Source organism: Suncus etruscus, chromosome 3 (assembly GCF_024139225.1).
Source record: "Suncus etruscus isolate mSunEtr1 chromosome 3, mSunEtr1.pri.cur, whole genome shotgun sequence".
NCBI lineage: Eukaryota > Metazoa > Chordata > Mammalia > Eulipotyphla > Soricidae > Suncus > Suncus etruscus.
The window spans coordinates 19,076,797-19,220,269 of record NC_064850.1 but is presented as its reverse complement, the minus strand read 5'-3'; the positions used below and the strand labels follow the sequence as shown (position 1 = coordinate 19,220,269).

At 44.1% G+C, this 143,473-nt stretch overlaps 3 protein-coding genes and 1 non-coding gene across 4 annotated transcripts in view; 3 read left to right on the top strand and 1 right to left on the bottom strand.

Moving 5' to 3' along the window:
* The first annotated feature begins 50,973 nt into the window (after window positions 1-50,973).
* Window positions 50,974-87,310, top strand: TMED10 (transmembrane p24 trafficking protein 10). The gene is made up of 5 exons (XM_049770492.1): window positions 50,974-51,229; window positions 69,677-69,788; window positions 73,625-73,698; window positions 85,858-85,984; window positions 86,554-87,310. The coding sequence occupies exons 1-5, from the start codon at window positions 51,005-51,007 to the stop codon at window positions 86,673-86,675; spliced, it is 660 nt and encodes a 219-aa protein (XP_049626449.1). The 5' UTR covers window positions 50,974-51,004; the 3' UTR covers window positions 86,676-87,310.
* Window positions 87,311-93,907: 6,597 nt separating this feature from the next.
* On the top strand, window positions 93,908-137,630 carry NEK9 (NIMA related kinase 9). Its single transcript, XM_049770325.1, has 22 exons — window positions 93,908-94,221; window positions 95,766-95,943; window positions 100,366-100,421; window positions 100,950-101,020; window positions 103,839-103,944; window positions 105,690-105,821; window positions 108,489-108,599; window positions 111,932-111,996; window positions 115,102-115,152; window positions 115,606-115,798; window positions 117,006-117,150; window positions 118,868-119,068; window positions 119,628-119,674; window positions 121,225-121,380; window positions 124,279-124,387; window positions 125,760-125,921; window positions 127,644-127,814; window positions 129,105-129,164; window positions 131,177-131,376; window positions 133,312-133,473; window positions 134,639-134,848; window positions 137,381-137,630. The coding sequence occupies exons 1-22, from the start codon at window positions 94,003-94,005 to the stop codon at window positions 137,501-137,503; spliced, it is 2,928 nt and encodes a 975-aa protein (XP_049626282.1). The 5' UTR covers window positions 93,908-94,002; the 3' UTR covers window positions 137,504-137,630.
* On the top strand, window positions 118,232-118,336 carry LOC126005786 (U6 spliceosomal RNA). Its single transcript, XR_007494820.1, has one exon. It is a non-coding gene; the product is annotated as a U6 spliceosomal RNA (small nuclear RNA).
* Window positions 137,631-142,779: 5,149 nt separating the features above from the next.
* Window positions 142,780-143,473, bottom strand: part of ZC2HC1C (zinc finger C2HC-type containing 1C) — a 10,383-nt gene continuing 9,689 nt past the window's right edge. Inside the window, exon 2 of the mRNA XM_049770394.1 lies at window positions 142,780-143,473. This exon is cut by the window's right edge and continues 88 nt beyond it. Coding sequence (XP_049626351.1) covers window positions 143,298-143,473 — 176 coding nt within the window. The 3' untranslated portion in view covers window positions 142,780-143,297.

Sequence of the window (143,473 nt, the reverse complement as noted above, 5' to 3'; positions counted from 1 at the left end):
AAAGAAAGAAAGAAAGAAAGAAAGAAAGAAAGAAAGAAAGAAAGAAAGAAAGAAAGAAAGAAAGAAAGAAAGAAAGAGAAAGAAAGAAAGAAAGAAAGAAAGAAAGAAAGAAAGAAAGAAAGAAAGAAAGAAAGAAAAAGAAAAGCTTAGAATTTCTGAAGATTTCTTGAGTCCTTGAGAGTGACTTTTAAGTAGGAAGTGATCTGGGGGAATTCCATAGATGAGGATCTGGATTTAGTGCCCAGCAGCTAAAAAGAAACAGAAAGAAAAGAAAGAAGGAAAAGAAAGAACAGAGGGGAAAAAAGGCCATTGGACTGTAGAGTGGATAATAAACCAATTAGATTAAGATGGCAGCATAGGAGAGGACAAGTTGGGTTTCACTCTAAGAAATGAGGGGCTAGATAAATAGTACAGTGGGTAGGGCACTTGCCTTGTATGAGGCTGACCTGTGTTTGGTCCCTGGTGCCCAGTATAATCCCCTAAGCACTGCCAGGAGCGATCCTTCAACAACACATGGCAGAGAGTAAGGTCTGAGTGCTGCTAGATGTGACCCCCCCCCCAAAAATAAAAATAAATCTGAGAAATGAAATACTTGGGAGATGTTTGCCCCCTTCTTCATATGGTCTGTACCAAGGGATACTCAGAGCATCAACTTCTGGCACTAGTTAGGCATGTACAATTGAGCTCTCTCTTCTCTCTCTCTGTCTCTTTCTCTCTCTCTTTCTTCCTTTCTTTCTTTCTCTTTCTTTTTCTTTCTTCTTCCTTCCTTTCTTCCTTCTTTCTTTTTTCCTTCCTTCCTTCTCTTTCTTCTTTATTCCTTTCTTTCTTCTTTCTTTCTTTCTTCCTTCCTTCTTTATTTCTTTTTTCTTCCTTCCTTCTCTTCTCTTTCTTTCTTTCTTCCTTTCTTTTTTCCTTCCTTCCTTCTTTCTTTCTCTTTCCTTTATTTCTCTCTTTTTCCTTCCTTCCTTCCTTTCTTCCTTCCTTCCTTCCTTCCTTCCTTCCTTCCTTTCTTTCTTTCTTTCTTTCTTTCTTTCTTTCTTTCTTTCTTTTTCTCTTTCTCTCTTTTTTCTCTTCTCTTTTCTTCTCCTCCTCTTCCTCCTCCCTCCACTTCCTCCTCTTCCTCCTCTTCTTCCTTCTTCTTCTTCTTTTTCTTCTCTCTCTCCCTCCCATACCACTCCCTTTTCAGGGCCATTCACAGCACCATACCCAGGAGCCATACTTGACTGTACTCAGGGGACCATATGGTATCAAGGATCAAAACTGGGGCTCTCCCATGCGAAGAATTTTTGCTTTCTACTTCTCTTCCCCAGATGGGATATCCCCAGAGGGGATCTTACCACGTTCTTGTTGTTCTTGTTATTGTTGTTGTTAGGATAAGTGAGGGTGGCATACTTGGTTGTAGTGCGTGAACACTTGAGGTCATACACTTTAATCTTGGGCCTGGAATCCCAAAGGGATTTTGTCTGGCATGTGGGAATCAAACGTGTGGCCTTCTATTTTCAAGGCCAATACTCTGCCTCGAAGCCCTCTTGGGCCTCTCAGGAGATGCCACAGAACTTGCATTGAGACTGGAGAGGAGGGGAAGAGGCAGGGTTATTTCCTGCCAAGAGCAAAGTCACTCCTGAGGCAGCTGATTGGGAGGAGAGGGTGAATAGCCAGCCATGTGGTCAAGCATGACAGCAATGACAGCCCTGGGAGCCTGTTGTGTTCAGTTTTCTTTTCTGTTTCCACCTTGTTGTATATGTAAATATTTTAGGGGATTATTATGTTACTGACCCTAACCTGATTGGTGATTGTGCCCTACCCTAGGGTGTGACCTGGCATTCTGCCCCCACCCTAGGGTAGTACCTGATTCTGCTTCCACCATTGGTTGGTATCTGATCCCACCATTGGGTGGTACCTGATTCTGGGGGATAAAAACAAGGGTCTGTGGAAGGCGAGGGGCTTTTTGCTGGAACTGAGGCTGAGGCTTTGGACTTCAGTCTTGTCCACCGAATAAAGCTAATATTTCCACAAACCTGACTGTCTGCGAGCTGTTTACCTGCTGTTTCACCTCAGAACCGTTGGCTAGACAGGGTGGCAGATGCGAGTTTCGAGCTGAAGGGGAAAGACCTCATCCTCCATCCCTTCATCAGTCCACCCCATCAAGGGCTGACTTGCTACACCACCTCAGACTCCCCTTCTATCAAATAGACGTGATGACATGGGCCAGAGAGACCATAGAGCAGGTAAGGCTCTTGCTCTCCACAGAGCCAACCCTGGTTCAAAATCTGACACATTTGGGGCCAGAGAGATAGCATGGAGGTAAGGCATTTGCCTTGCATGCAAAAGGACAGTAGTTCAAATCTCGGTATCCCATATGGTACCCTGAGCCTGCCAGGAGTGATTTCTGAGCATAGAGCCAGAAGTAACCCCTGAGCACTGACGCGTGTGACCCAAAAGCCAAAAAAGAAAAAAATATCTGACACATTTGGTTCCCTGAACACCACCAGGAGTGATTTCTGAGCACAGAGCTAGGAGTAGAACCTGAGCAACCAGGCCCGGAGAGATAGCACAGCGGTGTTTGCTTTGCAAGCAGCCGATCCAGGACCAAAGGTGGTTGGTTCGAATCCCGGTGTCCCACATGGTCCCCCGTGCCTGCCAGGAGCTATTTCTGAGCAGACAGCCAGGAGTAACCCCTGAGCACCGCCGGGTGTGGCCCCCCCCCCAAAAAAAAGATACTGAGCAACCCCAGTGTGGCCCAAAACCCAAACCTAAACCAATGAACATGGTAGTATCATCCCAGACATGCCTTTCTTCCTTTTACTGTTCTTGTGGGGCCAGGTGAAAAGATTAGGGGTTATAGCTTCCACACAGCGCTGCTGGCTGAGGGCAGAGGCTCACTCCTGGTGATACTCACCCAATGAACATGGGCACCCCGCAGTGCTTGGTGGATATCAAAGCTGTTCTGGTAGTGCCTGAGGAACCGTGGGGTTCCAGCCTTGAGCTCAATCCCTTGCATGCCAAGCACGTATCCCTGAGCACAAAACTTTCCTGGCCCCACTGAAGGCTTCTTTTGGGGGTAAATGAGAAGCAAATAGAGATATCCATGTCTGTTCCAGTCTCAGACTCAGTTTGCAATGAATGTGAGTCCTTCCCTCTGCCCCACCCTGAACTCACCCCACACCTGACCCGCCACAGCATGTCTGAGGCTGGTTGTGGGGGTGCATGTTTTCTCTCTGCTCGGCAGAACCAAGGCTTTCCTCATTGAGTGGGTTCCAGAGTTCCTAGAGCACCTTCATTTCTCCTAGTGGGTGGTGAGGGGGGCAAGTCAGAAGAGAGGGAAACAGTGGGCACGGCTCCTCGGTTCAAGGTAGTGCCAGGAGGGTTTCAAGTGGGTGCCAGGTGTGAACAGAGGTGCCCGACCTCTCCAGGACCTGTGCTCTTTGCTCTGGTTCTTCCAGCCCGGGTGACTCAATGAGCACTGAGGGCTGCAGGGACCTGCCCTGACTTGCCTTTACTGGAAACGCTCTGGTGAAAGGCTCCTGTAACCTGAAGCCCAGAGCAGGCAGCCAAGGGGTGCCCCTCCCATTCCCAATGCTGATCTTGTTCACTGTTCATTTGTTATTACTCTGTGATGGTGGGAAGGAATAATTCAGGCCTTGCACCTGTGAGGAAGCATTTTAAACTCTCCAACCTGGGGTAGCAGTGCTTGGGGTCCTTCCTGGTAGTGCTCAGTACACCCTATGGTGCCACAGATCAAATCAGGGCTGGATCAAATCATGTGTCTGGCAAGTGCCTTATCCCCTATACTATCTCTCTGACCCCTGGTCCACCTCCCTGGCCCCTGATCCTTCATTTTGTTTGGTTTTGGGGCCACACCTGCTTTACTCAGGGGTTACTCCTGGCTCTGTGCTCAGAGATCACTCATAGCAGGCTCAGAGGACCATATGTGATGCCACCCCTCACTGTCTTTTTATCCTGAGTTATGGTGTCAATGTGTGTTAATAAGCTGGTATATTTATACACAAATATGGCATGCCAGTTTTGCTTTATTTGGGAGCCACTCCCAGCAGTGTTTAGGAGACAATCCTGGTGATGCTTGAAGGTCATGCAGTGCCTGAGTTGGAACCTGGGCCTCCTGGATGCAACGTCTGAGCTTAGCCCATTGAGTTCTCTCCTTGATTCCTTAAATGGTCTTTTTTTTTAACTTACTGAATTTTGTGGGGGGTAGAGGTGAAAGGGTGGACCACACCTGGCAGTGCTCAAGACTTACTTCTGGCTCTGTGCCCAGGGATCACTCCTGGTAGTGCCTGGGGGACCATGTGGATGACAGGGATCAAACTCAGATCAGCCACATTCAAGATAGTGACCTACTCGCTGTACTATAGTCTGGCCCTCTTATTTCCTGGACTTCATCTCATGTACTGTCCTTCCTCTTATTTCCTAACTGAATCAGTGCCCTTCCCACCCTCACTCTCACCCCCATCCCTGCTTACTGGAGCTAGACTGCACCTTGGGGTCTGTCACCGGAAATGTTCACAAGGGAAGATTTGCCCTGGTACCCCTCTTGGGGATTATTCATGACAGATCTTCAACCCCAAAATAACAGCTAGGATGTTTCCTCTTCCTAAAGGGGAAGCAGAAGCTCCTGGTGAGCAGAGGGAAGGCTGAGCCCTGTCTAGACCATCATCCAGGGGGAATTCTAGGCACACAGTTCCCCCTGGAAATCCCCCAGTCCAGGGCAGCTCCGCTGACTCAGGTCACCCATTTGGAGGGTGCCTGAGATCCAGTCAACCTGCCCTTGCCAACATCCCCTCCATCCTGCTCCTTAGGGAAGCTTGATTGCTCCAGAGACAAAAAGGAAGGATGATGCTCCAAGCAAGATTTTCTCTAGCTGCAGCCCTGGATCTGGACATAGCACCCTTCTCTCTGCTCTGGGTACTTACCTGACTGGCTGGAACCTGAAGGAACTCACAGAACAAGGGGACTGTTCACTGTGGCAAGTAAATGGGCCCCATTTTAGAGTTTTAGAAAAAAGTTCAGTGTGATATTTCTCAACAAATGTTGGCAATGCCTGGGGACACTTTTGGTTGTACAACTGGGCAATGTGGGATAGCACAGCAGTAAGGCATTTGCCTTGCATGAGGCCAACCCAGGATGAACCCAGTTCGATTCTTGGCATCCCATATGGTCCCCCAAGCTTGCCAGGAGTGATTTCTGAGCACAGAGCCAGGAGTGACCCCCAAGCATTGCCAGTGTGGACCAAAAACCAATCAATTAATAAATACATACATAAACAAAAAACAAAAAACCACCAACTGGTGGGGCCTGAGCAGTGGCGCAGCAGTAAGGCGTTTGCCTTTGCAAGCATCTGAGCTAGGACGGACTGCAGTTTGATTCCCCCAGGCATCCTATATGGTCCCCCAAGCCAGGAGCAATCTCTGAGCTCATAGCCAGGAGTAACCCCTGAGCGTCACAGAGTGTGACCCAAAACCAAAACAAAAAACAACTGGACAATGTGTGTGTTGTGTGTGTATATTTGTTTACACTCATGCATTCACATATTCATATGAACTTGTGGAGGATGCGGAGGTCCCAGAAACTACTAAATTTCCCAATATGCATAGCAGAGCGCATTACCATCAAAGAATTATCTTGCCCCAACTTTCAATAGTGCCAGGATTGGCAAGTTCTGCTCTAGGTCAGTTCTACCATGTATAAATGCAAAGAAAAGGGACTTTGAAGGATCTCTGAAACTTGAGAATTTCTAATCAGAAAGACCCACTGGGTGGGGGATTTTCCAATTATTCTGAGTTGGGGAGAGAGAGCCACGATTCTGGACACCACATGATCCCAGCACTCTAGCTCTCTCCACATCATGCCAGGAATAGACCCCAAACCAAAGCAACAGCAACCAAAAGAGCCTGTTTCAGCTGCCGCTTTCAAGAAAATAATATGATCCTATTTCAAAAATATTTTCAAAATATTGATATCTTCCCTTTGTTGATGCAAGGATGAAGAGGAAGATGTCTCACACATACCCAACTATGGTGCTTGAGCATTTTAGCTGTGGAGTCCCTGGGGGTCAAACACAAGCTGACAGTTCTTGCTGAACTTATTTACCTCATTAGTTACACAAGAACTTGCCGGGTTCATACTCTGTATTGGAGATACTCAAGTGCTCTTTGGGATTGACAGCAGTGCTCACCATGTACTCACCAAGGGTTGAACTTCCTGACTGGTACTTGCACATTGTTTGAAGCCACACCTGATGGTGCTTAAGGCTTACTCTTGACTCTGTATTCAAGGATCACTCCTAGAAGGGCTCAAGAGACCATATGGGGTACTGGGGATCAAACCCTAGTAGGCTGCGCACAAGGTAAGCAGCTTACCCCTATTCTATCTCTCTGGGCCCACACCATTTTTTTTTTAAATTGGGCAACACTCCATGTATTGAGTAGGGAAGTTAATGCCTTCACCAGGACACATGTTTCTGAGCCATGAAGGCCAACTCATCAGTGCTCAAGGCTACTCTCAGTGGCATACATTTTTTTCTCTTTTTTCTCTTTCATGGTGTCATATGGTATCACACTTTCATGGTTTCCCCACACACACACACACACCTAGCTATAATGCAACTGGAAATGACTTTGCAGTGATTTCAGAATCAGATAGCAAAGCCAACAGACTCAAACAACAGAGCTTCTCGGAAGCCATTCAGCACATGTGCTGGCACCAAGGATTGAGCTCATGACCATACACTAGCAAGGCATGTAGTCTAAGCTGCTGAGCTGGGCAAGGGAAATAGCGCAAAAGGCTTTAGCACATGCTTTGAATGCCAGAGGCTCTGATTTGAACATATGATCCCCTGATTCCCTTATCTCCTTGGAACCCCAAGGTTCCAAGCCAGGAATAGCGCTGAGCAATATCAGGTGTAGCTCCAAATCTATCCATATACAAAAATAGGTAAGTAAAAGTAAGCTGCTGAGCTATTCCTTCAGGCACATAAATCGATTGTCTCATAAAAAATTTTGGGGGGTTTGGAGAGATAGCATGGAAGTAATGTGTTTGCTTTGCATGCAGAAGGTCAGTGGTTTAAATCCTGGCATCCCATATGGTCCCCGAGCCTGCCAAGAGCAATTTCTGAGCCTGGAGCCAGGAGTGACCCCTGAGCGCTGCTGGGTGTGACCCAAAAACAAAAAAAAAAGAAAAAGAAAAGAAAAGAAAAAGAATCTTTGGGGGTTGGGGGAGGAGCAGAGAGATAATAGAGTGAGTTGGACACTTGCCTTGCATGTGACTGACCTTAGCACCAGATATGGTCTCCTGAGCCAGCCAGGAGTAATTCCTGAGCGCAGAACCAAGAGTAGTTCCTGAGCACAGCTAGATGCGGGCCCCAAAATAAAAACAAAAACAAATTTTTATTTTGGATTTCTTTTGTTTTGTTTTGAGCCACATTAGGAAGTTCTCAAGAGTTACTCCTGGCTCTACTTGGGTGTTACTTCCAGCCAAACTTAGGGAGTCATTCAGGGCAGGGACTGACCCTGGGCTTCTCTCATGAAATATGCACTCAGCTTTTAGTGATATTTCTTTTAACCTTATAACTACTGTTGTTTTATTGTTGTTGTTGTTGTTGTTTTAAGAATGGGAAAAATTAAAGTAAAAAAAGAACTGAAGTATGGCAGGTAGGGCACTTGCCTTGCACACAGCCAACCAGGATTCAATCTCAGATGCATATGCATATGGCTCCTCAAGCCCCTAGACTGATTCCTGAATGCAGAGCAGAAGTAACTCCTGAGCATTATCAGGAATGGCCCTAAAACCCAACAAAACTGTATTTGTCATGCCAATTCTTATCAGTTAACCATGCCTGAAAACTTATCAACATATTACAAAGTGAATTTGAAATGTAATAACCCTAAGGTATTTGATGGTCAAATGTCTATGATTGAAGTTGCATAGATGAGAATTTGGATTAAATGTGTCTCTAGGAATACTCTCTGCCAGATCGTGGCTCTGCTTGTCTCTACAAATCCTGTGTATTTACTTGAATGCTGTTAGATATCCTATTCTTTTTACTCCTTTCTAAATCTAATTTGATTCAACAAGCATTTAGAATAGTTGAGCTTTTACAGAACCCTTCCAATACACCTAGCAGTAAAATGGCAACAGTAATATTTGCTAGTGTATAGATACTATTTGGGGATTAGGCTGGGATTTTGAGATGAAAGGCTGCAAGAGAAGTTGTTGCCTCTAATGATGAGGACTCTAGGTGAATGAGTGGGAGATGAGTTGTGCTGGAAGTGAATGAATGACTCAGGGCAGGAGACCATCAAGGACATCCCAGTGGAAAATATTCATGAAGTTACTGGAGCTGGAGGGCTGCATCTCAAATGAGAATACAAACTCAAGACCGAAATGTGGAAATCTTCCACATAAAGATGAGTCCACCGAGATAAGCAGAAATAGGATAGCAGCCCAAGGGTTGGAGTTTAAGAAGCAATTCATAATTGAGGGTGGGGGCAAAGGTAGAAGGAGGAAGAAAATATTACAAAGGAAATGAGTAAGAACAGTAGGAGAGGTCCCGGAGAGATAGCACAGCGGTGTTTGCCTTGCAAGCAGCCGATCCAGGACTAAAGGTGGTTGGTTCGAATCCCGGTGTCCCATATGGTCCCCCGTACCTGCCAGGAGCTATTTCTGAGCAGATAGCCAGGAGTAAATCCTGAGCAACGCCGGGTGTGGCCCAAAAACCCAAACCCCCCCCCCAAAAAAAAAAGAACAGTAGGAGAAAAAAATAAAGCCAGTAGAGCTGGGCATTTTGACAGCTGAGAGAGAGAGAGAGAGAGAGACAGAGACAGAGACAGAGACAGAGACAGAGACAGAGAGACAGAGACAGAGAGACCGAGAGAGAGACAGAGAGACAGAGAGAGAGACAGAGATTTGCTTTGATTTTTTTTAAATTGTTCTTTGGAGGGAGAATGGGTATTAGGCCACATCTAATAGTACTTGGGGTCTGTTTCTGCCTTTGTGCTCAAGAACAACCTCTAGCTGTGTTTAGGGAAACATAAGTGTAGTATTAGGGTTTGAATCTGGGTGAATAACTGGTTTTTTGGCTTTTTAGGTTTTTGGTTTTGAGGCCACACCCAATGGCGCTCAGGGGTTACTCCTGGCTCTGAGCTCAGATATCACTCCTGGCATATTAAGGGAACCATATGGGATGCTGGGAATCAAACCAGGATCTGTCCCTTGTCAACGGCATTCAAGGCAAACACCCTACCATTGTGCTATTACTCTGACCCCAAGAATCTGGGTGGGGAGCCAAAGCTCCCCATAGGGGTAAGGCATTTGCTTTGCACTCAGCTAACCCCAGATGGATCGGTTTGATTCCTGGCATCCCATATGGTTCCCCATGCCTGCCAGGAGTGATTTCTGAGCACAGATCCAGGAGTAAGCCCTGAGAGCCATCGGGTGTGACCCAAACCCCCGCTCCCCAAAAAAGAATCTGAGCGAGCTGTATGAAAAGCAAGTGTTATACCATCTGTATTATATCACTGGATTGGGTTGTTGTTGTTTTGTTTTTATACAGCTAAAAGTATTGAAACTCCTTTGCATGAACACTAGACAACCCTAGGGTGTAGAGTGATCAGCTGTCTACTTTGCCACAGACAGTTCCAATGTTGAAATTCCCACATTCCAGGAAATGTCTCAGTGATGTGCAAACAGGATAGCTGGTAGGCGCAAAGCCTGGAGCTAGATACTACGTTGGAGCACCAAAACCAAATAATTCAGTTGCCAGTTGTGTCAATTCCTACCTTCTAAGAGACCACATTATGGAAAAAATACGATTTTGCCTTTGCCCACATCCTCCAAGCCTGGCCCTGAATTGGACATAGGCCAAGGTTCATAAACTGAACTAGTTGGATCCCATCTCTGAAAACCGTTGATCACTTTTTGAGGTTTTTGACTTGGACACATTTTCTATTATAAAAATTCAGTGAGCCAAACTCCTATTTAACTCATTTCTGCTTCCCAAAATTGCCTTCACTCAAAGGGATACTTTTACTGGAAATTCAGTTGTCAAGAGCCAATGGATAGCCTTTCAGAAAAGAAAGTCAAACAGAGGCACCTGAGAGAAAGATTAAAGAAAATTAGTGGGGCTGGAAAGATAGTGCAGTGGGTTTGGATGCTTGCTTTGTAGGCAGCAGACCCAAGTTTGCTCCCTAGCATCCCATATGGTCTCCTGATCATGACCAAAAGTGATTCTGAGTGCAGTGTCAGGGATTAATTTCAAAAAAAATTTTAAGAGAAAAGAAAAGACAGAATATTAGCTCACTTGGTCAAAGATAAGAGTCTAATTCTGAGAAAACTGTAACATATTGGGGGAATATACAGTTCTCTCTAGAAACTTCCAAGCAGTTCTTCTGAGGACAACATGTATCCTGTTGTTGAAGACCGTTATCACAAAGTTCCTTTGCAGTCCAATCCCATCACTGTACTTGAACGTCAGGGGATGCCAAGTGTTACTGGTTTTGTTTTTTGTTTTTTACTTGCTACTAGTTCTGCCCATTTCCTCTCTTTTGGAGGCCAGAGGTTGGCAGCCTGTGGTCTACTTCATCCTGTGAATGTGTTTTCTTTGGCCTACAAGGTGTTTTCACATTTTTTCATATTTAGTTGCCAATGTTTCAACAAAATCAGGATATTTACCCACACACTCCCTCTTTTCCTCCCCCCCCCCAAAATCCATATTTCTTGACCTTTTTTGATAAATGAGATGATTTGAAGATATTGTGGAGGGGTGTGCACATGTCAAGAACTATTGGGAGTTGTGCCTGTCCCCTCAAAATGTGACATGCATCTTACTCCTGTTCTTGTCGCTCTTGTGCTGGCTTTACCTAACCTATCAGGCCCATCTCAATACTCCACAGAGAACCAGGCTTCCAGAATGCACAGTCATTAGTTCTAGACCACTTGCCTTGACCTGTTTCCTGCTCTACATCCCAACATATCCCCAAGCCTATGAGGTTCTGACGTCATAACTGATTTTCTGTTTGAGGATTGGACTCATCCCCCTGGTCCTACACCTGGCACTGTTCCCCCAGGTTATTTGTACTTCCTGCCCCACCTGCCTCTGCCCCTCAAAACCAGGAAGATCCACCCATGTGCTGGCAGCCTCCAAAAGCAACCCACAGGCACCCCTTCTTGGTTTCACCTGTCCCTGCTCTCTTATTCCTCACAGCCCTCTTCTTTCATGGCCCATGTGATATTTACCCTTCAACCTTTGATCCTGGTTTCATCCTTGAATTCATTCTTTGGACTTGACCATGCAGTTTAAAACTGCTTTTTTCCTTCTTTCTTCTTGTCCATTGAGGCATTTTATATGTATACAGAAAAAGAATTCCAGGATTTTCTCTCCTGTGTGGTTATATTTTTTTGATAAAAAAAATAAGAAATTTTATCTATAGTTTTTTCATATAAAGAAAATATATCACACTCCTGTGTGTTTTTGTCTTGTTTATTCGTGGTCCATGATGCCAGTCAAGGCCATTATGAATTGATAGGAAGAGAAGCAGGTTAATGCTGCCATGTTCTAGACATCAAACATAGGATTGAGGGCTCCACACTCTTTTGACTTGCCTGTGAGGTGCATGACCATTTTCTGGCTCTCTGGTCCTCAGTGATTTCAGATTAACAAACATAACCATCATCATAGTTAGAAACCAGTGACTGGAGCACAGCACAACGGACACCTAGCTTTGGGGTCTCTTTGTGGGACTATAAGCACCCTTGAGAGTCCTAGCCAGAACAGTCGTGAACATGGAAAGAGCTCAACTCCTGTTTCAAATCTTACTCTTTCTTCTTAAAACTTTGCCTTGGGGATCTACTCATAAAATCCTCAACTCAATTCAGCTCTGGAGAATAGATAGTAGAAAAACACTGATTGTTGTGACAAACAAATGCCCAATATTTTAGTGCCTTGAGAAATCGAGGGTTTCTTCCTTTGTAAGTTTAGTTCTTGTTCAGACAACAGCCCAATGTCAGGTTTTCTGGTCTGAAGGTAGGACTTAGACTTTTTCTAGTTGTGGTCCTGCCATCCTTGGAAAACCTCCAAGTCCTCTTTGGCCAGCTAGTGGGTAACAAAAAGAAGAGTGGTGAAGGAATTCCTGCTTCTTAGCTGGCTTGTAGCCTGAGAGTAGCATGCGTCATTTCTACAGATCTTCTATTGATGACAGCTAATCTTGTGTCATCTCCCTCCACTCCTCAAATCTAAGAGGAGTGATAAAGTCAGAGGATAAGGAAGCACCCCCAGGGCAGGCATGCAATGGGAGTTGAGTTTAGGGAAACAGGCACCTCTGATTACCTCTGGGTAGCTCTGCTATCTGTGTCATAACACTCAGTCCTACCAGAAGACGCCATAGTTGGTTCCCTGGCTGAGCAAGTACTAGGCTCCCTCAGATGTGGGAAGAAAATAGTACATTTCTTTCTAGGATTGTAGAACTCTCCATGACAACAGACAGAAACCCAACTCAGCATAAGGAAAAAAAGGTTGGTTTGTTGGTTTGGCTCTCATAACTGGAAAATTCAAGGAACTGAGGTGCCCGCAAGTATAATTGGATCCAGACATCAAAATTGAATGTTGGGTCTCCCTTTCTCCTCTCTCTATTTCCATATCTTGACTGAGTTCCTCTCTCATTGCAGATTTCCTCCAGATGGAAGGGAAGTTGATTGACAGCTGCCCTTGCCTCACATCCTCCCAATTTTAGGCTCTAAAAGGCAAAATCCCCTTCTCCTTTAGCACCAAGATTTTTAAAACACAAAGAAGTTTCTTCCTATCAGAAGACAAACTGGGAGTTCCCTTCTCACCACATAGAATAGAAGAGGAGCAAACTCTTTAGGGAAGTGGGTACTGCAGGACAGACAATGCAGTAAAGACAAGCCCTTTAATCATCTGCTGCTACAACCAGCCCAGAAGTCTGAGCCTCAGTGCAATTCCAAAGGAGCTGCCACCTAAAACCTTGGAAGTTTCATCAAAATGATCTGTGACTGGAGTGATAGCATTTGCCTTGTACATGGCCAACCCAAGGCAGTTCTAAGTTCGATCCCTGGCATGCCATATGATCCCCTGAGCCTGCCAGGAGCTCTGAGCGCAGAGCCAGGAGTAGCCCTAAGCATCACCGGGTATGAGATGCCTCAAAGGGTTCAAGTAAATGCTTTCTGTGCCTTTGAGATTATTGGCACCTTGAGCACCACTAGAAACAACCACAACTAAGCCAAGAGTAGCCCCTGATTACTACCAGGTGTGGCCCACAAACAAACAAACGTAAAGGATACAGGCTCAAGTAAATGGCTCAGTGACCTGGAACACATGCTTGGCATGCAGAAGACCCAGGTGAATCTGAAACCTGTCAGGAGTCAACCCCGAGGACCAATCCTCAGGTAGCCCCTGAGGGTGACCCAAAAACCTAAAGTCAAGGATTAAAGGACTATATATTTACATAATGAAATAGCATTGGAAATTTTTATGGTGTTTATTTTTAATTAATTCACTTAAAAGTCACCATCCAACAAAGAGTACCTGCAAAATACATAGTTGAAGTTGGAAGCCAGACATGCAAAATGAATAAGTTCACCATTGAGGCAAATTATGATTTTCTGTGCAAATCTTTATGATGCTCTTGTTAAATAACCAACCAAACAAGTAAACATAAGACTCTGAGTCCTGGGCATAAAAACAAATTCTCAAGAAGGGAAGACATTTCTAACATGCTGGCAAAATGAAGCGAAGAATTAGGAGCAAATAGAAGTCAGCATTCTAGGAGGTCATTATACATGTAGAACACTTCCGAAGCAGAGAGCCCTGGCATACTATTGCTATGCTCTGAGGTCAACCACCCCTCTGCCTCCTTCCTTGATTTTTTCGTAGTTTCAGTTGGAGATTGTTTTACCTCAAAAACACACATTTCCCATTTTATTTGGTTAACTCAATGGCAATTATTTATATTTTCAGGAAGTACTGCTGATGTTTTGGGGGGTTTTTTGTATTTTTTTTTCTTGGTTTTGAGTCATACCCAGTAACACTCAGGGGTTGTTACTCCTGGTAGGCTCAAGAGACCATATGGGATGCTGGGAATTGAACCTGGGTCTGTCCCAGGTTGCCATGTGCAAGGCAAACACCTTACCACTGTGCTATGCCTCCATCCCCTCAGGAAGTACCGTTCTTACTTTTAAAAAAAAAGTAAAGAAATCTATGCCTTGATTCCTTTTATTTTTTTTAAAGTAAAATCAGGTTTTGATTTTTATTTAGGAATTCTAAAAAAGAGAGAGAAAGAGGAGAGAGAGAGAGAGAGAGAGAGAGAGAGAGAGAGAGAGAGAGAGAGAAGATGGCTTATTTAGAGTATAAAGAGAACCCTAGTACAGGTATCAACATGAAAGTAGGGACATATAAAATTTTACATCTCTAAAGAGGGGAGATGCAGGGGACATGAGTGGGTGGGCACCACGTGAATGAACTGGCAACACACACATGCACCCAGAATATATCCCAGAATGAAAGTAGGAAAGTACACATCTCGAGGCTAGAGTGATATCACAGTGGATAGGGCATTTACCTTGCATACAGTAGACCCAGGTTCGATTCCCTGTATCCCATATGGTCCTCTGAGCCTGCCAGGAGTTAATTTCTACTTTTTAATTTATTTTTTGAATTTTTTGGGAGGGCTGCATCCAGTAGCACTCAGAGGTTACTCCTGGCTCTGCACTCAGAAATAGCTCCTGGCAGGCTCAGGGAGCCATATAGGATGCTGGGGCTCGAACCTGGGTCAGTCCCAGGTCAACCGCATGCAAGGCAAATGCCCTACCGCTGAGCTATCACTTGGGCACATGTGCCTGTTTTGATTTGTTTATTTGGTTGATTTCTTGGGCCACACCCGGTTGCACTCAGTTGCTCCTGGTTTTGCATTCAGGGATCACTACTGATAGGGGTCAGGAAAACAATATAGCATACTGGAGACTGATCCCAGGTCACCTGCAAACAAGTTATGCACCTTACTGCTATCTCTCCAACCCTGATGTCTTGATTCCCTTAATAACTTTTGTATTTTTGTATTACCAAACTTTAGATTATTAAAAAGTGGTAAAGATAACACAGGGTCCCCCTGGACCTCTCACCCAGAAACCAACATTGGTATATTAACTCTCTGCCTTATTTTGTTTCGCCAGTTTTGTTTTGTTCTGTGTCGTTTTCCAATTTTAAGATCCAATCCAGAATCTCACATAGCACTTTGTAACTCTTGATTTAAGGATCTTTATTCTTCAGGCTGGGTCAGTGCTGTCTCTTTTCCTCCTGGCTGCCAATGTTTTAGACATTTCATGGTTCATTAGCACCTGCTCTAGAGTGTGAGCAAGGGAAGGAAACAATTTTGGAATGCAAATTAGCCAAATGTTGTTATTTATTGGTTTGTGGCAGTTAGCTCAGTTGCTAATAAGGCCAAGGTTATTCACTTTATCTCCCTAAATGAGTCAGTCAGCTGGCTTAGGAATGAAAGGGAAATGTTTGTCTCACGGCTATTATTTGCACCCTAAGTCCCGTCTGGCCTCTTTCTTTTTTTTTTTTTTTTTTTTTTTTTTTGGTTTTTGGGCCACACCCGGTAACGCTCAGGGGTTACTCCTGGCTATGCGCTCAGAAGTCGCTCTTGGCTTGGGGGACCATATGGGATGCCGGGGGATCGAACCACTGTCCATCCTAGGCTAGCGTTGGCAAGGCAGACACCACCACCACTCCGGCCTCTCTATTTTCTTTTTAAAGGAGAAAAATTAAGGAGAAATTTATTCATGAAATACATACCTCCTGCACAAATGGGAAAAGACCAGGAAAACAGTTCATTTTCACATGACAATCCAACTTCTCTTCAAGGCACTCTTCTATCACTGGGGTAATGACAGAAGCTCCTGTACTATCACTAAGCTGCTTCAAGTGTGGCTCATGAGCCCAGAGTGTCCACAGCAAAAAAACTTCTTAGAAAGATCAAATCTCAGCCATATCTGATCAGGAATAATAATCTACACATTAGAGAAACCCAACATGGATGTAAAAAAAAAAAAAGAAATATAGATGTTCAGTAGATGTTGATGGATAAGCTACTCTGTGTAAGATTTTGAAATCTCAAAAGAAAACATAGCATTGAATCCTTAACTATATACCAAAGCATACTAGCTAGTAGGCCTTCCAGATATGCATAAGCATTGTCTTTGCAACACAAAGACAACTGCAACAAAAGAGAATAGCTAGAGAACAAATGAACCTAATCTGGATCAAGAGGACCCTAAGCTAAGAAAATCATAAGCTAAGGGCTGAGAGATAGCACAGCAGTAAGATATTTGCCTTGCAAGCGGCTGACTTGGGACTAACCCAGATTCAATTTCTGGCATCCCATATAATACCCTGAGCCTGCCAGGAGTGATTTCTGAGTGCAGAGCCAGGAGTAACCACTGAAGGCCACTGGTGTGGTCAAAAAAAAAAAAAAAGTAAAGAAAAGAAAAAGTAAATCATAAGCTAAGACCCAAAAAAGAAAACTTGGTCCATTAAAAAATGAAGAAATGTATAGGGAGTGTCTAAAAATCTCAGATAATAGAGACCACAGTGAATTACACATATGGCCATGATAGCTAGAATGTCATATGGCTAGAATGTCAATGCTGGAGTATTTGATAGAGATTATTTAGAGATTTCCTTCTCTCTGTGCTGAGTACAAGAAATGTAGGCAAAAAATGTCATCAGCCCCTTAAATATGAGACTTCAGGTGACTTCAATATATTGTCCCAAACAATCAAGGGAAGGGAAGAAGTCCCTCTATATCAGAGACCTTGAAGTTGCTGCTCAAGGATTCCCAGATGGAAGAGTCTAAGGAAGCCAAGTTTATGTTCAGACAGGGTCAGCATAAGATAAATATTGAGAGACTCAGGGAAGAGATCCAGCTAAAGCACTTTAAAATAATACATGTGATATGTAATACATGCTGAGTTGGAACACATGAAACACATGATGAGAGATGCCATGCTGAGTGAAGTCAGTCAGAAGGTCAGGGCTAGTACAGAATGATCTCTTCATAGCAAAGTAGCAACAGAAGTTCAAAGGAGAACAAATTCACATAACTGGGAACTGGAGTAAGTATAGCATAGCAGGTAGGGCATTTGCCTTGCATGTTGCCAACCTAGGTTTGATACTCGGCATCTCATATGGTCCCCTGAGCCTGCCAGGCATGATTTCTGAGCACATAGCCAGGAGTAACCCCTGATCATTGCCAGGTGTGACACCCTCCCAATCAAACAAACAAATAAATTCACACAACTGACTTGGAAAAGGCAGTCATTGAAAAAGGGGTTGCTGGGCCGGAGAGATAGCATGGAGGTAAGGCATTTGCTTCACATACAGAAGGATGGTGGTTCGAATCCCGGCATCCCATATGGTCCCCCGAGCCTGTCGGGGGCGATTTTTGAGTGTAGAGCCAGAAGTAGCCCCTGAGCGCTGCCGGGTGAGACCCAAAAGCCAAAACAAAAAAAAAAGGGGGGGTGCTGGGGTCCTTGGAAGAGGGAGGTGGATACACTGGTGATGGGTATAGTGTTGGAATTAAATACATACGAAACCAATAGAAATAATGCTGTAAACCACATGATATCAATCAAATAATTTTAAAAATAAAACAAGTAGGGCCAGAGTGATAGCACAGCAGTAGGGCATTTGCCTTGCAAGTGGCCTATACAGGACAGACCTCGGTTCGATCCCCAGTGTCCCGTATGGTCCCCTGAGCCAGGAGCGATTTCTGAGCACATAGCCAGGACTAACCCCTGACATCACAGGCATCACAGGGTGTGGCCCAAAAAGCAAAATAATAATAATAATAATAATAATAATAATAATAATAATAATAATAAAACAAGTATATTGGCCCCCACAGAGCCAGAGGATGATTTCAAGGTCTACAATGTGTGTGTGTGTGTGTGTGTGTGTGTGTGTGTGTCTTGGATTAGCTAGCAGTTATGCCAGTCTGTAATTCTCAGGCCCAGCTGGATTCTGCTCAGATTCTCACAGACTGAAACCAAGGTGACAACCACACAGGATTCTTAGCCTGAGGTTTCAGGGAGAAAAACCACTTCTAAATTCATCCTGTTGTTGGTCAAATCCAGTTCTCTGTGGTTGTGGGACTGAGGTTTCTGCTTCCTTGGGGATGGCCAATCCGGGTCCTATTGTTCTTCTTCCATAACACCCCTGATCCTTCCATTGTCAAAGCCAGCCATACTGCAGTCAATCTCCCTCATGTGTTGAGTCCACACCTTTTTCTATGAGAGAGTTTTCTCCCTGCTTGAAAGGGGGTCCCTGATCAGATCAAACCCACCTAGATGATCCAATTGAAGGTCAACTGTGCCATATGAGGTAATACATTACAGGGAAATTATGTCCTATTCAGAGGTGTTGAGGATTGAGTCACCTTTTAGGAGGATAATATTTTAGGGTTAGGGTTAATCTCAGAGGAACTAGAAATTGAATGGAGGTCTGGAAACCTCACTAGTAGACCTGGGCAAGGTGAGAAGAAGGAAGGAATACAGGCTGATGGCCTTCCCAGAGCTCAGTCTTATAAAACTCAATCCATTCTGCGTTATTTCATCTCCTGTGAACTCAAAGGCTGAATGATATTTCTGGAGCCATGCTGTTTCTTCCCCTGAATTTGAGTGGCTCCAGTTCTGCCTCACTTCATCCCTGTTCTGAAGCTCAGTTCCATTCAAGTTTTGAGCTAAAATGCCACACATGGTGACCTTCCCTGAGGAGCAGATCTTGCTGCGGCTCAAGATTTGCATCCTATTGTTTCCAGCTTCCTACTTAGCACCAAACATCTCTTTTATCAGAGGTACTTCATGATGCTCAAACTCTCCCTGTCTCCCTCTCCCACTTTCCTTTCTGTCACTCCCTTCTTGCACCCATTTCTCTCTTCATCATGTGCTGAGCCATTTACAATTTCCCCCATGTCAAAACTTCCACATCGATGACAGTGCGCACAAAGCTTTGCTGCCTCAATTTGTGAGGCCTGACTGGATTTAATCCTTCCATCATGCCCACTCTCCTTCTCAGCCTTTCTCTTTGCAGGGGGGCTTCCTTCTGTCCATGCAAATGACTAGAAATGCCAAGTGTACAGGGAGCACTGGGCAGAACACCTTTCCCAATGGAGACAGGGCCAGGACGACTAGTCATGAACATGTAGCATGTTCTATGTCAGCTTTCTTTTCCTGACAAAGGAATTACCATGGAGCCAGGGAAGGTTGTGCTCCCGTCCTTGCTGTCAGTAGGACCTCCTGGATGGCTGGTTCCTCTAAAAGGTCTAGTTCTATGCATCCTCTTTCAAGGCCCAGTTCAGCTTCTTATCAGTCCCTAAAACAGATGCTGCTCTCTGCCTTCACTCCCTCTAGGAGTGAAAAATCCCATTAACAGTTATTCACTCACCTGTAAATGTCTAAAAACACAAGGACACCACTTCCAAGCAGTGAGGTGCCATTGAGGTTCGGGGCAAGGCATGTCCCTGTATCACGGCAAGGTCAACTTTGATTCACTTACCCTCTGTGCTTGCACATATCTAGTTTCCTATTACACAGAGTCCATGTTTTCACACCCATAGCACAGCCTGTTCCCCAATTTATGCGAAAGCAGCTGCTCAGGGATATAAGAATTGGCCTTGTTTTAATCTTATGTTGTTGTTTTATGTTTTGTTCTGTTTTGGGGAAGGAAAATCAAGAGACATCGGATCCTACTGGTGATTGTCAGTCAACCGGGCTAGTGGTTCAATGCTGCTCTGGTTCTGTGATGCCAGGGATTTTTCAGGCCACCCCATTGATACTGGAGCCTCTATGTCTGTACTTGGGACCTATACTCAGTGATGCTCAGGGAACCATCCATGTGATGCTGGACTCGAAGCCTAGCCTAGCTTGAACCCTAGCCTTTGTATTCTTGTTAAGCACTACCTGTTCCTTATATATCTTCAGGAGAGTCTTTTTTTTTTTTTTGGTTTTTGGGCCACACCCGGCAGTGCTCAGGGGTTACTCCTGGCTGTCTGCTCAGAAATAGCTCCTGGCAGGCACAGGGGACCATATGGGACACCGGGATTTGAACCAACCACCTTTGGTCCTGGATCGGCTGCTCGCAAGGCAAACTCTGATGTGCTATCTCTCCGGGCCCTTCAGGAGAGTCTTAACAAGGAAAATGATCACCAGGGATCACTTTCCTGATGTTCTGTCTATATTATACTGACAAGAATGTCAAAGCCATGAAGTTATGTACAATAGAGTCCAGATTGCTACTTCCCCAATTCACAAATTTCAAGTGACTCTTTGGAAAAGGAAGTAGAGATTGGCATCTGCTTCCCAGGTCACTTCTGTGATTCTTTCAGAGACCTCTCCTCAGCAGTTATCTCATAAGGATGGGCTCCCTTGTCTCTGGAAGATCAGATAGATCTGTGCCCTGAGAGAGCTCAGTCTCAACTATTTTGATTGGAAACTATTTTATTTATTTCTAGCATACAATACTTTAAGTATTTAATACTTTAAGCTTCTGGCTCCTGCTCTGGTCTAGACTTTAACAAAAAAAAAAAAAAGGATATAAATGTATAGCTTTTCACTATGCTATGAAAATACTCTTATCATTAGCACCTAAACATTGATGAATTGAAGGCCCTGAAGCCAAATGCTTCTGAGTATATAGCTTTCCTATATAGTAATGTTTCTAAGTGTCATACATCTTCCTCGAAGGATGCGTTACCTCCCTCTATAGGAGAATTTAGATAGTACCCGGGAGAACATTTTCACAATAGTAACAAGATGAAGGTTCTTTTTGAGATTGGGGGCCACCACCAGTGGTACTCAGGGGCTCTTCCCAGAGAGGTACATGGAAGAACAAGTGTGGTGCGCATGTGGTAGAACTTGAGTCTCCTTCAACAAAATATGCACTCCAACATTTTGACATATTTCCCTGCCCCTTAGTTAACTCATTCTTATGAGTATTCATAGTGGAAATTCAGGGGTGTGAATGTAAGTGTAGGAAGGAGAATGCAATAGTAGTTTGAGACCATAAATCTGTTCTATCACCTATACCAAATTCCCCACTTCCAAATGTCTCTTTCTTTTTGGAGGAGCAGCATATCTCAGGGCTTACTACTGGTTCTGTGCTCAGGGGTCACTCCTGGAAATGCTCAGGGATACTAAGGATCTAACCCAAATGGACCACATGCAAGACAAGAACTCTACCAAGTGTACTATCACTCCAGCCCTAGATCTCTGTCCTTTTTAACTTAAAGTGTTATTGAGATGTCGCCATGACTGCCATAAGTGTGTGTGTGTGTGTGTGTGTGTGTGTGTGTGTGTGTGTGTGAGAGAGAGAGAGAGAGAGAGAGAGAGAGAGAGAGAGAGAGAGAGGTGGATGGAGGGAGAGATAATGAGGTAGATAGAGAAAGAGACACAGAGAAAGGGAGAGAGAGAGAACAACTAGAATCTGTGGATTATCGTGTGCCAAGGCTGGATCAGTTCATCAGCAGAACCAAAGGGTGGGGTGGGAGGAGAAACTGTAAAACTAGTCTGTCTCCAGGAACAGCATGTATTCAGCACAGAGCTCTAAGTTCAGAAATACCAGACTTGGGTGTGTTTATTATGGAGACTTTCTATATAGCAAAAGAAAGGGTAAGAACCTAGGATTATTCTCCCCAAAGGGGAAAAAAAATCTGGCAAAGACATCTCCCAAGAGACTCTGTCAAAAGTCACAAGCCATGGACACACTAATGAAATCAGGGGACAGCTAGGAGCCACCATTTCTCTTTGTCCTTGTTTTCATCCTTCAGACCACAGAAGAGATACGGCAGATACAGAACTCTACGTGTAATGAGTACAAATTGCAACTACTCAAAATCTATACCTTGATAATGCTTAACAGCAAAGGCCAAGAGATAAGACACGAAACTGGACTAGAGGACATTTTGAGAAAAAAATAGAATAGGTCAATGATTCCCAGATGCCTGCCCTGAGTGTCCAGCTGGCTACAGAATAATCGCCCAGATGGCAGATGGGTGTGTGTCTTAAGTTTTTTTCCAACTTTATTGAGATATAATTGACATAGCATTGTGTAAGTTTAAAGTATACAACATAATCCAGTATGTTGATTTGACATATTTATATATTGCAAAATGATTACCACTGCACATGGGTGTGTGCTTTAAAGTGATAGATTCCCAGTCACCACCCAGAAAAAAATTCGGGTCCAGGTCAGAAATGGACTCTTGGAATCAATACCTATAAAATTACCAACAGTGATAATGCACAAGTTTGGGGCTGGAGTGATAGCACAGCGGTAGGGCGTTTGCCTTGCACGCAACCGATCTAGGAAGAACCTGGGTTTGAACCCTGGCATCCTATGTGGTCCTCTGAGCCTGCCAGGAAACATTTCTGAGGGCAGAGTCAGGAGTAACCCCGGAGCACCACGGGGTGTAGCCAAAATATATATAGGATAATGTACAAATTTGCAAATGTTTTTTGAGTCCTTCTGCTTCAGATCTAGAAGCTCCTTTCCCACTGGCTTGGTTCGATCCATTCCACCCACTTTGGTTGACTTTAGCAGTTGTTAATTCATCTCCTGTCTATTTATTAAAAAATTGCAGTAGGGGCCAGAGAGATAGCAAGTTTGCCTTGTATACAGAAGGACGGTGGTTGAAGTCCCGGTATCCCATATGGTCCCCTGAGCCTGCCAGGAGCAATTTCTGAGTGTAAGAGTAACCCTGAGCACTGCTGGGTATGATCCAAAAGCCAGAAGAAAAAAAAAAAAACTTCAGTCATGGCTGGAGAAGGTTTATAGGGTATGTTTTGCATGACAGAGGCCCAAGATCAATGCCCATTCTCAATGCATTGCTGGGAGCAATCCCTAAGCACAGAACTAGGGCTTGTCCCCAAGGACTACTGAGTACAGCCAAAAAAGAAAAAAAGAAAAAACTAAAAGTGAAAAATTAATTTAAAAATGCATTTGCAAGAGAGCAGGCTGGAAGCGTTTCAAATTTCAGGAGTGGAACAAAGCCTTAAGTCAAAGGAACTTGTTTCCTCAAGCTCACCTGGCGTGGACAAAAAGTTCAAGAGGAAAAATAGTTATTCCAGGAAAAAAAATTATTTTAAAAAGCAAAAGACGGGGCCGGGCGGTGGCGCTAAAGGTAAGGTGCCTGCCTTGCCTGTGCTAGCCTTGGACGGACCTCAGTTCGATCCCCCGGTGTCCCATATGGTCCCCCAAGCCAGGAGCAACTTCTGAGCGAATAGCCAGGAGTAACTCCTGAGCGTTACTGGGTGTGGCCCAAAAACCAAAAAAAAAAAAAAAAAAAAAAAAAAGCAAAAGACTTGATGAAACTTCCAGAGTCCTGGACTCCTCTTAACAGAGCAGCAGCAGCAGAGATGATAAAATATTTTGGATTGGGGAAAAAAGTGGTACCTGACTGCTCCAGACTTAAAAGGAAAGTCCTAATGGATAAATACAACAGATGAAATGAAGCCAGGAAGAAAAGGGATTTCTTTCCATCTTGAGCAATGGAGCCAGCTGAAAGAACAGATTTCTGATATTGATAATGCAGTAAGAAAACTGTCAAGAGTTTTCTTTAGAGTCATTGATGACTAGTACTCTTCTCATTGTTTTCTTTTTTTGTTTGTTTGTTTTTGTTTTGGGGCCATACCTGGTGATGCTCAGAGGTTACTCCTCACTATGCACTCAAAAATCACTCCTGGCTCAAGAGACCATATGGGAAGTCGAGGATCAAACCGAGGTCCATCCTGGGTCAGCCACGTGAAAGGCTGCGCCCTACAGCTGCGCTATCACTTTGGACCCTCTTCTCACTATTTTTTAGTTTTCCCCCCAAGGTATTATATATTATATATTTGGAGTATAGAATAATGTATAACAAAGACTTTTTATGCACGTTATTAAAAATATTCTGAATAATGGGACTAGAGAGATTGTACAGTGGGTAGGGTTCTTGTCTTGCACAGGCCAACCTGGGTTCAATCCTTGGCATCCTATATGGTCCCCTAAGCACTGCCAGGAGCATTTCCTGAGTGCAGATCCAATAGTAAGCCCTAAGTATCACCAGGTGTGGTCATAAAAACAAAACAACAACAGAAAAAATTCTGAGTGAATAGGGCTAGAGCTATAGCACAGGGGGTAGGACATTTCCTTTGCACGGATCTGACCTGGTTTCAATCCCTGGCATCTCAGATGATCTTCTGAGCCTGCCAGGAGTAATTTCTGAGTGCAGAGCCAAAAGTAACCCCTGAGCATCACCAGGTGTGGTCCAAAAACAAACAAAAATTTCTGAGTGAAGCTAATTTTCATTTTTATTAAGGAGGATTGCTTTGTGTACCGTATGTGTGTGAAATAAAATCATGCAACATAACCTGGAATGTTGTGGCCTTTATTGATCAGAAAAGTTGGTGTTATAAGAGGCCTAAAGTTACAGTAAATGGACCTTTTCATTTCTATTCAGTTTTTATGTTTAAAAGGACTTACTTGGGGCCTGAGCAATAGCACAACGGTAGGGCATTTGCCTTGCACACAGCTACCCAGGACTGACTTAGGTTCAATCCCAGGCATCCCATATGGTCCCCCAAGTCAGGAGCGATTTCTGAGCACATAGCCAGGAGTAACCCCTGAGCATCACTGGGTGTGGCCCAAAAACTAAATAAAATAAAATAAAATAAAAGGACTTAATTGTATTTAATTTAAAATATTTATGAAATTTGAAGTTGTTCAATTTTCTTTCATCCAAATATCTAGACTTGTCTTATTTTTCCAGTAACATTTTTTAGGGTATCACATCTGGCTGCGCTCAGGGGTTACTTTTGGCTCTGCACATTGAAGTCACTTGGGAGAGCATATGGGATGGTGGATTCGAACCAGGGTCTGTCCTGTGTTGACTGCATGCAAGGCAAATGCCCTACCGCTGTGCTATCGCTCTGGCCCCTTCCAGTAACATTTCTTTTTCTCCTGTTTTTTGTTACAGTATTTCATTCTCCACAATAAATTTTCTTATTTTTTGTTCTCAGTTCACATTTTGCTGTTTTTTCTTGATGTTCCTTAATTTACAAAATTTTTATAAAATTTTCTTTTTTTTTTTTTTTTGTTTTTGGGCCACACCCTGTGACGCTCAGGGGTTACTCCTGGCTATGTGCTCAGAAGTTGCTCCTGGCTTCTTGGGGGACCATATGGGACGCCGGGGGATCGAACCGCAGTCCGTCCTAGGCTAGCGCAGGCAAGGCAGGCAGGCACCTTACCTCCACGCCACCGCCCGGCCCGTAAATTTTCTAAAACTTGGGGCCAAAGTGGTGGCACAAGGTAGGGAATCTGCCTTGCATGCACTTACCTAGGACTGCGGTTCAATTCCCCAGCATCCCATATGGTCCCCCAAGCCAGGAGCGATTTCTGAGCCCATAGAGTAACCCCTGAGTGTCACTGGGTGTGGCCCAAAAACAAACAAACAAAAAATCAAAATGTTATCTTAGGTATTTGTAACTAACAGGCTATAGAAGAACTATAATCACTGATTATTTACTGTTTACTGTTTAAATGCTAGGAGATACAGATCAATTAACAATATGACTTGTATGACCATTGGGCTGTTAGTCTGTCATTACCTAGTGTTCTATATAGTTAATGTTTAGTGTGTGCAAAATAATAACTTGTGTCATCTTTTTTGCTTTTTCTTATTCAACATATTCACCATGGGATGGTTCTATGAAATCAAATACTGTTAAATAGATTAAGATTTAATAAAAATTGTGAAAACTTAAAAAAATAAAAACTGGTACCATAACAATGACTCCAAAAGGACAGGAAAACAAGATCATAAAATAGGAACAGCTTTTAGAATCAACAAAAGAGCTTTGGCTTCTGAGAGAAATCATGAAATTTCTCCAAACTTCAATTTGCAAATAGGGGGTAGGGACTAGAGAGTTAGTACAGGGATTAAGGCATTTGCCTTGCATGTGTCTGACTACAGTCGTGACTGGGAAGTCATTACATATGGTCCCCCAAGCACCACTAGAAGTGATCCCTGAGTGCTGCCACATGTGCCCTTACCTACACCAACTTTATAAGTAAAACAGAGGTTAGACAATGTGTTAACACGACAGCTGTTGTAAGGCTCAGGCAAAGCTATTGATTCAAGCACTGATTAAGTGACATAAGAACTATGTTTTCCACATCATATATGTGCTTAACAATGCAAGAGACATGGCTAACAGGATGTCCCCTTCTCCAGTACCTGTCTCCCTTTCCCTGTCCTGCTGGATTCTGGATGACACTCAATTCTGGATCCTCTGAGGGGGAGCCCAGGACCCAGACTAAGTCTATCAGATTCTCCTTAGAAATTTGAAGTCTGAGTGGAGAGTCAGTGACCAGACGTTCCGAATTGAGTCATGAGTTCATTCACTTGGAGATCCCCTCTTGAAGAATCAGTTCTTCCTCAGTTCTGTAAACTTCCCAATATCCCTCCATCCTTCAAATCCCCCCACTTTTTCATTAAGAATTATGTCTTTAAACTGAAGAAATATCTGTATCTACCTACCTACTTACCTACCTATCTTTCTACCTACCTACCTACCTACCTATCTATCAATCTATCTATCTACCTATCTATCTATCTATCTATCTATCATCTATCTATCATCTATGTATCTATCTATTTATCTATGTATCTATGTATATCATCTATCGACCTATCTATCTATCTATCTCAACACACATCCCTATAAAGCATACAAACATCTGTGTTTTAGATTCTCACTGTTTCTCTCTCACACTTCAATTGACTTTCCCATAACTGAGCTTCAGGTAACAATCCCCTAGGAGTTTCTTGCATTATCTGGGCCAGGAGAGTGTCTAGCTCATCTCTAGGTGACTTGATATCATTTAATCTAAGAACCAACTCCAACATAGGAAAAGGAGAAATAAAAACAATAAAAGATGTTCTGTGGGCCCGGAGAGATAGCACAGCGGCATTTGCCTTGCAGGCAGCCGATCCAGGACCAAAGGTGGTTGGTTCGAATCCCGGTGTCCCATATGGTCCCCCGTGCCTGCCAGGAGCTATTTCTGAGCAGACAGCCAGGAGTAACCCCTGAGCACCACCGGGTGTGGCCCAAAAACCAAAAAAAAAAAAAAAAAAGATGTTCTGTGTGGCTTAGAGTAGAAATGATTCTCAGAGACTAAGATGACATTGACTCTGAGTGTAGACCGAGTTCTGAGATGTTTTTAAAATATAGGAAATGAAGGGTCTGCATGTAGCTGACCCTGGTTTGATCCCCAGCATCACATATGATCCCTTTAGCACCACCAGTGATCACTCCTGAGCACAGAGCCAAAAATAGTCATTGAGCAGTACTGAGTGTGATTCAACATCCCTCACCACCCCCAACCACCAAAACCACCAACATTATATTATATGTGATATTTAACATATAACATATAACATATAATGGGCATAAAGGGCTGGTGGAATCTTCTGCATGGCAGAGGGCTATCTTATAAGATCCCCAGAATTACATAGTCTCCTGAGTATAAAGCCAGAGTAACCCTGTATACCACTGGGTGTGGCCCTAAGACCAAAATAAAAAGTAAATTCCAAAGACGATAGTCTATTCCTTTGGCTAAAAAATTGGATAGAAGGTATGCTTTTTCAAGTCTATGTTATCCCTTGAACACATATTTCTCTTTTTCTCTCCACTCACATCTTTTTAGTAAATTTCATTCAATAAAAACAATCTTGCTTTACTTCTAAAATAAATTGGACTAGACAGGGCAATAACACAGAGATTATTGCCTTGCGTGCGACCAACCGAGATTTGATCCCTGGCATCTCATATAGTTCCCCAAGCTTGCCAGGAGTAACTTCTGAGCACAGATCCAGGAGTTCCGCTTAAGCCAAGAAAGCTAGAATTTTTGTTTGTTTGGTTTTCTTTTAGTATTTTCATACCTGGAGGTGCTCAGGGGTTACTCTTGGCTCCACACTACGGGATTATTCCAGGCAGAGCTTGGGGGACCATATGGGGTGCTAGAGATGGCATCCTACCTGCTATCCTAGCTCTTCAGCCCCTGTTTTCTGTTTTAGCAAAACAGAAAGGAGTACAAGTCCTGAATTGACCACAAATAAAATTAAGAGACAAGATTGGTTTTAGATTGATCTGGTGCAAGGCTATCAGTCAATCCTCTTTCTTTCTTATCTGTTCTGCTCCCTCTATAAGGTAATTGGCTCCGGTCATCAATTAGCCATCGTTATCAGAGGCCACATTCTTCAGAGGCCTTTATTCCCTGATAGCACAGGGAGGTCATGATGAAGGCAATTTCTCCTTCAGAGATGATGCAATCAACAAGACATCCTGGGAATCCAATGCACTCAGATTGACATCCTGCTCTGGCACTCTTAGAGGTTCAGCTTCCGGCATGTCATTTCCCTCCTCAGAGTTGCACTAACTTGCTTGGCGATGGGAACAATCTCTCTATCCCACGTCCAAGATTCAAATTCTGCCAGTCTGTGGACTCTGGGGTTCACAATGAACTACTGTAGAGATCCAATGTATGGGAGGTCCTAGAATAGAGCCTGGCCCCAAGTCAGCATCCAACACACATTCCTTTCCTGGCTCTTCCTGAGCTCTTTCCTGGTATCCTCTGTTCCTCTGCCCTCCAGACAGCTAAGTCACTATCTAAGGGTGGTAGGTGTGCTTTAAAACAGGAGACTTTAATATAGAGACCAACTCCAAGTCCACGGTCAGGTCCCTTGTTTGTTCAACAAATAGGGCAAATCTATAGGCGCCAGGCGCTGTGATTAATCAGTTACACCCACTTTCCTATTTATATGATCTAACCAGGGGAGGGGGCGTGAGGAGGGAGTGATATGATATAAGGTGTAGGCGTGGACAAATTGTCACACGCACTGGGCAGGTAAAGGAGGCTTGATTGACAAGAGGACCCAGTGTGGCGCCAGAAGTAGGAAGCAAACGCCATCATTCCATTTGTTATATCATGTGCAGATATCAAGTCTCAAGCCCAAGGGGAAGTGGCTTGTGGTCTGGGGAACAGAAAGGATCTGGAGCGGGAGGGGTGAAGAGTAGGGTGAGTGAGGGTACTGGTGTATGAAGCTATGAAGATGGGATAGGGCTATAGCCTGGGGGAGATGCTGGGCTCTGATTTTTGGGGATTTGGGTTTGGGACCACAATCAAAGGTGCTCAGAGATTACTCCAGGCTCTGAGTTCAGAGATCACTCATGGTGGTACTTAGGGGCCCATATGGGGTGCTGGAGATCAAGTCTAGGTTGCCCACATTCAGGGCAAGAGCCTTAGTCATTATATTATCTCTCCAGCCACTATTTCTGTTTTATTTATTTATTTGTAAATATTTTTGTTTTGTTTTTTGGGTCACACTCGGCAGGGGTTACTCCTGGCTCTACGTTCAGAAATTGCCCCTGGCAGGCTCGGGGGACCATATGGGATGCCGGGATTTGAACCACCGCTGTGCTATCTCTCTGGTCCCTTATTTGTAAATTTTATTTAACACCATAATTTACAAAGTTGTTCATAATTGTAACAGTTGTTTTAGGTAATTAATATTCCAACACCAAACCCACTATCAGTGTGACCTTCGCCAATGTCCCCAGTTCCCCCTCCCCACTGCAAGTCCCCTTAGCAGGCACAAACAAATTTACTTCATATTGTTTGTTATAACAAAATGGCAAATGAAATGATAAAAAAAAAGATCAATAAGTTAATTTGTGATAGCTGTTATATCTCACAGTGGTGTTACTAAAAGTATTGTCTGAGGATTTATGAAGCTGGTTGGCGCAAGTTGAGCCTTCTGTGAAAACTGCACTGTTTAATGTCTTTGTCCTTGAACTATTTGTGAAATTCAGACCCCAGTGTATCATTGACAAATCTTTTTTTTTCCCAATCATCAACACCCTTTGTACTTTCTTTGTCTTAAAATTAATTCTTGGGGTTGGAGAGATAGGATGGAGGTAAGGCATTTGCCTTGCATGCAGAAGGTCAGTGGTTCGAATCTCAGCATCCCATATGGTCTCCCAAGCCTGCCAGGAGCGATTTCTGAGCATAGAGCCAGGAGTAGTCCCTGAGCACTGCTGGGTGTGACCCAAAAAACCAAAAACAAAAAAAAAATTTTAATTCTTGGGGCTGGAGAGATAGCATGGAGGTAAGGCATTTGCCTTGCATGCAGAAGGTCGGTGGTTCGAATCCCGGCATCCCATATGGTCCCCCAAGCCTGCCAGGAGCGATTTCTGAGCGTAGAGCGAGGAGTAACCCCTGAGCACTGCCAGGTGTGACCCAACCCCCCCCAAAAAATTAATTCTCTAATTGAATCACCATGAGATACACAGTTATAAAATTGTTCATGATTGAATTTTAGTCATACAATGTCCAACACCCTTCACCAATGAACATTTTCCACCACTAATGTCCTGTTTCCCTCCCTCCTTCCCCCTTCTCTCTCTCTCTCTCTTTCTCACTCTCTCTCTTTCTCTCTCTCTCCCCCTCCCTCCCTCCCTCCATATCTCCCTTCCTCCCTCCCTCCCTCTATTCCTCCCACCTTCTCTTAACTTTGAAGTCTGTCCAGAGGCTGGAATGGGCCTGTGAGATTGAGGACAGGGTTGCTGCTCTGAATATTTTCCATAAGAATCCTTTCTTTAGCTTTTTATTATAGTTCCTTCCTGGCCTGTTCTTCAGTTTTTCTCACCCACCTCCCTTTTTAAAACATTTTAATATGTATTACCATGGATATAACAACAAAAACAACAATGAGGCATCCATAACAGTGAGAGGAAAGGGCAGGGCTGTTGGGGAAGGTGGAAGATCAGGGGTTCTACTCTCTTGGTTTTAAAGCTCCAAGTTCATCCCATATAAGTCTCTCAGAGACACATACTCCTTGAAAATCATGAGCCTTGGGACTGGACTGATATAATATTAGGGGGAGAACATCTGCCTTGCATGTGGCTGATCCATATGGTCCCTTTGCATTACCAGGACTAATCACTTAGCTCAGAATCAGTAACACCCCATGAGCACCACTAGGTATGGCCCCCAAACAAACAAAACAAAATCATGTACCACCTCTTTAATAAGAAGGCTTCATCAGGCCCCAGGGCACCCCCAGCCCCTGCAGAGCTCCATGTAACAGATTTTGGTAGTGTCAGCCCCAACTATAGCAAGTGCATAGCAGCCTGACGAGGGACCCTCCTCTCCCCTCTAATCTCATTGTGTTATAGGGAATTTCAGAACTACAATGGAGCATTAACTGAAGTGATTCGATTCTAATTTAACCATGGGGTGACAGGGAAAGGACACCACTACATATAGTCAGTCTCTTATATTTAGGATATTCTTTTTTTGTTGTTTTTTTTTTTTTTTGGTTTTTGGGCCACACCCGTTTGAAGCTCAGGGGTTACTCCTGGCTATGCGCTCAGAAATCGCCCCTGGCTTGGGGGACCATATGGGACACCGGGGATCGAACCGAAGTCCGTCCTACGCTAGGGCTTGCAAGGCAGACACCTTACCTCTACGCCACCTTCCCAGCCCCTATTTAGGATATTCTTACAGCTGGAAAGGATGAAGAGAAGCAGAGCACCTACATTCCACAGACTCTGTGAACCATCATGTTCAGTCCTCATGAAAGTTCCGGTACACGTGATGCTCTTCTCATTTAGAGATGAGGAAACCTCTTGGAAGAGGTGAATAATTGGGTTTGGGACTGAGATTCTGCCTTTCTCCTCAAATGCACTGGCTTCTTCCCTGACACTCCATGCCCTCTTATCTTCCATTATGCCCAAACTCTCCCATCCCATTGAGCCCTCTCCATTCCATTGTGCTTCTTCTTGTGAATCTTCATTCCATGGAAGCCTAGTCAGCATCAACCCCTTGCCATCTCATTGGAAGCCAGATGGGTGCTGAGCCAGCTCTCCTTGCCTGACCCTCTGTGGCTCCCTTTCTCTAAGCCCCACAACCAGTATACCATCCCTCCTAGCCCTTCGCTTCCTGCATTGGGACCAAAGTGAACCAAACAAACATGAAGAGCAATTTCCCTTCCATTGTTGAGTAGAGTGGCCAAGGAAAGGGGCTGTTCTCACTCTCGCCCTGGATGTGGGATCTACTCATGGCTTTGCCTGTGTGGCTGTGATTTTATAAAGTGACTTCCAAAAAGAGAGAAATGTCCAGATCCTTGGGGATCTCACCTCTGTGACTGGAGTGAGCACTTTCTTTTTTTTTTTTTTTTTTTTTTGGTTTTTGGGCCACACCCGCTTGACGCTCAGGGGTTACTCCTGGCTATGTGCTCAGAAATCGCCCCTGGCTTGGGGGGACCATATGGGACGCCGGGGGATCGAACCGCGGTCCGTTCCTTGGCTAGCGCTTGTAAGGCAGACACCTTACCTCTAGCGCCACCTTCCCGGCCCCTGGAGTGAGCACTTTCCTGGGAAGAAAAATACTGCTCTTTGGCTCTCACAGTGGATGTGCTGGCACTTGGCACAAAACCCTCATACACCGAACCAAGGGATTATGTATTGGAGTCCATGCCAGGTGGTGCTGGGGCTATGCCTGACTCTGTGCTTAAGGTCATCCCCTGTGGTACTCAGTGGTAGGCCTAAACCCCTCTACTAACTCTTGTCCTCAAGCGGTTATATTCACTTCTTCATTTGAGTCTCCCAAGGTAACAGATTGGTTCTTGACATTCTTGCCATCTCTCCCTCTGAGATTGTTGCTGGGATGCTCCTGTATGCAGTGCTCCAGTGCTTTCACTGGAGACAGCAGAGTCCCTAGGACCTTGGCCAGCTCCAGCACTGGTGCTCAAGAAGCCCAGCCTTCAGACTAGCGAGGCAGGTGCTTCTAGCCACTGAGCCACCCTGTGGGCTGGTTAAGGCACTGTCCCAGGAGCTTGTGGGTATGTGCCTGAGTGAAAGGTGGCGCCACCCCTTGGCCTAGGTGGAGAGAGAGCAGCCTTTCCTGGCAGGACCTGGCACTGCAGGAAGCTGCTCCTGGGTCCCCTAAGGGAAGTGCCTGCTCTGGCAGAAACCCCCGCCCCCTCTTCCAGGAACTCCTGCTCTAAGGTCGACATCTCACATTCCCTGCCAGGCCCTGTGGGATCGTATCCTGATTACCTCTCGGCAACCACCTTAGGCAGCCTTCAGGAAACCTTCTAATTTATAATTCAGTTTCGGTGCTAAGGGAACTCAGCACCCAATGGGGAAGTGAGTGCTCCAAGGGAGCCCTAGGATGGGACTAGTGGAAAGTGTGAGTGGGGTTTAGATCCCTAGCCCTGACCACTGGAGAATGTGGTTATATGTGTGCTTCATTTTACTCAGAGTCAAGGGCCTAAGGGGAGTCCAGGTCTGGGTTGTCTGCATGCCTAGCAGGAACCTGGCAAAAGGCACTGGCATCATGACTGTTTGTTCAGTCAATTGTCAAAGGAAGTTGACCCTGATTACCTATTGTGTGAGAACCCATATAGGGGAAAGAGGAAGTGTTTGTGTTTGATAAGGTCTGTGTGCCTGCTTGTGGCCCCAAAAGGCAAGAAAGTGGGATAGAGAGATTCAGAGAGATAATGCAGGGCTTAAGGCACTTGCCTTGCATGTGGTGGACTGTGGTTCAATCCCTATCACCTCACATGGTCTCCTGGCACTACTGAGAGTCCTGAGCACAGCCCACTAGTCCCAAGCACTGTTGAGTTGTCCCCCAAATAACAACAGCAATAACAACAACAAAAAGGTAAGAGAGTGGTCAGTGCAGTGAGGGAGGCCTCTCCCTGTTCAGGTAAAATTAGGGTAAAGAGAGCCCTGGGATTCACGGAGAGGGAGAGCAGCTCGGAGCACCAGTCTCATTCTTCCAGAAGCAGAGACACAAAAGGAAAAAAAGGCAAGTGTCACTGAACACAAAGGTCACCAGGGGCTTCTTCGAGGAGGGTGTGGCCAAAGCAGCTGTGTGTGAGTGGGAGAGGGATTGGGGTTGGGGAGATTTGGGTGGACAAGTAGATGAGTAGGGAGTCCCCTAGAGGGTGGAAAAGAAAAGGGATCCTGTTTAGCACCTCTAAAGGGGGATATTTTTCTTCACAGGCCCCAGATCCAGAAGACAGTGGGAAAGTCTGCTTTGGAGGGATCAGGAAATTGAGCTGAGAACTCCTCTGAGGGAATTTAGGAAGCTAGGTCAGGTGAGAGTCCAGGGAGCAACCTAGAAGGGCACAGAAGTGGAGGGATCTGGGTTAGAGCATGAGATGAGATTATGCTAATACCCACCCCACACACTGGCCTTTCGGTTCACTGACTGTGGGGATTCCCGGCAAGTCTCTTGACCTGTCTGACCCCTGGTTTCCTTATCCATAAAGCAGGAGATAATGATACCATCTGCCTGGTACCATTGTTGTGAGGGGAAATGAGATAAGCAAGTTCTGAGCTTAGTACACAGTGGCCGGAAAGGAAAAAGAATCAGTACAAGTTAGCAAGAACTGAGGATGGTAGAAAGATCAGGGGTCTCTTGTGGGATCCAGGAAAGAAGAAAACAAGTCACTGCCGACCTATCATATCTCAAGACGACTAGAACTGACCAATGCCTGCTGGGGATCTCGCATCTTGGTGCTGTGGGTGCCTGATTGCATCTAGTCTTGTGCACCCGTTCAAGGTGGCCTCTATTGTTGGTGTTCACTCAGGTGTTCAAGAAAAGAAAGAGGTAACTTGTTTGAGGTCGCAGCATTATTGTGTCATGGAACCCCAGCCCAGGGACTCTGGAACAGCATGCTCCCACCTTGCCTCTAGTGGGGGGCACCAAGAGAAGGAACTGAGAACCAACCAGGGGATCCACATGTGCTTTGAGATTGCTTAAATCTTGGTTCATTATGTACATGCTCAAGAGCCACAGAGACCACTCCACCCCATCACTTTGTTAGCAGACAGAATGGTAGGGACCAGGGTAGAGAAGAAAGAATTTGTTTTTGCTGTTTTGTTGTTTGGCTCTGGCTGTGTGTAAATGACACTGGTGAAATCAGATCTCAAAATTTAGAGGTCATTGGTGAGGTTGGAATCCTGGTGAGTAGAACACTCACAAAGAAGGATCCACCAGCCACTTTGGGAGAGTAATTCAGTTTGTTCTAGGTGGGAAATGGATATTTATGTTAGGGGAAAATAGGGTGAGGACTTTGTGTCAGCCAATCAGGTAGGATGTGAGAAGGAGTTAAAACAGGGTGTGTGCGCATCTATGTTTAGATCTATGTTTAGGGAAGACAGGGTAAGGGGATTAGGGAAAGTAGGGTGTGTGTTCTGGGTGTTATAAGGGTGTGTGCTTAAGGTGATTATGTACAACTGTGGGGACAATACTCTGGGAACCTTGCTAGATCAAGACTAGCAAACCTGGGCCGGGAAGGTGGCGCTGGAGATAAGGTGTCTGCCTTGTAAGCGCTACCAAGGAACGGACCGCGGTTCGATCCCCCGGTGTCCCATATGGTCCCCCCAAGCCAGGGGCGATTTCTGAGCACATAGCCAGGAGTAACCCCTGAGCGTCAAACGGGTGTGGCCCAAAAACCAAAAAAAAAAAAAAAAAAAAAAAAAAAAAGACTAGCAAACCTGGTTCTTCAGAAGCCAAAACCTGCGCTCCAGCCCTTGGAGATCTCCCTACAGTCCCAGTTTTGTTTTTCGTTTTGCTTTGTTTTGGGGCCATACCAGACTTGGGGAACCATATGGAATGCTGGGAATGAAACACAGGTTGGCTGTTTGCAAGGCAAATGCCCTATCCATTGTGCTACCAGTCCCATCAGTTGTGTTTTTCAATAGAATCCACCCCAGCAGTGCTCTGGGGGCCCAGGATCACAATTCACAGTACTCAGGGGCTTCCAGAACCACACTAAGTAGAGCAGAAGGGAGCATGCATATATATATTTAGAAGGGGGCATATTGCACCAAGGGTGGAGTCCAGGGCTTTGAGCATCTGAGGCGGGTGCTGAAAACATTTCAATTCTTTCTCCCTTTCCCAGAAAAAAAAAATTCTAGGGGAGAGGGTGTTGAGTGTGGCAGATGCATTCCAATGGTGCTTGGGGACCAGGCAGTGCTGGGCATTAAACCTAAATCCTCCAGCATACAAGAATGCACTCAACCCTTTGAACTCTTTCCAGATCCAGTGATTTCTAATTTGTTTAGTTTTGTGTTTAGGCCACACTTAGCAGTGCTCAGGACTTAACTCCTGGCAGGGCTCCTAGTACTACATGTGTTGCTGAGGATCTAATAAGGCCAGCTGTGTTGAGGCAAGTGCCATCAACCCTGTACTGTCTGTCCAGGTCCAGAGTGCATTTCTTTTTTGGGTGGGCCATACTCGTTTGGCGCTCAATGGTTACTCCTGGCTACACGCTCAGAAATCACCCTGGCTTGGGGGGACCATATGGGATGCCAGGGACTGAACAGCGGTTTGTCTTAGGCTAGTGTATGCAAGGCAGATGCCTTACCTCTAGCACCACCTCTCCAGCCCATGGAGTGCATTTTTGTTATTCATAGCTCCCAGGTTGTAGCTCTTGATTCTGGGGGTGCTGGGATACCAGTACAGAGGCTTTTGTGATAGACAGACACACTTGGAAGCAGACTAAACTCTGGAGATGGTAAACTGCAAGTAGCTCATTTGTGCCTGCTGAGTCCCTCTGGCCCCATCAGGATCACAGGACTGGAAGGAGGCTGTGGATTCCAGGTGACAGTCATGGGTAGCATCACCATGTGAACTGGTAACTTCTCCACTTCTCTTTATTTTTTATTTTATTTTATTTTGGTTTTGGGGCCATACCTTGAGGTGTTCAAAAGGTAACTCCTGATTCTGAGCTCAAGAATTACTTCTAGTGATGCTTGAGGGACCATATGGGATTCCAGGAATTAAACCTGGGCTGGCTGCATGTAAGACAAATGTCCTAACCTGCTAGATGATCAATCCAGCCCCTTTATTTTATTTTGAACAGGGTGTGTGTGGTGGGGGAGGTATTACAAGCAGTGATCAAGGAGCTCTGGAAGCTCTCTTAGAATTCTCTTGGGTTTCTTGCTTACATTCAATAGTACTACCCCCTAGAGTTTCTTGGGGAACCCTGTGGTGCCAAAGTTGGAACCCAGGGCTTCTGCATCTTAGGCATGTGCTCCATCCCTTTAAGCCATGCCTCTGACCTCTACCTGTCTTTGATATGGGCTTATAAGAACTGCAAAAACTCAGGCTCTGGCTTCACATTTTGCAGAGACTGCCAATCTCTGGACAGTGGAACTCCTACCCCAAAGTCATCCTATGAGTAGGGAAGCAAAGCCAGGACCCCTATCTGGAGCACACATCTCTAGTGAAACTCAGTCCATGAAACTCAGGGCAGGCTGGCCAGAAAGCCCTTATTATGATAATGTTCTGATGTTGTCACTTTCATGTCGCTGCCAAAGAGCCCGTGTTTTCTGATGCCTTTGATCAGTGATTGATCCCCCACTCTTTGGCCAGTGGCTTGTGACCTCTGACCTGCAGACTCTCATAGTTCCCTTCCCCAGAGTTGAGTCTTCTCCTGCAGGAAGGCAAGTTGATTTCTCTTTGGAGCCCTTCCCCCCTAAAGCAGAAGTTGGCCATCTGTATGAAGAACAGACGGCACTGGCTGTGGTCTCTGAAATGCCCAATCTTGGAGAAGTGCCCCTGTAGAAACATTATTAATACTTCCTTTGTCCGTGTGCCACAGTGATTTTCTGCAAGGGAGAAGCAAAAGGCTTCTGTGTCTGTGGGCAGGTCTTGTCTTTTTTTTTTTTTTTTTTTTTTTTTTGGTTTTTGGGTCACAGCGGCAGTGATCAGGGGTTACTCCTGGCTCTATGCTCAGAAATCACTCCTAGCAGGCTCAGGGGACCATATGGGATGCCGGGATTCAAACCACTGACATTCTGCATGCAAGGCAATCGCCCTAGCTCCATGCTATCTCTCTGGCCCCCAAGTTCTTGTCATCTTTGAACCCTCCTTGCCTTTGTACCCTTTTGGCTAACTCAGAGCTGGTAGAGTGAGGCTGGCCTAGGAACGAGCCCTTTCCATAGGCTCTAGTTCTAGTTCTCTACTTTGCAAGATATCTCCAGTGTCCTGTGCTAGGAGGAAGAGACCAGGGCCTTCATCAGGAGCAGCAGGAAGGTCAAACAGAGCCATATTAATTGAGAGTAAATTACTTTCAAAAGCCCTGAAAGATTCCATTCTGGCAAAGGAGAGAAATTGGCAAGGGTTAGAACTTTGCCTTCAAGTTTAAATGTTGGGGCCGAAGTAATAGCACAGTGGTAGGGCATTTGCTTAGCACACAGCTAACCCAGGACAGGCCTGGGTTCGATTCCTGACATCCCATATAGTCCCCTGAGCCTTCCAGGAGCAATTTCTGAGTGCAGAGCTAGGAGTGACCCCTGAGTGCTGTCAGATGTGGCCCAAAAGCAAAAAAAAAAAAAAAAAAAAAATCAAGTTTGGATGTCTATTGGTTCACAAGAAAATCTGTTAAAATCCTAATGTACACTCACAATGGATTTTCTAGGAGTGGGTGCCAGATCTCAGCATCTGAAAGATCCCTAGATAATCCTGATCCACAGCAAATGAAGGAACCACTGATTTATGATATGCCCAGGGACCACCCTTGGGTATTTTATTTTTAATGTTCTGAAGTAGATTTTAAGCATCGTTTGTCTATTTATTTACTTTACTATTAATTTAGCATAGTGTCACATCCTGTGGTGCTCAGCAGTTACTTGCAGCTCAGTGTTTAGGATTGCTTTTGATATTGGTAACTAAATCAAGATTGCAGCATGCAGAGCTTTGCACTTCAGCCACTGGAGCTCTCTCCCCAATCAAGGAAGTGGTGGTATTATAAACACTGCTCAGGTGATTTTAGTGTAGTCCAGAAGGGATCTGTGTGGAAATGGGGCAAACTGTATAGGCACCATCAAGATATCTGTAGTTGGGGGCTCTTTTCTCAGCTGTATGGTTCCGTTTTCACGCAATGGAGCACTGTTTGAGGGAGAATTGGTTTGGGCGCTTTTACGGAAAGCTGGTGATGATGGATACCACATACTGATTACTCTGTGGTCTGCCAAAGAAAATGCATAGGAAAGGAAACTGAAACCTTCTCAGAGGCAGGCGTGAGAACAGAACCAATGTAATTTTCTGCTCTAGATCATCAAGCTTTTAGGTTGCACTTTGGAAGAAGTTGCACATCATGTGAGATTCTGTGTGTGATGGCTGTGTGCAGGTGCAGAGTAGCCAATGTTGTGGGTAGATCTACTAATCCTCCTTTGTTTGTTGGGGGGTGGCACACCCAGCAGATCTCAGGGTTTACTCCTGGCTCTGTACTCATGGATAACTCCTAGAGGTGCTTGGGGGACCAAATGGGATGCCGGGGATTGAACCTCTATTGGTTATGTGCAAGGTAAGTGACTTACCCGCTGTGTCATCACTATACTGGAGTATGGCAGTTGCACTTGGGCACGTCCCTTGGGTACCCCCACTTGGCAGTCGGACTTAGACACGCCCCTTGGATATTCCTATTATAATGACTGTTGAGCCTGGACTCGCCCCTTGGACATGCCCCCTTTGCCAGGTATTAAAAAGAAAACCTTAAACTGTTGGGTGGGGGCCCAGAATATTGACCAGAGCAGTGCCTGCTGGCTTGCAGGGGGCCAGAGATAAAGCATGGGAGAAAAGGTGTCTGCTTTGTATTTATTTCTGTTCTATCTTCTTTGAACCCGGGCCATGGCCACCTCTGGCAGGTGAATTTCTATCGAACTCTCTCTCCCTCTCTCTGAAACTTCCAGGCGGCACTTGCAGGCCTTAGACATCAGGAGGAATAAAACTATGCTTAGTTTCTTCTCTTTCAGTCCTGGGCAAGTAGGTGGCTACATAGAGTGGACCCAGTTTCAATCCAGGACATCCCATATGCCCCCAACAAGAACCCAAAGTATTGGTCTTCCTTATGTCTTCATCCTTTTATTCCTTCTTCCCGTCTTTCCTTCCTTCCCTCATTTCCTTCCTTCCCAAATTTCTTTCTTCCCTCCTTCCTTCCTCCCTTCCCTCCTCCCTCCTTCCATCCCAATCTCCCATCTTTCCTTCTTCCCTCCCTTACATTCTCTCTCCCTTACATCTTCCCTCCCTTACATCCTCCCTCCCTCCATCTTCCCTTCCCCCCTCCCTTCATCCTTTTTTCCCCCTCCTTCATTCCTTCTGTCCTTCCTCACTTCCTCCTCCTTCCCTCCCTCCCTTCCTTCCTTTCTTGCCTCTTTCCTTCCTTTCCTCCTTCCTTCCTTCCCTTTTTCTGCAGGCATTAGATAAACAGGATGTAGTTCCCAACTTCCCTCCTTGGCTGTTTTCTTCACAATCCTTTGGTTCTTTGGTCCCCACTCTAACTCAGTAGATTCCTTTTCCTCTAGTTCCTGTGATCCTGCCTTCTGGATTCTAAGATTTCATCTCTTTACACTGGGCTCTAGGGTTAGTGTTCCTATAAGCAAACAGTGTTTCTAGGGTAAAGGAGAGACTTCCCTTCTAGTCTTTTCCTTTTCATCTTTGACTCTCTCTACAACCCTCTGGGTAATACTTAAGGTTAATGTTCTTAGGTTTTCTGTCAGTCTTTGAGAATACATTTGGGTCTTTTGCTTAAACCACCTCTAAATTTTTTTTTAGTAATTTTACTTTTGTTATATTCAGATTTCTGAGCCAGAGAGATAGTGCACGATTAAGGTGCTTGCCTTGCATGCGGTCAACCCAGGTTCGATTTTTTTTTTTTTTTTTTTGGTTTTTGGGTCACATCCGGCAACGCTCAGGGGCTACTCCTGGCTCTTTGCTTAGAAATCGCTCCTAGCAGGCTCGGGAGACCATATGCGATGCTGGGATTCGAACCATCATCCTTCTGCATGTCAGACAAACACTTTATCTCCATGCTATCTTTCCACCCCCACCCCCCACCCCGTTCGAATCTTGGCATGCCACATCGTCCCCAAGCACCACCAGGAATGATTCTTGAGCCTACAGCCAGGAGTAACCGCTGAGAATTAATGGGTGAGGCCCCAAAACAAAACAAATAAGCAAAAAAAAAAAAAATCCAGATTTTCTAGTGGCAACAGATCATGGAGCCTGGGAGACAGCTCAAAGGGCTGGAGCACATACTTTGCATACTGGAGCCCCAAGTTCCAACACTGGCATTGCATGCTCCCTTAAATTCCCTGGGAGTTATTCCCAGGTAATGATCTGGGTCCCTAAGCACCCTACTTGGTGTGACTCCAAAATCAAAACCAAAACAAAACAGTTCCCGTTTATTTGAACAAACTTTGTTCCTGGCAATTGCAATTTACAAGTTATAGCAAGTCAGAATCTGAATAGCTTATCTCAACAAAGTTCTATAGATAATCTAAGCAAAGGCCAAGAATTATTATTGGGAGCTAGTGAGGGGTCCATGCTTTTCACCTAGAGAGATAAAAATATAGCCATGGGCATCTGGAAAGGAAGAAATTTATTTTTATTTATTTATTTATTTGGTTTTTGGGCCACACCCGGCGGTGCTCAGGCTGTCTGCTCAGAAATAGCTCCTGGCAGGCACAGGGGACCATATGGGACACGGGGATTCGAACCAACCACCTTTGGTCCTGGATCGGCTGTTTGCAAGGCAAACACTGCTGTGCTATCTCTCCGGGCCCAGAAATTTATTTTTCTTTCTTTCTTTCTTCCTTTCTTTTTTTTCCAAGATAGTGAATTTCCACATTTATTAATAGCCATGGGTATCTGGAAAGAAGAAATTTCTTTCTTTCTTTCTTTCTTTCTTTCTTTCTTTCTTTCTTTCTTTCTTTCTTTCTTTCTTTCTTTCTTTCTGTCTGTCTTTCTTTCTTTTTTCTTCTTCTTTTCTTCTTTCTTCTTTTCTTCTTTCTTTCTTTCTTTCTTCTTTCTTTCTTTTTTCTTCTTCTTTCTTCTTTCTTTCTTTCTTTCTTCTTTCTTCCTTCCTTCCTTCCTTCCTTTCTTTTTTCTTCTTTCTTTCTTTCTTTTCTTTCTTTCTTTCTTTTCTTTCTTTCTTCTCTTTCTTCTTTCTTTCTTTCTTTCTTCTTTCTTTCTTTCTTTCTTTCTTTCTTTCTTTCTTTCTTTCTTCCTTCCTTCCTTCCTTCCTTCCTTCCTTCCTTCCTTCCTTCCTTCCTTCCTTTCTTTCTTTCTTTCTTTCTTTCTTTCTTTCGTTCGTTCTTTCGTTCGTTCTTTCTTTCTTTCTTTTCAAGATAGTGAATTTCCACATTTATTAATAACATCTTCCTGGATAATCTGGAAGACTTAAAATTCACTTCAGACAGACAGAAGTTGCATTATGAGGACCCGGAGAGATAGCACAGCGGCGTTTGCCTTGCAAGCAGCCGATCCAGGACCAAAGGTGGTTGGTTCGAATCCCGGTGTCCCATATGGTCCCCGGTGCCTGCCAGGAGCTATTTCTGAGCAGACATCCAGGAGTAACCCCTGAGCACTGCCAGGTGTGATCCCCCCCCCCCAAAAAAAAGAAGTTGCATTATGAATATGTGAGGATAAAAAAAAAACTACCCAGGAATTAAAAACTTAAAACATTGGTAACTAAGTCAATACTCTGTCTAAACCAAATGTAATGACAATTTTGTCCAAAAACTGTCTGCAGCTAGGAATTCTCATTTCTATTCTCAGCTTTATCACTGACTCATAAATGGCTGGAGGCAAGTCACTTAACAGCTTCTCCATCTGAAAAATGGCAATTAAATACTAAATAGAGGAACTGGCATTATTGAGCAACTGTTCTCTGTTGAAGTGGGAGGTGTATTCTATTATGTTGTATTATTTCATTCATCCCCTTAGCAATTTTGTGTTGAGTACCCACAATTGTGGGATATTGTACCTGGTCTCAGAGAATCACCAGACACAAAACAAAGACATTCTCTGAGAACTTAAACTCTAGTGAGACTGGTGATAACAAACAAGAGACTCTCAAATACTGTGTGCTATGGAGAGAATCAAATGGGATAGTGTAATGCAGGGGTCTCAAACTCAATTTACCTGGGGGCCGCAGGAGGCAAAGTCAGGGTGAGGCAGGGCCGCATAAGGGATTTCACTTACCGAATATTCGCAATACAAAATCGCATTAGTAAGGAAAAAAAATTGCAAAAATTAGGGCCTGGAGAGATAGCACAGAGGTGTTTGCCTTGCAAGCAGCAGATCCAGGACCAAAGGTGGTTGGTTCGAATCCCAGTGTCCCATATGGTCCCCTGTGCCTGCCAGGAGCTATTTCTGAGCAGACAGCCAGGAGTAACCCCTGAGCACCGCCCGGTGTGACCCAAAAACCAAAAAAAAAAAAAATCACATTAAACATTTGCATACCCCGAACGGAACTGCTCAGGGTATGCGAATGTTTAATGCGATTTTTTTCTTACCAATGCGATTTTTATTGCGATTATTCGGTAAGCGAATAATCGCGAATACTGCGATATTTGAAGGCCGGCCGCGGGTCACAAAATGTTGTACGGAGGGCCGCAAACGGCCCGCGGGCCGCGAGTTTGAGACCCCTGGTGTAATGCAAGATAGGCTGGGGACGGGGTTACTTATGGGATAGGGTGGATTCTCTAGGAGGGGACATTGGAATTGGGACTTAAATGAGGAGGAGCAGCCTGTGGAGCTCAAAGTTCATGGGACAAGATCTGAGGACTAGTGCCACGCAGGTGGACAGTGAGGGCAAAGGCCCGAGGCAGGGAAGGCCAGGTGACCAAGAGGGGAGAGTGGGTGGAAGGGAGAAAGCAGTAACCATTGGGTAGGTAAGCTTAGACATCAGGCAGGAGTGAGCCACGGTGGCCTTTTGATTTGTGGTGTAATTCTGGTCCTTTATTCGGGTGGAGCTTATAGACATTAAAAAATATTAATTGGGGATATTGAACGGTATCCTTAGAAGGGGACAAGAATGAAAACAGAGATAACAGGAGGGAGGCCATTATCTGGTGTAGAGGAGAAAAGTGAATTTTTGCTATGCAGATAAATATTTTAGGGTTTGTGAGGCATGTCAACTCTGTCATACATTCTTTCTCCTACATCTCCTTATCTGTTTGTTTTGGATTTTTTTGGGGGAGGAGGGGTCACATCTGGTTCTACTCAGGGATCACTCCTGGTGGAACTCAGGTGAAATATGCAGTGTTGGGGGTTGAACTGGGCCAGCTGCACAGTAGGCAAGCGGCATATGATTGTACTATCTCTCCAGGTTTCCTTCTCCACTCCTTTTTGAACAACTCTCTGAAAACTGTCACAATCTTTCTCATCCTCATGAGCTATAGAAAAGAACAGGCCGAATGTTGTTCCACCTACCTCGCAGGACAATAGACGGTTGGCCCTTAGCTAAGGGAGAAGTAAAAATGGACCTGTGTCTATTTAGAATACAGAATCTGTCGGGCTTGCTCATGACCTGGCTACATATGAGAAGGAATAGAGAAAGAGGAACGAGCATGGCCTCAGTGAAGAAGCCAAAGGGGTGTCATTTCTTGAGAAGGGGAAGAAGCGAAGTGGGGGAGGAAAACAGGGGAAATGAAGAGTTTTGAATGAGTTACTACTTACTCATCCAAGGGAAGATATTCAGTTGGGAGCCAGATATAGACTCTGGTGCTCAGAAGAGAGGTCAGGGATGCACACCCATGGTGGGAGTTTTCAGTTCTTGTGTGTGGGTAAAGCCATGCGACTGTGTGCCATTTCCCATCAGAATTAGGAAGAGGCTCACATTTACAGGATCCATGAAAGCTGCCCTTGGACTCGCTCTCTGAGGCAGAGAATACATACAACCCATGGCAAATTGCTTTCCATAAGGGTCTTTGATCTTCCCCCAGAGCCCATCCTGTTTTAGCTGTTTGGAGACTCACACTGTGGGCAGGGCAGTCAGAGGCAGGGACATGCAGGGACATGAAAATGGACACAGGGTCTCTGTAGCAGAGCTGCCAAGTATCAAACCACCAGGGAAGGTTCTGCAGGTCAAAGAAGGGCCAAACACTTTCATCCAGATTCAGATAGCAAACTTGCTATAAAGGTGATTTTATAATAGCAGGTAACAGTTTGGCCTGAAGTATGTTTTAAATATGTTCCCTCTGGCCTGGAAAGATTGTACAGCTGGCTGGCACTTGAGCATAACCCCTGAGCCTTTCCTGGTATAGCCCCCAAACAAAACCAAAACAAAAGGAATGTAAATATGTTTGTTCCCTCTTGGAAGGTTTTGTCTTGCTCCTAGACTCAGGCTTAATCCCCAGCATCATAAATGGTTCCTGAGCCCTTCCTGGAGTGATTCCTGAGCAGAGTCAGGAGTAAGCCCTGAGCACTGCAGGTGCAGCCTCCCAAAAGCAAACAATAATAAACATATTCCCTCTTATACAAATAAAAGGTTGAGAAGTACAGTTTAGGGGACACACAGAGCCAAGGGTATGTATGTCCTCATTGTCTCATCACCTTCTGAGACTTCTGGGACTTTAGAAAGCTCAGGTGGGTCTGCCTGGGGGATGTTTCATGATGACAGAGAGCAAAGGACCTAATAAGGCCAGAAAGAATTTTCTACTTTTTTCTCTCCCTTTCCATTCCTTTCCCCTCCCCTCCTCTTCTCTTCCTCTCTCATATATAGGGAGGGGTCAGTAGTGCTTGAGGCCATGTGGTATCAGGAAGGGAACTCAGGGTTTCCTCACATGCTAGGCTTGTGTGTCTCATTTGAGTTATTTTTCTGGTTCCAGGAAAAAGCATTTTTTCTACTTGTAGGACACTTTCATTGTTTTTGGAATGAGGCTTTCCCCACACAGATGTCAAATGTATCAGGGATGGAATGCTGACCTTATGTATACAAGCCATGCACTAAATAACTGAGCAACATTACCTCGCAAAAATGGCATTTTTTTTTTAAATTGCTGATGCAGAGCTTAAAAGTCTGGTTTTTCAGTCTGCAGAAATATGATAGGGTTTAGGGCCCACCTGGCCTTGCATCTCGGGCACTAAATTGTGACCTTCCAAGCTGGAGGCCCAAGCATCACAGGGTGTTCCCTTACAGGTCCCTGAACACAAGCCCTGGAACACCAGTCCAATTGACTGAAGGATCACCAGGGTTAGGCCAGTGTTCCTCTTGAGCACCACAACAGGAGGTGGGTTCCACAAGTCTGATTCTTTCTTTTTTTTTTTTTTTTGGATTTTTGTTTTTTGTTTTTTTTAGGGCCACACCTGGCAGTGCTCAGGGCTTACTCCTGGCTGTCTGCTCAGAAATAGCTCACTGGCAGGCACGGGGGACCATATGGGACACCGGGATTCGAACCAACCACCTTTGGTCCTGGATCGGCTGCTTGCAAGGCAAATGCCCCGCTGTGCCTATCTCTCGGGCCCCTACAAGTCTGAATTTTCTATCGAGCCTCGTTCTATTTTGCCTCTCTCCATAGCCTAGAGGGAAAGAATTTTCTATCTTCTCAGAGCAAAAATGAAAATATATATTCAAACTCAAAATGTTTTGTTGGGTTGAAGAAATAGCCTCAAAGGGGCTGAAGCTATGCTTCTGCATGTGGGAAAGCAGGGCTCAACGGATCACTGCCAGGTGGCTTTTCCAGAGCAGCGTTGGGAGTAGTCCCCAGCATTACTTCTCCTCTTCCACACCCAAGAAAACAAAACAAACAAACAAACAAAAAACCCCAAACCCCTGTTTTTGATGGAATTAAAATCACACCTACTTGCAGACACTTTGTGGATAAAATTACATTGTGAGAAAATAGTTGAGGAATGGAAAGAATTTGCTGTTAGACTGGTGCTAGGATCTGAGGAATCTAAGCATGCATTCATGGGACCATTATTTATTGGACTTTCTGAATGCCAGGTACTATTTTTGATTCAGAAGATAAAGCAGTGAGCAAAATAGAGAAGAATCCCTGCCTTTTGCAAAACAGATATCCTAGTTAGGGAGACAAATTCATAAGCAAAATAAATGAGCTGTATGCTGAATTAGTAGTAAGCACTAAGGAGAAAAATATAAGGTGAGAAGACAGAAAAGAGTTGGGAACTAGGCAAGTGAGAATATAGGACTGGGAGGGAGGAATTGTGACTTAGGAAAGTACATTAGTTTCTCATAGTCTTAGTTTCTTCCCTTGTAAAATCATTATAACACTTTCTTCAGGGCCTTGGGTCAAAGAATGGACTTTATGACTTTTTTAATGGTGCCAGGGATCAAATCTAGGACCTCAAATATGCAAGGCATGTACTTTTCCACTGAGCTACATCTCTGGCCTGACTTGTCATTTTTATTGGGGGTTTTGGAGCCACAACCAACCAGTGCTCAGGGTTGGCTACATGCAAGGCAGTGCCTTATCCTCTGTTCTCATTCTCTCTCTCTCTCTCTCTCTCTCTCTCTCTCTCTCTCTCTCTCTCTCTCTCTCTCTCTCTCTCTCCCTCAATTTATCATTGATAAATGATGATACAGTTTCAAATTATGAACTCAAGAGTTGAGAAAATAGCTTAACCCTAGGACCACATGACTTTGGGCCATATGTGGCAATGCTCAGGGTTTGCTTCTGGCTCCATGCTCAGGGAGCACCTGGGAATCATACACAGTGCCAAGAATTTGCTGAAGGCAATCTGGGGTTGGCTACATGTACAGCAGGAACCTACCCCACTGTATTATGTCTCTGGTCCTCACCCCTTTTTAGTTTTTGTAATTTCTTTAAATGGAAAATGAGCACTTTGTCCATATGGCTTTTTAAAATGTCAAATGAAATAAATACCTAAAAATATTAAAAAGTACTGAGCTATGTATGAATGCAAAAAAAAATTTTTTTTTAATTTTGGCCCACACCTGTTGATGCTCAGTGGTTACTCCTGGCAATGAGCTCAGAAATTGCTCCTGGCTTGGGGGACCATGTGGGACACTGGAGGATCGAACCACAGTCTGTCTGTCCTGTCTGCGCCACTGCTCCTGCCCATGAATGCTAAAAAATTTGAAGAAAAAATGTACTAATATATCCTATGGATTGCAAATCTTTTTTTTTTTTTTTTTTTTTTTTTTTTTTTTGAGCTATACCCAGCAGTGATACCACTCCTGGTGGTGCTTAGGGCCCGCTTCAGCCTTTGGATCTATCTCTCCAATCCAATACCTCCAGTTTTGTTGAGGGGTGCTGATGATAGTATTAGGGATGTATCATGTTGTTCCTGGTATGGATACAGGGGCTCTTACATGCAAATAGAGCACTCCAGCCCTAGGTTACAAATTTCTTGCTGATGGTCTGCAGGATTCCAGACCTGAGAGTAAACACAGTGAGTTATTTTTTTTGTTTTGGAGCCACATCTGATGGCACTCAGGGATTACTTACTCCTGGCTCTGCACAGGGAATTGCCCCTGCCAGGACCATATGGGATGTCAGGAATTGAATCCAGGTCTGTCCTAGGTTGGTAGCATATAAGGCAAATGACCTACTGCTATACTATCACTCTGACCCTGACAGTGAGTTATTAGAACTGTGCTAATTCCCTGCATTAGGGAAAAGGCCAGTATAAGGCCAGGGCTGTACTGTATAGGCCAATAATCTAATAACCAAAGCGCATACTCCTAAGTAGATACTTCATAAAATAATGGCATTTGTCAAACTTTTCAAATGTTTTACAGCTTCTTTATGTTTGTATTTGTTTTATTCTATTTTTTTGTGTTTTTTTTGGGGGGCAACACCCGTTTGATGCTCAGGGGTTACTCCTGGCTAAGCACTCAGAAATTGCTCCTGGCTTGGGGGGACCATATGAGACACCGGGGGGTCGAACCGCGGTCCTTCCTTGGCTAGCGCTTGCAAGGCAGACACCTTACCTCTAGCGCCACCTCTCAGGCCCCTGCTTTATTTTATTTTATTTATTTATTTATTTATTTATTTATTTATTTATTTATTTTATTTTTGCTTTTTGGGTGACGCTCAGGGGTGATTCCTAGCCATGCTCTCAGAAACCGCTTCTGGCTTGGGTGACCATATGGGATGCTGGGGATTGAACTGAGGTCCATCCTAGGCTAGTATGGGCAAGGCAGATGCCTTACCCCTTGAGCCACCACTCCAGCTCCTATTTTATTTATTTATTTTTGTTTTTTGGGTCATACTCAGCTGTACTCAGGGGTTACTCCTGACAGGCTTGGGGGATCATATGGGATGCTAGCATTTGAACCACCGTCCTTCTGCATGCAAGGCAAACACCCTACCTCTGTACTATCTCACCGGCCCTGTATTTGCTTTATTTATGGGAACTTCCATTCCAGGAAAAGGACTAGATGGATAGAAAGTAGTTATAAATACAGAACAATCATTTAAATTGCTAGCAGCAGATAGTCCACCTTGTGCAAATGCTCACTAAACATTCATCAGAGTCCATAAAGATTTTACAGAGAGGCTGTTGTGTATTCTCTTTTTTTCTTCTTCCTTTTTCCCTGAAGCCTGAATATTTGAAACACCCTGATCATGGTTGGTTACATCTATAAACACATCGGGATTCATGTACCAGCTAGTGTCTGAGACATAGTAGGTCCAAAACACCCATCTGTTTAAAAAAAGTGTTTTATTTTCTCCTTTCCCCTTTTGTTGTTCTTGGAGGCTGTGGCTGCAGAAGTTGCACATTGGCTGTGGAACCTGGGTGCTGCCTAAGATCACACTTGGGGTGATGTGGGCTGGCTTCTAGTTGACAAGGTGGGCACTCTTACCTCCTGGCCCCAGAAAGCATAATTAACAAAAAGCATAATTTGTATATTTGCTTACTACAAACTAGCCTACTTTATTCCTAAAGTATGTGTGTATTTAAAAAGCAGGGCTAGAGATTGTACGGGTTTTAAGGCCTTATATGAATTACTTATTCCCTTCCATCACATGGTCCCTTGAGCACTTCCAAAAGCAGTCCCCATATTGAGCCTGGAGTGGCTCCCAGCACTACCTACTACTGGGTGTAACCCCAAACAAAAATGTAAAATAACAAGCTAAGTACCATAAAACATACATGCTGGGTTTTTTTTTTTTTTATGTTTTTATATGTAGGAAATGCATATCCTCTGACAGCACTAAAACATTTTTATTCAACTCTAAAGTTCGAATTAGTTTAACGACTTTTCTTATTTATGTGCTTACTTGTTTATTTGCATCATACGCAGCGGCGCTCAGGGTCACACCACTGGCATTGCGATTAGAAATTACTCCTAGTAGGCTTGGGGACAAGACATATGGGATGTGGGGGACTCGAACCTGAGTTGGCCGCGAGCAAGGCAAACCATCTCTCTTGCCCCTGATCTTTTTATTGCCATTTATGACAGCAGAGGACCGGCGAATGCAAACAGCGAAGTTGATCCGGATGCTTTGCCCATCTCACTTGCACCAGGGCACCAGGGCACCTCCACACCTTCTTTCACCTTCTTTCACCTCAGGCCCGGCTGGGCTCACCACATGGTCAGCCAGAATTTTTCAGCGCGCACCTGGGTTTACCGCTCAAACACTCCACATCCGGACTGTCAACCTTACTAGGCAGCCCGTGGAGGTGCCACCGTCTTTGTCCCCCGCCCCGCCAGCCGGGAGCCAGAGATGCAGATGGGCGGGGATTGACGAAAGGGCCTTGTGTCTGTCTCCCATTGGGGCTTTGGTTACTATGGCATCCCTGGCCTCCAAACACAGAGGCACGACTTCCGGAAGTCAAACCAGAACTACTTCCGGGTTGCCCTTAGTAATCATGGCCGCCTGAAAGACTCCTAATCTCCGTTAAAAAGCTATTTTATGCGATAGAACTTCACAAAAACCTTTTCCAACCCATTAGACTTATGGATTGAATGCGCCGCGGTAGATTTCCGTGTCTTCCTAAAGGCTTTTCTATAAATTCTAAACGTCAGTGCCCATCTCCAACATGGCGCCGGCGGCTTCACGGCGCAGGTCAGAGGTGAGCCGCGCAGGCGCTTCTGGTTCCGGGGCGCTGGAGGCCCGGGGTGGTGAGCACTTCTCCGGCACCATGTTTGCTCCGTCCGGCCCTGCCGCCCGGCGAGGCCCGCGCCCGTTGCCGTGGCTGCTGCTGCTCTTGCTCGGGCCCAGCGCGGTGCTCGGCATCTCCTTCCACCTGCCCGTGAACTCGCGCAAGTGCCTGCGCGAGGAGATCCACAAGGACCTGCTGGTGACGGGCTCGTACGAGATCACAGACCAGCCCGCGGGCGAGGGCGGCCTGCGGACCCACCTCAAGGTGCGGGCCCAGAGGTTCGGTGTTGGGGGTCTGTCGGGGCTCCGAGAGGCCCGTGGGGTCGCCCCGACTTCCCTTCCCAAGCCCGACGTCGAGTCCGCCCCCTCACCCCGTTTCCTTGGCATCGGCGGGGCGGGGCCGGGCCTGGATTCCCCCGGGGAGCATCCTCGGGATGGTCTGGAGTTGGGGTGCTCCTGGGTCGAGATCTGTGGGGACCCGGGACCCTCTGTGCTGGGAATTGGAACGTTCTCTGGCACCCGAAGCCTTAGCACCAAGGCCAGGCCTGCATGCAGAGGCCACGCAGGCCTTGAGTTGAGCGGGAAGAGTGACACCTGTTTGGGATTGAGCGTGTGGGGTGCGGGTTTCTTAGAACGCGCTTATCTTTGGCATCTACTGCGGGGGGGCGTTCTGCAAGGATCTCCGAAGGGATCTACTGAGAGAGGGAGTTCTGCGAGGCTCCAAAAGGATCCAATGGGGATCTACTCGGGGAGGGAGTTCTGCAAGGATCTACGGAGGGATCTACTGAGGGAGGCAGTTCTGCAAGGCTCTACCCAGGATCTACTGAGGGATCTACTGTGGGAGGGGAGTTCTGCAGGCTCTACCCGGGATTTTTGAGGGATATCTACTGAGGAAGGGAGTTCTGCAAGGCTCTACCCGGGATCCACTGAGGGAAGGGATTCTGTAAGGCTCCTACCCGGATCCACTGAGGATCTACTGAGGGAGGTATTCTGCAAGGGCTCTACCTGGGGAAACAGGCCTTAGAGAGAGAAGCCTGGGAGGCAAACTGGTGATGGAAGTGGGGAGGATGCTTAATTTTGCTGCAATTGCTGCAGTTGGTGTGCTCTCTTCCATTTATATGCATATTTTAAAAATATCTTTATTTAAGCATCTTTTGGTTATACAAAAGAACACACCCCCCTTCACCAGTACAACATTCCCACCACCAATGCCCACCCCCATCTCCCTCTTCCCTCACCCTTTGCCTGTATTCGAGGCAGGCATTCTTTTTTTGGGAATTTTTATTGTGGTCAAAGTGAATTACAAATCTTTCACAATAATATTTAAGGCACATAGAGACCATGAATGAGGGGCATTCCCACCATCAATGTTGTCCTCTCTCCACCTCTGTTCCCAGCATGTATCCCATTACTCCCTCCTTTACCCCCCTCGCCATGATGCTAGTGTAACTGTTCCCCACTTGCACAGCTTGTTGTAGATTGGATATCGATTCTCTTGTCGTTGGCTTTGGGTTTGGTGTTCAAGTCCGATCATTTTTTAATTTCCAGTGACTAAATGTTCATACGACTATCTGGTCCTGGTACCATCCATTTTTCCCCCTCAAATTATGAGGTTGAACAAGATGTCGCTGCAGGCATTCTATTTCTCCTACTCAGATATTTTTTATGCCTGAGTGAAAGTTCTGTATTGATCAAAACATGGTACTAGTGACTGTTGTCTTTTTCCATTCTGGTACTTCAGAGTCTTAAGTGTTAGGTGTGAATTTCACCGACATCCCAGCTGAGAACCACTTAGCCTCTTTGGTCCCATTTTAACACTTAGGGTGGCAGGCCAGATCTTTGTATGATTTTTTTTAACTTCGTCCTCAGTGCCGAGGGAGTGTTGTTTTGAGGATTGATTAAGTCAGGGTCTCGTATATGCTGGGTAATTGTTCTATCTAATTATGAAGCTGTCATTCCAATCCTGGCCAGATCTTTGAAAGATAGTGTTAGTTCAGCTATGATTTAGGTAATTTTATTCATTCTCTTGGGAAAAAAAAGAAAAGGGAATGTTCATAGACTTATTATTTTCAATGGAGGGAGATAACAGTGCTAGAGACAGAACCCAACCATGCTCTACTTGGGGCCGGAGAGATAGCTTGCAGTTAGGGCGTTTGCCTTTCATGCAGAAGGATGGTGGATCGAATCCCGGCATCCCATATGGTCCCCCGAGCCTGCCAGGAGCAATTTCTGAGCCTAGAGCCGGGAGTAAACCCTGAGCGCTGCTGGGTGTGACCCAAAAACCAGCAAAAAAAACAAAAACAAAAACAAACCATGCTCTACCACCAAGCTTAAAATTTTTTTTTTTTTTTTTTTTGGGTCACACCTGATGACACTCAAGGGTTATTCCTGGCTATTTGCTCAGAAATTTGCTCCTGGCTTGGGGAACCATATGGGATACCGGGGGTCGAACCAAGAACCAAGGTCTGTCCTAGGTCTGCACGTGCAAGGCAAACATTCCTACCACTGCGCCACTGCTCCAGCCCCTTAAAATTTCACTTTTTAATGAAGCTTCTGGTCTAAGACCATAATTGACTTGTAAAGTATTGGAACCTCTGAAGTGGTAGTAAAATCTGCCATGTGTTTATATTTTATTTGGAAGATATACTTTATTTTTATAACATTGTGTGCTTCATAAGCTCATGGCCCCACCTTCGGTTGCATCATGTTCTGAGTCCTGTGCTTTTTGGCTTTTTGAAGGATGTGCATAGAATCAGAATATTTGAGCATTGAGGAAGACCTTGGTCTCATCTTTTGACAACAGAGCTGTATTTCTGGTGATTCATCTATTGGTTGCTCTTTGCAGTCTTCTTGAGCCACTTTGAGCAGAACCCTAAACTCCACTTAGTTTTCGTTTTATTTTGGACTTTCTCAAGCTTGTTCCTGTCATCCTTAGTAGACTGTTAGTATCCCGAGCGCAGGAAGTATTTAATGCTCTTGTTCTCCAGACTGTCAGTGTATTGCCTTGCTTCAAGTAAGCACTTTAACACGGGAAGGATTAGTGGCATAGCCCTAGAAGAGTTGCTTCTGTATGTCAGGGTAGCCGAAGGGACCACAGCAGCAGGAGAATGCAGATGGACATGCAGTTTTCCCCAGACATTTTTGCTTTCCCCATGACTGCTCTGCATGCTCCTTTGCCACTAACCTACTTGTGGGACTACTTACTGCCACCTGAATGTCCAGTGGGAATAGCAGCAATGAATGGACACGAGTTAGGAGTAGTGGAGATCCAGTCCTTTTGCTTATGTAGAGGGGAAGGGGCACATCCTGTTGTGTGAGACCCAAAACCCTGGGCTCCCTCATGCGCAGCAGGCTTATCCCTGGTTCTGTACTCTGGTCTCACTCTTGAGGTTGTTTGAATGACTATTTTGATGCTCATCTATGACCAACTGCATGCAAGACAAGTGCCCTAACTCCTGTACTATCACTTTACTCCCAAACTTTGTACTCTCTTCAGCCCCTAGCTCCTCATTTTTAAATGTTTATCAACTAACTCAGATTGTCTTTGTTTTCAGGGTTTTTTTTGTTTGTTTATTTTATTTTTGGTTTTTGGGTCACATCAGTGTCGCTCAGAGGTTACCCCTTGTCAGAAATCGCTCCTGGCTGGCTCAGGGGACCATATGGGATATCTGGATTTGAGCCTGGGTCGTCCTGTGTTGGCAGCATACAAAGCAAACACCTTACCACTGTGCTGTCACGCCGTCCCCTTGTTTTCAGTTTTATTTATTTATTTATTTATTTATTTATTTATTTATTTATTTATTTATTTATTTTTTGGTTTTTGGGTCACACCCAACAGCGCTCAGGCATTACTCCTGGCTCTATGCTCAGAAATCGTTCCTGGCAGGCTCAGGGGATCATATGGAATGCTGGGCCTTGAACCACTGTCCTTCTGCATGCAAGGCAAACGCCTTACCTTCATGCTATCTCTCCGACCCCTTGTTTTCAGTTTTATAAAGAATAGTACAACTGAGGATGAAGCTTAGCAGCAGAACTTTTGCTCTGTATGTGTGATTTCCTGAATTTGTTCCCTGGCACTGCAAAATAATTATAATATAGTGAGGCCATGGTATATACATTGTCCAGTAACAAGATCTTCTTGGTAAACAAGTCTTAACTGCTCCCGCTTCTCATTTTATACAGTGTTGTTTCAAATTAAATCTTGGGTTTCATGGCATTTTATTTCTTCAGCTTGAATCTCTTAAAAATTCCAACATAAGGGTCGGAGAGATTGCATGGAGGTAGGGCATTTGCCTTGCATCCAGAAGGACGGTGGTTCGAGTCCCAGCATTCCATATGGTTCTCTGAGCCTGCCAGGAGCGATTTCTGAGCATAGAGCCAAGAGTAACCCCTGAGTGCAGCCGGGAGTGACACCCCCCATAAAAATAAAAATAATAAAATAAACAGCAAAATTTTAACATAGTCACACTATTATGTGTTTATTATACATCAGCAATTTATTTTTATGTTTTTCCTTTCTCCTTGTTTGTTGTTGTGACACTTGGTTACAGTGCTCACGAACATTACTTTCTAGGTTTGTTTGCTTGTTTTGTTTTGGGTCACATCTGGCGGTGCTTAGGGGTTACTCCTGGCTCTGCTCAGAAATCGCTCCTGGCAGGCATGGGGGAACACACGGGATGACAGGATTTCAACCACAGTTGATCCTTAGTCGGCCGCTTGCTAGACAGATGCCTTAACCACTGTGCCATCTCTCTGGCCCCTACCTTGTAGTTCTTGATATGGGTTCCATGTGCTTGTAGCATTGGGGGAGCCAATGATAGTCTTCCCCCCACCCCACCCCCTTTGCTCTTAGTGGTATGTATGGACAGGACAGATACTGCACTCAGCCTTTTGCTTACAAGACACTGCATTATTGGACATGACCTTTCAGTGTTTGTGACTCCAATGCATCTAATTATGCTCAATTATGTTCAGTTTTCCCTATGTTTCAAAAATGTTTTTTGTTTTGTTTTTCAGCCACACTCATTGACGCTCAGGGGTTACTCGTGGCTATTCCCTCACTCAGAAATTGCTCCTGGCTTAGGAGGACTATATGGGACGCTGGGGGATCGAACCATGTTCCGTCCTAGGCTAGCACTTGCAAGACAGATGCCTTACCTCTAGTGCCACTGATCCGGCCCCCCAAAATGTTTTTTTTTTTAAAGCTTGAGGTACTAGATCCTGGTACTTGCTGACCTCATTTCAGTCCTCAACTACACATGTAGTTTTCTTTATACATCAGGAGTAATTCCTGAGCGCCACTGAGTTTGGCCCCCAAAGATCCCCCTACTTCCAAAATTGATTTTAAATTAATTTCTTATATCTTCCAAGTCTTTTTAATGTCTGGCTTCTTAAACTGTGGGACCATATACGTAAATGAATATAGGGGTTGTGAAACTTTTGTTTTTGAAAATACTTATGATTAATTATCCTTAAATGTTTTATTTGTATACCTGTTTTATATAGCTGGGGTTCTCTATGAAATGAATTATGACTAGAAAAAAAAATCCCAATCTAGAGTGCTTTCCCTTCCCCACTTTTTTTTTAAAATGCTTTCAATTGGATTGGAGTCTATTTTTGTTTGTTTTTGGTTTTTGGGTCACACCTGGCAACGCTCAGGGGCTACTCCTGGCTCTATGCTCAGAAATTGCTCCTGGCAGGCTCGGGGGACCATATGGGATGCCGGGATTTGAACCACCAACCTTCTGCATGCAAGGCAAATGCCCTACCTCCATGCTATCTCTCCGGCCCTGGAGTCTTTTTTTTTTTTTTGAAATTATGAACTGCACCTTTATTTGGCCTAGATAATAAAGTGTTGGTAGTTTCTTTATTTTTAATTTAATTAAATGCATTATGGGGCCGGAGAGATAGCACAGTGGCGTTTGCCTTGCAAGCAGCCGACCCAGGACCTAAGGTGGTTTGTTCAAATCCTGGCACCCCATATGGTCCCCCGTGCCTGCCAGGAGCTATTTCTGAGCAGATAGCCAGGAGTAACCCCTGAGCACAGCCAGGTGTGACCCAAAAAACAAAAAAAATGCATTGCATAGTTGACACAACTGATAATAATACATTTTAGGAAGATCAAAAGCAACATGTTTTCTTTTTAAAAAAAGTAGAAAGTTGAAAGAAAAACTAAAGAGATGGAAGAGAAAGGAAAGACTATTTTTGAAAACTATTGGCTCACAATGAATTCATTGAAGCACCAGCAGAAACTTTAGTTTTGTCACTGCATTCCTTAGATATCATTTCATCTCCATATTTTCTGAAAAAGATTAATTCTAAAGGTGCATTTTTTTGTTTTTTGGGGGGCTACACTTGATTCTGCTCAGGGAACTGTGTGCTGCCAGGAATTGAATCCAGGTCTGTTGCTTGCAGAACACAAGCACCCCACCTGCTATACTGTCTGCCCCTAAAGGTGCATGCACTGAGGTTGACGAATCTAGTTTGGGAAACACATATCAGTAATGTAATCCCAGCATTACCACCGGAGGCTATCCCATACCAACAAGCGGTTCTGCCTGTTTCAGAGTGGGGTGGGAGCAGACCCAGCAGTGTTCACAGCCTACTCCTGACTGTGCTTGTGGGACCATGCAGTAAGCCCCTTGACTCCTGTACTATCTCTGCCACCTCTCTGTTCCCTATCCCTCTGTTTCAGCTTTTAATTATTTGATTTAATTGGGGGGAAGAGTGGCTTGGGTATACCTGATAGTACTTAGGGCTTTACTCCTGGCTTTGGCTGGTCACTTCTCACAGTGCTTAAGGGATCATATGAGGTATCTGGAATTGAACTTTGGATGGTGACATGCAGGGCAACTGCTGAAATACCATACGGTTTGCTTTCCTCCATCGTGTTCTCTCTGTCTCTTTGACTCCTATATCCTTTGACACATCTCATTAGGCTTTGGTAGCATCGCTGTTTTGTGGATCCAAGGTATCCTGTGTGTATATCTATATCTATCTACCTACCTACCTAGTCAGTCCCATTCATTTGTCAGTCTACCTAGTTCGTTTGTCTGTCTAGTTCTTATTTCTTTTGGTTTGGGGGCCATACCTGGTAGTACTTAGGGCTTACTCCTAGCTCTGAGTTTAGGGATCACTCATGTTGAAGCTTAGAGGCACATCATGTTGTTGGGATGGTATTTCCAAGGCCACACACAGGCTAGGTATCTTTTTTAAAATGTGGGGTCCTGGGAAATGACTCAAAGGACTATTACACAGTATTTGCTGGACGCATTGTTTCTATCTCTGGTGCCCAGGGTCCCTCAGCATTGCTCCTGAGCACCTGCAGGTGTGGCCCTCAGCCAAATAAACAAGCAACAAAGAAGAATGAGAATAAAACAAAGAAATGAGAATAAAATTTAAGTGTTTATTATGCAGACCACAGAACATAGTTTATGCACCAGAATAGTCTGTTAGAGAATTTGCAACCTTTTTCACTTGTTCCTCTTTAATTCTGACCATTCATTGCCCAGATCAAGGATGCTCCATGTGCATTACTTCCGGCTTCTGGAGTCTTCTAGAATCTGATTAGGCCAGCTACTTTCTATATGTCAGAGCACATTCTAGGTCTTGGAACCATCATTGTTTTCCCTTTTGTCATGCATGTATCACTGGACCCAGCAGGCATGATTTAGATTGAAATTAGCTAAAGGTGTTTCGATAGTGCCCAAATCTGGCCACATGGATTGGCATTTTAGTTCTGAAAAAGGCAGCTCTTAGAAAGGATCTTGGAGGGCCCGGAGAGATAGTACAGCGGCGTTTGCCTTGCAAGCTGCTGATCCAGGACCAAAGATGGTTGGTTCGAATCCCGGTGTCCTATATGGTCCCCCGTGCCTGCCAGGAGCTATTTCTGAGCAGACAGCCAGGAGTAACCCCTGAGCACCGCTGGGTGTGACCCAAAAACCAAAAAAAAGAAAAAAAGAAAGGATCTTGGAATATTTGCTTCAATTGCCCTGCCTAAAACACCTTCCTTTCTAGGAAGAACAGTGTGTAAATCTGTTATGTATCACTGTTGTGGCTGTATAGTTCTTTATCTCCTCAGATAGTTCTTGAGCCAAGACTGTCCATTTATCATTGACAGCCAGTGTGTAGCAAAATGCCTGACACTGAGTAATGAGGATGAGGAATGAATGAATGAATGAATGAATGAATGAATGAATAGATACAGACTTTCTTAGCTTCCCTCACCCTCTCTCTCCCTTCCTCTTTATTTATTTACTTTTTTAGTTTTTGGACCAAACCCAGTGGTACTCAGGGGTTACTTCTGGCTCTGCACTCAGAAATCATTCCTGGCAGGCTCGGGGGACTCTATGGGATCCAGCCCGGTTCCGCTGCATGCAAGGCAAACACCCTACCCACTTATCACTCCGGCCCTACCTTAATTTTTAATTAATTTTTTTTAATTTTTGGGCCACCCACTCAGGGACTACTTCTGACTCAGTGCTTACGAGTTATTCCTAGCCGTTCTTGGATTACTAGGCGATGCTCAAACCCTGGCCTCTTCTGTGCAATATATTCAGTTCTCCCTTTTATTTCCCACTTTCCTAATCCTTGTTTCAAGCCATACTGAACACCTTGCTTTTCTTTGAATACTACTCCTCTGGGCTTACATTACATTCAGCTTGATACGCTACTTTTCTCATAATACGGTGCTTAATTAGCAAGCTCCTAATGTCATGTGAAATTTCTGGTCTTCTGTTTTATACACAGTTATATTGTTGAATCATATATCTCTTGGTTTGGTTTGTTAATAGGCCACACCCAGCTATGTCAGGACATACTCCTGCCTGTACTTGAGTGACCATGTTGCTATGTGCCTTGATTGAACTTGGGTTGGCGTGTGCAAGGCAAGTGTCCTACCTATTGTATTACCTTAAAAGATAAATACCTATTGTATTACCTTAAAAGACCATGTATTGGAGCCAGAGAGATAGCATGGAGGTAAGGTGTTTGCCTTACATGCAGAAGGTTGGTGGTTCAAATCCCCGCATTCTATATAGTAAAAATTACAATATAATTTTAGGATATGAAGTGGGTTGTTTTTTTTTTTTTTTTTTTTTGGTTTTTGGGCCACACCCGTTGACGCTCAGGGGTTACTCCTGGCTATGCGCTCAGAAGCTGCTCCTGGCTTGGGGGACCATATGGGACACCGGGTGATCGAACCGCGGTTCGTCCAAGGCTAGCGCAGGCAAGGCAGGCACCTTACCTTTAGCGCCACCGCCCGGCCCCAATGAAGTGGGTTTTTGCCCAAGAGACATAAGTAGTTTGTAAATAGGTCCTAGAAAGAAAAATTGGTGCCAGAAAGCACAGAGGTAGAGCCTTGCCTTGCACGTGGCCAACCCCGGGAGATGGTTAATTCAATTCCCGGCATCCCATATGGTCCCCAGAGCCTGCAAGGGGCGATTCTGATTGCAGAGCCAGGAGTAACCCCTGAGTGACGCTGGGTGTGACCCAAAAACCAAAAAAAAGAGAGAGAGAGAGAGAGAGAGAGAGAGAGAGAGAGAGAGAGAGAGAGAGAGAGAGAGAGAGAGAGAAACAGTGAAAGTTATCATAATAATCAGAAGAAAGGAAAGTCAGATGAGTGTGTGTGTGTGTGTGTGTGTGTGTGTGTGTGTGTGTGTGTGTGTGTGTGTGTGTGTGTGTGTGTGTGTGTGTGTGTTTTACCTGGAATTAAACCTAGCCCTTTGAGGCTGGAACAATAGCACAGTGGTAGGGTGTTTGCCTTGCATGTGGCTGACCTGGGAAGGTCCCGGGTTTGATCAGCTAGCATCCCATAAGTACCCCGTGCCTGCCAGGAGCGATTTCTGAGCGCAGAGCCAGGAATAATGCCTCAGCGACGCTGGGTGCGGCCCCCAAACCAAACATTAAATAAATCAAATAAACCCAGCCTTATTTTGAACTGATCCAGGTGGAGAGGATCTGCTTACAGTTTGGTGACTTCTAGAGACTTGAATCGAGATTCCAGGAAAATGGGACAGATTTAGAAAAGTCACCTAGTGGGGTGGAGTGGCTTCTGTGCTGTTGCTTGTGTGAGTTGCTGACTGGTGGTTGATTCCGAGCCTCTGTCCGCTTATGCATGCGGCCTGGCAGCTTGGACAGTAGGGCCCTCTGTGAGACCAGCCAGCTGGCCCCAGACCAGAATTTGGGCTCCCAAACAAGCCTCTGACTCGAGGGAGGTTGATGTCATCTGCTTTCTCCGGTGCCTCCAACCTCATTGTTCAGCATAACGTGTGGGAAATCAAGGGACTAGTTGTTAAGAAAGAACAAGGCCTTGTTTGTGCTTATAAGGATCACGCTGGAGGTTTTTTACCGTAAATAACTTTGGAACAGTATGAAAAAAAACATTTGATCTGGCTTCACCCCCGCAGGAGTATTGTTAGGGCAGCAACTGGTCTTTCATTCTCATTTCCCCTCCCTGTCTTTCTTTCTCCCACTTTCTCCCTCCCTCTCATCTCCCCTCCCCCCCAGCATGACGTATTGCCTATGTTAAGATGTTAAATTAATGTAGTGAATGCTGATAGAAGCAGGAAGAGAACATCTATCCATTATCATACCAGTGTCTGGAAATTTTCCATTTCTAGTTTTCAACACTTCTACATAGACAATTTCCCAGCTGCCTTGATCATACTTCAATTTAAGCAGTATTTCAGGGCTGTGCTTTATCATTGAGGAATAGTGGTGGAAATGTGAAAGAATTTAGTGTTGCTAAGTGATGCCGGTGGCCTTCTTTTTGTTTTCTTTTTTCTTTTTGGGTCATATCCAGAGGCACATAGATGTTAGTCCTGGCTCTGCGCTCAAGGATTACTCCTGGTGCTCAAGAATAACTCCTGGCAGTGCTCGGAAACCATATAAGAGGCTGAGGATTGAATCAGGGTCGTCCATGTCCAAGGCAAATTCCTTAACCACTATCCTACCACTCTGGCCCCTGCCTGTTGTCTTTCTAAGCTTGACTTTGTTTCTGGCAAAATCTTGAGGTGATGCTTTGTTTTCAGGGATGTACTTGCTCTTTCTTAAAAGATCTGGATAAGTTCATTGGATGACCATTAAAGTGGAGTTTATTATCCTTATGCTCATATTTGACCATCTTTTGCAGGGAGCTATCAGTAATTGAACCAGGCTTACAAGAACAAGAACTCTGCTCTTCAGTTACATCCCTATTCATATTTGAAAACTGTAATGCCTTTTGTTTTTTAAATATTTAAGGCATTCTGGCCTATGATACTACTAATGGTTGAGCTTCTCAAGTATACAGCATTCAGCACTCCTCCCCTAGAGATTCTGCTTCCCTCTACCACTGTCTCAGTACCCCACCACTGTCCCCTCCACCATGATAAGCTTTCTACTAGACTCATTTGATAGTTTTTTTTTGCTTTGAGTTTTCTAATTATTTTAAATAAAATTACAGTATTTATCATGATTGGTGTCTTGTTTTGGTTTTGGAGATTGAACCCAGAGCCTCAACCGTACAAAATCTGTGCTCTTGAGCCACATCTTGGCTCTGATTTGGTGTTCTTTATGTGGTTTATTGTGGTTTTTTTTTAATCCCATTTGGTTGGTTTGGGGACACATCCTGCAGTGCCAAGGACAATTCCTGGCTCACTCAGTTCTCTGCTTGGGGGTTTCTCTTACTGGTGCTCAGGGGATTGAAAAAAAAAAAATATATATATATATATATGCAGTGTGCATAGAAATTTGTTCATAATTTTTGTTTTTACTATAATCTGGCCCTCCAACAGTCTGAAGGACAGTGAACTGGCCCCCCGTTTAAAAAGTTTGAGGACCCCTGGATAGACTATCACTGAAGGAATGAAAAGAAGTGTTTCCAGTTCAGTTCATTTTCATTTTTACTTAATGCATACAGCTTCTACAAGTGAGTGTTTCTAAATTCTTAAGTTCTGAAGCTACAAGGATGATGGTCATCCTTAAATAATATGTGCACGTGGTCATCACGATTAGAACACAAACTCATTATAAGCCTGCGAAAGAAACCTTCAGGGCTGAGCCTATTTGCAGAAAGTGACATCTCCAGATTTTTGCCAACTGCACTGAAGTCACCAGCTGGTTGCTGCTGCTATGGTAGCATTCCTGGAAAAGGAGTGACTTTCTGGGTTTTGGTTCAGGCTTGGCAACTGCTCCTTACTTCTGGCTCTGTGCTTTGGATCACTCCTGGCAATGCTCTGAGTATCATGCATTGCTGGGAATTGAACCTGGGCCTCCTGTAGGAGAGCCCATGCACAGTCTATTGTTCTCTCTGCTTTATTTTAATACAGTTTTGTACTGTTGGGATATGACACTGATTCAGCAAATGAAAGCAAAATGCGATTTGTGACAATATAGGCCTGATACCTCTACCATGGATCTCCTGCATATGTGTATAAATACATGTGAAAACATTTGCTCTTGACTCAGCAGACTACACATCTTTGAAACTGTGTGTGTGTGTGTGTGTGTGTGTGTGTGTGTGTGTGTGTGTGTGTGTGTGTTTGGTTTGGCTAGGCACAGGGTGGAGCGGTGGGGGATCTGAGTAGTGGGGAACACAGAAGTCGAGAAAAGAATCTTAAAGTTGTGGGCACATTAGGGAACTGATCCTGTTCTTGAGGTTTTGTTTTGTTATTTCTTTCTGGCACAATAAGATGGTCCAGACTTGTCTTCTATACTTGTTGCCCAATTCTAAAATTAGTCAGATTGTCCCAAGGAGCCCTATGACATCGAGAAATGGTGTTAGAAATCAAGATTTGGGTGGGTAGTTTGTTTTTTGTAGGATTTGAGCCATACCCAGCTGGTACTCCAGAGCTAATTCCTGGCTCTGTGCTCAGGGACTGTGCTGTGCAGAGAATTGAACCAAACCTTCCTACTTGCAAGATGTGCATTCCAGCCTATTGAGCTTTCGCTCCGTTTTTTTTTTTTTTTTTTTTTTTTTTCCCAAGATGTTCCTGTATTATCTCTCTGACTCCTCCCAGGATTTGGGGAGGTGGATTGGGGACCACTTCTAGCTGTGCTCAGGGCTTACTCCTGACTCTCTGCTCAGAGATCACTCCTGATGGGTAAGGTGGGATGTCAGGGATCCAATCTGGGCCAATCTCATGCAAGGCAAATGCCTTACCTGTTGTATTATCCCACTTTATCTCAGGATAGTATTTTAAAAATAAATATCTTTCTGGAATTTATTTATTTATTTATGGGATTATACCCAGCAGCACTTGGGTTACTCCTGGCTCTACACTCAGAAATCACTCCTGGCAGGCTCAGGGAACCAGATGGGATGCCGGGATTCGAACCATCATCCTTCTTCATGCACAGCAAACACCCTACCTCCATGCTATCTCTCCTGCTCCTTTCCTGGAATTTAAAAGAGTTGTAGTAGTAGCAGTAGGCTGAGGGTAATGTCAGCTTTTTTACAACTTCAGAAAAAGACTGGGTTAGGGCCAGAGTGATAGTACAGTAGGTAGGGCTTTTGCCTTGCAAGTGGCTGACCTGGGTTTGATCCTCAGAATCCCATATGATTCCCCAAGTACTAACGAGTCATTTCTGAGATAGATCCAAGAGTAACTCTTTAACATAGATTGCCAGGTGTGATCCCAAACCAAAAAAATTAGAGAGACAGAGAGTCTGGGTATTTAGTGAGCAGCAAGATGGGCACTAAAATAGAGAAGTGATAACATATCCGGTCTTCACAAAGGGTCTCTGAAAATGCCCATTTGAACTGTAATTGTATCTTGATCTTTAGCAAGGTTGTGTTGGAGAGTCTTAATATCATAGTCCTTTCACTGTAAAGCACTTTATGATCCATCATTCTTGTGTCTTCAAATAATTATTTTTGAAGATAAGTGTGAGTTTTCACCAGAAAACCAGTGTTGTATAACCCAGCTTGTTTCTCTTTAATCTCAGCTTCCAGAAAATAGAGAACCAGATTTATTATGTGGTTGCTACTTGCTCAGATCAGATTCTTGATAGTTTCTGTCTGTTTCCTCTTCTGGGTGAACTTTAATTCCTGTGGACTTCATTTGTCTCATATTTTTGGGCCTAACCTACTTAAGGATCCTACTGAAGCAGTTAGTACCACGTATTGTGTCTTCCTTATCTAAACTGTTTGGCCAAGGAATGGAGCCAGCCTCTGGAGCAAGGCCTACTTAAGGACCAGTTTCTTGCCACTGCCAAGAATGGTACATGAAAATCCACTTCTAAATGAGTTCACTTTCCCGGTGGCCTATATTTTCACTTGCTTGACAGTTTCAGTGTGAGTATTCACATACACTTGGTATCAGCTCCTCGGGTAGATAATTAATGCTTTTTCCCTCTTTGTAAGTTGTGAATGTTGGTTCACTTTTCTTTAAAAGGTGTTATCTAGAAACATTTTTATTACTTCCCATTCTTTGATGTCATAAGGCAAATTTATGGCTTGCTATTATTTCAAGAGCTATACACTGAAGACTACTTAACTTTTACCCTTAAAAGAGATGATGGTCGGAGAGATAGCACAGCTGCGTTTGCCTTGCAAGCAGCCGATCCAGGACCAAAGGTGGTTGGTTCGAATCCCAGTGTCCCATATGGTCCCCCGTGCCTGCCAGGAGCGACCCCTGAGCACTGCCGGGGAGCGACCCCTGAGCACTGCCGGGTGTGGCCCAAAAACCAAAAAAAAAAAAAAGAGAGAGAGAGAGAGAGAGTTGATGGAAATCCCTTAGGGTCTTGCTATTATCACAGGTAATTGTGGCGCTTATATTACTAAGGTGGTTCTCTTGAAAGATGTAAGGAAAATAAAACCTCAACTTTTGAGAAACAACATGATTTTTCAAGATAATCTGTGATCAGAGCATCCAAGCTAAAAGAAATTTAAGGTGTCATTTTAGCCTATTAGATTTTGTCACCTTCAGCTAGTCTCTGAACTTGGCCTAATTTTCTCTTCCTGATTTTAGCTATACTGATTTACATAATTATGCTAGGTTGGGGTTAGATGTGGTTTCTTTTCCACCTTAAGGTAAATAACTGCATGATTTTTAATCATATGGGAGATCGGCTGACTTTCAGAAGAATTTAGCATGCTTTTGAGTGGCCATTATTCCACAGGTTTGTCCAACTTGAAGGTCAAGTTGTCCAGCTCTAGACCAGATTGCAGATACCCCTGTAGAACACCCTCCTAAGTGTTGAAGGAAGTGTGGCATTGTGGAGGGAATCCTGGGCCTTATTACATACTAACAGACTCCGGTGAAGTCTTTCTGGGGGCAGGAGTGTGCCTCCCTAGCACTGCTCAGGGCCCAACCAGTGACACTTGGGGCACGGGTGGAACCTCAAGTTTTTGCACACTGAGCTATTTCCTTGTTGAAGGGGTTTTTATTTTCTCTAAACCATTACTGTAATAAGAGTTTTATGACATGCATTTAGGCTCATTTATCATTTGGAGTGATCCCTGCCCTATAAATTAGCACTTTGTAGTATATGTGATATATTTGGACCATGCCTAGCTGGACATAGTGGACAGTATGTGGTATGGGGAGAATGAACCAGGTCTTCAGTGCAAGACAAGGACTTTTACTTCCTGTACTGTTTCTCTAACCCAGCAAATTTAATTTTATCTAGATTTACTTTGGAGAAGATCTGTATTGTCTGCAACATAATCCATAAGAGCCAAATCAAAATTAGAGATTTTAGGTCATCTTAAAATGCAAAAAATCGTTATTACTGCTTTGTATCTTAAACTTCCTTTTTTGTAATGAATTGTCTTTTGAATTGCCTGGGCAATAGCTTAAGTCAATGTTTCTCAACCCTTTTTTCCACTGTAGCCCCCCTCTGGCCTTGATTTCTTCCTGTGAGCCTCCTATCCTACCAGTTGGCCTCTTAGACTCAATGCTGTGGCTCCCAATTTTTGCAGCTTTCAACTGTGGCTCCTTGGACACGATTCCTACCATATGGCTGTGATTGAGAAATGCTGACTTAAGTGACATATATTAAGGCCTGAGTTCAATATCCCACTCTTCGTGACCTTTCCTACCTCCTACTCCAACCCCCAGTATTGCCTGGTGAAAACATCTCTCCTTAACCTGAGCACTACTGTTTCATACTGGGTCCCTGTCCCCCGGCACTGCTGGTTGCACCTATTAAAATGTTATTTGTGGGGCCGGAGAGATAGCTTGGAAGTAGGGCATTTGCCTTGCATGCAGGACAGTAGTTCGAATCCCGGCATCCCATATGGTCCCCAGAGTCTGCCAGGAGCGATTTCTGAGCATAGAGCCAGGAGGAATCCCTGAGTGCTGCCGGGTGTGACCCAAAAACAAAAACAAAACAAAACAAAAAAAATGTTATTTGTACAGTAGGGCCTAGGAATGATGCAATGTGACTGTCTGGTAGGAGAAAACATTCTGAGAAAATAGCAGCTTGCTGCAGACTGTGTGTTTCTTAGTCCTTCTCATGACTTTTGACCTATAATATGTCTGTATCCAAAGTTCAGATGTCCTGTGTTGAGTTTTTTTTTTAATTGGTGATTCAGGAAGAGGATCACATATACAAGAAGGCTTTAGAAATACTCGTGGTTTTTTGCATCTTATTTTTTTCTGGCCTCAACAGCCTTTACCTTATGATGGCCTTCTGATGATCACTCTAAGGTTAGAATGAAAATGAGGAGGAGAGCTGTGTGTGTGTTGTGTAGGAGGACTCTGACTTTCACCTATTCAAAAATCCCATCAGATTTTGTTAGTCTTTCTGGACTTGATGTGTTACACTTTGTTCAGACCTTCCTTTTGTGGAGAAGCACCATGAAATGTGGCAAGAGCATGGATTTTAGACTGTTTTTCTCAATCAAATCCATAAACTCAATCCTCGCCCCCAGTGGTGCTTAGGATTTTTTTTAATCATTTGTCTTGATTTTATTTTTTAAAATAATATATTTAAGCATCATGATTATAAGCATGTTTGTAGTTGGGTTTCAGTCATAAAAAGAACATTCCCCCTTCACCAGTGCAACAATCCCACCACCAATGCCCCCTATTTCCATCCTCCCACACCCCTGGCCTGTATTTGAGATAGGTATTCTATTTCTCTCACTCATTAACATGGTCATGATAGCTGTTGGTGAATTATTTCTCTAGCTATACTTACCACTCTTTGTGGTGAGCTTCATGTCGTGAGCCGGTGCTTCTGGCCCGCATCTCTAATGTCTTTCATTTTTCTTAAAACCCATAGATGAGTGAGACATTCTGTGTCTTTCTCTCTCCCTCTGACTTATTTCACTCAGCATAATAGTTTCCATGTCCGTCTATGTATAGGAAAATCTCATGATTTCATTTCTCCTGACGGCTGCATAATATTCCACATGTATCACCATTTCTTTAGCCATTCATCTGTTGAAGGGCATCTTGGTTGTTTCCAGATTCTGGCTGTTGTAAATAGTGCTGCGATGAATATAGGTATGAGGAGGGCATTTTTGTATTGTGTTTTTTTGTTCCTAGGGTATATCCCAAAGAGTGGAATAGCTGGATCATATGGGACCTCAACTTCCAGTTTTTTGAAGGGTATCCATATTGTTTTCCAGAAAGGCTAAACAAGACAGCATTCTCACCAGCAGTGAATGAGAGTTCCTTTCTCTCCACATCCCTGCCAGCACTAGTTCTTGTTCTTTGTGATGTGTGCCCATCTCTCTGGTGTGACATGGTACCTCATTGTTGTTTTGATTTGCATCTCCCTGATGATTAGTGATGTGGAGCATTTGTTCATGTGCCTTTTGGCCATTTGTATTTCTTTTTTGAGAAATTGTTCATTTCTTCTCCCCATTTTTTGACGAGGTTAGATTTTTTTTCTTGTTAAGTTCTGTCAGTATCTTGTATATCTTAGATATTAGCTTCTTATGTGATGGGTATTGTTGAATAGTTTCTCCCATTCTGTGAGTGACTTTGTATCCTAGTCACTATTTCCTTTGAGGTCACGATCTTTCCTTGGCTAGCGCTTGCCAGGCAGACCTTACCTCTAGCACCATCTCGCCGGCCCCCTTATTTTTCTTTTATAATGATCAATATTGTATTTGTAATTATTTTCTAGAGAATATTCTGGACTTTATTCTCTTAAGTGAGATTTTGTTGATAAACCTGATGTATAGTAACTGTTTTAGCCTTTTCATAGTCACAGTAGATTTTAGCTGTTCGAATGAGTAGTGAATAACATTTACTGTTTTCATCTTTTTTTTTTTTTTTTTTTTGGGTCATACCCAGCTGCGCTCAGGGGTCACTCCTGGCTCTATGCTCAGAAATCACCCCTGGCAGGCATGGGGGACCATACGGGATGCCAGGATGCCAGGATTCGAACCGCTGTCCTGCATGGAAGGCAAATCCCTTACCTCCATGTTATCTTGCCAGCCCCTGTTTTCATCTTTTAATCCAATTCCTATCTTTAGGATAGCTAAATGTAGTTATTATAAAGAGAAATATCAACTTTCTTTTTTGTTTTTGTTTTTTTGGGCCACACCCGGCGTTGCTCAGGGGTTACTCCTGGCTGTCTGCTCAGAAATAGTGCCTGGCAGGCACGGGGGACCATATGGGACACTGGGATTCGAACCAACCACCTTTGGTCCTGGATCGGCTGCTTGTAAGGCAAACGCCGCTATGCTATCTCTCCAGGCCCCAACTTTCTTTTTTTCTTTTTTTCCATTTCTGGAAGTTGTTATCTGAGTCTTACTTGCTTTTCTGTTCAGATCACAGATTCTGCTGGCCATATTCTGTACTCCAAGGAGGATGCAACCAAGGGGAAATTTGCCTTTACCACGGAAGATTATGACATGTTTGAAGTGTGTTTTGAGAGCAAGGGTAAGTAAGTAATCAGGGTATTTCCCCTGAATTAGCTATCTTGTGGTGGTGAAGAAAGTTTACAGGCATTAAAAGGTTGAAAACTACTGAGACAGAGCATGAACTTTCTGTCTTGGCCTGTCAGGAAAAGAAATGAAAACTGCATTTGCTGGTATATATGGATGACTAAAGGAAAGGAAAGTTGGCCAAGACGATTCTTCATGTACAGAAATAGGAATTTCTTGAATGCCATAATGTACTTGGGGTATTGTTAAGTTTGACAGAGGTGCTAGAATATAGTGTATGCCACTCATATCTTCTTGAAGTCTGACAGTAAGTGGTCATCAGAAGCAATTTTGGACTTAAGAACACATGCATTTCTTAGTCCAATTACTTTGATGTGGAATTTGGGGGGAGGGGGTTGAGCCACACCCGGTGGTGCTCAGGGGTTACTCCTGGCTCTGTGCTCAGAAATCGCTCCTGGCAGTTTCAGAGGACGATATAGGATGGCAGGGATCGAACCCAGTTCTGTTTCTGGTCGTCTGCATACAAGGCAAATGCCCTACCTCTCCAGCCCCAGCTGGTGACTTCTTTGCTCAGTTTGTAAAAGGCAAATTCCTTTCACTCACTTTTCTTCAGCTTTAAGAACTCAGACCCTAAAAGCTATAGATTTCTTTATTTTTGTTGTATTAGTTAGAACCCCTTTGGGATGTGGCACAAAAATGTAAATAAGTCTGGTAAATAAAGTTGAGAAAGAACACTGCACATTCAACTGGGAACTATAGTGTCGTGCTGACCTCAGGGCTGGCTTGGTCGTGAGGTTTTCCTAGTGTTATTGGAACCCTGTCTCCTCTCATTGCTTCATTTGACTTTATTCTTAGACTTTCTCCATATCCTAGCAAGAGGACTCTTGGCGTCAATACAGTTACAGCATGTTCAGAACATATGACCTCTTTAAGGAAGAACAAGAACTTTTCCCACAATGCCAGCAGATTCCCCAGAACAGTAGTTCAGCTAACCCACTGCTTTAGACAGTTAGCCGAGAATGATGCTCTGGGTCTAAAGTGACCGAGGAGTTTTCCTAAAAGGAAATGAAATAGTAGATTAAGGAAACAGAACAGAATGCTTGTAAGTGATGTCATAACTGGCAGCACCCCGGGCCAGTTCCAGGGTGTTTCAACGATATTCTATACATTTCTACATGATCGTCCCACTCCTAATACTAACCTGCATTCAGGATCTTCTCTTTCAAACCTATTTTCCTTCTTGCATCAGTATAACCCCCATCACTGTGATTACTCAGGCTCCTGTTTTTAAAATCTTAGTCTTTTCCAGGCTGTCATCAAGTTAAGCTGTTATTTTATCAAAACAGCTTCTGTATCTGTTCCCCTCTCCATCCCCCCCACCCCCCAACTTGCACTGTCATTTTGATGACTGGAGAGTCACACTCATGCCTGACAGTGGTGCTCACACATTTAGCTGTGCTCACCCACTCATCTGGGCTGCCAGCCAAGGGTCTCACTCTTCGCCATAGCGTGCGTGCACAGTCAGATTGTGCTGTTCTAGAATCAGGGTGCACACATACGTGGCCGAGACATGGTGGACCATATAGGATATGGGGGACCCTACCCACTTAGTGTAGCTCTTAACTCAGAATTCCTGTATATCGATGGCATGCTGTTAGTTGCTTACAAGTGCACAGTTGATATATATGCATGCTATTATAGTCAGTATTTCTAATTTTCCTTTGTGTTCTCATTTCTTTTTTTTTTTTTTTTTTAATTTTTGTTTTTGGGTCACACCCAGCAGCACTCAGGGGTTACTCCTGGCTCTAGGCTCTGAAATCGCTTCTGGCAGGCTCAGGGGACCATATGGGATGCCGGGATTCAAACCACCGACCTTCTGCATGCAAGGCAAACGCTTTATCTTCATGCTATCTCTTCGACCCCGTTCTCTTATTTCTTTTTTTTTTTTTTTTTTTTTTTTTTTTGGTTTTTGGGCCACACCCGTTTGACGCTCAGGGGTTACTCCTGGCAATGTGCTCAGAAATTGCCCCTGGCTTGGGGGGACCATATGGGACGCCGGGGGATCGAACCTCGGTCCGTTCCTTGGCTAGCGCTTGTAAGGCAGACACCTTACCTCTAGCGCCACCTTCCCGGCCCAACGTTCTCTTATTTCTAATAAGAAGCTTGCTACCTTAAAATCTGTTCTTAATCTGTGCAACAGATTATTTGCCAAGCAAAAGTTAGGAACTCACTGCTGGGTCATCTTTACTAGGGTCCTTTAGGGCCATGGTGACACCGAGGGGATAAGGACAGTCTGGCTATTCTGTGCAAGAGCCTGTCAGGTCTGGACTCAGACCAGCCTGAGGTCTGTGGCTTTGTGGTTTCACTTGTGTTTGCTTAGCACTAAGGCTGTGTGATGCTAGACAGTGGGAGGAGGCTGTCTTGTTTATTTGGACCAGGTAAATTGCTGGGATTTCACATTTTTAGTGTTATAACAGATGCAGATTTAAGTAGTCTACAACATACCAGTGACTACACTGAAAACCCTATTCTGAGCGTTAGTGATCAGCATACAGGTTTGCATAATAGATTCAAAATGATTCAAGCCTCTCATCTTCTCTAGCATATAAAGTAAAACACAGACTCCTCACTTCCTACGTGGTATCTTAGTGCGTGTACGTGAGATGGCAGTCTCTGAAAAACAGTTCATTGTCACCATCCCTTCCTTAGTTTCTGTTTGCTTTTTATGTGGTACCAGGGTGGAGCATCGCACTGGTGAGACGTGCTCTGCTGCGGAGCCACACCCACCCACAGGCCTCGGGGTAACTTTTTAAGGAGAGGAAAACAAATTTCAAGAATTTTTTTTTTCAAGAATTTTTTAACAACAAAAATCAAAAGACTTTTACAGAGAGGCCCATGTGTTTTAACTTGTGCACAGTTAAGCTATTTTCAATTTACAGACTACAGACAACTGAACCCCTATACTATTTCTCCAGTCCTCAGTGCCCAGGCTTCATATATTCCTAGGAATCTAATGGAGCATGACTTTCGCTCAATATTTGGCAGACAACCTTCTCCCATGTGTAAAGAGGCTCAAGTTCGTGCCCACTGCATATCAATCTATATTGTCTCCCTAAATGTGGGGCTAATCAGATCTTGCCTGGTAGTGCTCAGGGACTGTGTCTGTTCTGTGCTTGGGGGCCAGGCCTATTTTTATTCAGGAAACCATAAGCAGTGCCAGGAATTGAAGTGGGGACATTTGCATGCAAGGCAAGTGCCTTTACTCCTGTGTTCACTTTCTCAAGCCTTGCTACTAAAAATTTTGGGAGTGGGAAACCCATCACATGTTATCCTATTTCTCTGGCCCCTCACTGCTCAATTTTATACTCATTGGGCTTTTGTATTTTCTGGTTTTGGCGGGAAAGGATGCTCCCAGTGGTGCTTGGGGACAGAATTCGGGGCTTCCATGTGCAGATTGTATGTATATACTCTGGCCCTTTGATCATCTCCCCTGCCTGACTTGCTAGTTTTCTTGCTCAGCCCAGTAAGCCTGTGTGTTGTTGCTTCTGATCCTCGCTAGAAGCAGTACAGTATCTTTGTCGCACCCTCTCAGAGCTGTTTGCCAGCAGCATGTTCTCGTGGCTTTCCGGCACCCCACACAGATAGGTCCTTTGTCTGGAATGCTTATGATTTTAGCCCGAGCCAGGACTTTGCTGCAGCTGAGTGGTGGGAGGAGTCGTGCTGTTTCCCTCTATTGAGAGGGTAGGGTAGGGGTTAGAGAGGGAGGGTGGGTGGGTGATTTCCCGGAATTTGAAATATTCTACACAATGAATCCTTTGATTTCTTTCTCAGGAACAAGGCGGATACCTGACCAACTCGTGATCCTAGACATGAAGCATGGGGTGGAGGCAAAAAATTACGAAGAGGTACGTCCTGTGTCGCAGTCCAAGAAGGCAGGAGCATGCTGTGCTGTGTGTCTGTCCCTGTTCAGCCACCACTCTGTGCTCTTCCCAGAAGGCTGGGTTCTTCTCAACAGTCATGTGGTAGCCAGCTAAAACCGTATCAGTAGACAAAAATTGTGTTAACAGTCCAGAACAGCAAAACATTGGCTGTGCTTATCAACCTAAAGACTAAACCAACTGTTATAGAAAAATGTGGGTTTTGTGATAAAAAATGCTATTGATGCTCTTTAGGCTAACGCCAGATATTTGTGTGTCTATAGATAAAGAAGCTGTATATGTATATAGGAAGGAATCCCCAAATGTATATAGTTTTCTTTATTTTCTTTTTGGCCACATTCAGCCACGCTCAGGGGTTACTTCTGGCTCTGTGCTCAGAAATACTGCTCTTGATAGGCTGAGGAGTGGAAGGGACTATATGGGATGCTGGGAATCAAACTCAGGTGTGTCCCGGGTCAGCTGCATGCAAGGCAAATGTCCTACCACTATGTTATCTCTCCGGCCCCTAGTATTCATTTATTTGTGTGTGTGTGTGTGTGTGTGTGTGGTTTTTGGGTCACACCCGGCAGTGCTCAGACTCCATGCTCAGAAATTGCTCCTGGCAGGCATGGGGGACCATATGGGACGCCGGGATTCGAATTGATGACCTTCTGCATGAAAGGCAAACACCCTACCTCCATGCTATCTCTCCGGCCCCTAATATTCATTTTTTATAAGAACCATATTCTTCCATTTTCCTCATCTTCTTCCCTTTGTTGCTGTTGTTTGTTCCATATATTTTATATAGACAGACAGACAGACACACACACACACACACACACACACACACACACTGAGCTCTATCTTTTTTTTTTGTTTTTGGGTCACACCTACCAGTGCTCATGGGTTACCCCTGGCTCTACGCTCAGAAATGGCTCCTGGCAGGCTTGAGGACCCTATGGGATGCCAGGATTTGAACCACTGACCTTCTGCATGCAAGGCAAACACCTTACCTCCATGCTATCTCTCCGGCCCTGATGAGCTCTATTTAAGCCTGATTTCAAACATTTAAGAATTAGATCAAGTTGGAGGCGGAAACTGCAGGAGGCAAAAGATAATGACAGAAGAAATGTTCCAACAGAACGTGCTAGAGAATGAAAACTTGCATTTGAGTTTTTGGTTTTTGGATGTTGTTTTTCTAACATTTGGGTACTGTTGAGGTGAGTGAAGGTGTGCATAGGAGAAAGGGAAGGAGAAAGTTGCACCTTTTAAATCTATTTTATTTAAAAAAATTTATTTTATGTAGTCTGAAATTAAGACTTAGTCATGATTGAATTTCAAGCATAGTGTTTCAACAATGATCCCTTCACCAGTGAAATGAGCCTTCGTTTGTTTGTTTGTTTGTTTGTTTTGGGGCCATACCTGGTGCCATTCAGGGATTACTCCTGCCAGCCTCAGGGAAACCATGTGGGATGCCTGGGATCAAAACTAGTTGGCCACATGCAAGGCAGCCACCTTACCCACTGTGCTCCAGCCCCGAACTGAGACTTTTTTTTCTTTGTTTTTTGGGTCACACCTGGTGGTGTTCAGGGGTTACTGGCTCTGCATTCAGAAATCACTCCTGGCAGGCTGGGGGGATCATATGGGATGCCGGGAATCAAACCTCCGCCCATCCTGGGTTGGCTGCGTCAAGGCAAATGCCCTACTGCGTCCTATCTCTCTGCCCCCCCACCCCAACTGAGACTTTTAAATCTTTGTTATGAGTGACTTTAAGGGCAACACACAGTGGTTCTTCAGCTGAAGAGCATCTTTGAAAAACCATACAGGGTATTTAAGATTGGAGGGTTTTTCAAGATTATGAGTGTTTTTATGCACCTTTGAGTCTTGTACTGCAGTACCTAAAGGTGTAAAGAAAAAAAGATAACACAAATGTCAGTGCATCAGGAAAGGAGTTGTAGATGCTTAAGAGAAGTTTCTAGGAACAGTGGAACCAGAAATGCTCCATCTTTGATTAGGGCTTTGAAGGTGATGCCTTCAGCGAGAGGAGAGTGGTGGGGGCTGGTCAGTGGTGCCTGGGAAGCCCTCAGAGAGCCAGTGCAGCTTATTGGGGCTTCCCTTCTCCTAGTTCCAGTGTCCTTGGACCCAGATGAAGCTGGGTCATTGTTTTTTCTAAGCCATAAATGGGATGCAGGGAAGATTCCAATACTTTGAATTGCTTGCCTCTCTTCCCAGGCTAATTTAATGAGAAGAAATAATAGTAAGAGTGAATTAAAAGCATGGGTTGAGAAATTCCTTTTAAAGTTTTACAATTTAGGGCCCGGAGAGATAGCACAGCGGCGTTTGCCTTGCAAGCAGCCGATCCAGGACCAAAGGTGGTTGGTTCGAATCCCGGTGTCCCATAGGGTCCCCCGTGCCTGCCAGGAGCTATTTCTGAGCAGACAGCCAGGAGTAACCCCTGAGCACCGCCGGGTGTGGCCCAAAATCCAAAAAAAAAAAAAAAAAGTTTTACAATTTAACAAGTTGATGTCTTTTAATAAGGTAATGCATGGCAAAGAACTATTGTGAAGTTTAAGTGGTGAACTCCAAGTGCTGTTGTTACTCTTAAGGTAGATAAAATCATTTTTCAGTAATTTTAATTGCCGCTACTATTCCTCAGCCTTTGACAATAACATAAGCAAACAGTCATTGAATTCCTGGTATGAAATTTTACTTATTGTTTTCCTTTACCAGCCAGGGGTCTCAAACTCGTGGCCTTAAACAACCCTCCTACAACATTTTGTGGCCCTGCTCTAGAGGAATCTTTTTTGTTTTGTTTTGTTTTCGTTGTTTGGGTCACACCCCCCAATGTTCAAGGCTTACTACTGACTGCACTCAAGGATCACTCCAACTTTGCCTCCTGCGGCCTGCAGGTAAATTGAGTTTGAGACCCCTGTGATGGCTATCTTAAGTGGCATTTGCTTAAATTATTGAAACAACCTGTTTATCAGAGACAGCAGTCATGGGTTAATATGTAAAATGCTGTGGACATACTATGTGTGAATTTTAGAACCCCTTAGACTTCCTGGAATTCCCATCACTTTCTTAAACATTGAGAAAGGATCTTTAGCTTTCCTGACCTTTTGCATAACCTGAGGGGAATCCCTAGCAGAAAGGAAGTCACAACACTTCCTGTGCCTACTTCCTGCTCCGGAAAACAGCAAGTCTAAGCCTTTCTATGGGCTCAGGTTCTAAGTGCTATTCAATGGAGAAACTGGTCCCACTGCTTTCTTTATCAACATCCCCACCTCTTGAATTGATAGGAGGTGAAGGCCTGAGAGCCACTTTTCTCTAGCTCTCCTGAGCCCCAGTGGTCTCTGGGTGAGCACCTGTGACAAGAGCAGGTGACAAGAGCACACGCAGCACTGTTCTGGGCTGGTCCGGAGAGCCCTGAGCATAAACCCAGGTTTTAAGGCACTTGCTCTCAGGCCCTTGAGATTTTTTACATCATTATGTAGGTTTAGGAAAGTAGTGTTTTTTTTTTTTTAATTTTTCAGGTGGGGGGGGTCACACCCGCCAGCGCTCAGGGGTTACTCCTGGCTCTACGTTCAGAAATCGCCCCTGGCAGGTTCGGGGGACCATATGAGATGCTGGGATTCGAACCACCATCCTTCTGCCTGCAAGGCAAACACCTTACCTCCATGCTATCTCTCCGACCCTCTTTTTTTTTTTTTAATTTTTAAAACTAACAGCATACCATCATATTTCAGGTTTTCCTATGTGGTTCTGTAAAATTCAGTAGTAATCAAATATATTTTGGTTTGGGGGCCACATCAGGTGATGCTGGAAGAATCCTGCAGTCCTGGGGATCAAATCTGGGCCTCCTGCCCACAGACCACAGTCTGTGGAGTTCTTGCTCCCACCTTCAAGTGTCTTTAATTGTTGGGCAGAATACTACACCACCTACTACAATGTTATGGGGGTTTAATGAGCTAATGTCTGGCATAGTCATTCAAACACAGTTTAGATGCAAGATAATAGCATTTGGAAGGCAGAATCCTTACCACACAATCAAGAAGCAGCACCTTTTTAAGAGAAAGAAAACTGTCTTCTGAAATGAAGCTCTTAATACTCCCTTAGTATGTTTTAAGGACCTCTCACCATTGTTTTCTACTTAGCAGAGAGGCCTATTTGTAGAGTCAATATAATAATTGAGCCAATTCTTTTTTTAGTTTGTGGTCTATGAACTCGAGCAGCTATTTGTAGGGGACTGACTGTCTAATCATCATGCCGTTGTGGGAATGAAAGCAGTTGTTACCCACAGAGGATCAGCAATCTGACACATCCTTTAACCCTTGAGCTATCTATGCCCCTTTGTGCTGTGAATGTCAGCATTTTCAGTACAACTAAAGCCTTGTTTTGCCTGGGGCATCTCTTAGTCTGCTGTTTGCTATCTGCTTGCTGTACCAAAACAGCTACCCTGGTTGGAACAATTGCTGAACACTTTGCTAAATGTGTTTTCTCTGAATGCCTTCAAGGGAGGGACAACTCAGGCTCCACATTTTATATTTTTTTGGTTTTGGGGCCACACCCGGTGGTGCTGAGAGTTACTCCTGGCTATCTGCTCAGAAATAGCTCCTGGCAGCATGGGGGACCATATGGGACACCAGGATTTGAACCAACCACCTTTGGTCCTGGATGGGCTGCTTGCAAGGCAAACGCTGCTGTGCTATCTCTCCGGGCCCTCAAATCCCTTTCTTGATCTAGTCCATTGGAAGACGCCCAACTCAACACTGCTTAGTTCAGTAGGCCTTACTCCTTTCTTCTGTGCCCCCAGAAACTGCCAAATGACAGAGTTAGTCAAACCTTGCTGAGTTTGATCAGCGATGAGGTGGGCAGTATGACTTGAACTCAGCTCAGCACTAACGCTGACCTTGTGAGCTCCCAGCTGAGGCCTGTAATCGCATACCCATGTGTACAAGTAGACTGGTTTTTGAGGTGGAAAATTGTCTTTATCTTAATCTTATTAGACTAGAATTTTTAGGCATTGGTGGGCAGTGGGGCAGAAAGAAAGTAATCTTACTGAATTTGACTTTCCACGAGAAGCTTCTCCCTTGCTCTTCTGTGCTGCAACAAGAAGAATCTAATGATCCTCTTTAGAAGCTGATTGTCATTAAAGAGGGTTTTCTACCCCTAAGACAAATTCACCATCATACAGAAGTATGTGATGAAAAAGCTGTTTTTTAGTCAACACCTTTTCCTTAGGAGGATTATAACTCTCAGCTCCTTAGATTCAGATCACCATTAGAGGATGAGGAGGAATCTGTCACCAGGATTATTTGGCTGACCCGGCTGGCTAAGGCAGGTGTCCCCTTCCCCTTAGCCCTCCATGGGCACCTTCTGTGTGCTCAGTAAGAGGACTGCTTCTCTGAACAGAGATGACCTACACAGACTGTTACATACCTGGGATTCTGGTCTGTGAGTAGCTGCACTTCCCTACTATAGAACCTCCAAATAAGCAAGGGCATGTGCACGCGTGCACACTTTGTAATTATGATTCCACTTTCCAGGCAGTGCCCATAGCTGTTGATGAAAGTGATAGTTCTTGTGATTCTTTGTAAGATTAGATAAAGCCCTAGGCCCCATGAAAAGTGAATGCTGAGTGAAAGTAGATGTGAAGCGCTCCCCACGGGGGACCAGCAGCACTTGCCTTCTCTGAGAAAAGTGACTTCTTTGAAGACAGTGTAGGTCACTGTAAAGTGTTATTCTGTGTCACGAATGTGCAGCTGTACAAAATATTCATCATCACAATTTCCTTGTATTCAAAGCCCAGGTAAGAAGAGAGAGGGCATTAAGAAACATTGGTGACAAGGGTTTTGCCAATGTTCTTCTGCCACCCAAAGGAATGAATGACTTTATGGAATCTTCCATCGTTAAATATAAAATGAGGTACACGCTGAAGCTTCACTAGCTTTGAATGACCAAATGCAGACTACCAGGGGGATGGTGCCCCCTAGTGGAGAGTTTGTGGTACACACATCATGCAGTTTTTGCTTTGGACTTGACTTTTTAATAAAATTAATTCTTTCATCAGATCACCATAAGATACAGTTATGAAGTTGCTCATGACTTAGCTTCAGTCATATAATGACTGAAGTCCATCACCTATTCTTCCACCAGTGCATATTTCCTAACACCAGTATCCCTATTTCCCTCCTGCCCTCTCCCTTACCTGCTAGGCGCTCTCTCTCTCTCTCTCTCTCTCTCTCTCTCTCTCTCTCTCTCTTTCTCTCTCTCTCTCTCTCTCTCTCATTCTCTCTCACTCTCTCACTCCCCTTTCCCTTCTCCCCACTCCCTTTCCCTCTCCCTCTTCTCTCTCTCTTTCCCTCCTCCATTTTTCACTTTAGATACTATGATTTGCAGTACTGTTGTCACTGAAGGGGTATCATGCCTATCACTCTACCTTCTTTCAGCACCAGTTCTTGTCCAGAGTGATCATTTCCAATTATCATTGTCACAGTAGTCCCTTCTTGGTCCTCACTTCTCTCCCCTGCTATTTGGGGCAAGATTCCTACCACGGACTGGGCTTTGACCATTTTTGTGAGTCTGTGTCAGGAACCTATCCCAGAATCATAAAAATGTAATACACATGGTCTGTTGTGAGTTCCATCCCCATTTCTCAGTTTTGATTTTATCTAGCAGTTCAGTATAAGAAGAGGGAAGTTAAATAGCATTGCAGCCTGCTTTGTGAAACTCTATAGTGGCATGTTCTTTTGGGTACCCATAACCTGAAGTCCTATGTTTATAAGAGCAAAAGGACAGTCCGGGGGATCTTGATCTTTCTTTAAGTTTTTGTACTGACTGTGATTGGAAGTCTGAATTATACTCATTTATTATTTAATCCTGGGCAAGTAAAGAAGAGGGTCTTGCTAAAAGATGCTTATTTGAACTCTTAGGATATGGAATTAATGGGAAGCCCAGGAAGTTCAGCCAGTAAAGCAGACAACTTACCAGATATTTTATTTGGCTGGAAACTACACCCACCAGTGCTCAGGAATTTAGAGGGTCTGCCTTGTACAAGTTCAGATTGCTGGTATCCTGCATGTGCTGAGTGCAATTCTAGCAACTCTGCTCTTTGTGATTCTCGGAATCACAGTTTCCTGCCTCACCACAACCAAATATCTTTCAATACCAAAAAGGGGCATTAGCACTGTAACTAAAAAGATAGGTGAGCTTTATAGCGGGAAAGCCGACTGCAAGTAAGCACATGTATGAGTACTGCAGCAACTCCAGCAAGTAACACAGCCATCACGAGTCTCTTAGCTAGGAGTGGAAGCCCCTGCGAACATGCACAGCTGGAGTGGAGTGCTCTCATGAGTGACTACCAGTGAACCGGAGCTAAAAACGGGAGCAGCATAGATGGAAGGGAGGGAGAAAGAGAACAATAGAAAGTGAAAGAGAGGGGCCGGTGAGGTGGCGCTAGAGGTAAGGTGTCTGCCTTGCAAGCGCTAGCCAAGGAAAGATCGCGACCGCAGTTCGATCCCCCGGCGTCCCATATGGTCCCCCCCAAGCCAGGGACAATTTCTGAGCGCTTAGCCAGGAGTAACCCCTGAGCATCAAACGGGTGTGGCCTGAAAAAAAACAAAAAAAAAAGAAAAAGAAAGTGAAAGAGAGGGGCCGGCGAGGTGGCGCTAGAGGTAAGGTGTCTGCCTTGGAAGCACTAGCCAAGGAAAGATTGCAACCGCAGTTCGATCCCCGGCGTCCCATATGGTCCCCCCCAAGCCAGGGACAATTTCTGAGCGCTTAGCCAGGAGTAACCCCTGAGCATCAAACGGGTGTGGCCTGAAAAAAGAAAAAGAAAAAGAAAGTGAAAGAGATAGCGAATGAGCAAGAGAGATTGAGAGATTGATATTGATTCGTGATCTGCAAATCTACAATGTGACCATCCTCTGCACCAAATTTATTAGTTATGGTTGTTCTCTCCCCAGTGATCCCTGGGGCCTACTCACTCAGTCCAGGGATACCAGCCTGAGCAAGCATCACCAAGCTTGGGCTTGCTGATAGGATGCTATATGGGTCTAAGGGTGCTTCGAGTTACCAAGGTTACTCCAGCAAAGCTTGAGAGGCACCAGGGGCTACACCCAGCAATGCCCAGCATGCAGTTTGGAGGGTTCACCTAAGGGCCTGGAGCATGCAAGGCATGTGACCCACCCCTTAGAGCTATTTCTACAGCTACAACATTAATTTCAGTCCTATCTTCTCCAGAAGGTTTAGGCTGTTTCCATTTAATTAAAAAGAAGGGAAAGATAGAAGTAGTCTTCAAAGTAATATTTTAAAACATTATTTTCAGCCTCTTCACAGTGAGTTTCCCTCATTCATTTTCTAAGTTTCTATTTAGGGAGCCTCAAGTAATTTATCTCTAAAGTATGTCATTGTCATTGTTCACTCAGGAAGCTTTGCAGAGGGAAATATAGAGCAGGAGGAGAAATGTTAAACAGACTGCGGTTCAGCTTGTCACATAGTGGTATCTTTTTCCTGAAGAAAAAAAAATTTTTTTTGCTTTATGGTTTATGTAAATCAGTCAACTGCCACGTGGAGGTTAATGGCAGAAACCTGACATTTGGGCATTCAGTAGGAGAGCAAGCAGGGCGCCTTGGTTGAACCATAATCAGTTGCCAGCATTTTGCAAAAGTAAGAAAATGTGTATTTGGTGCGCATTCATCTCCACATTTTGTGTGCTTTTAAGTAGAAACTATCCTTTTATATCTCTGGGTTTTTTTTTTTATTTAATTTAATTGGGGGGATTGAAAGTATTTAGGATCTCCTTGGCAGAGCAGGGGTCACACCTACTGGTACTCAGAGCACCGTGCAGGCTGGCAACTACCTTAACCCCTGAACTGTCTCCAATCTTGATGAAGAACAAATCAGTACAGCATAAGAACACATGTGAGTTGAATTCATCTCATGTTACCTGCTGTTAGCATTGTAACAAAACCAAGAGAACTAGGAAGATGAGGGAGGAATTCTGCAGAGAATTATGTTATGTAAAATTAAAGCAGAATAGGGGAAAGTATGAATTGTCCAGAATTTTTTTAAAAAGTTGTATATGAGAGTTTTAAGAGCTGGAAAATTCTGTTATTTCCTTGTTTTAAAGCACATCATAATCTGAGTTTGATTAGAAAAACAAATATAGGGGCCGGCGAGGTGGCGCTAGAGATAAGGTGTCTGCCTTGCAAGCGCTAGCCAAGGAAGGACCTCGGTTCAATCCCCCGGCGTCCCTTGTTGTCCCCCCAAGCCAGGGGCAATTTCTGAGCCCTTAGCCAGGAGTAACCCCTGAGTATCGAATGGGTGTGGCCCGAAAAACCAAAAAAAAAAGAAGAAGAAGAAAAGAAAAGAAAAACAAATAGAGGGGCCGGAGCGGTAACATAGTGGTAGAGTATTTGCCTTGCACATGGCCAACCCCGGAAGAACTCTGGTTCAATTCTCGGCATTCCATATGGTTCCCCGAGCCTGCCTGGAGCGATTTCTGAGTGCAGAGCCAGGAGTAATCCCTGAGCATGGCTGGGTGTTGCCCAAAAATCAAAAAATGTATTTGTGAAATCCTTGCTCTTGTCATATATGTAGTTAAATACTCTTGGAGGCTTTACAGTGCTCGTAGGCCAAGAAAGGAAAATAATTGTACCCATCCCATCACACAGAATTTCTTGATTTCTTCTGATTACTGGCTGTCATTTTAAGAACACAGCAGTACAAGTTTGAGGTTTTATAAACAGATCTAGGATTTATCTGGGCTCTGGAACAGTTGTATAACTTTTAAATCATGTGGACTTTAAGTTAGGAAGACAGAAATCCTTAACTCTGTGGTTTGTGGACTGGGGTTGAGCCCCCTGGCAGTGGTCGGGGAACCATGAGATGCCTGGAATAGACTAGGGTCCGCCATATTACAAGGCAAGCACCTTAAACCATGTACTATCTCACAGGCCCTGTAGTTTGAATTGGTTTTTGTTTGGACAGATGCATTAACTCAGGACTCTATTGGAAGAGCTAACTTACCACTAAGCATATCTAATCAATAAATAGACTGTGGACAAGCATATATAACCTGGGTAATCAAGACCGTAAGTATATTATAAGTCACAAATATATTGAAAGTATATAACCGTGTATGGGTCGGAGAGATAGCATGGAGGTAGGGCGTTTGCCTTGCATGCAGAAGGACGGTGACTTGAATCCCAGCATCCCATATGGTCCCCTGAGCCTGTCAGAAGCGATTTCTGAGCGTAGCCAGGAGTAACCATTAAGTGCTGCCGGGTGTGTCCCAAAAACCAAAAAAAAAAAAAAAAAGTATATGACCATGTAGTGGATTAATTTTTACCTATTTTCCCTCACACACAGAGCTTACTCCTGGTTTTTTGCTCAGAAGACTATATGGCAGGGGTCTCAAACTCAGTTTACCTGAGGGCTGCAGGAGGCAAAGTCGGGGTGATCCTTGAGTGCAAAGCCTTGAACATTGGGGCGTGTGACCCAAACAACTAAAAACAAAACAAAAAAAGACTTCTCTAGGGCAGGGCCACAAAATGTTGTATGGAGGGCCGCAAACGGCCCGCGGGCCGCAAGTTTGAGACCCCTGCTATATGGAGTACTGGTGATCGATGTAGTGTGACTCTTTATCCTAATGTTATTATTGTACGTACGCTCATTTCTATGCATTCCTGTTGGGGATTTAGTGAGTTTTCTTCTAAAGCTGTCTTGCTTATAACTCATTGTGCTAATAATAATTTTTTAGTTATGAGTAGACAAAATAAGGTATTAGATACCCTAAAATCTTTGGAAAGTAGTATATATATTTCTCTTTGTTTATTTTATTTATGATTCACACCTGGTAGTGTTCAGGCTCTGCATTCAGGAATTTCTCCTGGTGATGCTGGTTGTGTTTGTGTACAAGGCAAATGTACTCTCAATGTACTATCTGTCTAGTCCCCTGGAAAGGAGTATTCCTTAACAGTTACTGTATTACTTATTACTGTTTTCTTGGGTGTTGCTGCTTTGTGAATTTGTTTTGCTTTTCAGTGCTATATCTGCTGCACACCAGAGAGGCACATGTTCTGCTGCTTAGCCACATTCCTGCTGTAGTTCACTGATTTTGCTAGGGGCCACACCTAGTAGTGCTTGGGGGGCTCATGTGTTACTGGGCCTAAAACCCAGGTTTTCACTTGTAAGGCATGTGTTCCAGTCTTTTGAATCATCTCCCTAGTCCCGCTGTGGTCCTATTTTTAAGAATTTCCTCCAGGGGCCAAAGATAGTACAGCAGATAGGAGGGCACTTGCTTTATATAAGACCGACTCAGTTCAGTCCCTAATGTCGCATAGGGTCCTCCTAGTCTTCCCTAGCACAATGGTCCCTGAGCACTATTATGTGTGATCTATAACCCAAAAATAAATACTTCCTTCAGAATTGAAGTAGGGAGGTGTTGAAGTGATAGCACCAGCGGTAGGGCATTTGGCTTGCACACACCAACCCAGGTTTTTTTTTTTTTTTTTTTGGTTTTTGGGCCACACCCGTTTGACGCTCAGGGGTTACTCCTGGCTATGAGCTCAGAAATCGCCCCTGGCTTGGGGAGACCATATGGGACGCTGGGGGATCGAACCGCGGTCCGTCCTACACTAGCGCTTGTAAGGCAGACACCTTACCTCTAGTGCCACCTTCCCGGCCCCTCCAACCCAGGTTTGATTCTCAGCATCCCATATGGTATCCTGAGCCTGCCAGGAATTATTTCTGAGTGCAGAGCCAGGAGTAACCCCTAAGCACGGCACAAAGAAACAAACAACAACAACAACAACAACAACAAATAATTGAAGTAGGAAAAGAACTGAAATGGAAACAAATGGTTTGCAGGAAAGGAAAGAAGCCTTCATTTTATTAAAGTATGTTAGAATGACTAGAGGATTCTGGATTCTTTTACTCTATAGGCACCACAGCTGAAGGGAGCCTCTGCTCCCACCATGAGAGGGCTGTGTGTGCTGGGATCAGACTCAAGGCCTCTTGCTTTGATTCCCTTGGAGCTGTCTCCCTGGCTTCTGAATAGGTTGTTTTAAGTTTGTTGCCTTGTGTTCCTCACCAGAGTTGTTGTTGAAATCAGGAATGGGTGTATCTTGTTTCATTCTTTTCCAGATTGCAAAAGTTGAGAAGCTCAAGCCTTTAGAAGTGGAGCTGCGACGCCTTGAAGACCTTTCAGAATCTATCGTGAATGACTTTGCCTACATGAAAAAGCGTGAGGAGGAAATGCGGGATACCAATGGTGAGGAGAGGTGCCTCTCATTTCTCTATAGAAAGCCAGAATGGAGACAGATCCCCAAGCTGTCAATTCTGGTGTGCCCTTTTTTCCTTGCAAAAGGGACGATATGAAAGGATTATTAACGATTTCAGTGTTATTTCTGCTGCAGGTAATGCCCCCTTATTAGAGTTTCAAGGAATCAAAATTTCTTTTGTGGGGCCAGAATGATAATACTGTGGGTAGAACTCTTACCTGGCATGAGGCCAGTCCAAGTTCTATACCCAGCAGCACCTATGGCCCCAAGTAGAGCCAGGAGTAAACCCTGAGCACTGCTGGGTTTACTCCCCCCCCCCCCAAAAAAAAAACCCTTTTTGTGATATACAGATTATTTTCAGCTGATAGTTATCAAATGAATAGCTGTAGTCTTTATAATTCCAACATGTGTAGAATGATGATAATTTAAGAAAATATTTCATGAAAGTATGTTAGGTCCAGGGACAGAGTGAAGCTAATTACTGTCCTTTGATCCATTGTTGATCCTGCTGAAGCCTCGCCTCAATATACTTACGATGCTTTTCAAAATGTTTTAATAGAGTCAACCAACACTCGAGTTCTGTACTTCAGCATCTTTTCAATGTTCTGCCTCATTGGACTCGCCACCTGGCAGGTCTTCTACCTGCGTCGCTTCTTCAAGGCCAAGAAGCTGATTGAGTAAGAAGGCACAGTCTCCTCCCACTGCGTATCTCAGCCAGCTGAACATCGCTGGGACGTGCGGGGCCTAAGGCACCCTCTCGACTGCACCATCAAGGCACGTCAGAACTTTCTTGCCAGACGGATCTCTCAGTGTGGGAGGACATGTGTTCCCACCTACACCCAACAAGTCAATGAGGGACCTCTTTATATCGGTAGGATTTGGACTGGTTTTGCAACAATAAGACTATTAAATCACTAAATTCACCTATGACAAAAAAAAGGGGGGGGGGTTACCTAGATAACGCCAAAGCCAGCATTTGTTTCCTTATGTGAGCTTTTGAACCATCTTTTCTTTCCTTCTCCATTTGTTCACCAGCTTGGGCTTCTCTTCTGGTTTCTTTACAAAGATCTGTATAGCCATTCTGAAGTTGTTTCATTCGGATTGTCTCCTTTGAATTTCCCTGTGAAAACATCCTAACTTTCTCTTGACCCTTAACTGAAATGTTTAGGTAGTTTCTGGTATTTCTTTTCATAACTTTATGTTTCCTAAGAGGATGGATGTGAATACTTCATGGCAATGAGCTTTGAATTGTGACAATTCTCAAAATTTCATTTTTTTTTTTAGAGAATTAAAATATTTGTGTTCAACTGCTTGAACTTTTTTCGTGTATGTGTATTTTACACCTGCTGTGGATTCTTGTGCCCACCTCAGAACAGTTCTCCTTTGGCCACAGCTGCCGCCTTCCAACCTCTAGCAACCACTAATATATTAATCAATCCTGGCATTTCAAGAATGTTCCAGAAATGCAATCATTTAGTATGGAACTATCTAAAAATTACATTTTTCACTCAGTGTATTTTCTTTTTTAAAGCCCATCCAATTTGTTTATATATCAATAATTTATTCCTTTTTGTTGTTCAATAGTACCTCATAGTATGGATGTACCACAGTTTTTTAACTGTTCACCCTCAAAGAACATTGGGCTTATATTCAGGTTTGGGTCATTATTGATAAAGCTGCTCTGAATATTTTTGTGTATAAGTTTTTATGTAAACATGAATTTTCATGTCTTTGGAATAAATGCCCAAGAGAGCAACCATGATAAGCACATTAATCAGTTAGAAAATGCTCTTGTTTTTCTTCCAGAGTGGCTCTATCCACCAACATCTGATGGAATCATTTTTTTTTCACATCACCAGTGTTCTGTTACTATTTTTTTAGTTCTTTGATAGCCGTGTGTAATGATACCTCATTGTGGCTTTCATTTGCATTTTTCCAATGGATAATGATGTCGAGCATCTTTTAATGTGCTTATTTGCCTGCCATCTGTACATATTCCTGAGTGAAATGTCTGTTCATGTCTTGTGCCTGTTTTTGAATTCGATCGTTCTTTTTCTTACTGAGTTTTAAGAGTTCCTTCTGCTTTCTTTATACATATCATTGTCAGGTATTTGGCTGCTTGAAGTTTTAATATAATTTTTTCCAAGGAAAAGTTAGTCTTTTTACTTGGCAGTCACTAACTTCATTCTTTAACATAGGAAGATATGTTCAGCTCAAGTTAAGATACAGGAGGCATAAATAAAGTGGCACAGGGGATGGAAAGATAGTAGGTAGGGTGTTTGCCTTGCACTTGGAGACCTCAGTCCGATGCCTGGCATCCCATATGGTTCTCTGAGCACTGCCAAAAGTAATTCTTGGGTGCAGAGCCAGGAGTAATCTCTGAGCACTGCTGGCACCTGTGGGGGAGAGGAGTCATGCAGCACATCAAGGAGGATTGTGAATTGAGTAAATACTTGAAAATACACACAGAATCAAAAGTCATTGTAGGAGACTTTGAGGTGCTTAAAGGCCACATCAGTAGTGTAAATAGAGGATTATTTTTGCAACAAATGACCGTGTCTTGATGCAGTTTTTAAGAATAACACTCAACTTTTCCTCTACTTTCACCAGAAAGGCAGGTAAGAGTGTTTCTTTCTGTACCCTCCTTTTTAACCCTGCTACATTTACAGGGCTTGCCTATAAGTTAACAATGGCAAGAGTTGACAGGATTTAGGACAGTGCAACTGATAGTTAAGACATGGCATGTTGGAATTAGCAGAAAACATGCTGTGATGACCTGCATTAATACAAAGGTGGAAGAGAGAATGAATTATGTTCAGAGTCTTTTTTCTTTTTCTTTTTTCTTTTTTTTTTTTTTTTTTTTTTTTTTTTGGTTTTTGTTTTTTGGGTCACACCCGGTGGTGCTCAGGGGTTACTCCTGGCTGTCTGCTCAGAAGTAGCTCCTGGCAGGCACGGGGGATCATATGGGACACCGGGATTCGAACCAACCACCTTTGGTCCTGGATCGGCTGCTTGCAAGGCAAACGCCGCTGTGCTATCTCTCCAAGCCCATGTTCAGAGTCTTAGGCTGTTCTTTTAGTGTTCAAGCTACTAAGAGCCCAAACATCTTTGTTTCTTTGGATTCCCAGGATGAATTTCTCTGGGATAGCAAAAAATGGTTCTTGTACAACATTGCCACCTGCTGTTGGGAATTGGTAGGTGCTATTGCTTCTACACAATGCTTTGCCACAAGGGCAGATGTTGAGAAAGCCTGTCTGAAGTAGTAGTATCTTTTAAGTGGTGAATTGTGTACCCAAGAGGGAAAGAATAAATTAATTTGTGGGTTAAGACCCATCCTTAGCATTTAACAAGAGAGAAATTCTATCCTGTACCTTTAACCTACTAAGATATTCTTTCATATTTCTAACTGGTGCCTTTCCCCTTTTTAGCAGCAAAGAAAACTGCTCAGTTGGTTATGTCTTCTGTTCTGACACAATTTCAAAGAAGAATACAGGAATGGAAACTATTCTATTTTGCTGATGTTTATGGTCCCAAACATGACTTGTGAAACTGCTTTCATGCCCTTTTCTTTTATATGCCAAAACTATCAAAATGGTCATCTGTACTTCTGGTTTAAAGTTCACTGAAATTTCATCTTGATTTCATCTATAAAGTCAGATTATTTGCCTTTCATTTACAAAGAAAGGACCATTGCAAGAGCAAATCAGCTTCAAAAAAATGTAGATGTTACCTGCTCTCCTGGTTTTGAGCCTATTCAATGTGATGTGTTCAGTAGAGCTGAGAATGATCATATAGGTAAACTTGGTTACGCCATGTAAAACCCATCGTAAGCCATTTTCTGTTTCAGGGAAAGAGGCGTGTGGCATTTATACAGATTCACTTGTAAGTGTTGGATTGGGGATTTTTGTGTAAATTTTCTCAATAAAGGCTAGCAGAAAACATTTTAGGTGTATTTTTCTGCTTTGAGTACCTCTGGATTGGCAGTGATTCCATTTTAGAGCACGACAACATTTATGTGATGAATTAGAGAAAAAAAATACTGCCTCTAAGTTATTCTGAATTTAATTCTAGACAGTTGATGTGGACTATTAAAAATTGTATATGAAAGTTATATATCTGCAGTAAGACTAAACAGGCTTCCATAAAAGATTATCTGTAGCATCCTCTCTTTAAAATGAACAGTTGAACATTTTTCATAAAGTTGATTTCCCCAGGAGTCAATCTAAAGTGCTTTGTATAACCATGGACTAATTTGATCCAGCCTCCTCCATGATCCCCAATGAATCTGTTAAGGACTTCTTACTATACTCAAATCAAACATTTGAACATAACTGTTTTAGTTCCAAGGAGCCAGAGAGACAACTACAGGCAAGTTGCTGCCTTGCATGATCCCCTGTGACAAATATGGTCTGCAGAACACTGTTGTGAGTGACCACTGAGCAAGAGCCAGTGCTTAGCTTGTATGTGTCCAACCCAGGTTCCATCCCCAACACTCCATATGATCCCCTAACCATTCCCAGAAGTGATCCCTGAGCTCAGAGCCAGAATGAAATTGAGCCTAGGTGCTTGTGGCACAAAAACAAACCAAAAAGTTTCTTTTTGAGGACCCAGAAAGTTAGCTCAGCGGGCTAACTAACATGCTTGTAGGAAATTCAAGTTGGATCCCCAGAAATGCATTTGGTCCCCCTATTACTACCAGGAGTACTGGGAAATAACCACGATTGGCAAGTACTGCCTGCAGTGATTCTTCTGTATCTCCCTTCCCTGTGTCTTACCAAGACCTAAGAGATAGCTCAAGTTGCGGAAGCACATAGCTCCAAATGGCTTCTTTGCTTTAAGGAGACTGGGTTCAATCTTCAGCACTCCCTGGGCTCCCAAGAACCACTGGTTGGGATCCAAAGAACAATAGCAGAAGTGCTGATGTTTTATACAACTTGAATGAATTCAAATGAATTTTCTCACCAGTATCTTAGACTTTTTGTTTGAACCCCAGTCTGTCCCAGGTCAGCCACATTACAAGGCAAGCACACTATCCACTGACAGTATATAGTTTTTTGGGGGGGAAGGGCACACCCAGTGGCCAGTGGTTACACGTGGCTCTTTGTTCAGAAATTACTCCTGGGTTGGGAAACCATATGGAATGCTGGGGATTGAACCCAGGTCCGAACCTACGTCAGCCATTTTCAAGGCAAACGCCCTACTGCTGTGCTACCACTCTGGCCCATGACAGTACATGTTTTGCAAATTATTCAACAGTGATATTTTTATTTTTATATTATTAAAATAATTTTTATTGTCACCAAAGTGAATTACGAATCTTTCACAGTAATATTTAAGGTACATAGTGACACTGGATCAGGGCCAACAGTGGTATTTTTAGTTCTATATTAAACTCAAAAATGGGTTTTAAGGGGTTTTGTTTTGCTTTTTGGACAATGCCCAGGTTGTTCAGAGGTTATTTATTGCTCAGCACTCACGGACCACTCCTAGTAGGCTCAGGGCACTGTATAGGATGCTGGAGATTGAACCTAAGCCAGTTACAGTGCAAGCACTATACTATCTATCCTGCCTCCCAAATAAATTGGGGGGGAGGGGTTGAGTCACACCCAGCAGCACTCAGGGGTTACCCCTGCCTCTGTACTCAGAAGTCACTACTGGTAGGCACAGGGGACCATATGGAATGCTGGGAATTGAACTGGGGTCTGTCTGGGGTTGGCCACGTGCAAGGCAAACGCCCTACCACTGTGCTATTGCTTCAGCCCTCTCAAATAATTTTTAATCTCATAATATCAAGCAGTTTTTCTAGATATTCATGATAATGTCCTTTAAAAGTAAAATCCGGGGCAGTAGAGATAACACAGCAGTAGGGTGTTTTGCTTTGCACATGGCCCACCTGGGACAGACCAGGGTTCAATTACTGGCATCCCATATGGTCCCCTGAGCCAGGATCGATTTCTGAGCACAGAGCCAGGAGTAGCCCTAGCGTTACCAGGTGAAGCCCAAAAACCAAAAAAAAAAAAAAAAAAAAAAAGTAAAACCCAAGCTGTTGTCAAGTTTTTATACTAATGAATGTTGCAGTGGTCAGTAATAAAAAGACCAGTATTTTACAGAACTTTATGTAAGGAATATAAATAATCTGATGGGCCCTTTGGATTGAATAGTATGTGAAAAAAATGGAGCCACACCCCCAAAAATTGCTCCTGGCAGGCTCAGGAGACAGATGGGATGCTAGGAATCTAACCTGGGTCAGCCACATACAAGCAACCACCTTGCCTGCTGTATTATTGCTCTTGTCTCCCAAGAACTGTAAATTTAAGTACAAGCACTGTCTAAGAAATTATGAGGGCTGGCTCCCTAATAGAAATACTGGATCCAGGTAAGAAAAACAGAATTCCCTTGTTCTCCCATGTTGAAATCCAATATAGAATGTGATAGACAATGTGTACAAGAATCAAATCTCAAAAGGAATGTCAGAGGAATATGAACACAACCTTCACACTTCTCCCCCATTCTACCAATTCTTTGCCTCCTGTATATGCAGTTTCTGCTAGCCTCTACATCTGACTCTTAAATCATCCTCATCTGGTCACAAAGGAAATTAAGTGTTTCTCAGATATTTTTATGAAATTTGAATCTTTTCACCTCCACTTGTTTCGGGGCCACCACCAGCTGTGCTCAAGGCTTACTACTGGTGGTGCTCCAGGGACAATATACTGTGCCAGGGATTGAATCCTGGTTGGTGGAGTTGTAGGCAGATGCCCTACCTGCTGAACTATTTTATCTCTCAGCCCTCTGCCTCTTTTTTTAGAATACAAATTATCTCCAATGAGCCTCTCTGCCTTTACTCTTTTTACGCCACATGATCACCAGACTTGTTTGCAAAACATAACTCAGTCTTATGTAAGGAGATCTTATTGTTTATTTTCTGAGTAAAGGCTAGATAGAAAAAGCCTTAGATTGGAGCTTTCTCAACAAATAGGAACATACAAGAATCCTATAATTTCCCATAATTATCCACTGCCAACAGGGAAAGTCAAACTATACAAAACATTTGAAGCCCTATCTTCTCTCTCCACGAGCACCCTGGGGCACCAGCCACTTGACCCCAGCACAACCTACTATCAGAGATCTGGAACCAGGCTGCTGATTGAACTCCCAGCTCCTGACTAAAGATGAAAGCATTCAGCAGGTTGCCTGACCTCTCTGAAGATGCTTTTTAATTTATTTGTTTGTTTTGGTTTGTTTTCTGTATTATGGGACCAGTGTAAGTATTAAGTGGGATAATGCATGGAAGAATAAAACCTCCAGTAGGGTGCCAGGGATGTAAAATAATAAACAGATATACGCTTGTTTGTTTATATTCCTATACTTAGCAGATGAAAAACAAGCTTGGAGAGGTGAAGTTGCCCCAAGTCACATAACTGCTAGAACAAGTTTCTGCCCTGGATTGCAATGCTCCTTCCTAATGGACTTGAGGGCAGGGAGAGGTCTTTTTTTTTTGCCAATCATTCATTCCCAATCCCTACTACTAAATATCTGACACCTAGAGTCCAAAGATCAGATGGTCAAATACAGATAAAACACAGAAGAATGTGAACATCTGCCAGAAGGAAGAAGAGGAGTTCAAATAGTTGTGGCAGAGAAAAGGGAACCAGGGCTTGTTGGTTCTGGGACCCACTGACCCAGAGAGAGAGGACAAGAGGAGAACATCCGAGTCCATTCCAGTAGCTCTTTGCTGTCAAACTCAGAGCTGTGTCTGTCCAGCGTGGGAAGCAGCAGAAGAGCTTCCTGGCCAGAGAGAGAGAGGGAGGGAGGAGGTCGGAACCGGAAGGAGACCAGCGGGGAGGCGGGGGTAGCCCCACTGCCCCGGAAGTTCTCCCGACTGCTTCCGGGTCAAGGGTCAGGAGCCACCATGGAAGCTACTGCTAGAGCTGCGGGGCAGACGGCGGCTCGGGCCGGCATCTGAAGAAGCCTGAGCGGCGCGAGCGTTTGGGGAAGAGACGCCGCCATGTCGGTGCTGGGCGAGTACGAGCGACACTGCGACTCCCTCAACTCGGACTTTGGCAGCGAGTCCGGGGGCGGCGGGGATCCCGGCCCGGGGCCCAGCGCCGGGCCCGGGCCTCGAACCGGCGGCGGCGCGGTGGAGCAGGAGGAGCTGCACTACGTCCCCATCCGCGTCCTGGGGCGCGGCGCCTTCGGGGAGGCCACACTCTACCGCCGCACCGAGGTAGCGGCCCCCCTGCATGGGGCTGGAAGGGGGTGCCTTCGATGGCGCCCCTTTTTCCCTACCCTGGTTTTAGACCTAAGAGCAGGTCTTTCCTTGCCCCTTCTCTGACTTGAAGTCTCTCCCTGTGTGCCAGTGGGGGGGGGGATCTTAACCGTGCTTCCCCCCAAGATCTTGGGGGAATCCAGACAACTTAGGTTCCCCCCCAAGATCTTTGGGGGGAATCCAGACGATTTAGGGGGCTTTGCAGACTGGAAGGGGAACGTGGCCTGGAGAATGGCTGGCCTCGCCCACATTGCTTGCTTTCTCCCACTGCATCTTTTCCCACTTTTTTCTTTTTCTTTTTCAGGGTATGAGGAAAGAGGGTGGGGGAAAGGAAGAAAGAAAAAGAGAAAGGAAGGAAGGAAGGAAGGAGGGAGGGAGGAAGGAAGGAAGGAAGGAAGGAAGGAAGGAAGGAAGGAAGGAAGGAAGGAAGGAAGGGAGGAAGAGAAAATAAGGAGGGAAGGAAGGAAGGAAAGAAAAAAAGCTAACGTTCCCACTTTTAATAGGCTTCTCTGCACTTCTCATGAAGTTCAGAACCGAAGTTTTATTGGAACATTTCTCTACGGGATGGTCCTCCTGTGATGTTGAGAGCTTCATCTGTAGATATATCCAGTAGCGTGGAAGCCTTGGAAATACTTTACTGGGGTATTTTAAAAGAATTCATTCCCCCTCTTCCTCCACACCTTGGAAGCTGGCACCTAAAAACCCATTCATTGGAACAGTGTTGGGATTAGGACCTAATGTAAATATTGACCCCTTCCAAAGTCTTTACATAGAGCCACATCCTTTGAGGAGTCTCTTGGAACACTGACCCTTCTTTAAAATATTGTAAGAGGGGCTCCAGAGAGGAAAGTACAGTGGGCAAGGCCCTGCACTTCTGACCTGGGTTCAGTCCCTCGTTCTGCATAAGTTCCCTAAGCACAGAGCCAGAAATAAGCCCCTAGCACTTTAGGGTCTGGACCCCAAAGCAGAAAACAGAAGAATGTATCTTGGACCTTGTTATGGAGACAATACTTTTAAAAGCTGTGGTCTGGGTTTTATCACCAAAATCTGTTCTAGAAATAACTGTTTTAGGAGGATTAGATGGGGTAGCTGGGAGTGATTCACCCAGCAGTGATTCAAGGCGCCACTTGAAGCTCTGAAGCAGACTTTTAAGGGTGAAAGATGGACCAGAGTTGGTTGTAAAAGGTATCTTACGATGTTAAAATTATTCTACCTCCAGCCTAGGCCTTACCTGGAATTGACATGATGCAAATTAAGTATAGCAGCCATATAAGAGCTTCTTTAGTGCCTTGCATTCCTATCTGGCTTTATATTGTTCAGTGATTTGCAGATTATATTAACGATGTCTAATTCATATTTTGTTTAAGAGGGAAAAAATAAGTAAAAGAAATTGGTCTCTGCCCATCTAGGAAGTTTTCTTTCTAGGCTTGCAGTGCAGGTGTGGATCTCACTCTGCTGGCGAGAAGAGAGCACGATGCCTCTATTACTGTGTTATATTATAGGATGACTCATTGGTTGTGTGGAAGGAAGTTGATTTGACCCGATTGTCTGAGAAGGAACGTCGTGATGCTTTGAATGAGATTGTTATTCTGGCGCTCCTGCAGCATGACAACATTATTGCTTACTACAATCACTTCATGGACAACAACACCCTGCTCATCGAGCTGGAGTACTGTAACGGTAGGCTGGGTTTCCGGGCTTCCCCCCCCACAGCAAGCCATTCTGGGACTTGGGCTTTGAAGGAGGAGAATAAACTTAATCAAAATTTGAAGTGGTTTTTTGGAAGGTAAGATAAATAGTTCAGGCGCTGGAGTTTAGAAGTGCTAAGGAAGAATGATGTTTCCCTCGTTATAGTTTCAGTCTCAGATTGTTTTGTGCATTTGGATTTTACATTCACTTGTCAGGATTTCTTTTTAATTATGAAAGAACATTAGATCAGCATTTAGAGATACTGTGGTTTGTGTGGCAGTATACTTGATACATTATGGAATAGTAGACCAGGGTAAGGGAAATGTCATTGGGTCATGCCTGGTAGTATTCAGGAAACCAGATGTGGTGCTTGGGATTGAACCAGGGTTGGCCATGTGCAATGCCCTAACCCCCGTCCTCTCCAGCTCATATAATGAAGTCTTACAGGTAATTCTTATTTATATTGAATTCAGCATAAGCTTTCTTCCTCAGAAAGTAAAGTATGGTCTTATTTATCTATTCTCTGATTGTTTTGATGATTTTGATTGTCAACAATATAGTCAGCTGCTTGTACACTGTTACCGAGGACTGAAAAATTTCTCTGTGTTGCAACTTCCTTATCTTAATGAGTTTGTTAGGGCCAGAGAGATGGTACAGGAAATAAAGCTTTGTCATCCATGCATCTGCTTGATGCATGAATCAAATTCTGATTTGATCCCAGCACCCAGATTGTCTACTTAGCACTGCCAGGGTTTCTCCTTGAGCACCAAAAAAAGGAGTAGCTGCTATTTATGGTTGGATGTGGCCCAATTCACCTACCTCCAAAGTAAAGTATTTTTTTAGTAAATAATAATAAGTTTGTTGATAATCTGCCTATTCCCTACAGTTTTTATTTTTCTTCTTCCAATTATTTGAGGACACAGCCAGGTCAGGGCTCAGGAGTTGCTTCTTGAGGCCAAGAATTGGCCAGAGTCTCACACTTACAATGCAAATATTCTGCCATTGAGTCACATCCCTGGCCTGGGTTCTTGTATTTTTGTTTGTTTGTTTTGAGTTATACCCGGTAGTACTCAGGGATTACTCCTGGCTCTGCTCAGAAATTGCTCTTGGCAGGCTCAGGGGACCATATGGGATGCTGGAATTCGAACCACTGTCCTGTATGCAAGGCAAACGCCCTATCCCCATGCTCTCTCTCTGGCCCAGGTTGTTGTATTAAGAGGTAAACCCTCTAGTATTGTAACTGTTAAGTAGCATATATTTTAGACATTCTATTATCCTTGTTTCATAAGAGAACTCCCAAACCCTTTTCTGAAATTTTTTTTTTGGTTTATTTATTTATTTATCTATTTATTTATTTTGCTTTTTGGGCCACACCCGGTGACACTCAGGGTAACCTCTGGGTGTGCACTCAGAAATTGCTCCTGGCTTGGGGACCATATAGGATGCCAGGGGATCGAACCGAAGTTCATCCTAGTTTAGTGTGTGCAAGGCAAACGCCCTACTGCTTACGCCACTGGTGGGTTTTCTTTGGTTTGTTTGTTTGTTTTGGGGTCAGTACTACCTGGGTCAGTACTATCTGGGAGTACTTGGGGCTTACTCCTGGCTTTGTGCTCAGGGACCACTCCTGATGGGCTTAGGGGATTCCTATGGGATACCTGGATTAAAGCTAGGTCTACTGTGTGTACGGCAAAATGCCTTACCCCTGTACTATCGCTCTGGCATCTTTTTCTGGGTTGGTAGGCTAAAAGAGGTACTGGAATATATTTTACTTAAATCCTAAGAGAAAGTTCCTACACTTCTGACTTTCTTGTCAGAGTTATTGTATATCATGAGTATTCTGGCCAACCCTAAATGTAGATTATTTTAAAGATTTTGAAATTAAAAAATACATAAAGCTTTTTGAAGTAGCAAAGTCTTGAGTAGCTAACTTCCTGTGTGGTTAGGAGGAACTAGTGTACGTGATAAGGTTATTGAAACTCAGTTATTAAGTTGCAGACGAGATGAGGTTGTGAAACTTGGCCAGGGTTACAGTAATAGTTACAGGTAGGAAGTAAAAATGTTATATGTAAGAAATAAATTGAGCCATGTGCATTTATAGTTTTGTACTTGCTAATAGAAAGAGAAAAGTCAATTAAGACTGTGAAAAAGAAAAAAAAAAAGACTTATTCTGGGATAAGAAATTTATGAAAGGACTAATGATTGGAAACACGGTAGAACTTGACCCTAAATATTGGGAAACCTTTTCAGAGGAAATGGAAAGAAAAAAGTCGTCAGTTAATTGCACAAAGCATGGAGGTGATTCAGATGTTTTGGTGTTTGTTCTGAGAGATTTAAAAACATTGTAGATTCCTTGAAAGGAATTTTGAAAAGGAAACCATCTGATTTTGAATATATATTTGGGAATTTGCTACAGAAGTGGTATTTACTTAACTTTTTTTATTATTATTTGGGGGGGTTGGGCCTCACCCAGTAATGCTTCGGAGTTACTCCTGGCAGACCAGCTCTTGCCAGGTGTGGGGTTTGGGGAGGCCCCCAGCCGTCCTTGTCTTTTACCCCTGACTCCAAGCCTTCCCTGGGTGCCAGCTCAGATGGCCAGAAGTGGGTTCAGGTGGATTCTTGGGGGTCCTCAGGCTTTCCCCCTCCCTCTGTACTCCGGGGGGAGGTGCATGTGGAGGAGGGTGGCCAGATATCTGGCTCCCGGTTTCCCATTTGATTCTGGAGGCCAGCTCTTCCCAGGTATGGGGTTTGGGGAGTCTCCATGCCAGAGGCCTTCTCCCTAGCCTGGGGAGTGCTGGGATGCTTGGCAGGCCCCCATCCGTCCCTCTCTCTTTCCCCTGGACTCCAGTCCTTCCCTGGGCGCTGGTCCAGGTGGGCTCTAGGAGTCATCAGGCTTTTCCCCTACCTCTCCCTACAGTAATGGGAATGCGCTTTGGGAGGAGGGCAGGACGTTCTAGCACTAGTTTGTGTTGGGACAGTCACTGGAAATTTTTTCTCCTTGGTCTCCTATTGATAGTATTGTAAGCATATAGTTTATATATGTATAATGTCCATCTTATATTGTGACCTTGATACTGCCCTACAAAACTCATTTCTAATCTTTTACTGCCTCAGTCCCAGCCCTTTTTCCCCCCCATCTTCCCATGTAGGTGCAGCTCATGATATGAAGCTCACCACATAGAGTGATGAGTGCAGTTAGAGAAATAACTACACTGAAAACTATCATAAAAATGTGAATGAATGAGGGAAATAGAAAGCCTGTCTTGAGTACAGGTGTGGTTGGGGGTGGGAGGAGGGAGATCTGGGAAATTGGTGGTGGGAAACTTGCACTGGTGAAGGGGGTGTTCTTTACATGACTGTTATCATACAACTACAATCATATCTATAATCACAGTGTTTAAATAAAGATAATTTTTAAAAAAGGAGTTACTCCTGGCTATGCACTCAGAAATTGCTCCTGGCAGGCAGGGGGGGACCATCTGTGATGCCAGGGATCGAACTGAGGTCCATCCTTGGGTCAGCTGCATGCAAGACAAACGCCCTATCACTGTGCTATAGCTCTGGCCCCAACTTAGCTTTTATAAAAATAGAAAACTTTTTGTTGTTTTTTTGTTTTTTGGGTGAAGCCCATGACACTCGGGTTACTCCTGGCTCTGTGCTCAGAAATCGCCCCTGGCAGGCTCAGGGGGCGACCATATGGGATGCTGGGATTCAAACCACCATCCATCCTAGTTCGGCTGTGTGCATAGCAAACGCTCTACCATTGTGCTATCTCTTCGCCCCCCCCCCCCCCAAAATAGGAAACTTCTCATTTTTGTTTTGCATCTCTTGTTAGGAAAACTTTAAAAAATAGTTTCAGAGGCCCGGAGAGATAGCACAGCGGCGTTGCCTTGCAAGCAGCCGATCCAGGACCAAAGGTGGTTGGTTCGAATCCCGGTGTCCCATATGGTTCCCCCGTGCCTACCAGGAGCTATTTCTGAGCAGACAGCCAGGAGTAACCCCTGAGCAACGCCGGGTGTGGCCCAAAAACCAAAAATAAATAAATAAATAAATAAATAAATAAATAAATAGTTTCAGAGAATCTTTGAGAGATGGGAAAGTGTTACTTTGTTTAGTAGCCTCCCATGTGGTGCTTAGGCAATATAGGGGCCTCGCCAGTATTCTTGACCAGCCAGGCTGGCAGTTCAGTACAAGTGCTGGAGAGTGAGAACCAGAAATTGAACCCGGGTCTTGAGCATGCCAGCCATGCACTGTAACCCGTGTATTATCTCCTGTTTCTTGGAGGTCCATTAAAGAGTCTTTTGAAAAGAGAAGAAATTATTTTATTTGGAGAGAAAGCAGAATCCCTGATTTACTTGTATTCTTATGTATATAAGCTAAACTTATCTCAATTCAAACTTGTATGTTTAATTGTAGGAGGAAACCTATATGACAAAATCCTTCGTCAGAAAGACAAGTTATTCGAGGAAGAGGTAATTCTGATTTCTGTGCAAAGAAACTAGAAGTGTAATGTTGTGATTCTTGCATTCTAGTTCTGTATTTACTCTTCCAATAATGAAGAGTCTTTTTTTCCTTTTGTTCAGACTCCTTCCAGGCTCGGGTTGATATTCATGAGAAAGGAAACCTCTAGCCAGGAAGCTGTCTATAGCTGCTTCCTAAACGGTTTACCTCCACATCATGATTCTCTATGGGCTTTCTTTCCTGGTTCTATAACTGCATATTGGTATGCCCAGTTTTCTATACCTTTGTATCCTCCTGGAGTTTGTTCCACAAGTCTGCTTCACCATATTGTATTGTATATTGACATTGAAACTATCTTATTTATTTCACCCCTTCCACCTTTCTTTGCCTACTCAACGTCCAAGAGATGTCAAGTCATGTAAATCATAACCTCTGGTCTCAGCTTCCTTTGTTCTCTTTGTTCATGTCTGTGTGTCTTTGTTTATTCAAATGGAATTATTTTGTTTCCAATCCAAATATCATTTACTTTGTCTTTGCAGATGGTGGTGTGGTATCTGTTTCAGATTGTTTCAGCAGTGAGCTGTATCCATAAAGCTGGAATTCTTCATAGGTAATAAGTGAATGTAGGCTAGACTCCTCCCCAGGAAGCCAGCCCCCACCTTGGATACTTTTCATTAGTGCTATTAGTTTGATAAACAGTCAAAGCTTTTTTCATTGGGATAATTTGGAAAATAAAGAATAATGAGGGGTATTATCTTCCCTCTGGGACATTAAAATTATTTTTTTTAGTCTAGAAAAAATCTCAGTAAGTACTGATTAGTTGTTTCTTTTGTTTTGGTTTGGTTTTTGGTTTGGTTTGGAATTACTCCTGGTTCTGCACTCAGAAATCACTCCTGGCAAGCTCAGGGGACCATATGGAATGCCCAAGATTAAACCTGGGTCCTTTCTGGGTCAGCCACATGCAAGGCAAAAGCCCATCCACTGTGCTACCACTCCGACCCTGATAGTTGTTTCTTTTTTAGGGGGTTTCCGTTTTTGGGTCACACCCAGCAGCTCTCAAGTGTTACTCCTGGCTTTACACTCAGAAATCGCTCCTGGCACGCTCGGGGACCATTTGGGATGCTGGGGTTCAAACCACCATCTTTCTGAATGCAAGGCAAACCCTCTAACTCCATGCTATCTCTCTGGCCCCTGATAGTTGTTTCTTTAAGAGATTTTAGAGTCCAGCTCTTTGACCCATCAGTAAAGACTGGGTTGCTACAGGAAGTAGTAGTACTATAATGGTGGGATTTACAGTATGTGTTTTCTCTGAGGAGCAATGATTGGTTATTTTAATTTGAAAATTAAGTCTTAAAAATCTTTTTATTGCTTTGGGTTCCCCCTCCCCCCCAGGGGTGGTTAGTGGGTATATCTGGCATGTTCAGGACCTACTCCTTACTCTGCACTCAGGAATTAACTTCTGATGGCGCAGTGGGAACCTTATGGGAGGTACGGGATCCAACTTGGTTTAGCTGAGTGCAAGGAAAGTGACCTCTTTTTTTTTAAAATTAATTGCATAATTTTATGAGATCCCTGAGGTAAGGAAGGGGAGGTCAACTTTGTACTTATTTTTAGCTTCAGGAGAAAATCATTAGGCTCTTTCTAAGCTGGGGAAATAGCTCAACTGATACAAGTGCTTGATTTTCATGGATGAGTCCGCATTTCTTTTCTTTTCTTTTCTTTTTTTTTTTTTTTTTGGTTTTTGGTTTTTGGGCCACACCCGGGTGGTGCTCAGGGGTTACTCCTGGCTGTCTGCTCAGAAATAGCTCCTGGCAGGCACAGGGACCATATGGGACGTGGGGATTCGAACCAACCACCTTTGGTCCTGGATCGGCTGCTTGCAAGGTTATCTCTTGAGATAGCTGTGCTATCTCTCCGGGCGAGTCCCCATTTCCATCCCTCGCAAACTATGATGTTTCCTGAGCTCTGGCTGCCAGGTGTGACTCCCAAAGAATTTAAAACAAAATTTTTAAAGGTTTTTACATTGTCATATTGTTGTTGTTGTTTTGTTTGTTTTTTGTTTTTTGTTTTTTTTTTTGCCGAGCTTTACCACTCAGGAAAGCTTTCTTTATTCTTTATTGAGTGATAAAGCTCTCCAAAAATTGGGCGTTTGCACCAGCCCTGAGCGTACATTGTCATATTGTTAAGCCTTTCTTAAATGAATTCTTGACATTAGCTAAAGATTAATGGTACTATACCAGTATTTTTTGTTACTTTGTGATTTAAGGTTTAACATACTTCTTTTTTTTTGTTTTTGGTTTTGGTTTTGGTTTTGGTTTTTGGGCCACACCGGAAAATGCCACTGTGCTATCTCTCTGATTTAACATATTTCTTAATAGCCTTTGAATGCCACTGTTGTTCTTTTCTTTTCTTTTTTTTTTTTTTTGGTTTTTAGGTCACATCTGGCTATGCTCAGGAGTTACTCTTGACTCTGCGCTCAGAAGTCACTCCTGGCAGGCTCGGGGGACTATTTGGGATGCTGGGATTCAAACCACTGTCTGTCCTATGTTGGCCATGTGCAAGGCACACACCTCTCCACTGTGCTATCACTCCAGCCCACATATTATTTTCTTTTTAGAGTTAGAATAGTCTGATTTTCAAATCTTTCAGTAAAAGAAGCCAGACACACACCAGGCACAATTTTCTCTTGTTTAGAGATGCAGGTTTTTGTTTTTGTTTTTGTTTTTCCCAAAAATCTGCACAACACAATTGTGTTCTTTCTGGGATGTGTATTCTCTTGCCTTCATTCATAACTTTGATTTTTTTTTTTTTCGGTCACACCCGGTGACGCTCAGGGGTTACTTCTGGCTATGCACTCAGAAATCGCTCCTGGCTCGGGGGACCATATGGGACACTGGGGAATTGAACTGCAGTCCATCCTAGGCTGTCATGCACGCAAGGCAGACAGACACCTTACAGCTTGCACCATCGTTCCGGCACCATAACTTTGAAATTTTTGAGAGCAACCAAGTGTTAAAATGGCCCTTGATATTACTCAGGATGTAAGTGGTAATTAAATTGGCTGTGCACCTTTAAGGAACTATGGTTTTTAGAACCATCAATATCGTTTTGTCTCACCCTCTCAACTTTTCCTAGTTTTTAGTGCTGTGGGAAACATTCTATGTATTGAAGCCCCAGAAGATGGAGTAAATTTTCTCCTTCCACTCCCCAAGGTCCTTTTTAGTGATGCAATGTATGTAAGTGGGTGTTGTTGTAACGTTTTTGAATGTGTGTAAATCACTTTTAAGTCATGACCATCGTATTGGACCCCATAACAGTCTGCACCGTAGTGACACTCTTTCTGTTCTCTCTTAATCCTGGTTAGTTGTGTGATGGGATAAAATAGTTGATTTACCTGAATTTAATACGCTGCCTTTTATTCTTCCTAGAGATATAAAGACATTAAATATTTTTCTGACCAAGGCAAACCTGATAAAACTTGGAGATTATGGTCTAGCTAAGAAGTTGAATTCTGAGTATTCCATGGCTGAGACGGTATGTGTCTCCCTTTTTCTTGTCTAATTTTTCTTTTCCTTCCTAGCACAGGAATTATCACTATTTACCCCTAAATCTTACATACTTTATATATTTTTCAAGTTCTTACAAGTTCTTCGTACTTATAAAGGAGTCTGTTTCCTGTATGTCACTAACCTGCACTTCACATGTTCAGGGGTTCTTTTAAGAGTCAACGTCCACATTATGGCTCAGACCTCATAGCCCTTTCTAATGCTACTTGAAACTTTGCTAACGGCCACACAGTCTTCACCGGTTTTTCTCCCTAGGATCTTTAGTAGATGTCATTTTCTCTCGGATTTAATATTTAGCTTAGAATGTTTGATTTCTCATTTTTGTGTTCCTAAACGATATTCCTGTGTTTGGGGCCAGAAAAAGGAGGTCCTCTGTTATAAATAAGGATGCTGCCCAGAGACCTTTCTGTCCTCAGTCTTATACACAGTCTGAGCTCCTGGGCTTCCTTCTCACGAAAGCACATAGAATGATCAAAATTGATATCAATAAGGACCAGTTTGTAGTAATTGTTCTCTCAGTGGTGTTACTAAAGTCATAAAGATTTGGGGCCGGGTAGGTGGCGCTGGAGGTAAGGTGTCTGCCTTGCAAGCGCTAGCCAAGGAAGGACCGCGGTTTGATCCCCCGGCGTCCCATATGGTCCCCCCAAGCCAGGGGCGATTTCTGAGCACATAGCCAGGAATAACCCTTGAGCGTCAAACGGGTGTGGCCCAAAAACAAAAAAACAAACAAACAAACAAACAAAAAAAAAAGTCATAAAGATTTACTGGGCTGAGGTTGGTGCTTAGTTGAGCCTCCTCTGTTAATGTTTAAGCTCACTGAGCTTGATAGTTTTCTCTGCAACTTTCCATCAGAATTGTTGTGATCCTGCTAGATTGACACGGCTAGGTGTCGTGCAGCCACACGGTCCAAGAGCGATAGATATTGAACAAATTTGCTGGCTTGGTAGTTCAGTACAGTTAAATTGTGTACCTTTTCTGTCTGTTAGTGTTGGGGTTAGCTGTGAGTTGTTGTGCTTTCAGGCAGAAAGAGGAATCTGCCCCCACTTATTCTGAGAAAGCCCCAGAGTTTTCAGCCTGTATCAGACTAACTGTGAAGTGTTGATGGCCATTATTTTTTTTTAAAAACTTCATTGGGGAGACAGTTAATTTTTCTGCCTAGCTGGTGTGAGCGGAGGCTGCTAGGTTCTCTGGTGCTTGAAGGGGATCTCAGCTTACCCCCTTTCGGAGAAGACCCCAGATTTGTTGGCCCATAGTCTGTTCCCATGTGAGAAGGTTCAACTGCTTATATTATTTGCTGTTCTGTTTTTGTCTGGGTGAATGGTAGGTGTTGATTGTGACTCTGGGCTTCTGTGCCTTCTTGCAGAACATAGAATCTGTCCCACCTTTTCTGAATAGTTTCAGCCCAGACCAGATTACCTGGAAGATTCTGAGGCCATCATTTTCTTCTGCAGCTTAGTAGCCACAGAGGCCTTATGCAGCTCTAATTACCAGAGAGATTGTCCTCTAGATTTTTTGCCAAGAAGTTTTATATAAATTACTTTTCTTCATACTGGTATCATCTAATAAGATGCCCATCCTTTGGGATATGCTGGTAAATTTTTATGATGGCTGTAACTAGTTCCTGAAAATTTTAACTTTGTTGTTAAGCTGTTAATTTAGTAATTATTCTTTGTTTCAGAATAGAGATTATTCTTTGTTTTCTTTGTTGTTCAGCTTGTGGGAACTCCATATTACATGTCTCCAGAGCTCTGCCAAGGAGTAAAATATAGTTTCAAGTCTGATATCTGGGCAGTAGGCTGTGTCATTTTCGAACTGCTTACTTTAAAGAGGACATTTGATGCTACCGTAAGTTGATACTTTATCTCCTTGCAAATGGTATACCTTGAGAGAATCAATCCATTTTTCCTTGACTTTCTGATTTCCTGAACAATAAAATATAGGTAATACCGTTCAGTCATTTAATGCTACACTTAGTAGGGCTTTATTACATACTGTAGATCAGATCCATCTTCATTTTTAATTCTTCATTGGAATAATTATAATAAATAGTTTGAGGGGGCCAGAATGATAGCACAGTGGTAGGGCATTTGTCTTGCACATGGCTGACCTAGGACAGACCTGGGTTTGATACCAGGCATCCCACATGGTCCCCCGAGCCTGCCAGGAGTGATTTCTGAGCACTGACAGGTGTGGCCCAAAAACCAATCAATCAATCAATAAATAAATAAATAAAAATGTACTTGTATTTGTTAACTATAATTTTTTAAAAAATGGATTATAGGATTGACTGAGATGCATCAATTTGGAAAGGCCATTTTATTTATTTTGTTTTGACAAAAAAAATCTTGGTACCAAACCCAGCTGCCCTTGAGATACTCTTGACTCTGTGCTCAGAAATCACTCCTAGCAGGCTTGGGAAACTATTTAGAATGCTAGGGATCAGATCTGGGTCAGCTATGTGCAATACAAGTGCCTACCCATGTGCTATTTCTCCAGTCTCATTTATTTTTGCTTCTGTAATGTAACTTCTATTCCATTATTTTTCTCAATGATAAGGCATCTTATATATTATCCATTTAAATGGTTTGATCTCTTTTGAAAAATTACCCCTTTTTTTGAAGGTAGGGGATTGAGCCACATACAGCTAGCAATAGTTGGGAGCTATTTTTGACTTTGTTCACAGGTTGTTCCTACCCCTGGTTTAGGAGGACTGTGCAGTACTAAGGATCAAATGCAGGCCTCATGAAAACCTGTTCTCAAACACTTTGAACTATCTCTGGCCTTATACTCTTACTCCTTTTTGGGGGGGGTTTAGTTTTTGGGTCACACCCGGCAGCGCTCAGGAGTTACTCCTGGCTCTCAGCTCAGAAATCGCTACCAGCAGGCTCAGGGGACCATATGGGATGCCAGAATTCGAACCACCATCCTTCTGCATGCAAGGCAAATGCCCTCCCTCCATGCTATCTTTCTAGCCCCTGTACTCTGATTCTTAATATTGTCACTCTTATTTTTTGTTGTTGGGTTCTTTTTTGGGGGGGGGGTCACACCTGGCAGTGCTCAGGAGTTACTCCTGGCTCTATGCTCAGAAATCGTCCCTGGCAGGCAGGTGGGGACCATATGGGATGCCAGGATTCGAACCACCGTTCTTCTGCATGCAAGGCAAATGCCTTACCTCCATGCTATCTCTCCAGTCCCTGTCACTCTTATTTTTAAATATGTTTAATTTATATTATTATTACTATTTTGACTTCTGGGACCATACCCAGTGATACTTAGAGTTTATTCCTGACTCTCTGCTCAGGAATCATTCCTGGCAGTGCTTGGGGAACTGTATGTGGTGCCAAGGATCAAACTGAGGATCCTTAACCCCAAGCTGCTTAACGCCTATGTTTTCTCTCAAGCCCTGTTGTTCATGGCCCCCCTCAAGTCCCTCTTTCCCTCCATGGCCTTAAGTAATACCCACCGTAAGGCAGTGCTTCTCAAATTTTTTATTTTATAGGTAATCATTAAAAGTGGACTCTTGGGGCTGGAGCCATAGTATAATGAGTAGAGCTTTTGCTTTGCCTGCAGCTGACCCGGATTTGTTCACTGGTACCCAACATGGTAATCTCAGACAAATAACTATCTCCTCTCTGGTTTTTTATTTGTTTGTTGTTTTGTTTTTTTGGCCACACCTGGTGACACTTGGGTTACTCCTGGCTATGCACTCAGAAATCACTCCTGGCTTGGGGGACCATATGGGACACCGGAGGATCGAACCTAGTCCCTCCTGGGTCAGCCATGTCCATACAAAGCAAATGCCCTAACGCTGTGCTATCGCTTCGGCCCCACTGTCTCCTCTTTGAGTTATAATAATATTCTCCTTACATACTGTTTATAAGGAAGATTCTATGTATATGTGTTACTAGTACATTGAGTTTGCTCAGAAAAGGCAGTGGTGGTACTATTCTTTTTTTTCTTCCTCCCTCCTTTCCTTCCTCCCTTTCTTGCTTTTCTCATTCTATCCCTCCATCCTTTCTAGAACTTGATATATGCAAGGCAGGCACTTTACCACTAAGCTCCCAACCCCCTAACTATTTCATGTTGTGATGCATAATAGTAGTTATAAAAATAGGGGCCAGAGAGATAGCACATCAGTAGGGCATTTGCCTTGCATGCAGCCAACCCCAGACAGACCTCGGTTCGATTCCTGGCATCCCATATGGTCCCCTGAGCCTGCCAGGAGTAATTTCTGAGCGCAGAGCCATAAGTAATCCCTGAGTGCTGCCACTCAGGTTTGGGTATAACCCAAACCCCTCCCCCCCCCAAAAGTCAGATCTAATGCACCAGAAGTGTTGCCACATCTTCCAGGACCAATGGTGGTTCGAATCCTGGTATCTAATATGGTCCCCCCCATGCCTGCCTGGAGTGATTTCTGAGCAGAGAGCCAGGAGTAACCCCTGGGCGCCACCAGGTGTGGCCCAAAAGCCAAAACCGAAGGGAAAAAAAATAACAGCTATCATTTTCTCATAGAATCCACTTAACCTGTGTGTGAAGATTGTACAAGGAATTCGGGCCATGGAAGTTGATTCTAGCCAATACTCTTTGGAACTGATCCAAATGGTTCATGTGTGCCTCGACCAGGTAAGTATGACTTGAATATTGATTTTAGTTTAATATTTCCCCTTCTAGCCGAAGTGTTTGTAGTAGTATAACATGGATAATTCTGAATAAGTCGACCTTCACTTCCCCAGGGTAGGATATATTTGAGTAAGAATATAAGGAGTAGCCGTTCATGAAAATCAGTCAAATTATGTATTTTGCTCTATTTTTACTTTATTGATTTATAAGAGTGGTTTGCTATCTGTTCTCTATGTTTTATGATATCTCTGTAAGTTGGCTCTCTAAAATTATAATCAGAGGTAATTTAGAGCTGCTAATGTGCAAAATGTATAGTTTAATATCTAACAATTGTCCTGCAGTGCAGCTCTAGATTAGTGTTATTCAAAGTATAATCCATGAGTCACTGGCATTAGAATTGCCAGGTCAGAATTTCACTAAAAATGAAGGTTCCTCCCTCAGCACTTATCAGTTGAGTTGAATCAAAAGCAAATCTATGGATAAAGTCCAGAAATATAAAGTAACATTGCTAACTTTTTTTTTTTTTTTTTTTTTTTTGGTTTTTGGGTCACACCCAGCAGTGTTCAGGGGTTACTCCTGGCTCTATGCTCAGAAATCACTCCTGGCAAACTCGGGGGACCATATGGGATGCCGGGATTCAAACCATCATCCTTCTGCGTCTAAGGCAAACGCCTTAATGCTGTGCTATCTCTCCGGCCCCAACATTGCTAACTGGGGATCAAACCCTGGTTAGCTGCATGCAAGGCAAATGCCCTACCCACTGTACTATCACTCCAGCCTCTGTGCCATTGTTTCTTTATCCAGTCATCTATTCTTGGACCTAATTTCATGCTTGCTTTGGCAGCCTTTATACCAAAACCCTAATTTCCTATGTCAAATTTCATGTTCTGTGTTTATAATCTGATTTATATTTGTCTACACTTGTACAATGAGAATGTACCTCCTCTGATCAAAAGAGATAGCTCAATAGGCTAAGAGCCTGTTTTGCATTTGTGAGGCCTAATTTGGGTCCCCAGAATCATTTGGTTCTGCAAGCATTGCTGGAAGTGGCTCCTTAGCACTGAGCCAGGAATACTCCTTAGCACTTCTTGGTATGGCTCCAAAAGAAATAAACTAGTAGACAAAAAGAGAATGTGCCTTTTTAACATAGTCAGGGTCATGGCTGTCAAGTTTCAATATATAGCACATAAGAGATGTACATTAGATAGATGCTTGCCTTGCATGTGGCTGACCCAAGTTTGACCCATTGCCACATGTGGCCTTCAGTATCACCAGAAGTTAGCCATAGCACCACCAGTTGTGACCCAAAACAATACACATAGACACACGCGCATGCACGCACACGAGAAAAACAAAACCTAGTTCTGAAGTATGTGTGATAAGAGTGATCTTTTTGGGAAGGATGTGATGGTGGGAGGGCCATACCCAGTGGTGCTCAGAGCTTATGCTCAGAGATCATTCCTTGTGGTGTGTGGGAGACCATATGAGCTGGTGGTGTTTGAATTCAGGTAGGCCATATGCAGGGAGTGATCTTTATACCCCCAGAACTGCTGGGAGTGGTTCTTGATTGAAGAGCCAGGGCAAACTCTGAGCATCACTGGGTATGGCCCAAAATCTAAAAAAAAAAATTTGTTGTTTTTGTTTTTGAGCCACACCCTGCGATGGCTTTCAGGGGTTATTTCTGGCTCTGCACTCAGGAATCACTCTTGGCAGGCTTGGGGGGGACCATATGGGATGCCGGGGATTGAACCCAGGTCTGTCCCTGGTCGGCAATGTGCAAGGCAAATGCCTTACCGCTGTGCTATCACTCCGGTCCCCAGAATTTACTGTTTTGGGGGTTAGAGAAGTACAGCAGATTGAATGAAGCACTGCCAATTATGGTCCAAAAAACAAAAATTAAAAGAAATTAGGATCAAAGCTGGAGAAATAACCATAGAGGAAAGTGCTTTGCATGTGCTGGGATATGCAAACCCTGGCACCACTTTGTGGCTGCCTCCAGCATCTCAGATGTAGCTATGGAGACTCCTGAGTGCCACCCCAGTACTGTAAGATTCAGGCAGCTCCCTGTTACCTCTCCCCAAAGCCAAATGCTTTACCTGGATGGTCAGACCCTACCACAGCTGGGAGATGTCTGTGGTTGGTAATTAGATTGGCCTAAGCCGATGAGGTCTCAAACTCAATTTACCTGGGGGCCGCAGGAGGCAAAGTTGGAGTGATCCTTGAGTGCAAAGTCAGTAGTAAGCCTTGAACATTGGGGGTGTGACCCAAACAGCTAAAACAAAACAAAACAAAAAGATTCCTCTAGGGCAGGGCCACAAAATGTTGTACGGAGAGAGTTTGAGAGCCCTGGGAGGGATGAGGACTGACTCAGCAAGGTAGATACAACAGGTAGAGAAGAGATACAGGTTGGGTTCAGAGAGGCGGGTAGCTTAGAGCCATGAAAGGAACATGTACATGGTGGTTAGAGCTTTGTAATAAAGTTGGATGACTCCTGAAACTTGATCTGACTGCTGTGGATCATTTCCTCACCATTACCCTGATACGTACAGACCCACCAGGCTGTAGGGGCTGCAGGTGCCCTGCTGAGTCAAGAAAGGCCTCACCATCCATACATGCACTACTAGGACTTTATAATTAATAGTGAATGCAACAGCTCCCAATATTCAGACCCTTTTACTGAGTCACCTGACTTGCTTGGCCAGCTATATTCAAACTTAGATTTTGCCACTGAGTCCTCTGAACACTTCTTGGGACCCTCCCTGAAAGGTGTTTCTTTATTTTATAAACAAAAGGATGATTTATTTACAGTGGTCTTTTGTTGTTGTTTGTTTGTTTATTGGACACACCCGGCTATGCTTGGCTTATTTCTGGGCAGTGTTTGTGGGGCCTTATAGGGTGCTGGGGATCAAACCTGGGTTGGCTTCTTATAAGGCAACTGCACTGCCACTATACTATCTGACCTCTGTGGTGGCCTTTTGGGGGGGGGGGACTGTACTGGTGTCTGCATTGTTCAAAGCTTACTCCTTATCACATGTGGTAATGGAAATTGAAAGAGGGTGAGCTACTTGCACAACACCCTACTTTATGATGGTCTTTGACTAATTTACCTGTAACCTTTTTTTGGAGAGCCGGACACACACCCGGCAGTACTCAAAACTCCTGGATCTGTGCTCAGGGATCAAATCCAGGTCAGCCATTTGCAAGGCAAACAATGTTCTATCCACTGTACTCTGTTCCTAACCTATAACCTTTAAAGGAAAAGTCAAATGCTTCTTTAGATCACCTTTTTGCTTGTTTCCTTTTAATGAGATCTGATTTCATTCGTACTTTTTTAGGATCCTGAACAGAGACCCACTGCAGATGAACTTCTGGACCGCCCCCTTCTCAGGAAGCGAAGGAGGTGAAGTACAAAAAAGGCGCTGACTATTGAACCCTAATCAACAGCTCACAAGAGAGGGTGGTGCTTCCTGACTTGGCCGTACAAACTGTTTCCTACCCACATCTTTTCTTTCCTCACTTGAGGGTGGCTTCTGACCTTTGCCTCAATACACTGCTTCCCAAAATGGGAGAGAAGTCCCCCTAGGGAATGCCGAAACAATAGTGGGCAGTTGTATATAGTCTAAAAGCAGCTGCAGGTGCTTTCAATTTTTTTGTTTTATAGAGCTAGATTTCCATGCCAGAGTGGATAGTACAGCAGGTAGGGCACTTGCCTTGTGTGTAGCTGATCCAGGTTTGATCCTCTCCAGCATCCCATAGTAATTCCTAAGTACAGAGCCATAAATAAGCCCTGAGTACCACCAGATGTGGCCCCAAAACAAACAAAAAACGCTGGATTTCCATAAGAGCATTGAGTAACTCCTGCAAAGGAATCGCTAGGCCAGTTAAGTTTGGAAACCTCTGTCCTAAGGTACACTCTCAAAACTCCCAGGTCATGTGTTTCCCTACCCTTCTCTCTGGGGCTTTTAATCTGGTGTTGAAGCTTGAAGCTTAACATGTAGTAATTAAGAGAAGGGGCTTTTATGCTCAGGCACCCTTCGGTGCTGAAGTCAAGCTGGATTGACAGCTGACAGCTGCTTTCCTATTGTGAGTTCTTTGCTAAGATTTAGTCTGTTGGTGGGGAGGAGGCCTTTTATTCTTGCCTTGCAATCCTAACTTAAAGGAAGAGCTGTTCTCTGTCTTAACATTCTAGTGACAGGGGTCCTCAAACTTTTTAAACAGGGAGCCAGTTCACTGTCCCTCAGACCATTGGAGGGTCTGACTATAGTAAAAACAAAACTTATGAACGAATTCTTATGCACACTGCATATATCTTATTTTGCAATGAAGAAACAAAACAGATACAAATACAATATGTGGCCCGCGGGCCATAGTTTGAGGACCACTGTTAGTCCATTTTATCCTGTTACACTTTTGGGAGGGAGGATTCTCACACCTGATGGTGCTCAGGGGACTGACTATATGTGGTGCCAATGGCCAAATCAGGGCCATCATTAATATTTCCACCTAATCTTAGTTGCAGTTTTTATTGTCATTACAAATGGCATGTAGTACTCTGTTACAATGTTGTAGTTGGATGGAAACGTGACAGCTTTCAAATAAGACATAAGTACAGGAAATGTTCAGTCCCTTATGGTTGGAGTAATGTATGCAGACTTGGTTTTCAGTCGCAACATTGTAGGAGTTTTCAAACCGACCATTGCCTAAACACCAGCCCAGAAATTCAGCCATGGTTGATTTAGGCAGATTGCAAGCTCTAGGGCAAGCCATGGAAGGAGGGATAGGAAAGAAAGATAGAAAGATGGGCCGGGAAGGTGGCGCTAGAGGTAAGGTGTCTGCCTTGCAAGCGCTAGCGTAGGACGGACTACGGTTCGATCCCCCGGTGTCCCATATGGTCCCCCCAAGCCAGGGGCGATTTCTGAGTGCATAGCCAGGAGTAACCCCTGAGCGTCAAACGGGTGTGGCCCCAAAAAAACAGAAAAAAAGAAAGATAGGCCAGAGAGATAGTAATCACCTTGCAAGTCGGGCACATGGCTTGTACATACCTTACCTGGGTTTGATCCCTGGTATCCCATTTGGTCCCCGAGCATTCACGAGGAGTAATTCTTAAATGTAGAGAGCCAGAATAACCTCCTGAATACTACTGGGTGTGGCCAAAAAAAGGCCCCAGAGCATCTTGAATGCTAAATGAAATTTCTGCCTTATTCAAGAGATAATAGAAGAACAGAACTTTTTGAGAGCCATTTATGTGATACCATTTGCCTAAGGAGGCATGATTGGGCAGGATTGCCATTAGTATCAATCAGTAAAGAATAGATTAAAGTATATAAGAGGTCCAGAGGAGGTGTTTAAAAACTGAAGCACATGTTTTGCATGGAGGTACCCCAGATTTTATCTCCAATGCCACATAATCCCCAAACACTAAGGACTGTTAGGAATGGTAATTCTCCCAGGTTAGAGAGCCCTCCTTCCTCAAAAAAAAAAAAAAAAGATTAAAGTAGCTAAGATGTGTCAAGGACTGAACTCAGTAATAGATTACCTGCCTCACATGTGAAGGGCTATGGGTCAAGCCTATAACAACACACACACACACACACACTCACAGAAAGTGGATTGACACTGATGTTCACTTGCTGAGAACATCCTAAACCCCCCCCCCCTCCTCAAGGCACTGTGCAAGTAAAATCTGTAGAATTTGAATTTTGAAGAAAAGGAGATAGATCAAGCAGGAAAAACTAAAGTTTTAAGTCTGAATGACTAGGAAGATGAGGAGAAAGATTGCCAGGTACAGAAATAGGTGAGTCAGAAAGAAATGCTGTCTAGGGAAATAGGTAATGAGCTGAGGTTTAAAGATAAAGGTGTTGTGTTTAGGCACCAGTGGGCAGACTAGATGGAGACCACAGCAGGTTCATCAGAGATGACTCTTGGGATTTGGGGGTATTGGGGGGGTACATTCAGTTCCCCATCTTTGATCCATCACACTGCATAGTTTTCCAAGTATTGCTAGAAGTGATTCATTGTGTGTCCAGATGCTGATGGTGGGGGGGTGGGTAAGGAACCCCCTGCACCTCCCTACCTATGCCAGCATCTGACACATGTGTGGCACAAAAACAGGAAAGTGGTCATTGATGGTTTCTGTTCCAGCCTAAAACCATTCTTGAAGGTTGGAAAAAAAAAAAAAAAGTGTCCCTAGATTATTGCCCACCTTCCCCTTTTTTTGTCTACTTTTTTGGGGTTTTTTTCCACACTTGGCTATACTCATTGTCTACTCCTGACTATGCTTGGGATCATATAGGATGCCAGGGGTCAAACCCTGGCCAGCCACATGCAAGACAAATGTTCTATCCTCTACTATCACTCTGGCCCAATGCTCCTTACATAAGGTCTTTTCCTAGGAGTATTTTAATATTGTAGGAGTCATAATTTACAAGAGGGTTAAATTGTATGAAAGAGATGCAATGGAGTATAGAAGCCTAATATTTTACTCATGTATCTTTTCTTTTGGTAGAGAAATGGAGGAAAAAGTCACACTACTTAATGCACCTACCAAAAGACCAAGGTAAAAAAAAAAAACGCTCAAGAGACTCATGAAAATGACTATCTGGAATGACCACCAGGAGGTTTTTCTTTCTTGGATTTATATATTGTTTAATCCCAATAATAGTCTCTGGCTTCCACTCAGAAGCCAGCATCTCTAAATGTCAGATTGTTATTTCGGAGCCAAAGATAGCTATAATTTCAGCCTCCATGCTAAAGTGGACATCATTACCATGATCTGTGTTGAAAAGTGTCGGTGTCAGGGATCAGACAGGATTGGGTCTGATTGAACTCAGATACCGCCCTGAGGCAGAAGTCGCAGAGCCTCTCATGATCGAGGGTTGGTTGGAGTAAGCTCTCGACTCAGCATATTTCCTCATACCAAAATTGGCAGTTCTCAGGGGAATAGGCTGAGCATTTTTCTTCAATACAGTTGTCATGTTAAACGTGCCTTTGTTCTGGGGGTTGTTGGCAGGTCAAGCACTGTAACAGAAGCACCCATCGCTGTGGTCACATCCCGAACTAGTGAGGTCTATGTTTGGGGTGGTGGGAAATCCACTCCGCAGAAGTTGGATGTCATCAAGAGTGGCTGCAGTGCCCGCCAGGTGTGCGCAGGGAACACCCACTTTGCTGTGGTCACAGTGGAGAAAGAACTCTACACCTGGGTGGTGAGTGAGACCACGTGCTTTGAACCTTTGCTGTCCGCCTTGTTTACAGGGCCTACATCTCCTGGATTATGGTAGTTGGAAATGTGCCCCAGATATAGCAAGAAGGAATGCTAGAATGTAAGCTATTCAGAGTAGGATTTTGTTACTTAGTTTACTGGTGTATTCCCAATGCCTGTTGTTGACTAGAAACGTTTTTTAAAAATGAATGAATGGGAGTAGAATGAAGAGAGCCCTAGGAGGCAAGACTCTCCTCTTTGTATAGTTGTGTGATTTTAGAATGTCACTTGATTGCATTGTTACTGCCTTGACATTAAGAGCAGCCAATCAAATGAAGTACTGTATTATGTGAGGAAAATTCCAAGACCTCTAGCATGTCTACCTTTCATCTTCTTGAACATAACTGCCTGTGTTTGCTCTTTCTTGAATTCTCATTTGCTTTTCATTTTCCTATAGTGCAGTATTTGTTCCTGTCACTAAATTGATTATTTTTTGTTTTATTCTTGGAGGTGGGGGACCACACCTAACTGGTGTTCAGGACCTAACCCCGATTCTGCTCTCAGAGATTATTCCTGTTGGGACTCGGGGGCCATAATGTGGCGCCAGGAATCATCCTTCTGTACTATCTCTCCAGCTCCCTGCCAGTCACTTGAAACTACTCTTGACAAAATGACCTATAAATTGTGGAAATGAAACAGATGATATTTTCTTGTTTGATCTCCCAGAAACACTTGCAATGTTTGGCCACTTCCTCTGTCCTGAAACTCTTCCCTCTACTGCGAGATTCTTCTATCTTTCTTCTGTATGTCTTCTCAGGCTTTCTTCAGACTGCTTTTCCTTTACTCATTCTTGTCTTCAACAAGGGAGCAATATCACTGCTGGTGCCACTGAAACAATCCAGAGGTGTATCAGTAGCAATGAGGACATCCTTCTGTTTGTTTATGTAAAGTAGCACTGCATACTTTTAAAAATAATAACTGTGAGGGCCCTGGAGATGGCTCAAAGGTAATCTTTAGTTTATAGACCCACACCACATCCCTGGGTTCTTACATTCCAGCTGTCTGGCCCAGTTGACTGAGAATCACCAAGTGTGGCCCCAGGGCCCCTGAGTACTGTTTAGGATCATCTGCTTCCAGCAGGCAGTAGTTAAGTAGAAAATTAGCTTTTAGTATGAAAATTCAAAACCTCACAAAATCTTTTTATTCGACAGAACATGCAGGGGGGTACCAAACTCCACGGTCAGCTAGGCCATGGGGACAAGGCTTCTTACAGACAACCGAAGCATGTGGAAAAGTTGCAAGGCAAAGCTATTCGTCAGGTGTCCTGTGGTGATGATTTTACTGTGTGTGTGACAGGTAAGCCATCAACAGAGAGAATCTCTGCATTCAGTGTGGGGTATTGGGCTTAGTGTAATACATTTTTAGTAGGAAATTTACAGCAAATATAACAAGATACCAAGATTATTGTAGTATTAGATGGTGAGAATGGAAGGGATAGCTGATAATAGGAAAGTGGTGCTATGAGAAGAAATACATTGTAGGTTATAATTAACTGCCAGGATGTTGTGTAACACTAAATTGTGAGTCAGGAGCTAAAATTTAGGGCTGAAGCAGTAGTACAACACATAAGACACTTGCCTTGCATGCAATCAACCTGGCTTTGGTTCCCGGCACTTCATATAGTCCCCTGAGCATCGCCAGTCGTGATCCCTGATCCGTTAGCATCACTGTGTGTAATCAAAAAAAAAAAAAAAGCATTCATTGCAGCGCTGTTTACAATAGCCAGAATCATGAAACAGATCAGATGCCCGACAACAGATGGCTAAAGAGACTGTGGTACATATACACAATGGAATACTATGCAGCCATCAGAAAAAAAAGTGAAGTCATGAAATTTTCTTATACATGGATGGACATGGAAACTATTATGCTGAGTGAAATAAGTCAGAGGGAGAGAGATAAACACAGAATAATCTTGCCCATCTATAGGATTTTAAGAAAAATAAAAGACATTATTGTAATAATAACCAGACACATTAGAGATGAGGGTTGCCAGGTTCGGCCCACAATATGAAGCTTAGCACAAAAAGTGTTGAGTCCAGTTAGAGAAATAACTACACTGACAGCTACCATGGCAATGGATAGTAAGAGAAATAGAATGCCTGTCTTGAATACAGGCAAGGGGTGAGGGAGAAGGGAGATGGAGGATATGGTATTGATGGTGGGAACATTGCACTGGTGAAGGGGGAGTGTGTTCTTTTTTTTAATATATATATATATTTATATTTAACTAAAACCCAACTACAAACATGCTTTTAATCATGGTGCTTAAACAAAGATATTTATTTTAAAAAATACAAGCTAATTATGTAAAACTTTTTAGGAGTTATAAAAAAATAAAGTAACTGTAAAAAAATCTTTAAAAAAAGAAAGGCTACTGCTTATTTCGACAGCAAATATACTAAAATTGGAACGATACAGAGAAGATTAGCATGGCACCTGCACAAGGATGACACAAATTCGTGAAGCGTTTCATATTTTTGGGTGATGGGAATCCCCTGATTCAATGTTAATATGTACCTAAAAGATTACTGTGAAAGATATGTAATCCACTTTGATCAAAATAAAAATCATTATTACAATTAAAAAAAAAAGGTGGGCCAAAGAGATAGCGTGGAGGTAAGGCCTTTCATGCAGGAGGTTCGAATCCCAGCATCCCATATGGTCCCCTGAACCTGCCAGGAGTAACCCCTGAGCGCTGCCGGGTGTGACTCAAAAAAACAAAACAAAACAAAAAAAAGCTAGGGGCTGGAGTGATGGCACAGCCGTAGGTTGTTAGCCTTGTACGAAGCTGACCCAGGACGAACCTGGGTTTGATCCCTGGGGTTTCATATGGTCCCCCAAGCCAGGAGCGATTTCTGAGCGCATAGTCAGGAGTAACTCTTGAGCGTCACCCAGTGTGGCCCCCCCCATAAAAAGCCAACTTCATGTGATCTTATCAGCTCAGTCAGTCCTGATTCTAGCCCTGCCTGCCTTCTGATTGGACAGAAATCACTTTTCCCCTTTTTTGCAGATGAGGGTCAGATTTATACCTTTGGATCTGATTACTATGGCTGCATGGGGGTGGACAAAGTGGCTGGTCCTGAAGTGCTGGAACCCATACAACTGAACTTCTTCCTAAACAATCCAGTGGAGCAGGTCTCCTGCGGAGATAATCATGTGGTGGTTTTGACAAGAAACAAAGAAGTCTATTCTTGGGGCTGTGGTGAATATGGTAGGTGTGACCTTGTCTATGTCCGCATATTCCCAGAATGCATGCTGGTTGCCTATAGACTGTGTGCATCTGAGTTCCCCATGTAGTCTACTTAAGAAGTGTCCTTCAGGGGCCCAGAGAGATAGCACAGCTGCGTTTGCTTTGAAAGCAGCCGATCCAGGACCAAAGGTGGTTGGTTCCCGGTGTCCCATATGGTCCCCTGTGCCTGCCAGGAGCTATTTCTGAGCAGACAGCCAGGAGTATCCCCTGAGCACCGCTGGGTGTGGCCCAAAAACAAAAAGGCCGGAGAGATATTATGGAGGCAGGGCATTTGCCTCTGGCATGCAGAAAGACGGTGGTTCGAATCCCAGCATCCCATATGGTCCCCTTAGCCTGTCAGGAGCAATTTCTGAGCATAGAGCCAGGAGTAATCCCTGAGCACTGCCGGGTGTGACCCAAAAACCAAAAAAAAAAAAAAAAAAAAAAAGAAAGAAAGAAGTGTCCTTCAGTAAAAAGACTCTTAGATCTGTCACTGGAAGAGAGGCCCTCATCTTAATGATACTCTTTTCCTGTGTCTTAGGACGACTGGGTTTGGATTCAGAAGAGGACTATTATACACCACAAAAGGTAAAATCAGAATCAGAAGCTTCTTTCTTCGAATGCCTACCTACCTCGTACATACATTCTCCAGTAGTATATTCTTTCTGACTCCTCATTTCAAAGTTTTTCTTTTCTGGATGTGTGAAGGGGACCCACACCCTGCAGTGCTTGGACATTACACTGGCAGGCTCAGTGGGACTAAATGGGATACCAGAGAATTGAACCTGGGCCAGGGGCTGGAGAGATAGCATGGAGGTAAGGCGTTTGCCTTTCATGCAGAAGGTCATCGGTTCGAATCCCAGCGTCCCATATGGTCCCCCGTGCCTGCCAGGAGCAATTTCTGAGCATGGAGCCAGGAATAACCCCTGAGCACTGCCGTGTGTGACCCAAAAACCACAAAAAAAAAAAAAAAAAGAACCTGGGCCAGCTATGTGCAAGGAAAAACGCTCTACCTATCGCTCTGGCCTCTCAAGGTTTTTCTTTCTGAAATACTCTCTGGGAAACTGACAGCCAAAGATTCCTGATTCAGCACTTTGTGGGCTTGTCATCTAAGACATAAAATGATGGGCAGGCTGGAGCACATGCTTTTGTAAGCAAGTGGCCCAGATTTGATCCTTAGCACCTCATGGTTCCCTGAAGGCCCCCTCCCAGAGCACTGCCAGGCATGTTCCCAAAACAAAACGAATACTCAGATGGTACAAATGGTATAAATACTCAGTCACATCTTATTTAGATTTGAGAGCTAAAAGAGCACAAAGAAAAGTTACAGACTCTCAACTGAACACATCGTTTTCCTTCCTTCTGTTGAGCTCCAGGTGAACTAGTTGTATTTAGAGTTCTTGTTGCATGAAGCACCATTTCTAATTCCTCTCAGTACTGCACTAGCTGGCAGACTAGCTGTGGAGAGTGGGCATCTCTTCTCACACCACAGGGCATAGATAGGCTCACCTACTGGAAGGTTGGCTATGATCAATTGCAGTTTATCATTAACTTTATCTAGTTAGTTTTGGGGCCACACTCTATGGCCTGCAGGACTTGGGGAACTATAATATAGAATACTGAAGATTGAACTTGGTCTGCACATACAGGAAATATGTTTTACCTGTTTTATTATCTCTCCAGCCCCTGTTTATTGACATTTTAAAAATTGAACCTGGAGGGCCCGGAGAGATAGCACAGCAGCGTTTGCCTTGCAAGCAGCCGATCCAGGACCAAAGATGGCTGGTTCGAATCCCGGTGTTCCATATGGTCCCCCGTGCCTGCCAGGAGCTATTTCTGAGCAGACAGCCAGGAGTAACCCCTGAGCACCGCCAAGTGTGACCCAAAAACCAAAAAAAAAAAAAAAAAAGAAAGAAATTGAACCTGGAGAGGCTAGAAAGATACAGCATGTTCCTTCTTAGAACATTGGCTTCTGAGAAGCTGAGTAAATGTCAGAAGAGCAAAAGTAAAGATGACCTTTACTTTCCTGTGGTCATCTTCAGTGCAGAATGTCACTGCGCAGAGAAAGTGAGGCTTTTTCCTGTTACAATTACTTTTGGGTTATGTTGTTTTATTTTGTTCTTTTTTTTTTTTTCCAGGTGGATGTTCCCAAGGCTTTAATTATTGTTGCAGTTCAGTGTGGCTGTGATGGGACATTTCTGCTTACCCAGTCAGGCAAAGTGCTGGCCTGTGGACTCAATGAGTTTAATAAGCTGGGACTGAACCAGTGCATGTCTGGAATCATCAACCATGAAGTAAGCGCCCCTTTCAATATCCTTACCAAACTTTTGGTACTTCTCTGGTATTTGAAATTTTGAGTAGTGGCCATGAAATTTGAAAATGCCAGCTGCAAAAGAAAGAGTACATTACTGTATGATTCCAATTACATAAAGTTTAAGGCAGAATTGGGGTCAAAGTGGTAGTACAGTGAGTAGGGCATTTGCCTTGCTTGTGGCTGGCCTGGGTTTGATCTGTCACCTATTTGGTTCCTCCACGCCATCCAGGAGTTGAGAAGTAAGTCTTGAGTGCAAAGCCCGGTGAGTAACCACTGAGTATCTCTGAGTTTGGCAAAAAAATAAAAGTAAACAGATAGTACAGCTGGTTTGGCATTTGCCTTGCATCTGGCTGACTCGGATTCTGGCATCTCATGTTGTCCTTTGAGCCTGCTGGGAGTGATTCCTGAGCATGAAGCCAGTAGTAACCTCTGAACACAGAGCCAAAAGTGACCCCTGAGTGTCACCAGTGTGGCCCGAAAGCAAACCAAAACCAAAAAAAAAAAAAACCAAACTAAAAAATATATAGCAAAATTAGGATGTCAGAAGTCATCATAGTTGTTACGTCTGAGAGGAGACGTGACCCAAAAATCAGAAAAAGAAAAAAAAAGATTTATTTTTCCAATATCATTGATTACACAAAGGCTTACTAAATGTAGCTGCCATTCTTTTTTTTCTTTTATTTTTTTTTTTTTTTTTTTTTTTTTTTTGGTTTTTTGTTTTTGGATCACACCCAGCAGCGCTCAAGGGTTACTCCTGGCTCTACGCTCAGAAATCGCTCCTGGCAGGTTTGGGGGACCATATGGGATGCCGGGATTCGAACTACTGTCCTTCTGCATGCAAGGCAAACACCTTACCTCTATGCTATCACTCCAGCCTGTAGCTACCATTTCTTTTCAAGGATTCTTTGAAATTTATCGTTGATAGTATTTCTTTTATATATGTTGATTTAGTGAGTTTTATCTCTTTCCAAATAATGAAATTAGGTGCCAAAGAGAAATTACTGGTGTTAGTGGTGCTTGCCTTGCATGCAGCTGGCCTGGATTTGATTGCCAGAACCATTTGAGGCCCCCTTAACACCAATGGGATTTATCCTGAGCAGAACCAGGAGAAGGTCCTGAAACCAAGAACAGCAAAAAAAAAAAAAAAGATGATCCAAAAACCTGCAACCAAAAGAATGAAATTAAGAAACAAGAGTTCCCTGAGTGAATGGGGAGGTTAAGAATATTTAGGGCTGGAGTGGTAGCACAGTGGTAGGGTGTTTGCCTTGCACACAGCTTTCCCAGGAAAGACATGGGTTTGATGCCCAGCCTCCCAGGAGTGGTTTCAGAGTGCCACTTGGTACAGCAAAAAATAAATAAATGAATAAAAAAATAAATAAAATAATTTTTAAAAAAGATTATTTTAGGACTGGAGAGATAGCAAGGTGGTAGGGCATTTGCCTTGCATGCAGCCAATCCAGGACAGACAATGATTCGAATCCCGGCATCTCACATGGTCCCCCATGCCTGCCAGAAGTAACCCCAGAGCGCCGCTGGGTGTGACCCAAAAAGCCAAAAAAAAAAAAAAGAATATTTTGGGGCCAGAACAATAGCCCAGTGGGTGTTTGCCTTGCATGTAGCAGACTTGGGTTCTATCTCTGGCATCCCATATGGCCCTTCAGCCTACCACGTGTGATTTCTGAGCACAGAACCAGGAGTAACTTCTACTAAGCACCACTGGGTGTGGCCCCAAAACAAAAAAACCTAAAAGAAGTTCCATTTCTTTGTGTGACAGCATTGCTCGGATGCCCAGGTGCTCCAGGTGATACTCAGCCAGGTCAGATAATTAAGTATAAAATACACACTTGGGACCTTAAACATGCAAAGTATGTGTCCCACCCTTTTGGGCTATCTTCAAGGCTCTGTTTTAAATTTTTTAGCAGGAGCTGGATTTTTTTATGTTTATTTAAAGAGAGTTCTCTATTTTGTTTGTTTTAGTGTTGGGTCATTCCTGGAAACCCTCAGGGGACCATTATGGAATTCCAGGGAGTGAATCCAGATCATACAAAGCAAGCGCCTTGCCCACTGCACTATCTTTCTGGCCCCAAAACATAGTTTTAATGTATTGAGAAGCATTGCTCTCTGGAAGAAATTTGATCATAGTAAACTAGTTGCTTTGTGTCCTGTAAAGTCCTCAGGATTTTTATTCTTTGCCCTGCCCTTGTTAGGTATGCCGCAGAATCATACAACCAAGATAAATGCCAGTCTTTGTTTAAAAGGGATTTAGAGTGCATATTCTGCATACCTGATGGAGTCTTTTCTTTCTCTCTCTTTCTTTCTTTCTTTCTTTCTTTCTTTCTTTCTTTCTTTCTTTCTTTCTTTCTTTCTTTCTTTCTTTCTTTCTCTTTTTCTCTTTCTTTCTTTCTTTTCCTTCCTTCCTTCCTTCCTTCCTTCCTTCCTCCCTTCCTCCCTCCTTCCTTCCTTCCTTCCTTCCTTCTTTCCTTCCTTCCTTTTATTTCTCCAGAAAGTTTGCCTTATATGCTAACTTAATTTCCTAATTATATATTAAATCCTATTGAAGAAAGCTGTCTGGTACCTTTTAGTAACATGATTTGCTTTAAAGTTTTTTGGCCACTATGGCCACATTCACAGCTGGTTACCCTGCAGTTTCTTTTTTTTGGGTGGGGGGTTGGGTTTTTTGGGTCACACCCAGCAGCACTCAGGGGATTACTACTGGCTCTATGCTCAGAAATTGCACCCTGGCAGGCTTGGAGCACCATATGGGATGCCAGGATTTGAACCACCGCCTTCTGCATGCAAGGCAAATGCCCTACCTCCATGCAATCTCTCTCCTCCCTTTGCAGTCTCTTTTAACCTCAGTCTTGGTTTTCTGTTTCAGGCATACCATGAAGTTCCCTACACCACTTCTTTTACACTGGCAAAACAGTTGTCCTTTTATAAGATCCGTACCGTCGCCCCAGGAAAAACCCACACAGCTGCTATTGATGGTGAGTAGATTTTCCGGACACACAGACCCTCAGAACTTGGGCTTTTGTTCTGTTTCTGTGTGTGTTTCTGTTTTTCACTGTTTTGCAACAGTATAAATGGGTTCGAACCTTTCCCAGTGTAGCAATCACAATAGACTCCCTCTGCTCATTTTATTAAATGTTAACTCTCTTTTTGTTTGTTTGTTTTTTTTTTGGGTCATACCCGGCAACGCTCAGGTTATTCCTGGCTCTGCTCAGAAATCGTTCCTGGCAGGCTCAGGAGACCATATTGGATTCTGGGATTTGAACTTACGTCCTTCTGCACGCAAGGCAAAAACGCCTTACCTCCATGCTATCTCTCTGGCCCCAAGTGTTAACTCTTTTTTTTTTTTTTTGGTTTTTGGTTTTTGGGCCACACCCAGCAGTGCTCAGGGGTTACTCCTGGCTGTCTGCTCAGAAATAGCTCCTGGCAGGCACGGGGGACCATATGGGACACCGGGAATCGAACCAACCACCTTTGGTCTTGGATCGGCTGCTTGCAAGGCAAACACTGCTGTGCTATCTCTCCGGGCCCCTAAGTGTTAACTCTTAACCATATTCCTTCTCCTGATTGCCCTCTCAAATCCACTGGTGCTAAGGGCTACTCTCAGCCATTTCTTGGAAATTGCTCCTAGCAATGCCAGGTTTAGAACTTGAAGCCCTCCCCCCATGTAAAGCATACACTCTAGCCCACTGAGCTATCTGCCAAGCCCCTAGCATTCACTTTTTAGCAATTAGCTATTTGACTATAGATTTTTGTTAGTCATAAATATATAGTCTTTAAAATATACTTTAATGAGAATGCCACATTGAAAATTTCACCAAAAAAGAGGGATAGAGCTGTGGCACAAGCAGTAGGTCTTTTGCCTACTGACCTAGGATGCGCTGACCTAGGACAGACCGAAGTTTGATCCCTCGGTGTCCCATATGGTCCCCCAAGCAGGAGAGATTTCTGAGCTCATAGCCAGGAGTAACCCCTGAGCGTCACCAGGTGTGGCCCAAAAAAAACAACGAACAAACAACAAAAAAACAAAAAATTCCAGACAACTGTTGTCTCTAAATTGCACCTACTGAGATAGTATAGTGAGTAGGGAGCTTGCCTTGCATGCAGCCAACTCGAGTTTAATCCCTGAGTACCGTGGGATGTGGCCCCAAAACAAAACAAAGAAGTACCACTCTAAATATTCTAAGCAATATTAGTACCCATTTTCCATAGAATACAGGAGAGAAAATACAGTATTGAGTCATTTCCTGTGTCTAATTGGTATAATTCCAAATACTCTCACTGCTTTCGCTTAGGGCCTTATTTGTTGTCATAAATGCCTTCATGCTGTTATTTTTGCTTCTTTCTAAGAACGAGGCCGGCTCCTGACCTTTGGCTGCAACAAATGCGGACAGCTGGGTGTTGGAAATTACAAGAAGCGTCTGGGAATCAATCTGTTGGGGGGACCTCTAGGAGGGAAGCAAGTAATCAGGGTCTCCTGTGGTGATGAGTTCACTATTGCTGCCACTGATGGTGAGTCTGGGCATCTTTGGAAGCTTTCTGGACTTGTTGGATGTGCCTTGAGTTTAGCTTGGGGAAGAAAAGAATAGGCAGGTCATACATTCACTTTTTATTTGTATTAAGTTGGTAAACAGCTATTCATTTTTTTAAATGTATCTAATATAGTGATTGTTTCTAAAAATTGAAACTTTTAGATAATGGGGCCCAGAGAGATAGCACAGCGGCGTTTGCCTTGCAAGCAGCCCATCCAGGACCTAAGGTGGTTGGTTCGAATCCCGGTGTCCCATATGGTCCCCCGTGCCTGCCAGGAGCTATTTCTGAGCAGACAGCCAGGAGTAAGACCTGAGCACCGCTGGGTGTGGCCAAAAAATAAAAAAAAAAAAATAAAAAAACAAAGAAACTTTTAGATAATGGAAGTTATTCTAAATCTCTACATTTTTTAACTTATTTATTTTGTTTTTGGGGCCACACGCAATATTGCTCAGGGATTACTCCTGGCTCTGCTTTTCTGTTTGTTAGTTTAAAGATATTCCACCATTGTCTACAGGCCAGGGGGTTTAATTTAATAAACCTGAAGGATGCTCCTTTATATACAGTTTCATTTTTGATCTTGCTTTCAGAATTCTATTCTATCTATGGACTTCATCATTCTGATTAGGCTGTATCTTGGAGAATTTTTTTTTAGATCTCTTTCATTGGTACCCTTTCATTGGCCTCCTAAATCTTGGTGTACGCTTCTTCCTCAGGGCTACCTTCCTGATATCACTCCTGGCAGGCATGGGAGTCTTACGGGATGCTGGGGATCGAACCTGAGTCAGCGTGTGCAAGGCAAATGCCCTACCCGCTGTGTTATCGCTCTGGCCCCTTCTGCTGTTCTTCTTTATTTCTCCTTTGTTCTTCTAGACCATTTGATTTACTTTTCTTACCGGTTTTCTTTATAGCATTTAACACTGTCTGAAATACCACCTACCTTGTATTTATATGTCTCCCCTCAGGATACCAGTTCCCCAAAGTAGAAATTTTTTTTTTTTTTTTTTTTTTTTTTGGTTTTTGGTTTGGTTTTTAGGTCACACCCAGCAGTGCTCAGGGGTTACTCCTAGCTGTCTGCTCAGAAATAGCTCCTGGCAGGCACAGGGGACCATATGGGACACCGGGATTCAAACCAACCACCTTTGGTCCTGGATCGGCTGCTTGCAAGGCAAATGCCGCTGTGCTATCTCTCCGGGCCCAGTAGAAATTCTTATTCATTGTTCCTATTCTCAGCACCTTGAGCAGAACCTGTCACCAAATATAGAAGAAAAAATGATTAAAATAAAATGGGCCGGAAAGATAGCATGGCGGTAGGGCGTTTGCCTTGCATGCAGCTGATCAGATGGTGGTTTGAATTCCAGCATCCCATATAGTCCCCCATGGCCTGCCAGGAGTGATTTCTGAGCACAGAGCCAGGAGTGACCCCTGAGCACCACCAGGTGTGACCCAAAAACCAAATAAAATGCTCCGAAGGTTGTTTTTGAGTAAGTGAATAAGATTGGTTTACTTAGGAGTTATGGTCATTTGACCTGGATAGGATCAGGAAGAGTTTAATCTTTATAGAGGAGAATAGACAGAAGCTTTCTCTTGTTTTGGGTATAGTGGGAAGTCTTTCTCGCTCTCAGGCACAAAGATGGGCAACCCATTGTTGGAAAACCATGGTTGTGTTACATTGTTGTCACTGTTCCATGTTTTTTATTTCAGATAATCACATTTTTGCTTGGGGAAATGGCGGTAATGGTCGCCTGGCAATGACCCCCACAGAGAGATCACATGGCTCTGATATCTGTACCTCTTGGCCTCGGCCCATTTTTGGATCTCTGCATTATGTCCCGGACCTGTCTTGCCGGGGCTGGCACACCATCCTCATTGTTGGTAAGAGTTTCTGGTAGTTGGGATGGCTTGAACATGTTAGGCCCACATCTAAGGTATGATCTTTATCACATTCTTAGAAACAGAAATGTTCTAAAGGAGCTAGAATATATACAGCTAGAGTATAGAGCTATGGTTTAGTGGGTAGGGCTTACATGAGTCCAACACGAGTTCAGTCCGTGGCACCCCATACAGTTCCCTGAGCACTGAACACTGCTGGGTTGTGACCCAAAAACAAAACAAAACAAAAATAACCCCAAAATGTTACGGAAAAAAAAGGCTACTTTTGTTAGTCTTAGTGTAATGGTCAGTGATGTTCCTAGTGGAAGGAACAAAGTTTTTCCTAGCTCCTGAGCTTTCAGATTCAACTTAACTTTAGGCTCAGCCACCCTCGCATTAGAATGCATTGGTTCTTATAGTCTTCTTATTGCTTAGTCATCTGTATTCATGCATTTGTAGAAAACATTCAGTACACCTTTAGAAAGAAACTAAATTATGGCTGTTTTCTTCATAAAGCTGAATTTGTTATGAAATTATAAAGGCCTATGTAAGCATTTACAAATAAGTTATTTTAATCACAGCCAGCTGAGTTTTTTAAAAATGTTTGGGTGCCACACCCAGTGATGCTCAGGGGTTACTTAGACTTAGAAATCATTCCTAGCGGGCTCAAGAGACCATATGGGGTGCAAAGGATCGAACCCAAGTTGGCCGCAAGTACCCTACTCATGTACTATCACTCGGGTCACCTGCTGAGTTTTCGGATTCCCTGAGGAAAGAGTTCTGTGAAATTTTATTGTCTAGACTTTTTTTTTTTTTCAGGCCACACCCATTTGATGCTCAGGGGTTACTCCTGGCTAAGCGCTCAGAAGTTGCCCCTGGCTTGGGGGGACTATATTGGACACTGGGGGATCGAACCTCGGTCACGATCTTTCCTTGGCTAGCGCTTGCAAGGCAGACACCTTCTCTAGCCCCACCTCGCCGGCCCCTATTGTCTAGACTCTTAATCTCTGACAAATTAAATCAGAATCTCTGAATTAGGACCTAGGCATTGTTGCTTTCTAAAGTTTCCCAGACCATTTCAGAGAACAACTACACTGGAGAATTGCTGCTTTCTGTAGAGATTAGATCTAGAATAGCTAATGGTATGTGCCATTTATCTGAAATGTAGATAACAACCATTAAATTACCTACAATCGGAACTAGCTGTTATCTCCTAAATTAACTTCTTGTCCTAGTCTTCTTTTCCTGTTTGTCACTATGAAGAGTGCTCATGTCCTGAATATTTTCCCTCAGAGAAAGTATTGAATTCTAAGACCATCCGTTCCAATAGCAGCAGCTTATCCATCAGAAATGGTAAGTAACAGTGTCTTGGATGCCAGCATCTTTCTGAAGTGGGGCTGCTGGGTTGGATTTCATAGTCTTCCAAAAAGGGAAACTCAGATGTATATTTGGGAATTGAGGAATACAGTGTTCAAGAGGAAGGATGCTATTTGGGTAGATTTCACAGTCACAACTTCTACATTGTGGTCAGAGCTAGAGAGTCCGTCTTTGCCACCAAGCATATGAAAGTCATTAAGTGGTTTGTCCAACTTTGTCATATGTTTGCCTTGTTCCTTGCCTTACTAGACTATGGATTCTGTCTACCCTTTACATACACAGCTTTCCCAGGGGTCATTCCTGTCTGTAGAAATAGTGCTTCAAACCAGCTGCTGAGAGTTTTTCTTTAACTGCTTTCGTTATGGTTCTCCGTTATTTGCCACTTGCCAGGAAGTTGAATCTTTTTGTTTCTAGTTTTCCATTTGCTAGAATGGAAATCTACTTCAGTGTATCATAATCTATATTCTGATGTTATAGGATCAATAAAGACCCAAATAAAAACATTAATTTTGTTTGTAACCAAGGTGTTTAAATAAAAAATATTATTAAAAAAAAAAACATTAATCCTTCAAATAAGAAACCACATGAAATTGGGTCTAGACTTGAAATTTATTTACCTTTTGTTTTGGGGGGAGCCATTCCCAGCCATGCTCCTGGGTTACTCATGGCTCTGCATTCAGGAATTACTCCTGATGGTGCTCGAAGGACCACGTGGGATGCTGTGGGATAGAACCCAGGTCAGTTATGTGCACGGCAAGCACACTATTCGCTGTACTATCTTTCGGGCTCTGAAAATCCTTTGAGCTATCTCTCTGGTGAGCTATCTCTCTGGCACTAAATTGTTTTGAGTGGCCATACCCAACAGTGCACAGACACTGCATGGTGTAGCCCCAAATACAACCAACCAAAAACCTGATATATCCAAAGCCAGAGAAATGGCTCAAAGGGCCAGAGCTCAGGCTTTGTATGTAGCAGCCTGGGTTTGATCCCTATGTGTTGCCTGGAATAGACTCATATCACTGGGTGTAATCCCAAAATAGAAACAAATAATGAATACAAAGTTAATTACTGGTTACATCTGGGTTGGAGTCTAGAGAAGAGAGAAATTTGCATGGCATAAGAGATAGAACAATGAGATAATATTCTGGTTTTCCTCTTCCCTATAGCTCTTTTTGCAAATTCCCTTTTTAAAATGCCCAGTGTTGGGCCCGGAGAGATAGCTCAGCGGCGTTTGCCTTGCAAGCAGCCGATACAGGACCAAAGGTGGTTGGTTCGAATCCTGGTGTCCCATATGGTCCCCCGTGCCTGCCAGGAGCTATTTCTGAGCAGACAGCCAGGAGGAACCCCTGAGCACCACAGGGTGTGGCCAAAAAACCAAAAAAAAAAAAAAATGCCCAGTGTCTGTGCTGTGTTATTGAACAGCCTCTAGCCACATGTAAGCACTTTAAAGGTCGCTACTGTGATTGAAATACTGGATTTTACGTTTTGGTTTTGGTTTTTTGTTTTTGGGCCACACCCCGTGATGCTTACTCTTGGCTATACGCTCAGAAATCTCTCCTGGCTTGGGGGACCACATGGGACGCAGGGGGATCGAACGGAGGTCTGTCCTAGGCTAGTGCGGGCAAGGCAGACATCTTACCCCTTGCGCCACCGCTCTGGCCCCTAGATTTTATGTTTTATCAAAAAATGCCACATATGGGGCCGTAGAGATAGCATGGAGGTAAGGCGTTTGCCTTTCATATAGAGGGATGGTGGTTCGAATCCCGGCATCCCATATGGTCCCCTGTACCTGCCAGGGGCGATTTTCTGAGTGCAGAGCTAGGAGTAACCCCTGAGCGCTGCCAGGTGTGACCCAAAAAAACAAAACAAAAAATAAATTTAGTCCATGTATATGACTTACTCTGTGATTCCACTTTATGTGACTCTAAGAAACCTTTGTAAGGAGTCAGTGCACCATCACTAAACTCTCTGTGCTGTGTATCTGTCAGTGGTGCAGAGCTCTGGCCCAGGAAGTGGCGGTGGGGGAGAAGAGGAGGACTGTCAGCAGGAAACTGAAACTCCTGATCCAAGTGGAGGCTTTCGAGGAACAATGGAAGCAGACCGAGGAATGGAAGGTTTAGTCAGTCCCACGGAGGCCATGGGGATCAGTAGTGGGGCCAGCAGCTCCTGTCCAGGCTGGCTTCGAAAGGTAATTTCTTTGTACAGATTCCTTACTCAGGATCTCTCAATAGCCATTTAGCTGTTTAGCAGCAGGCATCTAGGCTTCCAATTTCTACTTGGAAAGGAACTATTGATTTGTTCTTTTTATTTTCCTATTGAGAAAATATTCTCATACCTGTAGTGAATGAATGTAAATTAATACAGCCTTTTTTCTGATTTTTTTTTACAATGATAGGTATAAAAATTATGCTAATATGTTTAGTACTATGGTTTGCAGAAAGTTAAAGTTCAGATAGTCAAAACGTTAAGAGCAGCACTTGGGATTTGAACCCTGGCACTGCAAAATGAGTAAATAAGGGACTGGAGCAATAGCACAGCAGAGAGGGCATTTGTCTTGCACGTGGCTGACCTGGGTTCAATCCCCGGCATCCCTGGGTCCCCCAAGCCTGCTAGGAATGATTTCTGATCTCAGAGTCAGGAGTTGTAACCCAAGTGCCGCTGGGTGTGACCCAAAAACCAAAAATAAATAAAATTTTAAAAAATATCCTCTACCCTCTACTTTCACTTTCACTCCATTCCCTCCTGGCAACCCTTTAAAAAAAAAAAGTAAATTTGGGGCCGGAGAGATAGCATGGAGGTAAGGGATTTGCCTTGTGTCCAGAAGGACGGTGGTTCGAATCCCGGCATCCCATATGGTCCCCCATGCCTGCCAGGGGCGATTCCTGAGCATAGAGCCAGGAGTAACCATTGAACACTGCGGGGTGTGACCCAAAAACAAAACAAAAGGGCCGGAGAGATAGCATGGAGGTAAGGCGTTTGCCTTTCATGCAGAAGGTCATCGGTTCAAATCCCGGCATCCCATATGGTCCCCCGTGCCTGCCAGGAGCAATTTCTGAGCACGGAGCCAGGAATAACCCCTGAGCACTGCCGGGTGTGACCCAAAAACCACAAAAAACAAAAAAAAAAAGTAAAGTAAATTAAATAAAAAAAATATATTGGAGTGGTCTTTTTTTTGTTTTATTTTGGCCCACACCCAGAGATGCTCAAAAGTTATTCCTGGCTATGCACTCAGAAATTGTTTCTGGCTTTGGGACCATATAGGATGCTATGGGATTGAACCATGATCCATCCTTGATCAGCCGCATGCAAGGCAAACGCCCTACCACTGCACCATCGCTCTGGCTCCTGTAGTGTATTTTTTATTTTTTTATTTTTTTGGTTTTTGGGTCACACCCGGCGGTGCTCAGGGGTAACTCCTGGCTGTCTGCTCAGAAATAGCTCCTGGCAGGCACGGGGGACCATATGGGACACCGGGATTCGAACCAACCACCTTTGGTCCTGGATCGGCTGCTTGCAAGGCAAACGCCGCTGTGCTATCTCTCCCGGCACTGTAGTGTATTTCTTGATGAGAAAATGGGTTCTAATGCAGCAAGGAATATCTATGTAGTATGGTGGAGTCTTTTAGAAAATACATGATATAGGGGCCGGAGAGATAGCATGGAGGTAAGGCGTTTGCCTTTCATGCAGGAGGTCATCGGTTCGAATCCCGGCGTCCCATATGGTCCCCCGTGCCTGCCAGGAACAATTTCTGAGCCTGGAGCCAGGAATAATCTCTGAGCACTGCCGGGTGTGACCCAAAAACCACAAAAAAAAAAAAAAAAAAAAAAAAAAAAAGAAAATACATGATATATACTTATTGTTTGAACAGTCACTGTAAGTTGAACGAAGCAATATGTTATATACACAGGGACGAATATACACACATACAAAATCTAGATAATGACCGTCTGCATAGATAGGTTGGTTTCAAACTACAGTTAAACAAGGAAAGGTAGGCTGTTTTGTGCAGCATCCATAATCAACTCCTGCCCCACTAGAGGGTGCTGATGTCATGAAAATGGGGGTCAGCGGTAAGAAGGATATCCTTGGACACAACTGATGATATTCTTTTTGGTGAACTTAGGAGCTGGAAAACGCTGAATTCATCCCCATGCCTGACAGCTCATCTCCCCTAAGTGCAGCTTTCTCGGAATCTGAGAAGGATACTCTGCCGTATGAAGAGCTACAAGAACTGAAATTGGCCTCTGAATCTCCCTCTGAACACAAACCCACAGTAGGAGCCTGGGTGAGTTTTTCCCCCTTCCAGTCTCAGTGAAGAAAACGGGCTGCCAGTTCTGCTGCTTTTTTTTTCCCCCAGGTTTTTGGGTCACACCCGGCAGCGCTCAGGGCTTACTCCTGGCTCTATGCTCAGAAATCGCTGCTGGCAGGCTCGGGGGACCATATGGGATGCCCGAGATTGAACTCATTTCAACCACATGCAAGGCAACCACATCTAAGTGCCCTACTCGCTGTACTGTCATTCCAGTCCAAGAGACCCATATTTTATGAATATTAATTGACCGTTAGGATCACAGTCTTCACTATGATCAGAGTGACTTATTCTTTTTTTTTTTTCAGAGTGACTTATTCTAAATAAAATCAAACTTTTTCCCCTTCAGCTTTTTGTTTGTTTTTTTTGTTTTATGTTTTTGGGTCACACCCGGTGGCACTCAGGGATTACTCCTGGCTCTGCTCAGAGATCGCTCCTGGCAGGCTCAGGGGATCATATGGGATGCCAGGATTTGAACCACCATCCGTCCTAGATCTGCTGCATGCAAGGCAAACATACTACCTCTGGGCTATCTCTCTCCCACCCCCTCACCCCCGTTTTAGCATTTTTATATTTTTTTTGTTTTTGTTTTTGGGCCACACCCGGTGGTGCTCAGGGGTTATTACTCCTGGCTGTCTGCTCAGAAATTGCTCCTGGCAGGCACGGGGGACCATATGGGACACCGGGATTCGAACCAACCACCTTTGGTCCTGGATCGGCTGCTTGCAAGGCAAACGCCGTTGTGCTATCTCTCTGGGCCCCCGTTTTAGCATTTTTAAAGGGGCATCAAAGTATTTACTTTTTCTTTTCTTTGCCACAAAGTTTTCCAAAACAGATGATATTCTTAAATGTCAACATAATGGCAATCAAGAGTTTGAGCCATTGCTACTGTAATCCCAATGGTTTTCTGATTCTGTCACTTTTTAAGAGAGGAGTTCTCTCTGGTCTTACTTGCAGGGGGTGGGGGGGGCATGTGCCAGAGATTGATCCGGGGCTCCCATAGCAAAGTTGTGCTGCAGTCCTTGGAGCCGTCTTCCTAGACATATCCTATCAAGTAACAAAAAAGCATTTGGGGATTGTTGTACTGGGAATTTGTGGTGCCCTGGCAGAACCTCCTGTGACGCCTCTCTTGTCTGGTTAGCCACCTCGGCTGTCTGCTGCAGGAACAGATGCTGGGAAAGGACCGCCAGGGGCTGCCCCATGTGCCTGCAGCACTCTGCAGGTGGAGGTGGAGAGGCTGCAGGGGCTGGTGCTTAAGTGTCTGGATGAGCAGCAGAAGCTACAGCAAGAAAACCTCCAGATTTTTACCCAACTACAGAAGCTGAACAAGAAATTAGAAGGAGGGCAGCAGGTGAGAGCATGGAAAGAGTCATTTCTAATTCTTGTGGGGTTTATTTTTTCTCTCTTTTTCTACTTTTAGTTCGGCCATTCTTCTCTAGCCTAAATTCTTCACATATAAATTCAAACTGGGGGGGCCTGGAGAGATAGCACAGCGGTGTTTGCCTTGCAAGCAGCCGATCCAGGACCTAAGGTGGTTGGTTCGAATCTCAGTGTCCCATATGGTCCCCCATGCCTGCCAGGAGCTATTTCTGAGCAGATAGACAGCCAGGAGCGACCCCTGAGCACTGCCGGGTGTGGCCCAAAAAAAAAAAACCAAAAAAAAAAAATTCAAGCTGTGCCAACTCCATACATTCACTCTTTACTCAAGCAAGATGTAAACCAAGTGGTAACAGATCATGGGTACACTGTCCATGTAGCAGGAATCTGACCATCTTGAAAGGATAGGGCAGGCCAAACCTTTGCTCTGTATAAGCCAGGCCTGCTGCCTCCATCACCCAGAATCATCAGTTTCGCAATGGCCATGCCTTATTACCCTTCTACTATGGTAGGGCCACACCTGATGGTGCTCAGAGGTTTCTCCTGGCTCTGTGCTTAGAAATCACTCCTGGCAGGCTCAGGGGACCATGTGGAATGCCAGGAATTGAACCTGGATCCATCCCAGTTGGCCACATGCAAGGGAAATACCCTTCTGCTGTGCTATCGCTCCAGCCCTTCTAATTCTGTTTTGAAGAATCACAAAAATAAAACACCAAGGTCTGGAATAGGCTTGGTCCTCTGAAGTACTTACCTTTTGGCGATGTGACTTTTGAAATTAATCCCAGAAATTTGGGGCCTTGTTCAGGTACCTGGATTAAATCACTTTCATCCTCTAACTTCCATAGTTTTTTTGTTTTTTTTTTACTTTGCTGTTTGTTTGTTTGTTTTTTCCTATTAAAAAAAAAACCTTAGGCCGGTGAGGTGGCGCTAGAGGTAAGGTGTCTGCCTTGCAAGCGCTAGTCAAGAAAGGACCACGGTTCAATCCCCCGGCGTCCCATATGGTCCCCCCAAGCCAGGGGCAGTTTCTGAGCGCTTAGCCAGGAGTAACCCCTGAGCATCAAACGGGTGTGGCCCGAAAAACCAAAAACAAACAAACAAACCTTAAACATAACAGGTCAATGAATAACATATCCACATCTCAGTTCAAATGTATGTTTCAGGTATGTGTGTTTAAAATACTTGTGGGTATACACCTAAATATATAGTATATACGTACATACACATTTATACCCACATGCATTGTAAACATACCATTAATATGCTGTATTATAAACTGTTTGTTTGTTTGTGAGGGCCACTCCCAAAGGTGTTTAGGGCTTAACCCTGGCTCTGCACTCGAGAATTACTCCAGGTCAGCTGTAAGCACAGCAAGCAGTCTACCCACTGAACTATAGCTCTTACTCCTAACTTGCTCTTTTTTACCCTGCCATTCCTATAAACAGAAGTTAAGCTTAAGACTTGATTAGCATCAGGGCCGGAGAGATAGCATGGAGGTAAGGCTTTTGCCTTTCATGCAGAGGGTCATTGGTTCGAATCCCAGTGTCCCATATGGTCCCCCGAGCCTGCCAGGAGCGATTTCTGAGCGTGGAGCCAGGAGTAACCCCTGAGCACTGCTGGGTGTGAACCAAAAACTAAAAACAAGAAACAAAACAAAAAAAGACTTGATTAGCGCCAAATTAAATGTTTTGGAACAAATACTTAATTGTGATGCTGCTGACGTTGATTTTAGTGGGCTGTAGTGGTGTTGTTCTATAGAGTGAATTAAGACTGGGAAATGTCGTTCAACCTCTAGTTTTGCCATTTCCAGCAATATGTAGTTGGAGAAAATTACTGTCTTTGTGAGCCTCGATTTCTTACCTAAGAGAACAAACTACTACCTTCTATCTTGACTTTGAGGATTAAGAAAAACAAGGTCTGTGCAAGTACTTTGGAAAGTAAACCCCTCTTGAGTTAAGCCTGGGTGATTGGCATCTAGCAAGCATGAGAATTGCGGATCTACTGAGCCAGCCAGAGCAGAGCTAGGAATAAGCCTTGAGTACCACTGGGTATGTCTCCCACCTCCCAAACTATGCCTAGAAATTAAGAAATTGGCATTGACTGCCAGGCTTTAAATATAAAAAACCTTGTGTTTTCTGTATGGGAGTCTTAACTTCTTTCTCATGCATGATCCCTGGGCACCCCTGGCAATGGCCCCTCAGCACACTGATTGGTATGGTATGTCCTCCCTCTCATACAAAAAATAATAGGGGCCAGAGCAATAGCACAGCGGTAGGGCATTTGCTTTGCATGCACCACCAACCCCAGATAGACCCTGGTTTGATTCCCGTCATCTATATAGTCCCCCGAGCCTGCCAGGAGCCATTTCTGAACACAGACCCAGGAGTAACCTCTAGTGCTGCCGAGTGTGACCCAGAAACCGCCCCCCAAAAAATAGTCTGTCGTTGAAATCTATTCTGAACTGGTAGTAGTTGGTAGTGTAATTAATGTGAACTCTTTTCCTGCACAGGTGGGGATGCATTCCAAAGGAACTCAGACAGCAAAGGAAGAAATGGAAATGGATCCCAAGCCTGACTTGGATTCCGATTCCTGGTGCCTCCTGGGAACAGACTCCTGTCGACCCAGTCTCTAGTCTTGTGAGCCTGTCTAGCCTCCAGGAAACTGGGTGCAGAGAACTTCACAGCACACTTACTGAATGCAGGCCGCGCTTTCCCAGCTTTGTTCACTTGCAGACAAGGAGCGCGAGGCAGAGGCTCTGGAGCACTTTCCACAGACACTGGGAGAGTGGCGTTGCCTTTTACATAGGATCTAGGAGTGGTTTTGTTTGGAGAATGGAAGGGCCCCGTGGTCCTGGTTTTGTCCTCGGTGACTGCCGTAGCAACAGCAGCTCTGCACCTCATCTGGGAATCCCACCTTTGAAGAGGAGACACAATGCTCACCTTCATTTCGCAGCTTATATCCCATTTTTCATCTTCACCATTACTTGGAAGCTGCCTCGGGAATTCAACGCCAGGCATTGCACCTCTGGGTGGAAGAGGGAAATGTGCGAAGCCAGAATGGGCTGGAACCAAGTGTGGCTCATCCAGAGAGTGATAAAGAGCTCAGAGCCCTCCAGGATCTCATGAGTACAGGAAAAAGGTGTCTGGTGGAGTTGATCTAGAAAGCTCAGTGACTTCGTGCTTTAGGAGGAAGAGTGGGGCTTAGATTGCTTTTCCTCTGTGGCTTATTGAAATGTCTTCAGTGAGGAGAGGAGAAAGGGCAGGTCCCTTCACATCCTACATCTGGAGTTTGAGGCTGTGGCCAATACAGGGCGGGCTTGCCAAGCTTTGAGAGAGACCTAAGTGATGAGGTGTCTCGTAGGAATTGAGTCAAGGGACATGAAAGCCCAGGAGGTTTTTAGGAAAAAGAATACCAGGAAGGAGAAGAGGTCCCCTATCCCTGCCTTGCCTGGGCAGCGTCTTCAGGGGAGCCTAGTGACTGAGCCTTCTTCCCAGGAGAAAGGAGGTTTCCCGGTCTGCCTTCGAGACTCTTGGCTTGGAGAGCAGTAGCCCCCCCACTTCCTTTCTATATGTCTAGTCAGTATTTTTCCCCTTACGGTGTTTTATGAAGCCATATCAGTGAATCTGTATCTTTCCTCCTCGAGTGGCCTAAAAGCCAGCATCACACACACCCTGGTAGTCCCTGAAGCCTTACTGAACACGTAGAACCAGCCAAGAGAAAGAAAAGAATTTGGCCCAGAACTCTTCTCTGGGCCATCGTGTCCTGGTAGACAGGAGCAAGTTAGCTTCCAAAGAGCAAGAATGTCTTCGAAGAATAGCATTTCTTCCTGTTCTAGTGTTCAGGATGTGAGCAGTGTTTGACCTAGCCTTATAAAGTTTCCTTTGGTATTTGGGGCCATACAGCTGCTTTGGTAAATCTCACATCCTCTCTCCCTACAGCTAAATGAATTTTTGTTTCATTTTTTTCAAACCAAAGGGGAAAAAAAGACACCTTCCCCCCCCCCCCCCAAAGAATTTTAAGTAAAGGATCTGTGCTTTAAAATTTCAGTCATTGGGGCCGGAGAGATAGCATGGAGGTAAGGTGTTTGCCTTGTATGCAGAAGGACAAAGATTCAAATTCCAGCATCCCATATGGTCCCCTGAGCCTGCCAGGAGCGGTTTCTGAGCGTCGGGCCAGGAGTAACCCTTGAGCACTCCTGGGTGTGACCCAAAAACAACCAAAAATTCAGTCATTTCCCTAAAACTGTTGGAGTAGAGGCTGGTGCTTGGGAAATTCTATGACTGGATGGGCAACTCTATATTCACTGGGATCTTTTTGGTTTTCTAATCCCATTTTCATTTTTCTTGGAAATCTAAAAGTGGTCACTGAAGCCTTCCTTTAGTAAGGGAGGGTCCAACCCTGTATTAAAGTTTTAACTTCTGGGGACTTGGGGATTTGCTAGAAGCCCTGACAGTGGGTTTTGGTTCATCATGTGAATGCAACTTCGGTTCTTTAAAAGACTTAATCATTGAAGGCCTTTCCTGTTCCTGCAGCCCTCATGCTCACCGTCTCAGCAGGCCTGAGAGGCTGTGTGGGTGACTCATGAGCACTGACTTGGCCATGAACCTGAGGAACACGGGTGTCACCAGGACAATGGGGGAGAGCTTGAGGGGTGGGCACGTTGCTCTGGGGGCAGGGGTGGTTCTCCAGTAGCAGAACATTGAGGTTCTTGCTAGCATGTTCCCTTGGGAAGTCGGTTTACTGTTCATCTGGGTGAGAATCTAAGCTCTGTGCCTTTAGAGACAATTTGCACTTTTCTCTGATTGTGCCTGGGATGTTTGTATGATTTTTCCCACCAAATAGCTATGCAAACAGAAACCAGTTCAAAGGTGGCAGCCATGCAGTAGATAAAAGTGTGAGGCAGCAGAAATGCCTTTGAGTGGTTTTCTGTCACTCATTCTGTTATATGGTCCTATTTTTTCTTCTTTATGCAGTGTTTTAAGTTTTCCAGTAGTAACGCTCGTCTGAGTTACAGTATAACCCGAGTTACCCCTCTGCTCTGGCTCTGTTGCCGGAGCAGTCGCTTACTATTAGCTAGATTGTTTGAAAGGTTGAAGGTAAAGTGGTTTGGCATTTCTGTTTTAAATAAACATTTAAACTCTCCATGAGTTCTATGCCTCAGTAAGCTTGCACACAGACCTTCCATAACAAGGATAAAACACCCCGATTTTAGGCCTTTCGGATTCTTATTCAGTGAGTCTTTATACAAAATACTCTTGTAACAGAAATAACCACCTTTGCCCTTTTTTTTCTATTTCCTTTTCCTACGAGCAATTCTTTCTGTTACAATTTTCTCCCTATAGTTCTAAAATAAAGTACTTAAAGTGAAGGGGAGGGCAAATGAGCCATTAAAAGAGGAAGAATCTCTTCTTGTACTTATCTCCAGACTCATGAGTTTTTCCAAGTGATAATGCCAGTTTATATTTATAGAATGTTTCCCTCAAAGAAGCAGGCTGAACGGTTTGGTCTTCGCAGTAACACAGCCAAGTTGTAGCTTCCCTTGGCTAAGTAGTCCCCTAAATTTAAAGCAAAAGTAGCCACTAACCCACATTTCATCTGGCTTGTCAGATATTTGGAAAGGTCCATTAATAGAACAACCTTGGAGTGAGGACGTATTATAAATAAATTCGTTCAAATGACTTTCCTCGGGTCTCCAAAGTAGTAGTAATGTCTGGTAGTATCAGACAAGAACAGACTCTAGTTAAGACTAGACACCACTTTCCTTCCTTTGTGCCACAAAGCAAAAATCATTTATTGCTGCAATGATTAACTGGAGATAAACATGCTGATCACCAAACCTCACAGAATTACGAGCATTAGGGAGAAAAACACCCTACTAGCACATCACTACCTCTTGTGCAGTTGTGATGAGTGATAAGTTGATGACCAAAAGCAAATAAATGTTGGCCCAAACGTCCTGTGCTTTATTAAACACACTGCTGTGAAGAAAGACTAACTCAGCATATTTGAATATACTCTGAAATATGTCTTTCCGTGGGAGTCTGTCTCACCATGACTTCTTTCCATTCCCTTAGCCATTCTTTTTGGAGGACCACACCCAGCAGTTCTCAGGGCTTTGTGGTCAGAAATCACTCCTGGCAGGGCTCAACCTACCATACTGGGATGTTAAGATTTAAGTTCAGGTCAACCACATGAACAGGGGAAGTGAGCCCACTGTCAAGTCAGTATCTTGTTTGTTTTTTTTGGGGGGGAGGGGCGCACACACATACGTGAGACCATATGTGATGCCAGGGATTGAACGTGGGCTGGCCACATGGAAGACAAACATTAACCCCGTACTGTCTCTGGCCCGCAGCTAATTCTGAGCACTACTTGGCTGCTGTTCTGCAGACCTGCTGGCCCAGTATTACTAGAACTCCCACGTTTTCAAGACATATTTCATATCCCAATTTTTTAAATGTCAGATTATTTAAATATGCCAGCCAAATAAAACATGTATTAGGGAAAGCACTCCACTTTGCAACCCTGGCCATAGGACTTTCTTGCCATCTGTGAAACACTGCACCTCATTAAATGTGACTTGGGTAGGGGGGCTAGAGTGGTGGTGCAGAGCGGTAAGGCATCTGCCTTGCTGGCGCTAGCCCATAATGGACCGCGGTTCGATCTCCCAGCATCCCATATGGTCCCCCAAGCCGGGAGCGATTTCTGAGTGCATAGCCAGGAGTACCCCTGAGCGTCACCGGGTGTGGCCCTAAATAAATATGCCCAGGGAATGCACACATTGGGTTATCTGGAGTCTGCCTGAGGTTTTGATACACAAGCAATGCAGGAGAAATGGGGTCCATCTGATGCAAGCAAGTGGGGTGACTCCCCCACCCCTAGTATTAAAACCAACAGTTTGAGGGACCAGATAGTACAGTGAATAGAATTCTTGCCTTGCATGCAATCCGCCCAGTTTTGATGTCCAACACTCCCTTTGGTCCACCTAGTCCACCAGGAGTTGATCCCCAAGTGCAGATCCAGGAGTAAGCCCTGAGCACTGCTGAGGATAGCCCCAAACAAAACAACTATTCAAGTAAGAGCCCTACCAGCCTTTCAGAGGTGTTGGCTTCCTCTTATCTGAGCTGACATTATCCCAGTAGAACATTACTTTATCCCTTCTCCCTGGACAGGTCAACGACTGTTGTTAAATCTGAAATCCCTAAAACCTCATTTACTGAGTATCTGATTACAAAGGTTTCTTGTACTGGCATGATTCTACACAGAAAATTGAAGCGGTCTGGTCCCTATCTCTGCAAAGTTGACTGTAGCACGTCGACTTTTTTTTTTTTTTTTTTTTTTTTTTTTTTGGTTTTTGGGCCACACCCTGTGACGCTCAGGGGTTACTCCTGGCTATGCGCTCAGAAGTTGCTCCTGGCTTCTTGGGGGACCATATGGGACGCCGGGGATCGAACCGCGGTCCATCCTAGGCTAGCGCAGGCAAGGCAGGCACCTTACCTCCAGCGCCACCGCCCGGCCCCAGCACGTCGACTTCTAATGAGCCGGGCACGTGACCCTACAGTGTCCTGCTTTGCGGGTCACTTTGCTGCCTCATTTTAAAAAGGAGTGGTCCCAAATGAAGTTTCTGCCTTTCTGTTAAATACATGACATCATATATGAAAAGAACCATAATAGCACATAGTGTGTATCCCCCACCATGATTCCGTAGATGAGGTTTTCAGGCATGAGCAGGGAGGACTGGAGCACATGCTTTCCATGTAGGCGGCCAGGGTTGGGGTCCCGTTAACACATGATGCCCCAGGCACCACCAAGAGTGATCCTGAGCACCTCAGGCTGTCCTCCCTCCCCAAGAAAGATGAAGCACTTTCCATTACCAGCACACCACAGGGAGGGTTCTGTGGGCCACAAACCAGCATCTCAGCCTTGGATCTACGCCAGGCCATGCACCCGGAAGATCAAAGGCTTCCACTGGCCTTGCAGCAAAAGCTTATTCTCTTTTTATAAGTGATACCCCCAGGATGAGCTTGATCCTCTGACCCCAGTTTATCTTATGGAGTGGGAAAAGTTAAACCCAGCCACCAGCATACGAAGCTACCGAAGCACTGGCAGGAATACAGCACAAGTAGGCCTGCACTGGAGAGAGCTTTAGTGTGGCAGCTCTTTGGCTGACAGGCCAGGTGGGCATTTTCACTGCCCCTTAGGGCAGAAACAGCACAGCAGCCTGCAAGTAGGGGTATGTGCAGAGAAAGCCCAGACCCCCTCTGCCTCTTCTTAGCAGCCCTCCCTGCTTAGTGGCTTTCGCTCTGCAGACAGATGTGGGAGTGTAACGTTTCAGCTCTTTCCACGGTTCCTCAAATTATTCTACCGCAGTTTTCTGCAGAGGAGAAACAGCGTCCTCCCAACTCTGGGTTTCTGCTCTTCTTTGCTCAGCTGCAGTGCTTCCTTGGAGGTGGGGGACGGTTCCTGATGGTCTTGCACTTGGGAATGTGCCGTTCGGCCACCTTGGGTGCAAAGTGACGGCTGCAGTGGGGACATTGGATGTAGTCGGGGTTCTCCACGGGGGCGATGGGGGGCAGCTCCGAGGGGTTTCCCCCTTTGTCAA

What these genes read in the sequence shown, in the direction of transcription:
- TMED10 (XM_049770492.1), top strand. Translation starts at nt 51,005, where the DNA reads ATGTTTGCTCCGTCCGGCCCTGCCGCCCGGCGAGGCCCGCGCCCGTTG. An exon ending in GCCTGCGGACCCACCTCAAG is followed by an intron (nt 51,230 to 69,676) that starts GTGCGGGCCCAG and finishes TTTTCTGTTCAG; the next exon opens with ATCACAGATTCTGCTGGCCA. An exon ending in AGTGTGTTTTGAGAGCAAGG is followed by an intron (nt 69,789 to 73,624) that starts GTAAGTAAGTAA and finishes TTTCTTTCTCAG; the next exon opens with GAACAAGGCGGATACCTGAC.
- NEK9 (XM_049770325.1), top strand. Translation starts at nt 94,003, where the DNA reads ATGTCGGTGCTGGGCGAGTACGAGCGACACTGCGACTCCCTCAACTCG. An exon ending in TTGGGGCTGTGGTGAATATG is followed by an intron (nt 119,069 to 119,627) that starts GTAGGTGTGACC and finishes CCTGTGTCTTAG; the next exon opens with GACGACTGGGTTTGGATTCA. An exon ending in AATTAGAAGGAGGGCAGCAG is followed by an intron (nt 134,849 to 137,380) that starts GTGAGAGCATGG and finishes TTTCCTGCACAG; the next exon opens with GTGGGGATGCATTCCAAAGG.